The sequence below is a fragment of the Leptosomus discolor genome, chromosome 1 (genome assembly GCF_034619465.1).
Source record: "Leptosomus discolor isolate bLepDis1 chromosome 1, bLepDis1.hap2, whole genome shotgun sequence".
NCBI classification, from domain to species: domain Eukaryota; kingdom Metazoa; phylum Chordata; class Aves; order Leptosomiformes; family Leptosomidae; genus Leptosomus; species Leptosomus discolor.
The window spans coordinates 100,688,359-100,810,254 of NC_141391.1; the positions used below are offsets into that span (position 1 = coordinate 100,688,359).

General features: G+C 41.2%; 1 protein-coding gene across 1 annotated transcript; it reads left to right on the forward strand.

Annotated features, from left to right (window-relative positions):
• Positions 1-57,519: 57,519 nt before the first annotated feature.
• On the forward strand, positions 57,520-107,656 carry KCNJ6 (potassium inwardly rectifying channel subfamily J member 6). The gene is made up of 3 exons (XM_009956261.1): positions 57,520-57,535; positions 67,087-68,007; positions 107,331-107,656. The coding sequence occupies exons 2-3, from the start codon at positions 67,110-67,112 to the stop codon at positions 107,654-107,656; spliced, it is 1,224 nt and encodes a 407-aa protein (XP_009954563.1). The 5' UTR covers positions 57,520-57,535; positions 67,087-67,109.
• The last annotated feature ends 14,240 nt before the right edge of the window (positions 107,657-121,896 follow it).

Here is a 121,896-nt window from a genome sequence, read left to right on the forward strand (position 1 = left end):
AGTCATATTGCAGTAACATCTGAAGATCAGCAGTAGGGCAAAATCGTGAATCCGTATGAGAATTGGTATGAGATACATTCAGGTATAAGACAGTCCTTAGAGGGGAAATACATGCCCAGTGTTTCTAAGCATGACCAGAATTAGTTTAAGCATGTGCAGAAATTTAAAGTAGAAGTCACTTCAAATTTTAAGTACCAGGTTTTGAGGACTTCAGTATGGGACTGAGTTGCCAAAAATGTCAGGTGGCTAGAGCCTTTTTGAGACAACATTTTCTCATCATACGCTGAATAATATGGGTATGTTCACAACTGGGCCAGCTGGCATTGCACCCTTAACTGTCTATTTCCAGCTGTTCGGGGCTTGGCTTCACAATTTTAATTGGCTTCTAATGCAGAGCTTTTTCTATATTTATTTAGCATGCACTTAAATCTTCCCAAGGTGCTAGCCCACAATGGACTTCGGTTGGAGAAGTGAGCAGTGTGCAGTGCTGAAAGAAAAGCCCACACTGTATACGTAAAGAGCAGGAAATTGATATTCATCGAGAATAAAGAAGTCATTAAAAATGTGTAATCAATTGTCTTCACATAGAGCAGATGAGTTGAATTAAATGGTGAAAGACAGGATCAATGTTTCTGAAAGCTGTAGAAAACTGTCTGACCTGGATCAGGCTTATTGAGCTATCAAGCAGATAAGAGACCATAATGGATTTTAGTTCTAGGAAACAAGCATAACATGATGAATAGCAAAGAATGCTGGTCAGCAGTTAAGGGAAAAATAACCCAGAATAAAAGGTATCGGAAGTGTACAAGAACAGCTGTTAAACAGGTAGTACCATAAATGTATTGAATTTTGAAACCCTTAGACTTTGAAAATTATTTGCAAAGGCATCCAGAAATCAATGAATGGAAAATATCATAGAACATGGTAGGATAAACTATGTGATGTGAAAGAGAAATACCCCACTTCATTGGAAAAAGGGCCCAGTTGCATTATTCAATATAAACAATGAGAAAGGTCTTATCATGGTATTTTTGACAGATGTCTTTTAAAAGCCCTATAATCAGGTATTAAATTAATCCCTAAAGCTAGACTACATCCTCCCTATATTTTTCACCTGCCTCCATTGCTCTTTGGATGTTGACAGGGGATAGCAGGGACCATATTAACCATATTACAGGCGAAATAATGCCTACAAGTCAAACTCTCTCTTGTGCACAGAACACATTAATTCAAAGTGTACTATTTCTGAGCCATTGCCTGCCCTCATAGCTCAGGCCCTTCTAACTTTGTTTACCACTATTCCTTTTACCATAAAATATCTTGAACTGCACAAACTCCAGTGAGAGTCATTGCCAACAGCAAGAGAGCTGAAAGCCAACAAGAAGGAAGAGACCTGTAAGATCTGTCCTTCTTTGAGTCAGTGCAGCACTGTTTGCAGACACAGAGATAGTAGTGACTGTGCAATGGGGCTATTCTGCAGCCCAGCATTGGTCTGTCCCAGGCTTCAGTGTTGCTCCCTTTGCTGTCAACACAGGCATATTGCACAGGCATATCTCTCTGCCGGAAAGGGAGGACACAGTCATGTGCACCTGCTGATCCTCACTCTTAGCACTGTGCACTGCATGAAATTCTGCCATGTAACAAGAAATTGCTCCTTCTTGCTATTATCACCCGTCCTGTAAGTAATTCCTCTATCTCCCCTCTTCACATATTTGCCAGCCTGCAGAACCCTTCTCTAGTCACCTTATAATTAAACTGCAGAGTTAGATTTTGTAGTCCGCTTCAGCATTCAGGGCCTCCAGTCCTGGTTGTTCTTTGCTGCATTCCCTCCACTTTGTCACCATCATACTTCATAAGCACATTTCTTAATCCACGTACCATAAGCAAAATAAAACAGAAAGGCTTGCACAAAAGAAAAAGAATACTGGTAGCAACAAAAACAGGCATGCAGCTCTTACTCACCTAATTGGCAATTAAAAAGGAATGCTTAAGAAATGTGGTGTTTCGTTGACTCTCAACACAGAAGTAGCAATGGCAAAGTTACTTTGAGAAGCCTAGCTCTTGCATTGACATATGCCCTTTCATCTGGAAGTCTTTCACTGGATATTGGAGTTGGACCCCAAATTTGACTTTCAGTTCTTAGTTTGGCTTAATGGCTTATGTCTTCACACACACAAAAAAGAAAGTGAGCTACTATAGCTGACCATTGGTGAGCTAATGGAAAACATCAAAATCAATATTAATCCAAAATAAAATCCCGTGTTTCCTCCGGACAGACACTGGTAATTTCAGCCCAACTGATGGAGCAGTACCTGAGATAGATGGATTTCTCTTTACCCTTCCTGATAGCACCAACTCATGGAGAAGGGAGATGGCAGAAGACAGATATCAGAAAATCTTAGTGTCATCACATCTGAGGAAATACTTTTCATAGAGCATGCAGCCTATGAAACATTTTGCCACAAAGTACTATAGAGTAGATAAAGAGTTTAAAAGAATCCTGGCAGAGATGGGCTGCTGGGCTTCAAATATGCAGTTTAGTAACTCAGACATTAAAATACAAGGAGTTAGAAGGAGATAATCCACTAGGAGGAAGGCTAGAAGGAAGTGATCCACTAACCAGTAAAGACCAGGCAAAATGTTCTTCTGTGAAAGGTTTCACAGAAGAACTTCACATCAGTCTGCATGAGGGATTGGTTTCTATCTCCCTCATCATCACCTGTGAATATTACCTATTACCATCACCACCACCAGCCCTACTTTAGAAATATCACTCAGCAATTATAAAATAACTTTCCCTGTCTTTCTATAGTTTTAAGGCCAGGGACCCTTTTAATCCATTGTCGGCATGTGCCACTTGTGTCCACCTGAGCACTAGTAAGAGCTCTAAGCATGGCTACAAAACTATTCCAGTTTGGTCTCAAGAGCTTAGAGATCCTATCAAATTCCCAAGGGCAAGGTAGCAGCTTACAAAGAGACAGAAAACCCATGGCACTTCTAAAGCTGAGAAGAATCACTGTTACAAGGGCTTTCACTGAGCCCTATCCTTCTCCAGCTGGGTTCTTCCTCACACAGCTAGTATGGGGACTGAGAGCGGTGTGGCCAGAGACTGGAGACAAAATCCACTACACTTTTGACTTGTATAAACACATATTTTCTGCCTCATCTCCATCCAGTCAGTCAAGTTCCAGTGATATGTAAGTGATTTGGCTCAGTCCTTGTGTGAAGTTTAATCGGTCATTTTATCCAGGAAGTCAGATTTGATGCACCTGTCTGACTCCAAAACTATATCCATATTCTTCACACAGCTCACATGTTCTGCATGGAACAATATCAGGCTCTGTTCTGCTACAACTGATTGTGAATGACTGATACGGTGATGATTATGCTTCCAAATCATGACACTTTAAATTACCATTTTCGTTCATTCACAAGAACTAAATTCACAGAATGATTGTCATCATCTGACATATTTATCTTTGTCAATCGGAGCCTGCTACCTCTACATCACAGGTTTCCTCTGTTGCTCCCAGGAACTTGCACAATGGAGTCACGTAATGTGTCATGAAGCGTTTGCTAACCTAGCTGCAAATCAAAAGGACAACAAATAGCATGATTACTTGTTCTTAAAAGTGGCACATTTTTGTTGACTTTAGAAAACCTATACTTTCACTTGACAGCTTTGGGAGGCAGTTTAAATATCTTGTTCTGCTCTGTTTTCTAGTATTGTTTCAATAGTTATTTTAATGATAGGCAAAGAACAATTTCCTCTGAAACCTACTGAAACACAGGATGGTGTATTGTAGCACATTTTCTTCTTTTTTTTTTTTTTTTTTAAATAAGGCAGAAAAGAACTATCTACAGACCTCCTGATAACTAAGTTAGTTTGTTTCCTATGGCGGCGGAGTGTCTTTTTGGTTATAACATTATTTAGGGGAGTATTACTATTTAAGGTGCAAGTAACTCATGCTGTTGTACTAATTTGTGGGTGAATGCTGCATATTTTTAGCATCCATTCAATCATGTGTGCTGGGCTGTAATGTTTAAAAATGAATTCATGAAAAGCATGACACAAAACCCATTAAAGCCAACAGAAAAATTCCTACTGTTTTTCTGCCTCCCTAATTTTATAAGGTGCCCATGATGTTAACATGAAAAGGAAAGAGAGACTCATGAACTCATTTAAATTTTTTATGTCAGTAACTTTGAATGGGTAGACACCTACATTAAGGTATGACCTCACTGACTGCTAGTCAGGCAGAACAGTCCACTCAATGGAAAGGCTACCAGTGTAAAGGTCTTAAATATCATTGTGCTGACATATCTTGAGAATGCAACAGGTTTTTAAAAGCCAATGTTGTCTCAGTTCATTCTGTGTGCCTACTGCAAAAGATTCTGCTATGGGTTTCGCCATGCTGTTGACTGACGTTTACAGAACTCCCAAAGGCTGCTGCTTTGCAGGTGTATTTAAAATGACCACATTTCGAAGCATCTTGAAATGGTCTAGTTTTAAAGCACATTTCTTCAAATCAGTACAGTTTACCCTTCCTTCACTTTTGGAGTAGAACTGAAACAACCACACAGAAACCTGTCGGCAAATAGGTGAACCGGTAGCAAAGCTTAAGTCAGGCTGTTGGCACAACTCTGTTGTTCACTGTTCAGAAACATCTGCAGAACTTTCTGCAAATGCCCATGAAGAGCAGTCAGGGGTCCATAACTAAGAGTCCCTCCCTCTGAGATGCAGAGCCGCAAGGAAAAGGAGGCAGTGGTCTCTGCGGACGCTTTCACAGCTTGAATGGATAAGTCTAAATGGTAAATGCCCTGGCCATGAGGAGCCTGACTTGAAGCCCTGGAGAAACATTGTTGGTGGGACTGATTAAGAGTGGGATTTAGGTTTCATTCTGTGGAAATGATTTAGTAAGAGTTGGTGTGTCAAACCATTCACTTGTGAGCCAGTAGGCGTCAGTTCCTTCCCCAGATACCCCACACTTTAGCATGCAGCCCGTTGACCCCCTCTGCCTCACTAGCAAAGTCCAGCTCTCCGTTAAACATTTCACTCCTGCATGCTCCTATTTTGGACTAGCCAGCTGTAAGCAAACCCTTCTCTTCTCCCTCCATTCCACCTCCACTTCCAAAGTCTCGACAAAAGTTCTTGCAGATCTACATCTTCCCACTCAACAGCAGAAGGCCTGGGAATGCTTCTTAAATGCTGTTGAAATTGGTCAGTGGATTAAATTTTATTTAAATCGTCACTTTGAATGAGTGATAAACAGACTCCATAACAGCACATGTCTGAGCAAAGTAGGGTAAAAATCCAAGGCCTATTGTTAAAATGGGTAAAGGCCTTTCCATTAACCCTCGTGAGTGTTGTTGGTTTAAATGCAGTTGTCGTTTTTCCATGGCATTAAACAAACAGTCATAGCAAAATAATTGAATAAATTAAGAATAAGAGGAGGCCAAAAAGCAACAAAATTATACACAATCTATAATGTACAAGGAAAATGAGTGTTGAGAATGTGTATTTTTAACTTCAGCAGTGCTGTTAAATGATGGGTTTTAATTTTAAGAAACTCTTTTCAAACTTCCTTTGGAACAGAAGAGACGTATACCACTGTGGCAAAACCATTTTTTCTTTTTTTTTAAAAAAAAGAAAATACACTTGGAAGGGGGCTGGGGAAATCTCATCTTTATCAGGAGATTATAATTTCAAATTCAGTCTGCATTGTGTGTTACTATAGAAACTCCCATTTTGTGGCATGTTTGTGGGGAAAAAGTCAAAAGTTGCATTTTAATGAAGGCAGATCACACATTAGCTTTCTCAGTAGAGCAAAATAAAATAGAAGTTTCTATCAGAAATTGGATAATTACTGAAAATAAGGTGAGCTAATTAAGGTCATGGGGAAGGGATATTAAATCCTGAAGTGACAATATGTCATGTTCATTTTTCAACACTAGTCTCCGCCTTACAGATTATGTATTAGATACTGCAGGAGTCTGATAGATTGAGAGGCTTGTTGCTATGGCAATATTTGCTGCTTTGCTGGTATTCCCTACAGAAAGTAAAGGATTTTTTTTTTCTACTCAGTTAGACAAATTGGCTATATATAGCAAGAGATGTTGGAGAACTGAAACAGCAGAATCTGGTGGGGGGAGGCTTGGAGGAAGGACTGACATTTATAAGTCTTAAGGAATCACAATAGACCTCATATCGGTGAGGAGTCAGGGGGGCTGCTGAAAGAGGGAAAGAGAGAAAGGGAGAGGGTGAGGAGAGAAAAAGAAGGAGGGAGGGAGGAAGGAAGGCAAGAGAAAGGAAGAAAGAAAGGAGGAAGCGAAAGAAGGAGGGAAGGGAAGGGAAGGGAAGGGAAGGGAAGGGAAGGGAAGGGAAGGGAAGGGAAGGGAAGGGAAGGGAAGGGAAGGGAAGGGAAGGGAAGGGAAGGGAAGGGAAGGGAAGGGAAGGGAAGGGAAGGGAAGGGAAGGGAAGGGAAGGGAAGGGAAGGGAAGGGAAGGGAAGGGAAGGGAAGGGAAGGGAAGGGAAGGGAAGGGAAGGGAAGGGAAGGGAAGGGAAGGGAAGGGAAGGGAAGGGAAGGGAAGGGAAGGGAAGGGAAGGGAAGGGAAGGGAAGGGAAGGGAAGGGAAGGGAAGGGAAGGGAAGGGAAGGGAAGGGAAGGGAAGGGAAGGGAAGGGAAGGGAAGGGAAGGGAAGGGAAGGGAAGGGAAGGGAAGGGAAGGGAAGGGAAGGGAAGGGAAGGGAAGGGAAGGGAAGGGAAGGGAAGGGAAGGGAAGGGAAGGGAAGGGAAGGGAAGGGAAGGGAAGGGAAGGGAAGGGAAGGGAAGGGAAGGGAAGGGAAGGGAAGGGAAGGGAAGGGAAGGGAAGGGAAGGGAAGGGAAGGGAAGGGAAGGGAAGGGAAGGGAAGGGAAGGGAAGGGAAGGGAAGGGAAGGGAAGGGAAGGGAAGGGAAGGGAAGGGAAGGGAAGGGAAGGGAAGGGAAGGGAAGGGAAGGGAGGAAGGAGGGAAGGCGGGAAGGCAGGAAAGCAGGAAGGCAGGAAGGCAGGAAAGCAGGAAGGAAGGAAGGAAGGAAGGAAAGAAGGAAGGAAGGAAGGAAGGAAGGCAGGCAAGAGGGAAGGAAGGAAGGCAGGAAGGAGGGAAAGGTGATTATATCATACATTCGTTATATATCTTGTTTTTAAGGGCAGGGAAACCAGCAAAGGAGAACAGGTAGAGTTGCCTAAGAGAAAGTTACAGCTGCTGGTGGTGTACTATGCTTGAGGTGGTTTATAGCTTCAGGGGGACCTAACAGGCTAAAACCTCTAAAACGGAAAAGGAAAAAAAAACAAAAGAAAGCAAATAAAACAAAAATGAAAAAACAATGGAATTGCTTACCACTGCAATTGTCAGGGTAAATCACAATTTGAGCTCCAAATATAAGCAGCCCTCTTCTGTTTTGTTTTTTTTTTAAAAAAAAAATCTGTGCTCACAGCATTTTAAAAGCAAGGTGTTGATACCATTTCCATCCTTCTCTTGGCACCGTGAAAGCAAATGTGCTTCAGTCAGATGTTAGGGAGTACTGTCTCTTATGTATAGTTCAGTCTGTTGCTCGGAGGTGTGGGAAGAGTGTGACAATGTGCTTTCTTCTTAATATTAGCCCATCTCAGCCAAGCATCCATGGATTACTGCAGAGGGAAAAAAAGAGACTGTTTTGTTTCTTCCTCTTTTCCACTCCTATCCCTTTCATACACAGAAATGTGCCAAACAATATACAGTATTTGCCCTGAGGCTTAGAAAGACACTATTCCAAGAAGAGTGACCAAGCAGCAATAACTGTCCTTGGTGCTAATTCACTTGCCATCATCCTATCCACACTTTCTTCCTCCTTTTCATGCCAGTCATCCATAACAGCTTTTATTTTTTAGAGTATCAGACACATACTCTGACCTGCACAAAAGTCAATCTGTGGCAAATCATTAATGCAGCTCTTGCACCGGAGAGTTCACACTTATGAGAAGAAAGACCTCAGTGAGGAATACATACTTCAGTGGCCACAACTGACTGGCAATGTCATGACTATGGGACATCCTGAGGAAACACACTTTGAAAGGGTGAATAGACAGAGGAAACAAGAGCAGGTCTGTAATCAGGATCTGATTTCTTGTGCTTTCTGAAAAGCAGAAGAAGCTTCAAATTAATAATAGAAAGAAACAGTGCTAGTGAAGAGACAGAAAAAAATGGGAACACAATTGCGACAGTGAACAGTGGAGGGGGATGTGAGAATGTATGTGTGCAGAGGGAAGCAAGGGGAAATCTTAGCAGCAGCTTTACAGGCTGTGTTTCAATCTACGTATATCACACAGAGTGTGTATTACAGCAGTTTTGGTGATGTGACTTGATAGAAGAGACATACAAGACCATTATAAAAACACTTAACCAAGTAGTGAAGAAATGAGGGAAACTCAGGGGAATTAAAGATGATACTGAAATGATGAAATGCTATGGGGGCAGAAATAACAGAGGCCTCTCTTCACACCAATAACTAGAACTAGGAATGAAGACAAGAGAGATTTTTTGGAAGGGAGGAGAAGAGTAAGAAATCCTTCCTTAGACTTATTAACATTCGACTGTCAGATAGACCTTAAAAGTATTAAACTAGAAAGCAGAGAATTAATTACAGTTCAATAGAAAGAGAAAAGTTGGGAGGGTGGAAGAGAAATATGAAAATCTTAATAACCTCTTTTCACTCATAAAATCCACACTTCTTTGAAACTACAGGTACTACAAGACAAGTCCTCACATAACTCACAGTTCAAAACTACCATGTAGAGGGGTGGGCGACAACAAACAGGGATCAGAAGTAGGGACAGAGGGATCAGGCTAATGAGAGAGGGGCTAAGTGAGCAATGGTGGCAGGGACAGAGCTAAGCTTTCACTCCGATCACCAGCAGATGTACATAAACCATGGTTGTTGAATCAGAGATTGCTGGGGAAGGAGGAGTTGCTTTCGGGTTTTTTGGTTGGTTTTGGTTTGTTTGGGGTGTCTCGTCTTGTTTTGTTGTTTGTTTTGGTTTGGTTTGGTTTGGTTTTTTTTTGAGGGGAAGTCTGTTACTTTACCAATAACTCACACAAAATAGATGAAAAAAATGCAGCGCGTCATGGAATAAGGCATAAGAGAATTATCAGGAATGAATGACAGTTTGTAAAAAAAGGAAGAAAATTAAAGGAGCTCAAAAATGGCTGAGATGCAAGGAGAAAGTGAAAGAGACCTTAAAGTCAGAAAGAGAAGAGTACAAAAATTCATTACAGAAGTACAAATGCATAGAAGGGATTGATGAACTCTTCTATTAGAATAAACGAATGAAAGAGGCTATTAGCAAACTAAGCAGGAGCTCTTTCAGAGGAGTAGCCCAAGTGAATGCTTTATAGGTGTGACAGAGAAGACAGAGATTTAGGGTTGTCTGAGGTGGACTGTGTCCCTTTGGAAATCCTTAGCCACAGTGTGCCTCTCCATGATCAACACTTAGTATTTCAGAAGTATTAACTACCTAATAATCATTACGTTGCTGAGACTTACCACTGGGGACAAAACCATGTGTCCCACAGAACTCATTCTTGACATCTGGTTATGAAGCCAATGGGACTTTGTGCTTAAACAAATGCCAGCTGTACACCTGTATATACAAGAAGTTTGATTTTCTTAGGCATAAACAGTGAGGATCTTAAGTTTCCACAGAGGGCTATAGTTTACCCTGCCAAGATTTTCAATAGAAAATGTAAAAAAAAATTGACCAGAACAAAGATGTGAATGGGATACATAGCATCAGGCATTCCCAAGGTGGCAACAGAACAACAGATGTGGTGTTTCAGCTTTTGTCTTCCACCAGCAGTGGGGAAGCTATTAAAGAAGCGTCTGTTATTGATTCATGCTGCTTAGAATCCATTTATACTGGCTGGTTTGGGAGCCATTATAATTTACAGTCTGTCATGTAAATTATTCTTGGTCTGTGAAATATTGATCTATTAGATAGACATGCCATGCATGCACACTGAACACATGGGCTCAAAATCCTTGGGGATTTTGCTTTTTAAACAACAGATTATTGCCCACGTTCACTAACTACTTCTACAAACAGCTCAGTAATTTCAGGCTTTAATATCCTCCTCAACTCTCTTCCCACATAACTAGAGGTAATATCTGATGTACTAGAGATTAAAGACTTGACTTCTTTTTCATTTAAAATAAAGTGATTTTCATGTGCACAAAGTAATCCTTAAATATCTTAAATGGATATATACACACACATATATACACAGTTTTGTGTGTATATAAATGTATCTGTATCTTACACAACCTTTGATTAGATTGGAGGAGGTGATGATGGACTGACTTCTTGGGTGAGAATTTGTTTTGGCTTTAAACCTTACACTGCCAGTAACATAAAAGAGAAACTATGTACAGCTGATCTCTAAATGACAGTGACGTATGAGAGTAGCAGGAAAAAAGTGATTGTGTCTATACATATTCTGTGCCCATCAGTCTGCAGTGAAAGGTTTGAAGCAGCTGTGGTTCCAGGGCACCCTCAAGCTTGGAAATGCCAGTAGTAACATGCCCAGGTCACACCACTTGCTCACGTATTTCCTCCTGGGTTGTCCCACAGGTCTTTCAACACAGTGTCCACACTTTGCAGACTATAAAAGAAGTTATTTATATCTCCACCTGCCACACAGAAACTGAGATGGAAGCTCGGACTTACCTGCCAAAGGCTACTAGAGAAACCAGAGGTGAGGGCTACAACTGACAATGTCCTGAGCCCCAGTCCATTTGCACCCCAGTTTGCCTTCTGCCAAAGGTGCTAATCCTCAACGATGTCAGGTGCAAAGGCTTGGTAACCAAGATTAAAACCAGCATCTCCAAGCCTCGGCTGAGCACCCAGGAGATGAAGAGTATGTGGTTCTAATGACAGCCAACCACAACCTTAATTATGTGTTTCTGTAAGCTTCCAAAAAGGACAACTAAACGAGAGTTAGAGATAAAGAACTAAATGGTCATCTAATTACAAGGTCATTATTTATACACCTGTGAACTTAATGAGTTAAAGAGAAATTAGTCGTACAACCAGTCACCTTTTTCACTGCATATCCCTGTTTCACACACTAAACATCACTCCTTCTGCAGATGGAGATTTCCTAAACAAAAAGCAAAACACTATTAAAGACCATATCATAAGTACTCACGTGCTAATTTTGCTTACATTATGGCTTTAAAAGGATCTTTTAATACCGTTATTTTTTACATACCATCTCTTCTTTTTAAAAGGAAGAGGAAGCTACCTGTCATCATACAATGATGGAGTACAGATGGAATACATGTGTATGTTCCATCAGCAGCAGATTAAAATACAGATCCCACACTAATGCAGCAGACTCCCTCCCCCATCCCGTGGCACAGAAATAACTGCTTAAGTGGCAGAAGGCGGCTCTCATCCTGCTTGAACCAAGGACTAGAGAACTGAAGTACACTGAAATAGCAGTAGGTGTGTTGTTACCCGTGCATCAGTAGTTGTGCTGCGCAATCAGGATACTCAAGAGGCACAGTTTGCTCTGAAATGCAGTGCTAGTGGGTTTGATGGGCAGAGTTGTTGCTGAACCTGTGATCAGATTCTGCTGCCAGCTCTGCTGCACCCCATGAAAGACAAGGCCTAGCTTTCATTAAGGAAGAGCCCTTGGTGGTAAACAACTTCTAATTACAGACCCCTGAAGAATGCGTTTTCTTTTTGGCCCAATGGTTTCTGGCAGAAGAAAGCACGGTAGTCATGACCAGACATCCCCACTGTATCTATTTCTTATCAGACTGTTCAGCCTCTGTTTTAAAAGAAGTGAGGCGCTGGAGCAATGTACTCAGTGCTATAAACCACTGACAGTCTTGGAGGAATACTGCCTTTTTATGTGGCCTAAACCATAGGCAGAAAGTGGCAACCAGAAGTCATTTATTGAGTCAATGCTTGGGAAATTAACATCAGGCCAGAGCAAGGCACTCCTAGCCTCCAGTCAAACATAAATGTCTTTGCAAAAAAATTGCAGGTAGTATAGCTTTTCAAAGAAACAGTCCCACTCAAAAAAAAGAAAAAAAAAAAGGAAGCAGTAGAGAGTGATAAGCTACTTCAGCATGACAGATACCTGCACATGTTGTAGGGGTGGAAAAGGCTGTTGGAGCCCTCTGCACCTTCTATAGTGGCAGATTTTCGCTACACTACAATTGTATTCAGAGAAAATCAAGGTTCTCCTCTTTAATTTTTGGTAAAATTTCTGGGTTGCTTCCACTCACTAGCCCTATAAGAAAAAAGAAACTAGTCTTCATAAACTGAAAGAAATCTACGTGGCAAGTAGTTGTTATTAAAATACCTATTGGAGATTTAATATCAAAGAAAGGTGAGCTGGCAATGTGTTTGCACATCATACAAAAAGCCATCTGAGAGAATCATGGGGAATATTTTCTCACAGATACAGTGGAGAAGCACTTTACTTTTTCATCTCTCACTGCCTACAAGACAGATAATACATCGCTCAGTCCTCACAACAAGGGGAGCAACACCAGTTACAACCATGTATGACAAGAAGCACTAACATAACACCTGAGTTAATCACATATAGAAGAGTGATGCAATTTATCAAGCATTTCATACTCACTTCAAAAAAAACTCAAGAGCAGTAAACCAGTTTAATATTTCATTGAGAGAAACAGACACAAATTTCCCCAAGTCAGCTAAATTAGTTTCAAGAAGACCTGAACTTCTGCCTTCTACATAGGCCTTCTCTCTCCCAAGGGTGGTGCAGCAGAAAGCCCCTGCCTTTAGAATGACAAGGTCTCAGTGCTGCTAATTCCCACAGTGTTCACGGTATAATCCAGCAACTCTTCAAAGATTATGACCTCGTACTGTGTTTCCATCTAAAAATCCTGTATATGTTTTTATCTTGGACTTGAATTAATGGAACAGACTTCCCTATATACTATGAAGAGAGCAGTAAGAATTTCATCTTAAAATGGTCTTGAAATATGGTCACATGATGGACTAATAAAGCTATCTGTTTGGAAGCTGGATTTCCATGTAAACAAAGTCTATTTAACAAAGCAAATAGATCTGGAATCATTCCAAGCACACATACATATACAGGTTTTAAAATAAAAAAGGAATCAATTAGTTCTTCCATAGTATCAATTCATACAAAGCAAAACCTTTATTTTTCATAGTTTCCCCCCCCCCCAAAATTGGAAGTATTAAAATGGATTACAGTCCTTTAGCACCATCTTGAGAATAAAGTGACAAAGTTAACATAGTATTATTTTACTGCAGCAGTCCTTTTTTCTACAGTAGTGGAGAAGACTGATGGGGTAACTCCTCGTTCTTTCTTCCTGTAATCACTGCTTCACATTATTTCATATTCACCTCACTAAATGCATCCCAAGAGCAGAAACGTATGTCACCAAAGATTATCATTTGCTACTAGCTTTATTATATAAGCAATATAGTTCAGAAACTGACAGAAAGCTCTGCAGCTACATTGGCAACACCCTAATGAATTGTCATTTTAAGATATAGTCTAACCAGTTTTGATGGAAGGCAGTACCAGAAAGCTATCACTCAATTTTTTTAAAGTGATAAATATTATGAAGACTGTAAAAATATGACAAGCAGGAATTTTTACTCTGCATAGTGTGCAATTATTTCTTCCAGCTTTTTCATATAAATAAAATGTTCCATGAAAAGTTGCTCTTAACTATTGTTTTAAAACCTTTTCCTATAAATAGCTAGTGAAAGCATTTATTTCCATTCCCTTAATGCGTTAGGAACAAAAGGTCACCAAACAGGAACTAAATGGTTAAAAGGAAAAATTGATACAAATCTTTTTATCTCCAATGTGCATCAAGACTGAATCTTAACAGTGCTTATGAAAACCTAGAGTCACATTTGTGTGACACACACATAGGAGTATACACAGGCAGGTACATATACACACACATAAGACAAATTTTCTAAATATTCATGTTCATTACTCCATATATCTGAGGTTGCTGGAGACATGGCATTACCAAAATTAATAATGTATTAGCTGAAATTCATTTCATGCATATTTCAGCAAAGTTGTATAGACAGTACTTCAAATCACTGCTGTCTGGGAGGTTTTAAACTTCTGTTCTGATTTAGTGCTTATGCAAATGCAAATGCAATGGATAAAGCCAGGAGCAGTTGAGAAAAATGCCTTGTGAGCTTTGCCTGACAAGTTTGCCAGTACACCTCATCCTCATGCTCCCATATCCCTCCTAGTTCTGCAGGTCCTGCTTTTCTCAAACACACAGTAAAGAGCAGTTGATTATTCCAGCTTCGCATCTATGCAGGTCCACTTGCAAGCTACCCTGCAAGATTCACTTCAGCATTTAGGGGCTGTCATTATTTCCCAGTAGTGCAACCAAGCAGAACATAAGCAGCGTGGCAGAAGACATAGTTTGTGGTTCTCAGAGCCAACAGCTGTAAATGTGAGAATTACCAAGGAGCTTCATCTTGTCTCAGTGTGTGTTCATAGGAAGTTATGTGCACATATTCTTTGCTCAGCCTAAAAACGCCTTATCACAATACCCATCACGATACTTTATGGAGACAAACAAGGTGAACAAGTGTCTTCCTTCCCATCATGCCTCCCTGCCTTGTTCCGCTCCCAGGGTAGCATTACTCATATCACAGGGTAGCTGGGAAGTACGGCACCAATGCTCTAACAACTGAGATTCCTAAGGAAAAACAAGCCCTCTCTGATAGCTTTCCATCTGTCTGCTTTCCCTCACCAGCTTCTGTACCAAGGAAGCCCACAGAGTTGTATTACATGCCCACACTATTTTCTAAGGACCAGTGCAGAAATTACAGTTGGCTTATGATGTATTGTGCCCCCAGCTGGGAACATACAAACTGAATCATCACCCTTTTCCTCTTTCAGTGCTTTCCACGCAGGAGGTGGTCGCATTTCCCACCACAACTCAGAACTTTGCACGAATGTCTCAGACTCTGCAGAGACACTGCTTTCCTGTGTCTTGTCTATGGTTCACTTGCTAAGAGCTCCCTGCCATAACATAGACAAGATTGGAGGTGAAAGTGTCAGGAGACTACTCTATTCCTCCATCACAAGGATATCAGCTTTTCCAAAGAAAACTGATTTTGGTGACAGCACTGTTGACATCAGTAGTAAGCAAAACCTAGAGTTCTTCCAAAGAAACCTGCCAGAAAATACACCCCAGACAAAACTGAAAAATAATCATTCACTTCATCTAAAGTTACATAGCAGATAAAAGGTGTTTCTTAAATCAAATGTTCTTCAGTAGCTGTTGCAAGGTCTATAAATAAAGTGCTACAGGTCTATCAAAAGCCTCTTTGGCTCTTATGAAGCTTGGTTTCAAAACTCACAGCAATGAAGGCCGTGTTTCTGGTGCCAGCAGTGGCAGTCACTGACATTGAAGTCGGTGCAACACGTCAAAATCTGGGATACTTTATATTCCAAGGTCAGAGCTATAACCTATGAATGAATTAACAGACAGAAAATACAATTATGTATAAATTCAAAAAAAAAAATCCTCAGAGCACATTCTCATCTGAACGGTTCCCCTGGATCCAGTACCCCTCAGTAGAGCTACATGTCATATGCCTAGGTCTAGAAGGCCAAAATTTCCCATGCAAGGCAGAAATACTGTGCCTCCAACACTGTGCCATGTACAATACTGACAAGTATTTGGAGCAGTGATGCTTGCTGGGTGCAACAGAGGTTGATGCACATGGGCATCTTTGCCTATTGACCCTGTCCAGAGACCACTTCAAATCAGCTTATAAACCAAGTAAGTTCAAGGCAAGTCTTATGGTTGAACAGTATTTGCACATACTACACACAGTAGGAAGCACCAGGAGAAGAAAAAATGGAATGTTTCTAGTAATCCATTACATTAACAAGAATAAAGTAAATGGAAATGCATAACAATGTTTGTGCTAACAAACAACATGCCTGAACTGAGTAACATAACATTTCGCATTACAGTTGTAATGGCTCTGAGTAGCCTGATGTTATGCTTTGAAAATGCATTTGTATTTTTCCCTAAGCTAAAATAGCCAACAGCAGGCTGGATTTTGGTATTCTAGCTTTAATGTCTAAACTCTAATAAACCCTCAGGAAAAGACCATAGCATAAATTCACCTGTTTATGAGATGCTTAGTGATATTTCATCAGTCATAATTTTGTTGTTGCTTTAAATTTTATCAGTAGTTACCTAGTTCAAACTAATTGCTACATTCCTAATAAAACAGTCTAATACAGAGGTTTAGAACTAGTAGCCCTCCTAGCCAAACTAACAAATGTCATGTTCCTGCTGCAACAGACTCTTGAGGGTTGAAAACAGAAGCAGAATTGAAAACCTCAACATCATTTTGACACAAGAAATAAGTTTTTTACAGTAAAAAGAATCATTCACTGGAGCTACCTCCCCAGGGACATGGTAAAGTCCCCATCACTGGAAATTTTTAAGATGTGATTGGACAGGGTGCTAAACAATCTTCTCAGGCTCCCTTCCCCCAAAAAGATTGGACCAGATGATCTTTTGTGGTCCCTTACAACCTGGGCTGTCCTGTGATTCTATGAATAATATTTGAAACCTGACTCTGCCCTTAGAAATAAAATGAATCATCAGTTGTTGCAGCTGATGGAGGGAAGTGAGACAGATGTTGCCCATGTGAAGGAACATACCATCTTATTAAGGCTATCTTTTTACCCTTGCCCATTTTTACCAGTACCCTTCTTTATCCTTTCTCTATCTATGATTGTTCATATAATTACATTACTTTCATCTGAAAAGTAGTCCTCCTGGATAGAAGACCCTCCTTGCTGGAGAAGTGAAGGTCATGTAAGATCACTGGACCGTTTATAAAAAATTGGCCAAGAAAGCATGATTTTTATCTAATTATCCATTATAGGCATTTACTGTTTCCAGTATTCCAGGACAGGCTCTAAGGTCCTAATCATGCAACAAGCTTAAATGGTGTGGTTGGACCATTGCACTTTGTTGCTGAATTGGAGCCTCAGGATATATCTGCAGTGCAGTCCCTGCTGTGGCCATAACTTGTGCAAGCATTCCCCGCTAGTTTTAAACCAGCTGGTTTAGACCTGGCCGGCAGTAAAAAAGCAACAGCCTGGAAGTTCGCACCAGGCACAAAATCTGTCTGATAAAGTGACAGATCTTACAGAGGGTCGTAAAGGCTCATCTTGGGAAAACTAAGGATGCTCCGAGACGTTGCTATGGAGGTCAACCTCAGGGGCTTTGCCCAGAGCTCTGAGCTGCCCAGTAGGCTGCTCTCCAATCACTGCAGTTCACAGCATGGTGTTTTAAGGCAGTCTCCATGATGTTTCAGGATCAGTTGTACCCTGTCATCAATTAAGAAACTGAATAATTACTCAAGTGGTTAGTCTGGGCTAAGCAGCATCAGCTCCTTTCCCTTTCAGTGTCAGTTTAGGCAGCTCAGCCTGAAGGGTTTTGTGGATCCTCCTGTGAAGGTGCATTGCTCTCTTCACTGACACACTGGGGCCCTGAGCATTCAGGTCCTTTTCCTGAGACCATCTACCTGACTTAATGCTGTACCAGACCAGGGTTAGAGATACCCTCACAGTTGCAGCCGAAGTCTTAGGAAAGACATCTCGAATGTGGCTCAAGGAGCTAACATACATTTTAAAGTGCAGTGTCTTAAGTAAACTCACCATTCTGAGAAGTTCACACTCTCATAGCTTTGACAGAATCACAAGCAGCAATATAACTTGTTTGTAAAGCTGTCTGACAAGAAGCATGATGTTCTGTATACTCTACAGAAATTGAAAATACAGTCCCTACCCTGGGGCACAGGATCAGAGAAACTAAAACCACTTATGCAACTCAGAGCAAGAGATAATTTTCCAGTGAAGTATTGGAGCTTTATTTATTATACTATTTATTGATTATTAATTCACTTCTTGCAGACATTCCAGATTTTATGCATATTTTACACTGAAGTTGTAGATCCAGGGAAATTATTTCATTCCTATTGACTGAAAAATCATAAGCAGGCAGTAAGAACACAGTCAGCTAACCTGCTTCAAGAATGAGTCAAAGGCATCTAACCTACTTGTTCCATTAACGGATCCTTCGGCTGATCACAAGCCAGTTTCACCAATTAGTAGCATAAAATGAAAGGATGGGCAATATGACTATGGATAGCAGCAACTGTCTAAAGCTTTCCCATCTATTGACCGGCAGTAGCAACATTTTGTATACCAGCTGCTATCCAGCTTTGCAGAAGTCAATTAATTATGCACTGCGGCAGTCCCAGGGCATACGTATTATTTTCATCTGTGTTATCAATGATGAAAAAACCCACAAGATCTCACAGGGAATCTGAACTTGATATCTGTTTTGTTCTGTCTTTTCAGTAATCTCATTGCCAGTGTCTTCCAGTCTCTCCCAATGACTCAATTTCCACAGGTATAAGGAGGGGTAAACACTAATTTGTCTTTAAAGAACTGAACTATACACATGATATGTTATATATACATTTTCAAGAATATTTACAAATATTTAAAGAGGAGTTCGGTGATCAAATGCCTTCCACGTATCTGAAAGTCAATCCAACTCTATGTGAATGTATTGTGTGCATAGTTTCTAAGCGTTGCTACATGAGAAATTTCCCCAAGCCAAGGAATTTAGTGATTAAATCCAAAAAAAGACATAAATACAGAAACAAAAGACTAGAGTGCCTGCAGTTTGAAGCTTCTGGTAACACCTCAAGTGTGCAAGAGTAAAAGAATCAGTTTGCATATTCCATAAGCAACCTGAACTTGCATTTCCATTTATCATTTATACAGCAAGGAAATGTCTTGCAATAATCAGGTAATAACAATAATAAAATCTGTAAGTGCTCTTTTAAAAGCCAACTAGGAGTGCAATGAGAAGCGCAATGCACGTTGCAGTGAAAATGTACCCTGGCCAGTTTGTTCTGCTATCCAAAGAGGATGTAAGCAGTCTATTAGACTTCTGGCACGACAACCGATGTTACCACAGGGCACTACAGAGTGGATTAAGGACAAAATTATTTCCAGCTTTAACTCTGAGTCTGAGTCAAGCTCTTCATATTACTTAGCATTTGTATTTGCTTTGGTTTAATAATGCTTCTTTAGCTGTTTGAGGGCAAAAAGAAAACAGTCGACTTACTAAAAATGTTTGGCAATGAGAACTCTTTTTTTTTTTTTTTTTTTTTTTGTTATTTAAAGGTGCTGCCATATTATTTGAGCTTCTCAGAAACGTTAGTTTTACCTTTCCATAGGAGTGCAGGTTGAAGCAGTATTGCTCCCTGACGTGCAAACATAGACTTTTATTTTCAAAACATCTGAGCTGAGCTGTGGTGCACTGCAGCAGAAATGTGTGTGTTTGAACAGGGCAACAAAATCCAAAGTCCCCAGTTTCAATGGACATGTGCCAGGAAAAAATATCTGCTGATAAGACCTGCTGGAGATCCCAAAGGATGTTCATGGAAATGTGGGGAACAGATTTCCTGGGTTCTGTGCCTTGGGCACAAGTACAGTCTTCTTCTGGGACACATCATGATATAAATGTAACTAAGGTTGTTAACAGAAATGCCTCAGGCCACCTCAAATGCTCACTGCTAGCTCCCTAAGTAGTATAAATATGCCAGTTAGCCCGAGAGGAAATTTAGTCTCATATCACACTCTGCACAGAGAGCCAATACAGTATTAATCACTTGAGTCTAATCCTGTTGTTCAGCTCACAAGTAAGGAATGCGCTGCTATGTTTTACCTTCACTAGTGGCTAGGTTCCATCTCATTTGGAAAGATGGAGTAGGAATAGGGAGCTGGTACAATTGAATGATGCCTACAAAAATGGTACCTTCTCCACACATATTATCCAGTGGCAAATACATTTTTTCAGGTTGACAAGAAAAACTGCTTTTCTTTCACAAGCTCTGGTTCACCAGGTGCTATAGTTCACATGCCTTTTGGAGTTTGGGTGTGATCTCCTCTCCATTGAATCGTAAGCAGCCTGGTGTCCATTTGACCTCTAAGCTGGAAATGAAAAACACCAGTAACACACAGTTCAGAAGCTTAATTTTACTTTTCATGATTAGTGCATGAACACCAACTGTTCCCTTGTTTGCATGCATGCTCAGTTCAAACAAATACTCCAAATGGGTAGGTTTCTATGCATGTTTGCAACAGAGGCAGATCTCAAGCAGAAGGGTAAAGGCAAAGAGGAATTACAGTTCCCCAGTATGAAATACATTAACTGGCTTCCTGACACGGAGAAAGAGTCCAAGGCACCTTAGAGGCCTGGCAGATCCCCTCAGGCCAGAGATGCAGAATTTTGTGTTTGTGCTAGAAAAGGCCCTCAGGGATGTGCCAAACTGCCATTAACTAATCAGTGAGCAGCAAATACAGAGTAGCTGCTCTTACTGCCTTCAGTCGGAAATGCCCTGGAGTTCTACTTTCATTGAATTCCCAAAGACTGCTTAGGTACAGGGAGGGTTTTTTAGTGTGCTGGGAATTCCTTTGCAGAGAGTAACGATTTTGAAGGCAACTCAGAAATAGGCTAAGTCTCAGGGTGCAGACAATACAGTTCCATGTCAGCTGGAAGTCACTCTGACAAGTAGATGATATGTCACGAAGATCCAGAATTTCTCTCTTTCTCTCTCAGGCATGTGCATAGAGAAAGCCTAACCACCCTTACTCTACAGTGTTAGAAGAGCAACACAGTATTTTAAGAGCCCACGATTGTCTGTTACTGCCAGCTCATAGCAAGAAATATTTCTGAAGGAAAGCAGAGGTTTTTTTCTTCTAGATGCAACTGTGTGTTTGGTAGCTGAGTGAAATGTGTCGCTCATACAAGCAGAGATATCAGTCTCTTGAAGTACCACACCAGCACTAAGGCATAGACAAGAAGAGATCCAAATCAAACTTTGCCCTGAAGCATCTTATGATGTTTGGCAGAGCAGCTCCAGCAGTGGGATTGATGACCGCGAAATGCAAATAAAACTGAACTCTAAACAGTACCAAATATACCAAAGAATCTACTGATTCCAATAAGGTGGACATAAAGTGCAGCATATACTCTTTCTTATCATTAGTAATATGTATATGTATCAGTAGTATAATTCATGCCGGTTTATTTTATTTCAGTATTGAAAACTGTTGAATTAACAGCATCTTGTTTTTACTAGGAAAAAGTAATACATATATGCATATGAACAACTAGATACAAGTATAGATATGCATAGACAGATATGCATGAAGTCTCCCCAGCTGGTTAGCACAGACCCAAATGCCTGAAACTCACTCCCTCCAAAACAATAGCCAGAAAGAGGACTGAAGTCCCTGGGAGTCTTATCTGATGGTTATTACTGAAGGACTAAGAATGATTCAGCTGCTCAGAAAAAGTCCTTAAAAACAAAATGTAACCATCACGTTTCATGAGGGGTTTCTTTGTGTGTCATTTTTGTGACACTTTTCAGCTCTTTGTCTGCTGCTTAAAAAATTATCTTCATCTATTTTTGTGGCATATGATACTCATATGTAGATCAGTAATTTGCAGGGGGTTTTGATGTCTTGTTTTCATAACTATCACTGAAATCCTTTCCAAGCCTGCCACATCAAAATACACCATCTTTCATTAAATGTCATTTGGATTGTGTCATCAAGAAGGCACTTCTTTTAATTTGCATTTTAAAGCTAAAGCATGCTTGTGCATATATTCTTTCTTCATTCTACTTATAGTCCTTATGATCTTGTAGACTATACCTTGATCTGAAAGCTTCTCATACTGTCTTACCAACTACTGCCGTGGGAATAGTGGAGCTCAAACTGGAGAACAGTCACCAGGGGTTGCTTCATGAAATGAGCTAAGTCTTACCCAACATGATACAGGAGCCAGTAAATGAGAATTGAATCTGTAGTCTTTTAGGTCCATCATTCCTTTACAAGCATTGATTCTTCCCATTTTTCTGCCTCCATAAAATACAGACAAACAGGAAATTTTACTGAGGCAACATCAAACACTGACTGGTTGGAAAACCCACCTATTTTTCTTACTAACCAATATAATTTTATCTGTTTCTTGAAGTCTCCAAGCTGTTTCCCTTTACCTGACACTGTCCAGGGGGCATTTAAAGAAACATCAAAATAATCAGTGACACCAGCTAACTTTCGAGTGCTGTGTCAGAAAGCTTCTCTTCCAAGGCTTCTGCATAGTGCCCATTTTAGATACTCTGAATCAGGGAGCTCCGGAGAAGACCGTCTACCTCCACTGCCTACAGAAAGAATCTGGGGAGATCAGCATCCAAGGTGATAGAGCCTAGGGCTACATGTATTCATTTCAACTGTAAGTTTCCATATTCACATTACAAACCCAAGCCAATAACCTTCACCTCAGCATACATAATTCTTACAAATGAACATGTTTCATGTGACTATTTGTGAAGGGAAACATGGATTTACTAAAATAGAGCGGTTGATTCTTTCCTGTAACGTCTGACAGAAGTTCCCCCTTCTTGAAAACCTGTAGTAAATGTGCAAGAGGCAGCAATGTTTCAGACAATGTCCCAAGCAGGTCATCCACTCAAGTCAGCCAGAGTTAAGGGAGTATGCTTCTGTCCTCATACACTGTAGGGGTTAGGTATAGGTTTGCTTTTGCCTCTGTCATCCTTACAAGTAAAAATAAAAGCTTTTAAAAATCATCTTAGCCTTCCAGATCAAAACCAGCAAGTTTTGAAAACTGTGGACAAACAAAAAAAAAAAGCCTATAGTTTACACTTTCCTAGGTAGGACATTCAGAGACATGTCTGCATGCTGTAATTGTCTAGTCACTCATTTAACGGAACAGAAAAAGAAGCTGCATGTGGGAAGAGAGTAAAAGAGAGAAATCAAGTAATTGCATCTAATATATTGTTGAGGGCAACTAAGTTCCTTTACCAAATTACCTCCAAAAAATTTAAATATAAGGTTTGCTTCTAAGGGCCTTAGTAAGTACTCAGAAGAGTTTCTTTTGGTGGAATAATAGCAACTATGTGTTCTACCAAACGACTCTCATGTGCTTACCCTCTTGGCTTAGAAACCCACCATCTAGGTGTTTAGTTCTTGGTGAGTGCGTTTAGATCTTTCTGTTGGTCTTCCTCCAGGTTTTATTGCTGCATACAACATCATAAGGTATGGGATATTTCTTTAGTCAGCTGGGGTCAACTACTCTGGCTGTGTCCCTTCCCAACTTCTCATGCACCCCCAGCCTACTCACTGTTAGGGCCATTTGAGAAACAGAAAAGGCCTTGAGGCTGTGCAAGCACTGCTCAGCAATAGCTGAAACATCCCTGTGTTATCAACTCTATTTTGCTCATAAATCCAAACCACTGCACCATACGAGCTGCTATGAAGAAAATTAACTCGATCTCAACCAAAACTAGTACATAGAGCCATTGGCCTCTACCGTCGATGTGGTTGGCTGTAGACCAGTCAGAGGAGTGAAAGGGAAGCCTGTGAGGGAAATCCTCACTCTTGTAGGAAACTTGCAGGAGAAAGAAATATAGTAATGGAACGAAGAGAGCCTGTTGAGTTTAGTGCACTCAGCTCACAGGATCTTCACAATGTGTCATCTTCTAGTGGCACTGAATATAGAACATAACGGGAGAACAGTCTTTAAAACATCTGAAAAATACTTCTCTTAGAAGCTTTTGGTTCCTTATAATGTTTCACAAATGCAACATGCCACATACTATATGCTGGGGTTTTGTATCATAGTGAGATAAGAAGTGTTTCTCATTCAAATAATGTACAACATCCTCCTCTACATAAAGGAAGAGACTCATGAGGAAAGATTTGTGGTAAGAGCTTAGTTAAACACTATGGAGGGAAATATACCAATTGCTAAGACTCCAACACCATGAGCCAAGGAAGACCCATGCGTGTCGTTTTCTTGGTAGTCTTTTTCTAAAAAGCCCTTTAAAAAATCTTTTAAGAGTTTTGCAGCCTGCTAGCTGAATCCTTCATCAGTCATTAGGACTGGCTTCTTTCATGTGAAAATACATCAGAACTTCTTTATAGCTCTAACTATTACAGAGAGGACAATGCAATGTGACATTCTTCGGGTGACATACATTGAATCAGGACATAGCTGTCTTGACTCATGTAGCTAAGGATTCAATTTTATTAATACAGGTTGCATCACAGCTTGATGCAGAGTTCTCAGGGTAAAGGGAGAAGACACAGAACTGAGGGGCAACATTCTTTCCCTAAATTATCTTCCCCTTTTGACACACAAGATAAGTGTATTTGCAGCTATCATCATGTATCTGTCACACTGTGATTTCGAACAGAGTCCCCTCCTCCACATTCGTCACGCAGCCACTTTATGCTAAAGATGTTGCTTCCATGCAAGAGGCATATTTAATGAATGAAAGGTTAAATGTCTGATTTCTGTGCACACGAGCTTAGCCCAAAGTCCATGTGATAGCTGGGTAAGTAGGCAGAACATTAGTTGCAGCAAAGTACTTCCTTTAGTGTCCAAGCCTTAAGGAAGGTTTGTTCAATGAGGCAAAACAAAGGGCTGGGCAAAAGAAAAAGGTGATGATTTCTGAGCTAGTCAGCTGTTTAGGAGCTGATGTTCTTGTTCAGGGAAAGTTAAACCTCTCCATTAAGAAATGCCATGGCCCTGGTCCTGTGCCATCAGCCATGCTCTCAGGCTGGGGCTACCTTGAGTCTAAAAGGCCTCCTCCTCCCTTCACTGGTGACCAATAAAAGATGAAAGTTCAGACCATCCTCTACATCCTCACAACATATATTATCAGAAGAGAAGCACCCTTTTCTGTATTTTCCAAGTTTAAGAGCATCTAGAAAAGGATACATAAACATGGAGAAGATGGCTGGCCCATTCTTTGCACTAGTCATATCAGTGCCATGGCTCAGAGTCTTGCAAGTCCTTCAGGGAGCTAAAGCCAGGAGGAAATTGTTTTGCAAGCCAACTGAAAAAGTAAACATGATTGTCCACTGAGTCACACTAGACAAATTTGTTTGGCTTACTAGCACAGTCAAAGAATCTCCTGGCCATTCGTGTTATTTCTCTGCTGTCCAAGGGGAGCTGTGGGAACAAGGACATATGCAATCTCTGGAAGCAACCAGCTGTTGGACTACCTTGAAGCAGTTCTTTTGGATAGATTCTTCCCCATTTTGAATTACATATTACAGCCTGGGAGAGGTACTGAGGGAAGAAGATTGACATCTGTTCCCAAGATTGTTTTTTTTCCTTTTACCTTCACTTAGAAACATGTATACACTCACACACATCATATAATTTCTATGTTCCAAATAACGGGACCACTGAAGAGCAGAAAGGAATAGTACCAACCAGGAGTTAAACCCCAGGGTCTGAACCCCGGGGAAGGAACAGAAGATTTCTCAAGGTATTTTTCCCTCTTTTGCCATCCCTAGTCCCACTACTGGAGAGGAAGTAAATTCTGACCAAAGGCTGTGAGTGTGGACACAAAATCAGTCCAAAGTGGTATGTACTCTGTCACCATTTAGGCACAGCTCTCTTATGCAGATTCTGGCTTCTTCTGGAAAGAAACCTTTCTTTTCCCCCAGGGGTCCTGAGTCTAAAATGTTTAGTGCAATGAAAGTGCTTCCATTTCTTTGTTTCAGGATTACTAGTGGATTGAGGCTGTAAATGATTTAAAAGCATAATCTACAGAAGATGTTTAACACTGAGAGTGCTAAGTGCTGACCTGGGAGAAAAATCAGTCATTCTGCTTTTGCATGTCATTGTCTTGTTTGTTCCAAGCTCTGCTCTACAAATAGGAAACTTAGTTCAGTTGCCTTTGAAATTAAACAGCTATATCAGACTTAGCAGTTTGGAACAACAGGAAGGCATCAGTCAAATGGCTTTAATTATTCACATTCTCTCCTTGCTCCCTCCTTTATCCCTGCTCATTTTCCTCTAAGTGATCAAAAGCTAAGCTATTGTTTGTGTCATGGAATATCAAGCAAATTTTCTTATGTTATGCAGATATCAGTCATGATCTCGTACATCTGACCAGCATGAAGATGACTGCAGCAATGTGATCTAAGCTGCTCCAGAGACTTGACTGATTGATAAATAGACTACATGGGTGCATTGGGCGCAACAGTGCTCTGTGACAGCTGTGAAAGCCTTCATAAGAGCAGAGTTGACTTTTTCCCAATGTGGAGCTAAAATCCCCTAGGTCTCACAGATTTCTCCCTTCCACACCATCTCTCGTGACCACCTGGTAAATGCATCCACTAAATCCATCCAGCATCCAGAGCAGGCCAAGCTACCTGCACAGCACATCTTCAGCTCCTTTCACTTGACTACCAAAGTAAGTCAAATGTGTCCTAGGTACGCATGTAAATAATGAACAACTTCACAGGAAAGCATGGTACACCAGAGCCTGTTGCTTATTAAAGAAATAGGTGCCATCATTGGCAACTGCTTATTGGTGGTAAAATCATCAAGTGAGCAGAGCAACATTTCTTCCAGGCATGATATAGCAGAAGAGGGATCAGGAAGCTTTCTAAGGAAATCAGATCACACTTGACATACAGCAAGTGTGAAATCCACAGCAATGCTTCCTCTCTTCCCCAGCACAGTCTTGCTGAGCATATTACTTTCCATGCAGCTGGGTCCCTATAAAGCCCTGTAAGGACAATTCAGCAAGAACCTTTAAAATACTCCTGAAAGTATGCAGGATTCATTTTCTTGCTTGGAATGGTGCTTATATCCTGTGCTAACATGTAAGGGCAAGGTGTCTTCTACTACAACCATGAATGTACTTCAAAAATAGAAAATTCAGATTCAGATAGGATGCCTGACCAGGAACGTTCACACATCTATAAAACTTGCAAATACTGTTTTATCAAAAGTGGAGTGTATCAAAACCCTTTTTTCCTTAACAGCAGGGCATTTTTCAAACCAAATCTTCTGCCCACCAGTTTCTTCCCAAGGGCTTCCAGTGTTTCTTCCTTCATCCTTCCCAAATCTTTGGACAGTCTTCCACCCAGGTGCTAGAAAGACCTGCAGGCAAGCAAATTGGTGCTCAAGTCAGCTTCATTTCCTCTTGCATTACCACAGATTTTTGTCAACATGCTACTGCTAAACAGGGGGAAAAAGGTCTTGTTTTGCCCCTTCTCATACTTTCCCGCAGGGTAGCTTGAGAAGGAAAGGGTCCCTGCAGGACACTGTGTGATATTCTTCACTCTGTGCACGTTGACTGATACTTGTGCTATAGTCCGTTTAATTAGGGTGAATTTAAAAGGGAGAGTAAGAACTAAAGCTCCCTCCATATTTGGTAAGAACTAACTGGACAAAAACAACCTGGTAGCATAAAGTCACATGATGCTCGGAGTTGTAACTTCCTCAAAAAAAAGAGGATGCAGCTCCCTTTCTCCATTTTTTCTTTATTGAATAGAGAAGAGCTATTTTTTTTAAGAAAAGCAAATTGCTCCACATCTCAGTGGTTTTAAATTAGCACACATTCATTTTCATTTTCTGCCACATATATTTCACTTGGCCTGTTGGCAACCCGAAAAGCGAAAACAAGGACAATGCAAAGGTTTCACCAGCATGCAGTTATGAGACCATGCTCCCTGGCTGACAGCATTGTGGGAAGCCAGGAAGCACAGGAGCGGCCTAGGTCTCCTGCACATTTGAAGACACGATACAATTGGAGCTGCTTCATTATAAAAGGGTAACAATTGGGAGAGCCAAGAGACACTAATGAAGCCTTGGGCATTATCACACATTGATTAAATTTTGTTTAATGTCTCAAAATGACTGGCAAAAAAGGAACTCAGGGAAGCCCAAAGGAGCAAAGGAAGTCAGAAAGGCAAATAAATCTGCGATGATTCTTTCATACTAAACTGAGTTATTTTGATAGGAAAATGACAAGGAGCACTATGCAGCACCATTAGGAATTTTCTAGCATCTGCCAATTCATTCTAATTAAAAATATTAAATGCATTCAGCACGTGTAACAATAGCTTTATTATCTTCACCTCCCATTCCTGCAGAAGAAAAGCAAGCTCACGTTTTATGGCAACTTGTATTCTAACTAAATTTCCCATCATATGAAGTACTTCACTTCATCCTTCTTGCTGTTTCCTACATATTAGCTGTATTTACATCTCAATCACACCTTGCACATCAAAAAAATCATTTTCTTCCTTCAAAATAGTTCATTTCAGACAAAAACAATTTATATACAAGTAAATAGCAAAGCTAACAGCAAACTTACCTATTAATCTGCTAGGTTTGGTTTTGGTAGGCATCTTGAGGATAAATGCAGTGTGATTTCTCATTCAAATACTCTTTGTGGGTTATATCTTTGAAGATTTGAATTCTGGCTTTTGCACACTGTCTATATTGAAATCATTATTGTTTAGAACAACAGTTTTTAGAACGTTAGTCCTGCTCTGAATAAACTGAATAATAAAACACCCCCGCAAGCGTTGTTAAGAAAGTCATCTGTACCGACAGTGCCTTTCTTTACTGAAGGAGAGCTCATCACATTTCCAGAAGTCCTGGTTATAAGAATCAACTCTCAGCTACTCCCTGTCAAAGGCAGCTCCAAGGATCATGAAAGAAAGTTTGAGATCAGTTAATCTCAGAGCACAGGATAGACATGGTACTTGATTTTTCCACTCTAACCTGGTGATTTGTTCATACTTTGAAATAGTTGAGTTTTAAAATCTATAAAGATACTAGAAGGGATGCTCGTTATTAGCATTTGGGCTTTAATTAGTGCTAGAGTATAAATCAGGTGGAATTCCAGTCGAGCAGAAGAACTGAGCCCAAACTGTATCACCTCTCTGAACAGCATGTACTTCAGGATTCTTCACTTTCAGTCACCAGCATTTCCTCTGTTAATCTGCAGTAGTCTCGTTTGCTGTTTTCTTTCTGCTCAGAGGCTACTACAGGCCAGCAGGTTGACCGGCAGCTCAGGGTGCTGTGACAGCCAAAATTTTCACACTGGCATTTCCTAACTTATAGCTCACAGATAACATATTGGCCAAAAGATTCAGCAATTTTGTTTACAGCCTGGTATTTTGCCCTCTGTTATCATGCATTTCTTCAGACTAACAGAGGGAGAAAATGTGACATTGCTGCTTGTCAGAGGCAAGCAAATATTGGGGCTCCCTATCCTAAGCCCTAATATAGCATCCAGGCAAACACAGGGGGTTATGGACAGCTATTCAGCTTCACGGTGGATTTAAATGTGGCCAAATTATCCTAATTGAAGTTTCCTGCTGCATGAACTATTGTTAAAGCTGCCTTATAATTCCCATTACAGTAAAATTTCCAGCTTGTTTTAACTTCCATCAGAATAATTGCTTGGGCTGAAATTTTTCGTGCTGAGGGTCAAACTCATTCAAAGCATTTTACTGGATGTGGCAGGGAGAAAAGAAGAGAAATTAAGAAATGTGCTTAGTCAGAAGGTCCAGCAAAACTTCACATTCCCACCTGCTTGAGCACATACATTATGGAAGAGCATTTAATTACACACCACCACCGTCTCTTGTTTTCATGGGTCCTGTCTCATTCAGTGCACAAATATGCATAGTGCTCACTTGCCTGGAAGATATTCAGTATTTTGTTTTATTTTTGTTATTCAATGTGGCTTTACACTCTCTTTCTTGCAGACCATTTATCCACAGCTCAGCAGAGAGAATTACAGACTTCCTCATGGGCTTTGCTGCAGAGCCACAGTAAGACAAAAGAAAACTGACAGAAATTTGCAGTGTTGCAGAGGCTGACCTTAGTAATAGACTATGTGGAATAATAGATAATTGAGCTAGGCTTGAAAGCATGGCAACAAAAAGAGTAATGGCAGTAGATAATTACTTTATATTACCAGAGAATATCCCTCTCTCAGTTAGCAACCATGTCCAATTAATGGTTCAATTATATTTTAAAATAAATGGTTACATTGCACTAAACCCATGTATTTTTTGTATCCTCTCACCTCCTCCCTCTTAATATCTTCTTCTTCACTATATGAAGAATAATTTGGGTGGTGACCCTGCAACTCATTCTGTTCATGTTGGCCTCTATGTCCATGTCAACCATTGCTGAATTCAACAAGGTAAGATAGAGTGGAAGGAAGGGAGATCACTCAGCTTGCGCAGTATAGATTTAAAATCAGAGCTCTTGGACCTGTTTTCATCATACATAGCTTCAGGCATGCGTTAGATGAAGCACAGCCATCTTTTCATAGACAAAGGAGAGGAGACAGCACATTGAATGATTATCCAAACATACGGGCCAAATCATCCGCAGATGGTGATGAACTCTCTCCTTTGACCATACAAACAACCTGTCGACACTGAGCTCTAACCATAGAATCATAGAATTCTAACAGAATTCTAATCATAGAATCATTTAGGCTGGAAAAGACCCTTAAGATCATTGAGTCCAACTGTAAACCTAACACTACTAAATCCACTACTAAACCATGTCACTAAGCACCAGTTCTACACATCTTTTAAATACCTCCAGGGATGGTGACTCAACCACTTCCCTAGGCACCCTGTTCCAACGCCTGACAAGCCTTTCAGTGAAGAAATTCTTCCTAATGTCCAACCTGAACTTCCCTTGATGCAACTTGAGGCCATTTCCTCTCATCCTACCACTTGTTACCTAGGAAAAGAGACTGACGCCTACCTCACTACAGCCTCCTTTCAGGTAGTTGTAGAGAGCGATGAGGTCTCCCCTCAGCCTCCTCTTCTCCAGGCTGAACAACCCCAGTTCTCTCAGCCACTCCTCATAAGACCTGCTCTCCAGGCCCTTCACCAGCTTTGTTGCCCTTCTCTGGACATGCTCCAGCACCTCAGGGTCTTTCCTGTAGTGAGGGGGCCAAAACTGAACTTGGTATGCGAGGTGTGGCCTCACCAGTGCCAAGTACAGGGTGCATTTGGCCATGACTCTGCTCTGCACATCATGATCCTTCAGCCAGCGTGCATTGTCTTCATATCAAGTATGTCACATGAAGCATTAGGAGGTTGCCATGTGTCATCAGATGGCCAGCAATTCACACGAGAAAAATCACAGGGTAAAACTGCACCACAGTGTAGACATGTCCTCCTTGATCAAGCATATGGTGAAGGAATAAGCGTAAACTAAGGCTTGAACAACTGTAGCTCTTCTGCTGAAAGCAAGAGGCTGCAGAAGTCAGCTGCCTACAGAAAGACAATTTTCACAAATTGGTTTCTTGTATCTTATAGACCCATGCAGGGCCTTACTTGCACTATAGCACTTTGAGCAGGCAACGGGACTGGTAAAAGGGACAGCAAAGAAAAGAACAGAGTTAGAAAGCTTCATGTGACTTATACCACATAAGGAAAATAAAACAATTTCAGAGACACCCACCGCCTTCCATTAAAGGAAACTCCCTAACAATCCTGTAAAAGCAAAACAAACAAAAACTGTATGCAGAAAAGGGAGATAATTGTGTAATTTTACAGATCTGCATCATTCAGGCACTGGTAGAGGCTGGGGGCAGCCCCAGTAGGGTCAAGGGAAAGAGAGGGGGATCTTGTGCAACAAGAGCAGCTTGAAACCACATGTGCTGAGCTACAGCTCTTTTGTGCTTACCCTTCTCTATGAATCCATACCTTCACATCAGCAAGGAATACATTCTTCTGTGCTGGAAGGTGGATTTTTCCCTACTTTCTCTACTGCTTTTAAGGCCAGAAGAGATCAAAAGTTCTATAAAACACTTGCAAGGATATTTCATCCAGTTACTCCTGTAGAGGGGTTATTACTTTGTTAATGCATTCCTCCTACACTCCATTTCCAAACTAAAAAAGAAGCCTCCTGCCTAAAAGCATGTTTGTTTGTTTTTGACCCCTGTTATATGACTTGATTTATTAGAAGATATAATTACCTTCCACAGCAATGTGGAGTCATTTTACTTCCCATGTGAGAGTAACTTCAAGAACAATTTCCCACCCTGTTAAAAATAAGTCACTCCTTTCTTGCTTAGGTTTCTTTTATGGCTCCCAGCCTTGCCAGTCTCATAATTTCTTCCTGTTTCTGATTTCTGTGCAAGCCCAGAAGAAAGTTGCCAGTATTATGAACAAAGAAGAAATACATCTGAGTACTATCTTAGAATGAAGGAGACACAAAAATGCAACAAAAGCCCAGAATAGAAAGCCAGCTCTTTTGCTGAACTGTTTCTTTTTGTACCCACGTGTACCATAGCTCCTAAATTGCCCATGCATCTCATCCTTCCTTGCACCTGTCTCAGCTTTCAAACCCAGCACTTCATGCAAAAGATATGCCTAACAGCATATTTGTAAGTGCTGGGAGATAAGGGGAAAAGCTGCCTCTGATGTCAGACTTGGAGGCAGGGTGTCTGCAGACTACTTTTTCCCCTATAGGAACCATCCACTGCCTGGCATGCACCGCAGGCTTTGTCATCTTTACCACATGCTCCCTAGAACTGTCCTTGTAAAGCAGTTCAGACAGAGGGCAATGAGCCATTTCCAGGGGGGAGGGAGGGGGATCGTGTACAATATCTGGCTAAGGAAACAAATGGACAGGATGTGGAATAGATCCCAAGAGAATCCTAATCAAGTCAGTATCATACAAACCCTCCATGTGCTGAAGGAATGCAACACTAAACTCCTTTTGAAGTTAGAAGTAGTACAGTCCTTTTCTATTAATGCACAAGTAATAAGGCTACATCTTAGTGTGGGTTCTATTGGTTTTTGGTTTTTCCCCCACGCTGCTCACAATATTTGAAGTACTTCTTAAAAAATAACAAAAGTGGGGAAATTACATTCATGAGTTTTGTGTTTCAAATATTTATATGTTTTTACAAAGTGGGGGGAGGAGTGCTGGGATGTATATGTATATGCAAATAAACATCTGGGAACTGATCAAATCATTGAATGCAGGAAAGTTTTGGCAATCAAAGAGTATGCATGCAGAACTGGGCACAAAAGAAGAGAAGAATATGTCTTTCATAGGAAAAGATGTGGGGGAAGGCAAGCAGGCAGCCAGCAAGCAAAGGATGGAGTTCTGTTATTCGACAAGCAGTTCTCCACGTCAAAGGGAAGCCTGCTTGTCAGGTCAGACAGTTGGCACAAGGAGAAAAACACAGGCAAGGTATTCAGGCACTGGCATATGGAGGAGGATTTCATTCCTCACCCTCACACTGTGCAGTACAGTGTGCCAGCCCCAATAATGCAACCCTGCTGGGGCAGAGAAACTTTCCCTCTCTCACCCACCAAGTGGTGCCCTGGCTCTGCAGGATACAGAACCCAAATCTTTTTTGTAAGAGCCCACAGCCCTCTCTCCACTTGTGTAAAGCAGCTAAAAGCCATGAGGGGTGTATCTGCACTATTGAGCCACTGTCTTAGTTTGCAGCTGCTGACATGGCTACATGGCTGGAAAGCATTTTGCTTGTAGGGGTCTGCTACCTGCAGGTTTGTGCAGCTGGAGGAGGAGGCAAACAGTGGCAAACAAGCTAAGTGTAGCCATCTTATATCAAACGTGTGTACAAATACCTGTAGTCTGTGACGGGTGACTTCCATTGTGGAAACTGTGCAGTGCAGCCCAGGCCCAAGGCAAAGAGAGGGATCAGAGGCACGTTGCAGAAATCAGGATATCAGGAAGCAACAAGAGGCTGAGTCAGCACCTGAGCAACAAAGACTCAGAACAGCTGATGAAAGAGAGTCACTTTTTATCACAATTCAAAACTCACCTGATATCACCAAGCAAGCAATATTCAGACCACACCAAAAAGACCCAAAAAGAGGTACCTAGCAACGGCTGAATTTACCTCTGGAGACATGCTCTTTGTACCAATCCTTGCTGAAATTAAAGAAAGTGCATTCAAGATACTTTTGGTCTGTTATAGAATCATAGAATAATTAGGTTGGAAAAGACCTCTAAGATCATCAAGTCCAAGCGTCAAACCAACGCCACCATGCCCACTAAACCATGTCTACAAGTGCAACATCAATAAGATTTTTGAATACCTCCAGGGATGGTGACTCCACCACTTCCTTGGCCAGCCTGTTCCAATGTTTGACCACTCTTTTGGTACAGAAATTTTTCCTAATGTCCGATCTAAACCTCCCCTGGCATAACTTGAGGCCATTTCTTCCTGTCCTATCACTAGTTACTTGGGAGAAGAGACCAAAACCCATGTCACAGCAGCCTCCTTTCAGGCACTTGTAGACAGCAATAAGGTCTCGCCTCAGCCTCCTCTTCTCCAGGCTGAACAACCCCAGTTCCCTAGCCGCTCCTCACAAGACCTGTTCTCCAGACCCTGCATCAGCTTCGTTGCCCTTCTCTGGACGTGCTCCAGCACCTCAAGGTCTTTCTTGTAGTCGAGGGCCCAAAGCTGAACTCGGTATGCAAGTTTCAGCTTCACCAGTGCTGAGCACAAGGGCATAATCACCTCCCTACTCCTGCTGGCCACACTGTTTCTGATACAGGCCAGGATGCTGTCGGCCTTCTTGGCCACCTGGGCACACTGCCGGCTCATGTTCAGCCAGCTGTCAACCAGCACCCCCAGGTCCTTTTCTGCCAGGCAACTTTCCGGCCGCTCATCTCCAAGCCTGTAGCGCTGCGTGGGGTTGTTGTGACCCAAGTGCAGCACCCGAAACTTGGCCTTGTTGAACCTCATACAATTGCCTTGGCCCATTGATCCAGCCTGTCCAGGTCCCTCTGCAGAGGCTTCCTAACCTCAAGCAGATCAACACTCCCCCCCAGTTTAGTGTCATCTGCAAACTTACTGAGGCGGCACTCAATCCCCTCATCCAGATCATTGATAAAGACATTAAACAAGATTGGCCCCAATACTGAGCCCTGGGGGACACTGCTTGTGACCGGCTGCCAGCTGGATTTAACTCCATTCACCACCACTCTCTGTGCTCGGCTGTCCAGCCAGTTTTTTGCCCAGCTTAGTGTACACCTGTCTAGGCCATGAGCCGCCAGCTTTCCTAGGAGAATGCTGTGGGAGATGGTGTCAAAGGCTTTAGTGAAGTCCAGGTAGATGACATCCACAGACTTTCCCTCATTGACTAGGCAGATCACCTGGTCCTAGAAGGAGATCAGGTTGGTTAAACAGGACCTGCCTTTCATGAGCCCATGCTGGCTGGGCCTGAGTCCCTGGTTGTTCTGCACCTGCCATGAGTGCCCTCAAGACGACCCACTCCATAATCTTCCCAGTACCGAGATCAAGCTGACAGGCCTGTAGTTCCCCAGATCCTCATTCTGGCCCTTCTTGTAGATGGGCATCATAATGGCAAGCCTCCAGCTGTCTGAGATACTCTACTGTTGACCAGGACTTCTGATAAATGATAGATAGTGGTTTGGCCAGCTCCTCCACCAGCTCCCTCGGTACTCTCGGGTGGATCCCATCTGATCCATAGACTTGTGAATATCCAGGTGGCAAAGGGGGCCATTAAGTGCTTCCTTCTGGATTACTGTTTCCTTCTGGATTATGGGGGGTTTATTCTGCTCTCCATACCTGTCTTGCAGCTCAGGGGGCTCATTACCTTGAGGATAGCTTGTCTGACTATTAAAGACTGATGCAAAGAAGGCATTAAGTACCTCAGCTTTTTCCTCATCCTTGGTAGCAATGATCCCCTCTGCATCCAATAAAGGGTGAAGATTCTCCTTGGCTCTCTTTTTGTTGTTAATGTATTTGTAAAAACATTTTCTGTTGTCTCTCATGACAGTGGCCAGGTTGAGTTCTAGTTGGGCTTTTGCCTCTCTAATTTTCCCTCTGAATGACTTAACAAGATCCCTGTACTCTTCTTGAGTTGCCTGCCCCTTCTTCCAGAAATGGTAAACTCTCTTTTTTTCCCTGAGTTCTAGCAATACCTCCCTGTTCAGGCAGGCCTGTCATCTTCCCTGCAGGTTTGTCTTACAGCACACGGAGACAGCCTTCTCCTGCGCCTTTAAGACTTCCTTCTTGAAGAATGTCCAGACTTCCTGGACCCCTTTGCCCTTCAGGACTGTCTCCCAAGGGACTCAACCAGTGTCCTGAACAGGCCAAAGTCATGCTCATGAGCATGTTGCACTCATGAGTATCATAACGGCAGTGGCTAATATCTGAAGGCTGTCATCATGGAAGATGTGAATTTTACTTTAATTTTCTTTTCAGTCTTAGCATCACCAAGAGGAAAAAAATCTGAGCAATCTGTGACAAGATTTCAAGAGAGTTTCAAGAGAGTTTCTTCTGGCATACAGATGTACCTGTTGCTGAGGTGAGGTACAGAAGAATCTGGTCATTTGTGATAAAAACCAGGTTCTTCTTGCCCATTTCCAAAACACAGACCAGCTTCCAACAAAATCAAGCTACTTCTTCAAACAATGCAACATCCTTTCTCAATTAAACAAAGTGCATATTTCGTGATAGCATCTGACAGGTGCAGAATTACAAATGACTACCACATTTGTTTTTGCTAGGAACATTGTACATGCTTGAAGTTTTGTCAGCTTATTTGAAGACAAGGTGATTTCCTTATCATGTTGCCCTTAGGACACTCAAAATACTACTTTTGCAGGGAAATCTTGTTTTATCCTTCTTTATCAAGCAGAAAAAAAAGGAGATAGATAGATAGATAGATAGATTTGTTCTAATTCAGGCAATATTTAAAGCTGGTGCTGATAGATTTGGAAAGGCAAACAAAGGTGCATGCCAGATAGATAATACTTAAAAGGAGCAAATTTTCTCATTGGGTGTCTATTTTTTAAATTGTGGTAAAAAGGCACTTTCAGCTCAGCAACCTACTGCATAACAAAGGCAGCAAATCTGACAGTGCAGGAACTTGCATGCACTTTAGTGGGAAAGAGTGGAGCACTTCAGCATGTTTCTGGTCCCAATGTGAATTGATATTCAATGGAAATAACTTCTGATTATCTGGCCTTAACGTTTCTGTTATCATTTTGTTCTCTGACTTTCTATTATGACCATAGACTTTTTTCCCCAGCTTTATTTGAGGCTATTATGCTGGTGGGCCACAAGGAATTTTGATCTAGCCAACTTTAAGAATCAGAAAAAAATAGGAATAGTAAAAGTATATGTACCTGATTATTTAAATTAAAAGCATGGAGCTCTCTCTTCACTTGAAATCTGTTTCTCTTCTTCCCACAGTACTCTTAGCAACACACCTTGCATGAGATCTCTAAGTAATATAAGTCAACAGGGCTGTAGCGAAGTATCTACCAGCCAGAGATCCATCCATTACGCTATTTCATTTTCACAACCCTTTTAAGAATGACAGATTTTGATGCATGCTTACCTCACCTTAACACACACTTTCTCACCAAGAGGGAGTTGCTTCCATCTTACTCTATCATTAACTTAGGCCAAATAGTTAAAATGTTGGTGTGTAATAACACACTTTCACGATGACATGGGGGTTTGTGTCCATTGCACCATGCTCTAAGCATGGTGAAGAGGAGGCCTTTAATGCAGCGCATACAACAGGTTTGCGTAAGGGGAACCCACACTTAGCAGCTGATACAGGTGGTACTCCCCAGGCTACAGAGCACTTGATCAGAAGTGCAGTCTTGTTTAGGAGTTTTATTTGCCATCCAGGGGGACCTGGACAAGCTCAAGCAGTGGGCCCATGTGAATGTCGTGAGGTTCAACAAGGCCAAGTGCAATGTTCTGCACCTGGGTCAGGGCAGCCCTGGTATGAATACAGGCTTGTGGGTGAAGGGACAGAGAGCAGTCCAGCCAAGAAGGACTTGGGAGTACTGGTGGATGAAAAGCCAGACATGAGCAGGCAATGTGCGCTTGCAGCCCAGAAAGCCAATCGCATCCTGGGCTGTATCAAGAGGAGCGTGGCCAGCAGGTCGAGGGAGGTGATTCTCCCTCAATGTAGCTAAAGATGTCCCTATTCACTGCAGGGGGGATTAGACTAGATAACCTTTAAAGGTGCCTTCCAACCCAAACTGTTCTATGATTCTATGATTTACACGTGCAGTATGAGACTGGAAGTCAAGGGTCAGGACTATACTGGTTATGTGGTTACTGCTGTCCTGGTTAATATGTCTTTTCAATTCCTTCCATGAATTACAGAATACAATCCTGACTGCCTTGGACACTAGCAGCACATGAATTGCATATACAAATGTGGCAGTGAACTGAAATAACCTTTAAGTCAATCTTTCATGTGGATCTGTGAAGGATCTTTATTTAGTTTTGCAAACACACTGTGTTAACCATGGATGGCTGATGCAGTTTGGCTAAGTAACATGTTGCCAAGCAGCATCCAAAGGAAAGGAAAAGAAATTATAGAATAGTTTGAGTTTGAAGGGACCTTCAAAGATCATCTAGTTCCAACGCCCTTGCCATGGACAGGGACACCTTCCACTAAATCAGGTTGCTCAAAGTCACCCTAACCTTGAATACTTCCAAAGATGAGGCATCCACAACTTCTCTGGGCAACCTGTTCTGGTGTCTCACCACTCCCATCATAAAAAACTTCTTCTTTATGTCCAATCCAGATCTACCAGAGCTGGTATTTAACACGAAAGTTAGAAACAGGAGCTCTGGTCTTTTTTTAGTTGCTCTTCTCCAAGTAGGAAATGTCTGCTTAAGGAGCTGGTGGAGGGGAGAGTTTAACACGTTCTCCAAGAGCCCTGTGGAGTGCAGACAGAATCACAGTCATATCACCATATGTTAATGCTTTTACTGAGTACTGTTTTTTAATAATTTTCCATTGCAGCAAGTGAAAATCTCATTTGGCTGTGATTTGCATTGTGCCAGCATTAGATATTAGTCTGTGTTAGATCAAAATCAATGCTGTCACTGAAGTATCCATTCCTTTCATTACTCTAAATAGCGTTTTGTCCTAATACATTGAGTCATTGCAGTTCAAGCAATAAAAATCAGTAAATACTTCTGGTTTATTTCAGGGTATAAACAACCCTTAATTCATCCCCTCTTCACAGAAGGGTAGGACCAAACAGAACAAATTTGGATAGGCTTTATTTAGCACGACTGCTATATTTTCCCTAGGAGCAAACAAAAGGGGCTATTTTGGGGAGAGGAAAGGTGAACAGGACTAGGAGAGCTGAAGGTGGCAGCACAGCAGGATCATGTCCATTTGGATATCTGCCAAGAGAGAACAGGTCAACCCATCTGAATGTTGTCAGGGATCAGGTGCCAGGTGCCAGCGGGTCTTGGACTGAATAGATTGAAAGAGCGGGTTCAACAAAGGCAGGGTGGTAGTGTCCCAGCTGGAACAGAAAAGAGACCAATCAGTACTTCGCATGTCATCCAACAGCATAAATTTTCTGCTTTAGATCATACCTAATGTGCTGCACACACCATAGTTGTCTGAGTAGCCTTGAGAGCAAATTAGATTGATAAACGCATCTGTTGTCAATAAACTTCCGGGATTTTACGAAGTACCCAGTCTTTACGAAGGCAACTATTTTGTGTCCACTTAACAGATTGCAACCAGTTATGGACCCGCAGGGAAAGCAGATCATCAGACCAGTGTCTGCCCTGTGGATCAAAGACCTGCAGATATGCCTTCATTGGGCCAAGAATACTGAATGACTGCTCACAGATCAAAGGCTGCTCAGTGCTTAATAGTGACATTAGTGTCTTCTCATGTCAGAGGTAACCCAGAAAACTTCAACTCTCTGACTGATTAGCCTGCTCGTCCTAGAAAAGTTCTTCCTTCAGTACCTTGCTTCCTAGTGGTTGGTTTAGTCTTGATGTAAGGCACAACAGCTGGCAGTTCCTGGATGGAAGACAATGTTCCAAGTACTGCTCTGTCTCATATAGACCTTGGCTATTTCTCAAAACTATGGTACAATATGCTGCTTCTCACGTGAAAAGACAAAACAGCTTGATGTTAGTAACAGCTTGATTAAATATGAGATAGTAAAGGCATAGAAACAGTAAAGCTGTGGAAACATTTTGCATTTCTCTTGATCAAGTCTTGCTCCCCCTCACTCTCCAGATTTCTCCTTAGGCTCCCAGAGTCCAGGCTAGCTCATCAGAGGTGGGTGAAACTTCAGTGCTTTCTACATAGTTTGCACAAAATCTTTATCCCACCCTATATTTCCTATGGTGGTTTGATGCTCCAAGTAAATGGGCCTGAGGAGAGTCAGAGGGAAGTCCTACAGCCCATCAGCTGTCTACATCTTATGCTGTTTCCACACACAGCTTGATAGGGGAGCAGGGGCCAGACGCCCCAGGAAGTTGAAACTGTTGGAATGGTTTTGACAATAAATTTTCCTGAAAAATGTTTTTCTTTGAAAGCCAAAATACTTACCAAAGTGGGTTCCAGTTTCAGGGAAACCAGCACTGGGAAGGTGTTTCTAAGGCTTTGAACTGGACTATCAGGTCAGGGCAACTGCAGAAGGAAAGCCAGGTTGAAAAATCTGATCCTGCCAAGACAAAAAGGGATGCTTTCAACAGATCCATTTCATAAAGAGCATTCTTAAGGATTTGTTTTTCCTTCAGTGTGGAAGAAAAACTTCACAACCTCAGAAGCTGTCACAAAAACTGCAAAAGCTGTCATGAAACACAAATTGTTCCCTGACCAGCTTTACCTGCAAGTCTTTAAACAGCCATGGGTTGAAGTTTAGCTTTGCAAAGGTTCACAAAGTCAGCAAGAGTCTTGCACGCTGAGATTTCATATGATACGTCTAATACATCTAGATCTAGAGTATTTCTCTTGGGAAACCTGAAATCAAAGCACTTTCTGGGAAAGCCAGGTGGTTTTTGGAGTCTTTCTGACCCACCATGGAAGACTGCTTAACCCATAACAAATTAGAGCAAGGCATGTAACTCCCACTGCAACCGTAGTAAATTCCATGTGCAGTGCTAGATTGCAGGACTGTGGCCTTGCAATCAGGAAAAGCAACACATTTAGTGATTCCTGTGTTGGCAAGTAGCAACAATCCCTACTAATATTATAGTCATGATCAGGAAATCCTTTCCATGTTGGAAGGACAGACACAGAACTGAAACAAGATCTTCAACCATTTTCAGTGTTAATTTTTTTTAATATATATTTAAACTCTCACACTCTTGGAGGTTGTTTGGGGTGTTTTGCTTTGTTTCTTAAACCTTGTCAATTGTACCTAATGTACAGGCTTCCAAAGACAGCAGGTATAACCTCAGTTGCTCAGGCAGTTACTTGCAAGAGGCAATCAAAATGAAGAAATGTGCATTTGACTTTACATCTCTGTTGACTCAGGCACTTCTGGTTTCCATGGAATCTGTGGCTTCTAGCTTTGTTAAGACTGTTAATTTATGGCTTTGAAAGCAACCAGCTTATTTTAAACTTGTATATTGATATCAGTCCTAAGTGAATTACACCTTCCTGCCAAGTTCCAGTGCACGATAAAACATACTACAAAGAAAGTTTCCTGGATTTTGTAGGCAGCTGCATAGCAAAACCAAAGTTGTGGTTAAAAGCCTTTAATGTCACTTTTGTAGATTAGCAATTTCAAAGAAGTCCTGTTACAATGTTTTTATAATCAGCTTACACTAAAATTTAAGGATGCATTTTGGTGGTGGCTTTGTACCTACTAAGCACTTCTTATTTCAGATGCAAGTCAACCATGCTTAGAAACAAAGCTTTATGAAGCGTGTCTACTAATTTTTGCCATCACCCAGCTAATGCATATTAAAGAATGAATGCAAATTAAAGTCGAGATGGGGACATCAGGTAGGGATACATTCAAGTTTCTATGACTCAACCCAGACAGGGAGCCTGAGCAGGCAGTGAAAGCAGACGAAATACTCCTGAAAAGTTGTTTTCACTGTACTTCCTGCAGGTCTTTGAACACTATGGGTGTTTTTAACCTTCTGGAATCATGCATTATGTGAGAACCTCAATATGAAAGGGGATTTTCTTCTCTGTCATGACTGCAGAGGCAACCTAAAGGTTCAAAAACCGAAATGCAAAGAGGAGAAATAACCAAATATAATGGCTTAATTCTTTTAAACATAATTAAAGTGGAAAATGATGTTGATGTTTGTCCAGTATTCAGAACAGGCTCAACTTCCATATCTGCTAAATCATTAACAGAAAAAAAAAAATTTAAAAACTTTTTAGAACTCTGTAGTAACAGAGCAAATCAACTTAATTTCTTTTGTCTTTCTAATTTGTGTACCTCTAAGTTTTCAGATTTTTATATGCTAGGAAAAAATCCATTGTTAAGATGTTTCAATAAAGTTCTGCAACCAAAGGGTAATATTGTTTGAATTAAGCTTTGAATTCTCTTGCTAGGTTTCACCTGCAATATTCAGCCCATAGTTTGGGGAGGTAGACGACATGATCCTCAAGCAGTGCAGAGGTGAATGCAGGTCTACCGAACATAGTCAGATGCTATTATTCATAAAGATAATGCACAGCATCCTTCATTTGCAAGGTCCCGTAGAAGTTGTGACAGCTAGACAAAAATCTTTGATGTAATTTATTTAACACATTATAACTTTCCAAGATTAGGAAGCACAGAAATGCAGCAAAGTATAACTAAACACTGAATAATCCACTTGAAAGTGAGTTGTGCAAGCTTTGCTTAATCACTAGTTGCCACTAGTTAACGACTGGTTTGTTGTTCCTTTTAATAGCCTGTAAGAATTAATCTGGTATCATTTTAGTAAGTTTGGTTTTTTCCTAAACAGCATCCTGAGGCTAAAATATGCTAAGAGCAAATGAAATAATTCTTTAAATAAAAAGATTAAGCAGACACTTGTCAGAAAGGGCTTCTCTAAGTGTCAAGTGACTTGAATATCCCTATAAGGAAAGCTGTATTGGGTGAGCCATATTGGCTCACCACAGCTGTGAGAGAGTATTCTCAAAATCCTTCCTAGAGGATGAGACCTCATCCGTCATAACAAAATGGCTAACACAACAAGAGTAAGGCTAACCCTGCGGTAGCATAAGCATCTTGCAATAACCTGGTCTCTCTCAGAACAATGCCAATTCTCAGAGACAAAGATTTTTAACAAAAAATCCCTCTTTGCCTTTCCCCTTCTGACTGTGCTATTTCTCATAGGCATATCCATGCCAGCAGACTACCTTTCAGGCAGCCCCAAGGCCAGAGCCCGATTAGCCCTGTTGGAGAGCCGTGCTTTCATGCACCCTCGGGGGATGCCCAGGCACAGAGCCTTGTGCAGCTGGAGAGGCACGAGTGTAAGGCAAGATTGCCATAAGCAGGAGGTGGCCTCCCTAGGTTAGGAGTTCAGGCACAGCACTGCACTAGTATGCCAACAGTTCGCTGAGGAGCCGGGCTGGTGTCTCTGTGCAGCAGGGCACTACCGCTACACTGCATGAATGCAGGAGCTCAGGGCTGTCAGCCACACAGACGGCCCCAGGGACAAATTCAGAGGTTCCACATGTTCTCCAACTCATCCAACCAGGGAACGGCAACAAAGTCATGGGATTTATGTGACAAATCCCAGCTAGAGAACCGAGCCCAGATTTCAGATGCAACTTAATGAATATTGCAGCAAACTCTCTAGAACCAGTTCATCATGGGAAAGTAGAAAAGGAAGAAAGTCCCAGAAATATTTATCAAACGCTTTCCAGCATGAGTGCCAAGAAATCGTGAGAGGTTTGTGAGTAGAAAATGAAGGAAAAATTACCAAATTCTGCTCCAGAAATTATCTTTTTCTCTCTTCCTGACATGTTTTTTGAAGAATTCTAGCTCCTTGCTGAATAAAAAGCACCTCATATGACGTATCAATGCTTGCTCAGCTGCATAGTCATTTTCTGCTTGGGGCTTTCCTTACCAGCTGTAAGAAGTTCCACAAATGGGCAAAGAGCCCAAGAAAAGCTCCGATATAAGAAGTTTACTCCAAAAACTAGAAAAGAAGCATTGAAAATGTGGATCACAGATAGGGCTGGTTTTTTTTTTTTTTTTCCAGTGTCCAGCCACTAGAGGGGACAGGAGACACTCAGCCAGAGCAGTACATGAACAAATGAGCAGAAGGCACTACGCCGTGTATATAATCCATTCTAATGAAACTGTTTATATGAGAGCTCTTGGAAGGGCAGAATGGAAAACACAGAGACCATACAGAAATGCTCTACCTGAAAAGTAAGACTGTCTCAGTGATGCAGTTTTAACTTTCAAATGTGCAGACCAGGGAAGCATAAAAACTCTCAGTTTAAAAAAAAAAAAAAAGCAAAAAAAAAAAAAAAAAAAAAGCTTTCTGTTCTGCAGAAAGAATGCTCCTGGGAGCAGAGTGTGATAATTAAATTCACACTAAAGCTCAATTTTCTAGGTAGAGAAAGCTCTGCATTTTCCTCAGACAAGAGAAACCATAATTGGGCTGCCTCCTTCTCCCAAGTATTTCCCTCCAATTCAAGCAATAAAGAAATGAATACAAAGTGATAGGAGGATGTTTTGGTTTAACAACAAAAAAATACATTTATTCTCAAGAATAATCTTACCTTTGTCATGAAAATTGCAGTTCACATTCTGGTTTCTGTGGTGAATGTGTTTACAGACTCACAACCAACTAGGTCTGGTAGTGCTGGAAGTTTTAACAGAAGAAGAATGCTTGAAAGACAAAACTTTAAGGAAAATTCTGGGAAAAGTAGTAATATGAAATTGAAAAACAAATAGTCACAGTTAATACAACTGTAGCAACGTGGAAACATTTAACTCCTTAGTTTCACAACAGGAAAGTTTTAATTTCTTTAGGATCACCTGAGACAAAGCTCAAAAAATGTAAAATGCTATCTAAGGAGGAAACATCAGAGATATAAAGGAAAAATATGTAACTCTTGAGTGAACTTTCCATTTTGGGTGAAAATGTTCAGATCACAAAACTTCCTCCCTTGCCTCCAAAAATGCTGCTCTTGATAAATGCCACTCTTGCCAGACAATGTCCCAATAGCAGCTACATGGCCAAGTGCAATTTTGAATATGCCCTCTGTCCACAGATGAAGCAGCTGAATTCTTACCCACTGCATGGTTTCCCACATGTTTCTCCATGTGTTTCCATTCTTAGCAGCTTCTTTGAAGACAGTTATTTGAGCTTACCTAAATCCTCTCTTTCTGTACAGTAGGCTTCACAACTGCAAAATATATCACAAGTTCTCCATTGGATTGAACTGTTTACTACAGAATGCAATCTCAACAGAAACAAAAAGCCTGAGTGTTTCAGCTTTCCATTTCTTCAGTGAGATTTTCAGGTTTTGGTTCCTGACAGTTTTGCATTCAGACCTCTTCTTCTCCCCGGGTACCAATCTCAGTCTGAAATGGACCATTGAACATCCATTTGAGTACAATGTCCTGTTCAACTTCAGTTGAAAGGGCATCATTACTATTGGAGCTTTTGAGAGGAGGGGTCAGTCTAATAAATATTATTTAGTGTGAAAAAAAGAAGATAGAGCTTGTATGAAGAAAAGGATAATTTTTTTTTTACTAAAAAAGAATGACTTAGAAGAGTACGACTGGTAGGAGGTGACTAGATTTATAGCATGTAGGCACACTAGGCTAGTGCTCAACATAAAGCTGCCAACTGCCTCATCTGAAATGCTATAACAGGCTGACAGATTCCACAATAGAAAGTAGAGGTAATATTGATAGTCTTAACAACTACCTTGGCATGAATAATTACTTTAATGCTAGCTATTGAATGCTGAAAGACATTGTTTAAACAAAGCCTGGGTAGTAAACCATTTTTGAAAAGGCAGACCAACATCTCCACTGTGGCTTCCCTGATTTCTCATTGGCTGTTAATCCTCCATGATTAACACTCTCTACAACCTAGCGGTTTAAAATTCTTTCAAACCTCTGCTTTTCTACTCACCATTGTGAAGATCAATAGCTGCTGGACTATTTAGTGGTTTTGGTGACGGAAGTTTAACATCTGATAACTTGAAGTGTTCAGGGGGCTTGTACTGATATATTACATTAGCCAGACTAGCACCTTGACAACTCCTTTGAAAACATGTGAGAATAGTGCACAATTCAAAAAAGACCATGAGAACACAAGATATTAAGATGGTATTGATTTCCACCATTTTTGTAACCAAAACCTGTGCTACAAAGCTCTAAAAATCAGAAGAAGCCATAAAAATGCAAAGAAAAATGACAAGTGAAAAAGAAAACAGAACATCCAAATTGGCTTTTACATTCAGAGACATCCCAATGCAACTTGGAAATCAATTGTATACATCTTTTGTTTAAGACAGAAAAGTTATTGAGGATGAAAAGCCTAGTGAAAAGAAATAAGAAACAAATCCCAACACACAACCTAGGTCTTCTTTGCTGCTTTATTCCATTGCAACTAACATATTGTTATCTTCCACATCTATTAAACTCTACTTATGGTTTTCCCCACTTTGAATCCCTTCATTCATAACAACAGATTCTCTTCATTTTCAGAGCATCTCTCTTTTCCATTCCAAAGAGTCACCATACATCCACCACTTCATACAGAGCACAAACTATGAAGTGTAAGCAAATGCTAATAATAGCCCTTGTCAATAGAGTGATCATGATGCTTCTTTCATACTGATGTTTGCAAGGGTCAGGAGAAAAATGAAATGCTTTCAGTGCTTCTAATATTCCTTTCCACAAAGAAGTCTCTTTAGAATTTGCAACTAGCAGGAAGTGTGATTATTCTCATCAAAGTGGATATATTAAAGCTAAGTATCAGCATGTCTTAGTAGATTACTTTTATACAATTTTTAAAAATTGTTCAGGATTCTGCAAATCCCAAGCTGGAAGATGTGCTCCAACAGTCCAGTTCTGCAAAACCTTTCACATGGGAGCAAACACTACTCAAATCAGTTCCTGCTGGAGCACTGCTGCAATAGGAAATTGAGACCCTGGACAATCAGGACAGAGTGGTAGTCTTAGGGGAGTCAGTAACAGGATCTTTTTACTTGCCTCCACAGTACGGATAGGATGTTGTAAATTTTTATTCTCCTTAGAATATTTAAATATTTACGTCAATAGAAGTTTATTCTCCCTCAATTGCATTTCCCTTTGGTTTTGCACCATGAAACTAGTTGGAAGTTTCTTCACAGTCTTTGAAGACAGACAATGAGCAGAAAATAAAGACATGGATGCTTCTGAGTCTGTATAACGTCAGCTTTATGGGGGTCACATGCTACAAATATCTGAGAGTACAGCCTTTCATATCCAGGCTTGGGACCGTTTGCAGCCAAGCCCCAGCCCAGTGCAGGAGCTTCTTACTTGACACCCAGCTTCTTATTAAGCTAATGCTACCAAAGACAAGGAAGGCTAAACCCACCACTGAACTCCCATCAGACCCAACCTTCCAAGCCCACCAACTCCAGGAGGGCTGAAGTACATCAGGCTGTCAGGAATTAGCAAGCCCTTCACAATGCCACCAAGTAGATTTGCCAGTAATCCCACGAAGTATATCAGCAAGTGTAAATCTAAAGCGGGCACCCATATTATCTTCTCATATTAAAGGCAAGGGGCAGAGCAGTTTCAGGTACTGACTGTCTTAGAGGACCCCACAAAACATGTCCCAGGTCCCTTTCCTTCTCTATTGCCCTCGTTTGTAAGCAAACTAACCGGTTACAGGAAAGTTTCTCTCACTATTTAACAATATATTTCCATACAATTTCCTTCTTTTGTTTTCTTTATCCAATGTGAGTGGGGTTTGGAGCTATAAAACACCTCTAGGCTGAAATGCAAAAATTAAGACTCACCACCCTGTAAGATGGCGGGGCTGCACCGCCCATGGGAAGAGCTGTGTGAGCTGCCTCTCCCCTGTCCTCCCATCTGTGCATATGACTCTGAACAGACTCATAGGGAGAACGAGATAAACCCAAGACCCCTTCACCAAGACGGTTATTTTTTCCTACTTACCATTCCCCCCCTTGTGTGTAATGGGCAGATCTTCCTTTTCAGCATCCAGGTACTAATGGAAAACTGTCTCACCCTGAGTCCCCTCACTAGGCAAACTCCCTGTGTGCATTACTCCTGTGGGCAAGCAGCTGGCGAAGCGGCTTCCCATACATCCTCCCTGGCAATCCTCTCTGCCCTGCACATTCACTGTTTGAAGCTAGCAGGCACAGTGAGCCCAGGAGTCCTCAGCAGCACCCAGATACCCTCACAGCAAGGAGTTTGGCAGAGCCTTGGTTGTAGGAAATAATCTGTCCCAGAGTTTACCGCATTACAGAGACAGCTTTTACATCCTTTCTCCTCTGCGGTTGCATCTTGTAAAAGGGAAGGAAAAAAAGCAGTCTCCCAAACCAGCATTGTTACAGTTCAGAGCTGGCTGCCTCTTACTGACAATTGCTAGCTCACTGTTGTCAGTGCCAAACGCCACTGCGTTACAGCAGTGTATCTTCTCTGTAGCCCCCTGTGAAAGCATCAGGCCCACTTCAGCAACAGCTGCTTGGATAAAAGCATGTAGGTGCCAGGAGTACAAAGTGTCTGGGGCAGGTTCATCCTGTGCTTTTGAAAAAAAATCAGGATTTGACACCAATACTGGGTCCAGTCTTAAGTGCCTTGCCAGGTCAGAGATCCTATGCTGCATAACTGCCAGTCCCTTACTTTATCCACTGGTCTGGGCTTTATGTAGGAAAACAGAGTGTAGGTGTTCCCTCCTATGGTTACGGGCCTGTTCTCTAGCTCAAAGTCACTTGACCAGAGGCCAACAGTTTCATTTTATTTTAAGTAGGAAGAGAACAGAACAGAAGGACTGAAAACAGTGACAGCTTTATGAGGAGGTGGAGGAGAACAAATGCTGTGAGTCTTTTTAATCAAAAGGTCAAAAAAGTCCTTAAAGTCACTAAATCTGATGCACAGCATAGTACGGCCCCTGATATTTCGCCCTGCAATTCATGACTAAGCTATGACATCTCTTAGAGGAGATTCCAGGCCACCCTTATTTGCATTAATGTTCCTAGGATAACACCACAGCAGATTAAATGTGTTCAGCCTGCCAAAGAAAGGGAGCGTTTCGTGAAGAGCACTGAGCACTGCTTTTTCCCTACCAATGTGGAGATAATATAATACATTGCTGCCTGCTACAAACATACTTACCAGTGAACCCAGCTGCATTTTTTAGCTGCTGTTATTAATTTTGTCTGAACTCAAAACATCAGCACACTTAAACAGTGCTGAGAGGATGAGCAGGGTGAGTGAGGAAGCATTGCTCCTTATTGATTTGACAGGGAGGCTTTACTGGAGACAAGGAATACTAGTGCTAAATATAAAAACAAATGATCAAGGTAATTGCAAGAGAGGGAAGGTGAAAGTAAGCAAGCCAGGCAATTTGTTAAAACTGATCACAGATGAAAAGCAAGAGGTTGCATCCCTGCAACAGGAACTTGAACTTCATTTACTTGTGAATAGTATTACAGCCTGACTGCCTATGCTCAGGTCAGCCACTAAATGCTGAAATCAGTTGTAACTAATAGACATTTATCAGAGTCAGCTGTTATTAATGGCTTGCCAGCTGTTGCTATCAGAGCTTGCTCTGTATAAGAAGACAGTAATAATAAACAGAGCAAAGGTGTAGTGCCTGTCATGTCACGCACTGGAGGCAGGCCGATGGCAGTTCAGGGCATCGGCTTCTTGTACAGAGCAGAGCTCAAACTGGAGATTTTGTTAGAAATGGCGTTGCAGCAGCTTTGGTACCTGCACAAGTAACACCCAGTGTGGGTCATTATACATCACCTTGCTCTTTCTGAAGGTCCATAAGGGATATACTCTCTCTTTCAGAGGTGATGTCTGAGCCCCTGGAAGGCTTAGATGACCCTGCAGCAGCAAGTCTCTTTGTTCCCAATCCTCTGTTTACCAAACCTCAAACAAGATTGTCTGGGACCCTCAGATAAAGCTTTCTTCAGGGTCCCTATACATACACAAAAATGAGAAATGTAAGGAGACTGATATCTCCTATTAACAGTCCACAGAAAGTATTTGTGCCATTACATTTGTCATTCCAACATTAGCAGAGGTGTCAAGAGAGTGAATGTCTCGTTGCATTACAATGTCACCCTCATCCAGGCCACCTTTCCAGTGTGGTGTATGTGAGCAGGTAAATCTTACTTGCTACATCTGACACCCTTTAATGAGAGAGAGGCAGTCTGTGACTAGAGAAGGCAGTGCTTTTTCCACTTCACTTTAGGGCTACTGATCATTTCAAGTTCCTCTGAGAATTCTGATTTACAAACTCACTGCTTTCTTGGGCTTCAGAGGAAAACAGTAAGTCCAGGGCTATCTCCAGCAGCCAAACACCTCAGGCAGAAGGAAATGCTTGCTGTGCTACTGCTCCCTGTTGCCTTCTTGAGGAAGAGTCAGCTAAAAATGTCTCTGATGCAGCTTCATATACTGGCCTTACAGAACGAAATACCAGTTGCACAAGCTGGAGGAGAAGTACCAGCCCCAAAATAAAGGTTTTAGTCACTATTTCAGAGCTCGGCATCCAATGGAAAAAAAATGTGTTTGTAAACAGATAAGAGGTTCCTGTGCATCTCCCCCACTCTTCCTGAACGCATATTTGTTGTTTTGTATTCCACGTATATCGGTCCTCATTATTAGTTTCACACATGACTCCCACATATCCTGTGTAGATGGAAATAAATATGCATTTGTTAATGCATAAGGTCTGTATTGGGGTATATGGGAGGTGTGAGAGTCAGAGACAAGCACAAAATCCTAGTCCAGTCCTTATAAAAATTATAATAATAATGATAAAACTTCCCAAAGTGACAAGGCCAGAGTAAACTGGCAGACTTCCCGCTTTGGTAACTCTCAGCTACATTGACCCTTCCATGATTGATATTACAAAAGGACTTCCCTTCTAAAGTTTTGCTTTTAGCATCATCTTGGATGTACCTGGAAGTCACACTGAGACATAGACTAGGAGGCATTTTAATGGTCAATAGCTTATTTACGGAACAAATAATGCTTTAAATATCCTAGCTTAAAATCTGTACATTTGGTTCAAACTAGGTAAATATTTTAACTAAATATCTTTTCAATTTTTGCTAAGGAGGAGACTATAGCTATTATACACAGAAATAGTGTTATATTTGTGGGTTAGATTAATAAAGAAATGCAGGTGGCATTCCCAAGTAAGTCAGTAAGAGTTAAGACCCTTCTTACCCGTTTTTCACCCTTCCTCACTCCTAATGCCCATGGTAAGCATCAGGCATAAAGGACAGCCCAAGTTCAAATCCTGTCTTTGCCTTGCTCAAAGGCAAATCCAAGACTCCTCACCCCATGTAATGTCCAAGTCTGTGTAGCATTAAAAGAGGAACTTGTTTTATGAATGGCACCAGCCTTTTCTCCTCTCTGCATTACAACTCTATCATTTGTTTAAACATTGAGTTATAAATCCAAACTGTTATTATTTATAGGCAGGCAGAATAATTTGTGGGATCCTTTTTTTAATTGTCAGGTATTCTGAAAAAAATCCCATCCAAATCAGTCTGAGGACATTTTTCATTTTTCAGTTCAACCACCAATCTGAAAGCCAGTTGTTTACAAAACCATACTGTGAAGGCAAATGAGGATGCCTGTCCAAAGTCTGAGAAGAACTGATCACATTGCTTCTGCATACTAGCCGTTAAAAGAAAGAACTGCTTTGAAATTCTGATTTTTGCCAAGTTCTTCATGTCCATCTTGCTCATTACTGTCTAATTACCACCTTTGCAGACAATCTACATGGTTAGATCTCCTTGGAAACCAGCAAGGTTAGAAAAAATAGATCTAAGACTCTATATTTTGATTCAGAAATCATTTTACAGCAGTGAAGTAAGGCCAAATGACCTCTGATGTCAACAGATCACAGTATTTACATGAACAACAAAGATATCCTATCAGAGTATCTGTCCACTTCTTATGAACCCCGCCATTGACCTCAGAGGGTGTGTCAATGACTTCAAAAAGAGAAATAGGTATATTATACAGCTGGGAGAATGTAAGAAGAAAAGTGCTCTACCATGCCATGATAGAGGGAGCACATAAGCCTGGCAGTCCATTTCCCACCTACTCCCCTGCAACCCTACCTCCTGCGTTAGCCCTCTTGGAGGGAGCATCCCTGCCCCATTCTTTCACTGACTATTCAAAGACCTCTTGTCTATGGGCTTGCCAAACTTTTGAATTTCCTGATGTTGTCCAACTCCACAGCCTCCCATGGGCAGCAAGCTTCTGAAGCCACTACCTGTTGTTACAGGAATACTTTCTTGTAACTCTTTTAAAACCAATCTCCTATGAGTTCTGCAAGATCCACAGTAACTATGGGATTCTCCATTCTCCATGACATCCCTTTCAGCCTTCACGCTCTTTAGACTGAAGAGTCCAGGCCTTTCTTACCACCTCTTTGAGTGGCAGGTGTTGGAACTCTTCCACCCCTTTGGCTGCTCATCTCCGTTACCTTCTCCAGTTCTTCCATGGCCTCCTGAGGTCCAGGGACCATGCATGCACACAGTACAATATGATGTTACCTGGTTTTAGAAGGTAGCTCCTGGCCCTGAGAACAAATGGAGCTGTGACTAACACCTTCTTTTTCCTTTTTGGAAGCCAAGCAGCCCTTGGCCCTCAGGTCTCAGATGGGAAATAAGGAATATTAAGATTCATCTTGCCATCCACGGGATGCCAGGGGAGCTGTGCAGGTACTCTGTCCTCACAGCTGGTACATCCAAGTCCTGAGGCACCCAGCAAGAGCTGAGACCCACAGATGAGAGTCAAGGAGTTGAGTAAGGCTTCAGGCAAGTCACTAAAAGGACTGTTTTTCCTTGTCCCATCATCATTAATCCCATCACCATTTTCCTGGACAAAGAGAAGGAAGCTACAGCTCAAGCATAAGGAGTGTGTTTTGCCACCAGGAAAAGGAGTGAAAGACAAAGGTACTCTCTGTAAAACCACAAATTAATCTTATCCTATGCACAAACCCAGACAAGTCTGAATACCGTAAAATCTTTCCTGTCACCCTTCTAAATACAAATCTAGTCCCTCATCTGTTACTGCAGTGCCTCCTTCCTCCTTTCTCACTAGCTCCCTGCCTGTATTTTCTGTTCCTGCCTGTTTAAACATACCCATGCAGTGCCCAGAAATTTCGCTCTGCCTGCCCAGCATACCCTAACATCTCTGACATCCCAGGATCCTAATTTCTTTCCCACACACCCATGTCCTCTGATGCTCCCATCTTGACACACACACCAGGATAACAGAATCAGACCTCTAGGGAAAACCCTTTAAAGCTTCTGTCATTTCATTAAAAATGAATCCATGTGTATTTCTGCCACTTCACATGCTCTGATCTGGAAGCCCTCTTTTGCACTGCTGTTCCTATTGAGAAAGGCTGGGCATCTACAAAGCCACTAGTCACATCCTTTGGACCAGTCTGGTGGGCTCCTATGGTGCCTGAGCTGCTGGGGAACTCAGTCACCAGGTTGGGCAGCTGAAATTCCACATTATTCCTGGCAAAGCATTACCCTTCTGCCAGTGGCCTCAGCCTCGCAAATGGGCTTTGAGTCAGTTTTAAACAGAAGAAAAACAGAAACCTACCCAATACACAGGCTAATTTGTTTGCAAATGTTCCACTCATTTCATGCACGGAAAGCCGCTCTGAAGCAGCCAAGCTCTATTTTTACCACCTCAGTTTTCCATTTAGTTTTGCTTTTGGGTGCACAAGTAGTGTGTTCTTGTTACCAGTCTATTCATTTATCAAAAGCTCTTCTTTGTGGGCTCAATACTTTTGTTTAGTGTACAGGAGCTGTTTTCTCTTTAAAAGGTCGGCTGCTTTATCAACTATTTCTTTAAGTGAGTCTGACTACATATACCTGACTAAAAATGACATAGAATTCACATATTATTCCAGCATATTTATTATTTCATGTAGTAGCTCTAACAAGAGCAATCAGTATTTCTGATGTCCATGAGCAAATCCCTGAAAGATAGCTCATACATTTCAGAGGTACTTCTTCTCCCTATATAAATCAGGGGATATGTGAAAAGCAGAACTACTCTTTCCCCTCAAGACATCTAAAGGCTATGAAAGCTTTGAATTATTTGTGCTTATGCTGAGCTTTGCTAGTTCTAATAAAGATAGATGGGCTTTGCTAGCTGAAGGCTAATGTACCATCTAGAACGTCAATTTTTTAAAAAACATAATACCAGTTCAGCCTTTTCTGGTACAATGCATACATACTGTAGAAAGAAAATTTAAATCCACACTAGTATTTTATTTTTGTATTAAACTCTACATTCAGCCACCCGGAATCAAATTCCATCAAGACGACTTAACAGATTGCAGAAACTGGATGTTGCAATCTAGCTAGCTGGGATAACGTGAGAGCCCAGCAACATCAACCCTTTCTACTCTTTCAGAAAGCTTCCAATTACCCCTCAGAGTACCTTATTTTCAGAGAGGAAACTGGTGATCTAGTGACTTGTGCATGGGACAATCCTGGTGAATGATGAATTATTTCAGTCTGACTAGAAAAAAATATAGGAAAAATTAAGAACAAATAAAAAACTTTTACATTCTTTTTAACAAGGTAAGAAAAACAGAGAAAACTCCTACCTCACCCAAAATAGGCATTATGAAGTCTTTCATATAATCCCTCCATTTTGAGGTTATTTAATAATTTTGAACAATTTTGTTTCCTAAAGCTAGATAAAATTTTACTGAGGAAAAGGAGTGAAAATTTGAGTCTTGAAACAGTTGCTAAAAGCTCCTAGATTTCAGTATTTCACAGACAAAATACCACATTTTTGAAAGACTGAAATTAAATGTCTTTTCTTCATAAAATATTTTGGAGAATCCTGTTGGTCAAATTGAACCCAATTTACAAAATGTTTCAGTGCTTACAATTCTTTTTTGCTACCTATTTTCCTATAGAAAAGGACAACAGCAACTATAACAATTATAGCAATTTCACAGCCACTCCTTTGATTCTTTTTTTCAAACAAGGTTATAGGCCTATTTACTCTATTATACAGCTTAAGTGAAATAACGTAGTAAATAGTAGTTTAAACACCATTGAATTGTTTATTTCAAGACAAAAAGTCACTGTTTGTTGACATGGAAACATTTTTTTGTGGTTTTGACTTGTATTTGCAGTCATGTCGGGTCTGACATTGTACTTGCTTGAATATATCTTGCAATAAATTCATATGTAGACGGGTATAAAATCCTATATAGCTGATGATAACTCTAGAAAGGGTATATGGTTTTTCATTCAAATTGGACAAAGGTAAGAAAAAAATCTGGGTTGAAACCAAACATATGTTCATTCAATCTTTTGTTCTGATTCAGCTAAACAATTTTTTTGAAAGAAAAGCATGAATTTAGTCAGTTTTATTTTCTTGCACTCAATTTGCTTTGTAGACAAAGCCACAAATTCTGACTTAAACAAACCTGCTGTTGAACGTGGAAGTCCTTCTATCGAATATGAGCAGATCCAGCCTGTGGCTGCACTCTTACTGCCTGAAAATAAAAGCACACAACAGTTCAGGCTCCACACAAAGCAAGAGGAATTTTTTTGAAGATACTTACAGGGACATTGAGTGGAATAGCTGTTTGAAAAAAATATTTGACTGTAGCTTTGGGAGCAGCAGTGCTCATGAAAAAGAAACATTTCTTGTAGCTCCCTCTTATACAATTTCCTTGGCATCTGATAATGTGGTTAACTCAGTCTGTTTTCATGACACTGGTAGGAATTTAGTATTTCTGAGACCTCCACACGCTGTCAAATGCTGCTATGCCTACCTTTCAGAATCTAACTGAAGATCTGAAAGAAATCTAGAAGCCTAAATACCAGCCAAAGTTTCAAAAGTGATTGGTGGGAGGCCAGACAGTGATGGATAAGGCTCATTTCCTCAGGAAACACGGCTAAAGTACTGTTGTGCACTTACCATTTCCAGGTTATCAAAATACCACAACCTGAAACAAAACATTGACCCAGCTGAAAATATGGAGCTTTTTAAAGCTCTCTACTTCTACATGTCTTTTAAAATGTCACTTCCAGCCTTATTTCTCAGTTATTTTTTCTCTGCAGTCTATAAACTGAACAAAGTAGAAATGGGAAGTCAGTAGCAAGAAACTAGGTCTTTGTATTTCACTGTGACTTCTTTTGGCAGGGAAAGAGGATGAAGCTAGTGATGGCCTAATTATTTAGCTTAAAGAAAGCAGCCAGAATCACAGTATCAGTTACAGTAAGAAGCGGAAGAGGAGGGGGATGAAAAGAACATGGCAGCTGTTCAGATAAACTAAGTAATTGTAAGAGGGTTGACAGCCTGGTCTCTGAGACAATGTTATTTGTGAGGCAATGTTTGGATGCAAGAGTTTGATTTTGTATATTAGGCCAAATGAACAATGTCACTCACCTCAACCCTCAGAAAACTGCATACATCCACTACTACCACAAGAGACAACAGCAATGACAGAAATGTTGTTTCCCCAGCATCTATGAGAAAAAAAAAAATCAGTTATTTTTCTTCTCAAGTGTGCAAAAAGGTTAAATTAAAATCCTGCCTGGTTTTTGTAAGGGAGGAGCACCTTGCTCTTCTGAAATATGTTGCCTAGAAGCAAAAGCCACTGAAAGCCTCCTTTGATGGCAAAGAAGTTACCAAGAAAGAAATCCCCGCTACCAGTTTTAAAAAAAAAAAAAAAAAAAAAAAAGTTCTTGGCTGTTTCAATTTTCCCCTTCTTTCCACTTTCCAGCCCCTTCTGTAACTTCATGCAACAGTAAGAGCAGAAGGAATACCAATATGCTTAGGCAATGTCTGTGACCTGGGGGCAGCCTGTCTGGGGTGCAAGTGGATGTAAACTGAGGGGGGAAAAAAGTATAATTTAAAGAAGGGAGTTTGTGACATTTTTTCATTCTTTTGAGAATTGGGAGGTAGGAGGAATCAGGTATCTGTACTTCAAAGTCATTCTGTTCTCTGTAGTCCATATTTCTTGAAAAAGCAGATACAGTAAGTGACAGTTCTTTCTAGCTCAAACATTTTATCTTTACCAATGGCATTCAAATTTCTCTCCCAAAGCCTTGCTTCACTAGGAAGCTGCTGGTGGGCAAAATCAGCTTCAAAGTAGTAGTTGGTAGTGTGTGTCTGTGTGCTACTTTGCATCACAGCGCACACAGACACACACTACACAGAGCGCCAATGCCAGGTGGTTTCCCTGGTGAACAACGATCTTGACCTAGGGAAAGTTTACTCAGCGTAGGTGATGTTTCGCAGAGAAAAAGTAAACACTCTCAATCTCAGATCCCCTAACCCCAAGCTGATAGGGTCCAAGATTTGTATCACTATATAGCGTCTTCTGCCCATTTCTGTAGGAAAGTACTAGAAGTTCCCGTGTTTGGTCTGCAGGCTCACTCCATTGCCTAAGTTATTGGATTCAGTTGACCGGTACAACATATCGGTTGAATTAAGTCCTTTCTTTCTAACAAAAATATTCTTCTCCATTCTTCCTATGCCTTATATTTATGATAGTTCATTGATCAAAGCAAAGCAAGCTGTCAGAGTATGTCTGTGCAGCAGTCAAGATGGTTCCAACACCTGCCCGAGGAACTCAATGAATATTCAGGCATAAAGCTGTCTCAAGGTTGTTCAGCAATGCAAGCAAAAATTGTATTTGGCTATCCCAAGGATGAAGATTCAACTGAAGCCATTCTTACTTCAGGAAGGGAGGCAAAAAAGGACAGAAATGGAGCTGGAATAGAAAACAGCAAGAAGAGAGAAGGGCTGGCTTCTCCTGACAACATAAAATTGGGAAAACTGGTGGTATCAGTTCCTTCTGTGAGGGTGTATTTCTCTCCTCTCTAGTGACCTAATTAGACAGATAGACTTTGACAAAGGCAACAGCTGCCTGCCTTGATTTCTAAACTTTTTTCATACTGGAATATGCACCAGACCCATCACCAATCTGACTACATCCACCAGGCCAGGAATTGCTCAGCAACCTCAAGAGCAAGTGGTACAGGATGCCCATGCCATGCTGCAAAGCACATGGCCCTGAGTCTTGTATGGACTTTATTTCTCTTGGTTTTAAGGCATAATTAGTATATTGACAGTGATTTTTTTTCCATTTCAAATTATCTGAAATAACATGAGGTTTGTGTTGCACACCAAGGTTATATGTTGCTTGACACAGAGGTGGTCTGAAGGCCTGTGAAGATGTCTGAGGGAGCAAAGCCTGCTGGGACAGTGTTGGCAGATGAGAGTCAAAGAAGCCAAACCTGATGTAATGTCATCCACACTGTCTAATGGGAGAAGTCCCTGGCACATACTATCTCCCAAAACATTCCCACATAATTGTGTCTCAGAGCACTGGTTGGCACGGGCCAAAGTCAAGACGGGTAGCTTGCTAACATTTAGCAGTACAGATAATCAGCATTGGACAGGCCAGCCAAGCTCCTATTTACACTTCAGCTTCCAGAAACAACCAGGTGCACTCCCCAGATATCAGTGACATTATGGGCGCAGAATTAAATGAGTCAGAATTATCTATATAAAATGTTCGGCTGATTAGCTAATTTTTGTTTCTAGAGTTTTCAGTTGGGAAAATTTTAAGGGGAAAAAATCATGATAAAAAGGAACTGATTCTCCCCATCTCTTCTCACTGAACTTGAAAATACACTTTTTCCATGTAATCAATAAGGAAAATATATGGAGAAACCAGGATTTAACCAGCCCTCACACAACTTCCAGGGAAGGCTGAGCTGTAAATCAACAGCTCAGATGCAAGAGAGAAGCAGCAGAGAAGACGAAGTCACACTCTTCTCAGAGGTGCACAGGGAAAAACAAGGAGAAATGTGCACAAGTTGCAATGAGGGGAATTCCAATAGGATATAAACAAAACAAAAAAAAAAGTCCCTAATGCGAGAGGTGCAGTACTGGGACAGGGCCCAGAGAGGCTGTGGAAACTCCAGTCCTTGGCCCTAAGCAGCGTAATCTAACTGTGAAGTTGGTCCTGTGTTGAGCAGAGGGTTGGTCAACAGACCTTTAGAGGTCTTTTCTGATCCAAAATATCCTATGATTTTAAGCAGGTTTAAAATTTATTTATTTATTATTTCTAGCAGCTAAAGCATGTAAACACAAGCAGTTTAAAACTGGTAGCTCTCAGGTCAGTATACTTCCTTCATGCTTTCTCTTTTTCCTGGTACACCCCACAGAGATGAAAAGTTGAGTTCTTAGTAAATCTCTGAAGAAATAGTGCAACTGACAAGTAAAAATTTTAGCATTAGTATAGGTGATAGTAACTGGCAGATATAGCTGGAGATGAGTAACTGCAAAAAGAAATCTCTCAGGGGGCATGTCAGACAATGACATGTTATAGCAACTCAGTAAGACATACATCTGACACAGAGGCATCAGAAAGAAAGCATGTGGCCTGTATTTGTGGCTATTAAGGCCTGTCAGCACTGTGGATCATTAATGATCCCTATTATCCCTACTCCAGCAGTTGTCAGTGGTTTTTCCATATGGAAATACTAGACATGAGCCCAGGTCTGACGTTGCCAGGTGGTGTGACTCAGGGTGGGACACCTGGGCTGTATCTATCACTGGCCTTGCTCCACTGCTGCAGCAGCAGTGACACTAGCATGCTTTTTCCAAGTGCAAAAAAATGCATCCTTTCTATCTTTCTCACCTTCTCAGAAGAAACACTGCTTCTGAGGAGGCTGGTTTCTGCCTTGGTTTTGGATAGGACAGAAACAATATAGCAAAGAAGACTGAGTTCCGATTTTTTCAAAAGAGATAGACTTCTGATAGACTTCTTTCTCTCTGACTTCTTTGTACATTGCTATGATCAGTGGCATGCAAAAGTCTGTGATTTTAATGCCAACCTTACGCACTTATTGTGGCCAGGAATCCTCATTCTGACTTTCTGGTAGGTCTCCATTGTCTAGTTTTCCATTGGTAGGCCATGATTTTCAGAGTAACCACTGCTCCCTCCATCATGATGAGCTTGGTCTCCATTGTTCAACATTCCTTGAAATTGCATGGGACATCTTTTTGTTTCCCTTTTATATCTCTACAGATTTTTCACTCTCAGACTTTCCTATTTATTTCCTGCTTAAGATGAAAACATCTTTGCTTTTGCCTTTCTGATGAGAGCAAGAGAACAAAAGTGGGGAGGCTGAGCGTGAAGAGGTAGTGAGCACTATACAAGGGTGATAGACCATCTGCCATAAAGGATAAGAAGGAGTTGTTAATTTAACTAATAACTTGTGACAGAGATTACTTGTACCATCCAGGGGAATATGATGAATAAGAACATGGCACAAGCCAGAGCGCATGTGCAATTTCAGCAATAGCCCATACATATGCTGAGTCTGCTCAAAAGAATAGAATATGGACTGCACTGAACTGGGCCCCCAAAAAACACTGTGGACATTGGTCCCAGTTACCACATACATAAGGGAGTGATTGGCCAGCATGTATGCTGACATCAAAAACAATATGTTAATTTGTGTAGATTCATAGGCTTTCAGGAGAACCCTTACCTGCTCTGAATGCCTAGCTCAAGCTTTTCTGGAAGCCAAAAGTCTAGTAAAAATCATGTATAACTACAGGAGCAGAGACACGCAACAGCAAACTCTCCTTGTTCCAGAAATCTATTTGCAATGCCAGGCGTTTGCACTAGAGATGGCTTTGAATTCACACTGACTCCAAGCACTCAGACTTCAGGTAGTAAACAAGTTTCATAATCCGATTTGGGATCCCCAGCCTATTGAAAGGCAGAAGACATTGATAATCAACTGTCTCCACACATCTTTGCAGGTTCAGAACGTGTAGCCTTCTTACACTTCCCCATATATGTAACAAAGCCAAGGCTGTTTCACTTCCCCGTGTTTCAAATGAAGCTACATTTAGCAAAGCAGATGTAAAAACAGCATTCTGGAGCCTTTAGTGGTAAATTCTGTAATGAAATTGGTTAGAATCCAAAACAAAAACTACAAGGTCAAATGACTACCCAAAATGGAGGTGTGTTTTTTTAAATTCACCTATCAGCTTCATTTTCCATCCTCCATAGTAAAAGCGCCAAGAATCAGAAATTAATGGAGAAGTTTGTACTGCATAGTGGCAAAGCATTACTCAGGCTGATTTTTGCAGCTTTAAAAAAGGCTTTAAAAAAATGAAAACAGTAGAACATTATTTTTATCAAGTTGGATTAGAAGGCAATGATGAAACAGGTAGTATGAAAAACAAGGTATCATCCTTACAGCCTCTTTTCTAACCTTAAATACACTTCACTTCGCATTTCTTCTAGTGAAAAGTGCTGCTGAAATAAATTTAAATCACACACAAGCTCTCTCCAAAATTATATTTATGATTCTATGGGTGCAAATAAGTAAATTGGTTCTTGAAGAAATTTGCCAAGTCAGTGTTTGTTGAACATATCAACATTTCAAAATGAGGACTAGACAAAGTTCCCAGACGAGTGGATAGACAATCTTGCATTGATTTCAACAGCACTTCTGTTTTGGAAGAAAATCTGCATTTTGTGAAAATGCCTGCTTACAATTGTTAGCCGATGATAAAAGGCTCCATTTTTTTCTGTAAACAAGACTCTTTCTCCTCATATCTAGTGGTAATACACAGTGTCTCACAGTACGGATTACCTGGTCTCACTGAGAGTGATACAGGCTGAATTCATTAAACAGGCAAAACTCCCTCTACCTTGAGAATATCTGTGCCTGTGTCCTCAAAGCTCATCAGACACAAGATTTTACAAAGCTCTGAAATGATGACTAAAACCAGCCAGAGATTGGACAAAGCATTTCAAAAGCTCCCTGTCTGCATCCTCTCACTGACTTCTCCTTGCATCACAAGCAAGAGAAGAAACTGAAAGACCCAGACTTAGAGCAGAGTATTCAACATTGCAGAAAATGTCTTGTGCTGTGCAGTGCTACGCCTTCTTCTCCTGATGTCAAAGCCTAACAACCTCACAGAGGCAGCAGGGAACAGAAATAGCCACCTGGTACTGCCAAATATTCCACAGATGAGTTCAGTGTCAGGAAGGCTTGTGATCACAGCAAATGAGAGGTGAATACTGAAGACTGTTCACAAAAGGCAAGCTTGGACCTTAGAAATGCAAACACCTGTGTAACTTAAAAGTTGCCCACATCCTATCAGGAAAGTGGGGAATGACCTGCATGCAGACAGAAATCACAGTCAAAACAATGTCTGCTTGACATTTGCATATGTGCAACAAAGCCCACAAGAACAATTCGTAGATTATAAATTATTTTTAAATTAGTGAATTTTCAACGATTTTGCATACAAACTGTTCACAACTATGTTTCAAGAGATAAAATTAGCTTACTAAATTACAGTGAAACATTCACTGAATTCTCTATATCAGCTTCCATTGCAAAAAGGTCAGTTATGATTTGCAATATTCTCTGTTGAAACTTCCAATTATTTTGCAGATCATCCTACAACTCTAGTACAGTATACAATCAAAATAGGCTAAGAGTATTTGAATTAGGCAAGTATGCCCTTTACATGCCTCCTTTTGCTTTGTATTTGTTCAGTACCATGACAAGATCCCTGAAATGTAGCAAAGTACAAAAAAGTCACATTGCTAATGATAAAATGACTGCTTAGGGATTATAGTAATATGTTACATTCACAGCCGTGAAGGCCGTGAGAGCATCTCCTGTAACGCTCATAGTTTGTTGTTGACACTAGATTCACGCTATTCTACAGACTCTAAATAAAAATACAGGCTTGGAAACACTGGATTGTGCCTTTCCAGTGTTATTCTGGAGTAGACAAGACCAGGGCAACCACACTGGTTGCATCTTTACTAGAAAATAAAATGTTACCGAGCACTGGCACCTAACTCCTTTTATGGTAAAATTCCTAGAAAAGCCCCTGGCATGGTTTTGACCAGTGCAGAACTGAGTACACACAATTCCTGGCCACATTTCAGGTGTTAGTATGGGACACAGACTATTCCTAATAAGCAAATTGTGTGTGACTACCCTGCTTTGAAAACAACAGGAGTTCAATAATACCAATGTAGGCTGTACCACTCCATTTAGCCTCCATGCTAAAGAACAGGCCTGGACACATTTAATTTGCTACTATAGCCATAGCTGGTACATACTGCTTGATGAAACACAAGTGAACTATTCAGGGATTCATTTAGGAAAGAACTCCTTGTCATTGCTGGAAAATTAAACAAGTCACTGAAATCTCATATGTCTTGTATGCATTTGCCTAAGAGTCTCACTGCAACAAATACTTTGAACAGAATACTCTAAATTGTCCTAAACTGGCGTGGTACTGCTACCTAGCTGTTGTGTTCAAAGAAATATAAGATTTACCAGGAGATGGGGGGAGTGTTCAGAAGTACTTTTTTTTTTTTTTTGCAGTGCAGATTAATATGTGTATATTTTTGTCATGAAGAAAAGCGGAGAGAGTAAAAATAGCTCTCAAGTGATATAGCTGCTATTCACTCCCCTGTTCCTGGAACCATGACAGCCATTATATAACCAAAAGGAAAATTAAATGAAATAAACAGCATAAGCTAATTGGGTTGATATCACGTAAAAATATAATTAGTCCAAGTGTTTTGTGGCAAAGGCGCTGACAATATGTGGCTGTTCCTCAGCCTTAGCAGTGAACAGGGATCCTGCCATAGGTTTAAAACTTACTCGTCAAGCATTTCCATGGAAACACACAGATGCACAATCCTTGGATCACTTGTTTCAGGAATTGCTGCTCCCAAGGTTCACTCTGGAGTGAGAACTCAGACCAGAAGAGGGTGACGGGCTGTGATTCTGATCTAGAATCCTCCCCATAGAGGTTCACAGTAGGAGAATTTGGGTGAGGGAAAAAGTAAAACGGCATCTTGCATAAAGAGAAAAAGACTAAAAACTTGACCTTAATTTTTCTTCTCAGAAACTGCCTGAGAGTTGAGAAATGACAGCACTGGAAAGAGCCTGAGGAGTTTACAAAATGGCCAGATGCCCTCAGGGAGATTAAAATGTCCGCAAGAGTGTTAGCAAGATGCTATACTGAGAGAGACTTAGGTTAAACTCAGTCACTGGGTTTGGTTGTCCAAAGCTGCCCTCTTACGTATCCAGATGGGAGTCAGCTCTCGTGCGATCTCTCAAGGTTAAGAAAAATCCTTAAGTGGCAGGTCTCTGAAGCCCACTCACAGTGATAGTAACAGCCCACTACCATGTACTGGCGAGCACAGCAGCTCCTTGCTCCCACTGCAAAATGTATGGCTGCTGGAGAAAATGTGGCCCTTATACCTCTTTGTGGGTCAGCTCACATACTGTGAAAGATGGGAAAGGCAGGTTATGGTGCACAAGGGCTTTGAAAGCATCAGTAAAATTTGGTGTATGAATAAAAGCTGCTTCATTGCTAGCAAGTAATTCTATAGGAAATAAATGCTGTATGCAAAGCAGGATAGATGAGTGCAGCATATGACTGGCAGGCATCCCTGGATGAGGGTGTCCCTTCAGATATCTCCTGATGTCAGTAATAAAATCAGCACCTGTGTCCCTTCCCAGCCCTGCTACGGTCTTTAGTACACATTGCTGTTCCTGGTAAGAGATGCTCAGGCAGGGAGGTCTAGGACATGGTTACCTTTAATAGCAAGGTCAAAGTAAGGTATATTCTCAAAAGCAACAGTGGACACCTGCACCCTGTCTGTGTTCACACCAGGATCTAACCGGGGGAAAGCAAAATATTCATAATGTCTTAAAGATAATGAACCACATTAACCCAGCATTAATAGCCTAACATACAGTCCATTAAAGCCTCAAAAGCCAGAGCCTTCATAGGCTGTTCATAAGTATTTGAGGGGTCTGTTACTGCAGTGATGTGATAGCTCCTGTGGACTGAAATTTCCTTAGGCACAAAAGAGAGTTAAGCACAAAGTGTGAAGCCTTAACTTCAAATTTTCTGGCTTTGGCTTAAGCCTGCCTCACAAGGTTCCTGCAATGCCTTTTTATTGTATTTATTTCATCATACATTACATAGCATTAGTGATAATGCAAGTAGGCACACTGTCACCAACTGGGGTAAGTTCATTCAGAACTGACTGCCTTGTGACACGACTTTCAGTGCTGCCGCTACCATCAACCTGAATAATGCTCTTTTTAGACACAGCAGCAAACTGAAAAGGTGACACAGGATGGAGTGCACAGTCTTAAAACACAGATTTGCTCTCAGGTTTCCATGCTACTTTCTTTTAACACAGAAAAGTCTATGGGGCTGAACAGAGGCTTGGCTAGCACTGGAGCAGACCAGAAGGAGATACAACTGGTCTACAGCCCTTTTTTTTTTTTTTCCCTGGGTATTTCAGTCACCTCTAAAACTTCACAAGGGTCTGTGATCTTCCTCCACAGTGAAAAGTCTGCACATCTTGAAGAAGCTACAGGTGCTATAGGATGTCACAGATGATCTGCTCTGCAGTGCATTTCTAAGATTAAAATGCTCTGTAAGCCATACTGTCCCACCAAGTGCAGCCCCTTGTGCAACCCTCCCTCTGGACAAGAGCCCGGGCTTCCCCAGCTCCTCCACGTGAAAGGGTTTGGGTCTACTGGCCAGGGCAGTGCCAGGCAGAGACACCCAAGCCCATGGGGTGCCAGAGACAGGACTGCTGTGTCAAGCAGGAGCTTTGATGGGTTTATGCCCGCATTTTCCATCCAGGCAAGAGATACTCAGGGGCAACCAGAGCTCAGGGCAATGAAGTGCTTCCCAAACCAAGCTGCTTACTCCCAGCTCTCTGCTTGAAGGTCACCACCCACAGTAGGACTGGGCAGCCCACACGTGGGCCTGCACAGCAGTTACCACAGCATGGTAGTGTAACCTGTGGCCATTGCAGGGCACACCAATGACATGCAGGTCAACACCCTGAATGTTCAGGAAGACCATCTCCATATGCATCACATCAGGAAGAGCATCACATCAGTGCTACTATATTCAGAGCCATGTGTCTAGGCAGAATCATCAGAAGACTTTTACCTTCACAGCCTGGCAGCAGAATGATAGCAGGTAGCCAGAAGGGAGAAAATCTGGAGTTCAAGAGCTGAGATTCCTGCAGACACAAGCCTCAGAGTGCAGAAGGGTTTCCAGTAAAAGACAGCAGTTTCCCCAGACCTCACTGTGTCCTCAGCTTCATACAAAACACTCTCCTCTTCAGTATACTCTTGCACATAAACATAATGAAGCTATTTATCTCAAAAGGCTGGGAAACGAAAAAAACAAAACAAAAAAAAAAAACAAAAAAAAACCAAAAAAAAAGGCAGTTACTGTCGTTTCTGGGTTTTAAACTCTTGTAAGACACAGAGGAATGCTGTTTAGGCCCATACCATTAGAGTGAAAGGTACACTTGAATTAAAGGCCACAGGCATCCTGAATTAAAATGAAATTATGTTCTGAAGTACTGTATGTTTTACATTACGGGGAGAAGGACACGCAGTTCCCTGTCTCAGTATCAGCATGACATTGATTTCCTATGGGTATGTGCTTGAATTGCTCTTGGAATATATAACACTGTAGCTTGCCTTTCTTTCAACAAGAGTTGGATTGGTTCTTTCTAAAAACTGTTGTGTTTTTTTTTTAAAACTCCTTATACTTACTTAATACTTTCCCCATAGCAATGCAATTGATAGAAAAACTAGCTCAACAATTGCTCATTTTCTCTGCTCATCTTGTTGACTGAAACCCCCAAGCTAATCCATTTCCTCATTTATATCTGCTATCTTCCAGAAGATCTTTCTTGGTGCATAAGAAATCTCATTTATTAAACTGTAAAGGGGGGCAGGGGGAAGAAAGATCTGCTTAAACACATCTTGCAGAATTTAAATATGGGTGTAGATAGGATGACCTGATAGGAAACGAGAGTTTTCCTTCAAAGTATTTCTATTTAGCAATAAATTGAGGATGCTTTGACTTTTGTGTTGTGCATCTAATAGGTAAACAAAGAACAAGGATGATAATTTTATTAATAGCAATTTCATGCCAGTGATACAGGAAGAAGTTGTGTGTTGACTTAGAGAAATAATAAGAAAAATAATGCCTGCCTTTTTCTTGTTTGTTTTTTGTGGCAGCTAACGTACTGGAAGAAGACTCAATGGAGCAGGACATAGAAAGCCCTGTCACAATTCATCAGCCAAAGTTGCCCAAACAAGCTAGAGAGGATCTGCCAAAAAATATAAACAAAGAATGTGCCAAGAGAAAAATCCAGAGGTATGTTAGGAAAGATGGGAAATGCAACGTCCACCATGGGAATGTCAGAGAGACTTACCGTTACTTGACTGACATCTTCACTACCTTAGTGGATCTCAAGTGGAGGTTCAACCTGTTGATTTTTGTCATGGTTTACACTGTGACCTGGCTCTTCTTTGGAATGATATGGTGGCTAATTGCCTACATGCGAGGAGATATGGATCATATAGGGGACAGCACGTGGACCCCATGCGTCAGCAACCTCAATGGGTTTGTCTCAGCCTTTTTATTCTCAATCGAGACAGAAACCACCATTGGGTATGGTTACCGGGTCATCACGGACAAGTGTCCCGAGGGAATTATTCTGCTTTTAGTGCAGTCTGTTTTAGGTTCTATCGTCAACGCTTTCATGGTTGGCTGCATGTTTGTGAAAATATCCCAACCCAAGAAGAGGGCAGAAACGTTGGTTTTTTCTACAAATGCAGTTATTTCCATGCGGGATGGAAAGCTGTGTCTGATGTTCCGAGTAGGAGACCTTAGGAATTCACACATTGTAGAGGCATCAATACGAGCCAAGTTGATCAAATCCAAACAGACAAAGGAGGGGGAATTTATACCACTCAACCAGACAGATATCAACGTAGGTTATTACACAGGGGATGATCGTCTCTTTTTGGTTTCACCACTGATCATCAGCCATGAAATTAACCAGCAGAGTCCTTTCTGGGAGATTTCCAAAGCCCAGTTGCCCAAAGAGGAGCTAGAAATTGTTGTAATCCTAGAAGGAATGGTGGAGGCAACAGGTAACATTTCTTATACTTTGTATAAGGTAAATGCTTTAATTTAGAAAGGAAAATCAGTGGGTTTGCTTCACTTTAAAGGAATCACTTCAACAGTCATTACATTTGAAAAAGGCCTCAGTTATTGGGTTAGCTTCAAAATTAAAAGCATACCCAGTTTAATTGTCTGTTCCATCTTGCCTAATGGAATTAGTGTTGTTTCTGCTCTGTTTGGAAAATGGGATAGCATTTCTCATTTTCTAAATTTTTCACAGCATGTCACCCAGTTATTTGTCATTCTATTGCAGGAGCAACTCAACAACTAGGACCTTGTGGGATAAAACAATTTAGAAAAAAAATTCAATACAAAACTCCATTTATCATTAACATGGAAGCACCATAGTCCCTGCTGCTTCCAATCACCCATGGGTAACTGCAGAATAACTGCCTGCCACATGAAATTCCTAGCCTGTTTGGATCAAGTAGGAAGTGATAATGTGTTCAGTTTTCTCTTTTTGCCTGCTTGTTTGCTTGATTTTGTTTTAACTTGTAACATGGGGCTTGTTCCACTTTAGTTCACAAAAGATCAGTCTGGTTTTGTATTTTGCTGAGGCCCCCTACACACTGCAGAATTGTACAGAACACTTAAAACTGGTATATATAAATAAGGCATGTTACATCACCAGAGTCTGGTTGAGAGGCTATTTGATCATTACCTACCATTACACAGCAGAACATCAGGTATCACTTGATGCGGAGAAAATAGTGCTTGAAATTCACAGCAAATGGACTAGTAATGTTTATTCTTTGTATTAAAGCCAGAATAGTAGGAGGATACTTTCTCTAAAACTGCTGTAGTTCCTGCAGTCAGAGTGCTGGTATTATTTGTTTTAGGAGCTAGAAGTATTTTCTTCCTGTAAATGACAGCACCAACCTCTGAAGTGAGTAAATATAATCAATATAAGGGAACGGTGATTGGAAAATGAAAAAAAGATGTGCTTGGGGAGGAGGAAACACTGAGCAGAGAAATAGAAGAACCAGATTTGCCATTTTTCCCTGCTACTGTAGCAAATGCTAGGAAAGTTTGAGGATGCAGATTACACATCTCTGACAGAGGTAAAACCTTTCTAACCCTGACTCATGTTTTGCAACTGGAGCCAGGAAATAAAGAGCAGTCTCTTACTAGAACATGTGTGTGTGTTTCACACATCTATTATGTGGTGTCAGAAGAAAACTGCATTTGTCACCATATAATAAACGTGTGAGACAAAAATGGAGAAAAAAAAATTGAAAGGAACTTGGCAGAGAATTTGAAGTGGTAAATGCAAGGCTTCCAGATTTTCCAGGAAGTAGGTGGTACTGAAGAGAAATCAAGATGAAATGTTTAGCGTTTCTGATACATGCAGTACGCACATAGGTTTCAAACATCTGCATCACCTTTGGGTGAGATAATGAGGAAATTGCTGTTTATTAGCTGAAACCTTCTTGCAATTTCTGAATTGCAACTAAATGAACTCGACATCCCAAAGAGCGGTGGATATTTTCAGGTTTACTGAACACCATGTTTTCCAGGAAAATGATTGGCAAGTAGCAGAAGTGCAAAAAAATGTCTCACCAAAAATACCTTTGAGATCAAAAGGCAGTATACTTCTGCAGTGCAGCAAATGTAGCTTTGTTTTCTTAAGCCTCATCACTTTTCATTGTTTAATCCTCCCTCCCTTACCTCATCTTCACCCCTGCACACTCACATAGCTCTCTGGGCTCTTTTGCTGCTCTGATACTGACCACATCTTCCACTCAACCATTATCAGTCTTCGTCAGAGGTGACTACCTCTCAGACTGCTCACACTGGCAAAGTTTAAAATAAAATGCTGGAAGAGTCCATATTAACAACAAAACTGGATGCAGTGATTTGAAAACTCACCAAAGCCATCCAGGATTAAGGTGTTACCCTGGCACTGGATAAGTAGATACACTTACCATTTGAATCTGCTCCGTTTTTTCTGTTTGGGTCAGCTCCCTGGCTGCATGAGATAGGAGGAGAGGGCATCAAATAATGCTGCTTAACTATAACATCAGAAAGATTAATGTCATAATTACCAGCACAATTTCTAAAACATGTTTATGCAGAAGTAGCCATTTGTTCTGTGCTTTACCCACATGCATTGGATTATTTTTGTTGATGGTGCAATCAGGCCAACTTTTTACCAAAACTAGACATTTTCCCTCTTTTTACTTGCAAATATTTTCAGTTACATCCTGGCAAACACTGAAAGCAAATTTAAGCCTTCATATATTCACATTTCCTTCTTACACCCAATGTAGAGTGAGAGCAGCAAAAGAAGCTGCTTATAGCCGCAGTCTCCAACCCTGGAGAGCAAGCAATACACTACCCATCATACCTGCCAACATCAGTCAAAGTCATGGGACACAAAAACATTAAAGCCGAAGCTAAGGAACTGTGACCTCAGCTATAGTAATGTCATCATTCCGTATTGCTACTTATGGGTCAAAACCAGACTGAGATCACTAATTTATGTTATTCATCAGAAAACCACTCCCAAGTTTGACCAGCGGAAACAATCCTCTCTCTATTTTCAGAGCTTCCCCACTCTGACAACCTTTATACGTTTAATGAGAAGTAATGCAGTGGAAAATGCTAAGTATAAACAGTTGCTATTATTTTTATTAATTATTGATAGTGTTCTGTTTAAAGTTTTACTGAGCAGTTGATATAATTTTATACATATGTAATACTTCCCCCTTTAAGGGCTCCAAAAGCACGTCTATCTGTAGTATGAAACACAACTCTTTATGTAGTGTCATATGAACCCTGCATTGCATGTTACGACAGGAAATGAAGAATAATGCATTTTATTAAATGAAATTTAAATAATTAACCAAAGTAAAATTCAGCAGAAAGATCAAACTGAAGACCCCCTAATTCCCCTTGGAACCTCACCATATCTTTCTGAGATGCAAAAAAAAGTTGGTATGTCTTTACCAAGGCAGATACCAAAATGTTAGCCTAGGAAGTATCACTACACCTTGACTATTCACATTCATTCTACCATGAAGATTACTTTGAGGGTGGAATCTTCCACAAGGCACCTTCAACAAGATGTGAAGTCAATCTGACCGCTTCATACAGCATCAGCAAAAACTCAAAATAAGACTGTTTTGTAAAATGTTTGTTATGGATCCTTCCAATATGCTATTCTCTTTATTTATTTACAACAACATTCAAAGGATAACACTCTTGCAAAGATTTACTCCTGTGGTTTTCCTTATATTTATGCATATCTCTCAAGTGTCCAAAAAACCCCATCATCGTGTGAAGTACATTAGGCTGCCACGAAGCAACCAGTGAGTCTTCAGGAACAGGGGCCAAAAGTCCAACCAAGCTTCACCATATCTGAAGGACACATCTGTTATTTCCACATTTTGCAGCCCCTGTTCCATTTCCCACCATGCTAACAGCAGGTAGGAGTGCCAGTGCAATGCAAGGATTGATACCAACTCTGCAAAAAATAAAGTGGCATCCACCTTTAATAGGGAAACCACTTCTGAGGCACTTACGCTTCTTTTAGTGTCAGACTAAAGCTGTGGCATTGACAGAATAGCCCCATACCAGCAAAGGCTCTGGTCCCACACTTACGCAGCGCTAAAAAAGCAGGATTCTGGCATCCTCTGCTCCTTATGGGAGAGATGTAACACTAAGTGCAAACAAACTAACTGGAAAGAACATGACTAACACACTGATCTCAGTTAAGCAGTATTTGATATTTGCTGTTCAAAATAACTGGTTTACATTGAAGTGCCACCACTGCTTTCATATTCTTTTCTGGAGACCATTTAAGGGATTTGTTAGAGACCAATTAAGAAATTTGTTGGAGTATGCACATTTATAGTAACAGAATTTGAAAAAATTATTTTTTTCCTTGGACCAACAAAAAAACTTAGGCACAAAGGTCCTGAACCCTGTCTCCCCTAAACAGCAGGCAAAAACCTTGGATTTGAAGAACTGATTTCTTTGGTTTAAATCTTTTTTTTAAAAATCTGTGATTAAGAATTCTCTTTGATAATTTAATAGCCTCTTCCTAACAATAGGCTTGACATATTTAAGCCTTTTTCACCTAGTGAAATCTATTTTTAATGGAAGTCTTATCATCACAAGCAAACTGGTCATTTTAAAATTAAACAAGACTTCCAAATATACAATTCTGATATAGGGAATAAGCCGAGACCAAGAAAAGGCAAGTCCTTTAACTTTGGGCAGGTCATGTGGGAAAGTGAGGTATGTCACAATATCTAGAGAAACTGAGAGAGAGAGAAATAAACAGAGAAACTCAGAGGGATTCACAAAAACAGGAGAGAAAAAGAGGAGTATCCTGAACAGCCCATAGTCTTGTTGGTAATGCAATTCCTGAATCATAAGCAGCCTGGTTCAAATCCCTCCTCTAAACCTGCATTAATTTACAGAAAACAGTGTTTTCTGACACAGGAAAGGAGTATGAAGTATTTCAACCTACCTAAGCAAGTGAGATCCTCAAACTTTTTAAGTTGTATCTGGCCAGTAGGGTGCACTAGATGACACTCTGGCAATTCTCTCTGCCTGAAAATAAAAACATGACAATTGAAAATGTACCAAGGAAAGAAAATTATCTACACATTTATAACTGTCAAAAAATAAGCAACAAAGCTAGACAGATAACTTTAGGTTCATATGCGTAATTTTGCAAATAAACTTGTAACAATGTACATTTATAATTCTGACACACGGGCAGCTTGAGAGCAGTATTTGCAGAATGGTTCATAGATACATAAACAAACACGCTTGCCAGCTGTGGAAAATGTGTGCGGAAAGCAATAAAATGTTCACATAGTTCGTTATTTATATAGTAAATGATGCTATCGACTAGACAAACAGCGTACAAAGCTGTTCCCACTCTTCACTACAGCTCCTTTGACTGACTGATTTATTGTCTTTTTTTATTTCTCCTGGATGAATTGCCATATTTACCCCTTATCCTTTCCCAGTCCTGGCAAATATGTCCCTTTGATATGTATGTTAGCAGTTCCAACCTTTCAAAACATCTCAGCAGACTTTGCTCTTTCTCCAAAAAAGCATTGCTCAGGTTACAGTTTTTCACTAGAATTTTTTACTACTCTTCAAAGAAATAGCTTCATAAAGGGGTGTAGATGAAAGGAAGAAAAGGACCAGGATCTCTCACACCCAAGCATTTCTTCAAGGCAATTGGTGAAAGTAGATTTGATTGTTGTGCTCCAGGATGTGACCAACATACATTCACTGAAATGCAATTTAAACAGGGTTGAGAATAAATGGCTTTTGCTCTAAGCTGGATAATCATCATTTCAGCAATGGTCAGAATACAATGTCTCTCCAGCCTTCAGTATTTCTTTCTTTCTGTTTTAAGAGTTTTAAAATCTCTTGATGCTAGGTACTAGTCTCAGACAACTAGGTTCACATTGTTATATATCCCCATTTCCCTAGTACTTGCTAGCAATCCCTTTCACTTACATTCCTTGTTCACACTTCCATTTTGTTAATTCTAACAAAACATTTTATTTTCATTAATCCTAACACAGAAAATTAGGGATGTTAGCATGAGTGATTGCAGTCTGAGCTGGAGTTCTGAATGCCGACGAAGAAAGGCACTCCAATTTCATTGTGATGTTTCTTTCAGGAAGCTTTCTTCACAGGTGGAAAAGATTAGTCTATTTGGTGAAGGAGACTATAAGGCTTAAATGAGGCAATTACAATTTCACAATAGTCAAACCAATATGCAAAATGACAAGAAGTCAGGGAGCAAAGTTGATGAGAAAAGAGATAATGCTGATTATGAGTATTTCAACGAAAATTTTGGTGAAAGCATCTACATCGCTTCCAGTGAAGGCAGTGAAAACGGATTACACGCTTTGTTTAACAGTTTGATTCTCTGAATAGTGCTGTACTATACAAACATGTTACCGAGTGTTTGTTAATAGCCTATTGTCCATCTTTTATACCTTTCTCACCAATTAGTGGCTCAGCCCTTCACAACTACAGCTGCTCCCTCACTCCTAAACATTCAGATATAACACTCAGCCTTAAACGGTAACTCATATGTTAAAAGGTAAGAATCCTAAAAATCAGATTTGAGACCCCTCTGTATTAAAACATACTTTCGTATAGCTAATTAGATATTATTAAATAATTCTGTTCTGAACACAAATCAAATATGCAGAAGAGCTTCATTTTGCACATCATGTCCTTGCAAACCATACTAGGTCTCTCTGGGCTCAGAGAAAGGACAGTTTCCAGCTCTTTGCACACTCCTGCAGACCTCCGCTGTCAGCATTGCTCCTTTCCTAGCACAGTGGCAAGAAAAGAGAGATGCCCAAAACTTCTCTTTGCTCACCACTCCTACTCGCTTGCAAGACTACACACATTACCCCTTGCAGGGCTCATTATCTCCACAGCCAGAGGAATGACAGGATCACAAAGCTGCGTGTGCTTTAACACTGGCCCTGCTGCACTTTCCCTAACAGAAGGGCACGGAGAGAAGCTGTGCTGGCACCCTCCTCCTTGACCAGCCCAGACCTCACCAGCCACCACTGGCAGACTGCCTCTAAAACCCTGCAGTGCCAGACATTTAACCAACACCACTGCCTCCAGCATAGCCTCAAGCAACTGTGTTTTACAGCAGTTTTAGCACCAAAGCAAGTCATCTGCAAAGGTGATACTGTGGAGCCCTTGGGTCTTCAGACCCAGCTCAGACACTGAGGAATGACTGTGTATTACTGGAGGGACCAAGAAAGTAGAGGCTGAGCTGCAGTGAGCAGTGCTTGTGTCCCCTGTGCCCACACAGTCTCCATCACAAAGATCTCCACTTCGCAAAACCAAAGGGATGATTGTCTGCAAAGGGCACAGCAGCGTTATCCAGGTCAAAGGATTCTCCAGGCAGAATTAGCTCACTGAACATTTTCACCTGCTTACAAAGTGGAGACACGATTTCTGAGCCCTCCTGAGAAGTGCTTCAGGACAACAAAGCGCCTTTTACATTTCTGAGCACTTTTCAAGACAACAGCTATTTGTCCACTTGCTCTTGGAATGGTATAAATGAAGGGTCAGCACTGAACTGGATAACTTGGAAAAGGAAAACTATAGCTCTCATTTCTAATTTTAGACTTTCGCTTGTTGTCATCCGAGGCTGTTACCAATCTGTAGACAAAGGCTGCTGAGCACCTGCGGTGAAATCCCAGGCACACACTGATTTGAGTCAGGGCAGTGTCTACCCCAGGAACTTTTGCCGAAATGAACTGATTCTTTCACGTTGATTACCTTGTTCACTCGTGTTTGATCTCCAGATATGAAGCATACTTAACTAGCCTACAGTTCAAAACCATGGAAAATATTTTTGGCAAACTCTGTTCTCTCTCATATTTCTAAAAGATCTTTTCACTTCTCCCCTTGGTGCTTATTTACTTCCAGCTGTATAATATTGTTTCCTCCTGTTCTGTCTCACTGAATTGTAATGAAGGATAAACACATTACATTACACTCCTTGATAACAGTAAGGCCTCTCTAAAGATACAAATATTTACATTGATGTCTGATAAATGTAAGCAGATAAGTTATTCATCTTCAACGGGAAGTTTTCACAACATTTAATAGAACAGTAACTGTAAAGTCAAAACTGACCTAAAAGATCAAAGAATGAGCAGGCAAAGTTGTTAAGTAAACCAGAAATTCAAAATCAACTTTCGATAAATTAAAAAGAACAAGGCTATGGGCTGCAGCTAACCCCACTGGCTGAATAAACTACACGAAAAAAATCAGAAGGCTTACGAGTATATGCTTTCTATCCCAGAAAGCTGCTACCAGCACTATCCCATTATGCCATAGCTTCTGGATTCCCCAAGGCCACTACAGAAAAGTCCTCAAGGGATTCCAGAAAACACAAATCACAAAGAATTGCAAAGGTCTCAGTGGTCTCAATCACGGCATTTCAAGGAAAATCAAACAGATGTTCAGACTCACTGACATGCTCTGCCGGTTTTTCACCACCCTGACACTACAAAGCAGCTGAGCTCTAGTTTATCCATGTAGCCAAAGGGGGTTCAGAGAGCTGCTTGCTTGTGTCACTGAAGAGCAGCAAACTAACACGACGCTGGTGAGTCTGAGCCCAAGTCAGCGCAAGCACCAATTACAACATATGCATTTGTACTGCTTATACTGAGCAGCCACACATTTCTCAGCACTCCTACCTGCAACTCGTAGCAGCATTAATCTGTGCTGCACACCCAGAGGGAGGTTGAACTGCTTTTTCCACTAAGCGAGGAGGACAGTCCAGAGCTTGAACCCAAGAATACACTGCCAAATAGCCATATTCCAATGCTGTGTGCTCTCAGCTAACAGTAGTCAGATTAATTTAACAAGTAATTTAATGTTATGTGCTAATGTCCCAGTAAGTAATGCTGAACATCTATGGTTTATTATTACGAAGTTGATTTTGATTTACAAAACATTTCCTCACAACCTGTACAAGCAACCCACATCTCATTTTTCTGGTTGTACTTCACTCCTCACTTCTCCAAACCTGCTGTATTGGCAGAAGAGATGGAAAGAGAGAGCATCTTCCAGGAGTGATAAGGCAGCCGCTGTGACAACAAATGTGAAAGGCACAAAGAGCTCATGTGATCAGCCTTGTGCTCTTGCTCCCTCACTCTCTCTCCTTCATTCCTACCATTCCCAAGAGAGTTAGAGAAAAAATTAGTCACAACGCTTTCTAAGATTTCTGTTCTTCCTGGATTTGACAATTTTAATTTCTTGGGATTTCTGTGGACTGGAAAAAAAAAATTTGTTTAAAAAATAGGATTTTAATAAATATAGGATTGTTGAATTTGAGATATTCCATTCTTACAATTTAGCTCATCAAGAAACTTGATTTAAAGAAACATTTGAAACATGACAACAAAACAACAATGAAAGAGACCACCAAAACCAACTGTTCAGTGGTTATGAGAAACACATTTGAGATTTCTGAGGAATGACAACATTTTATTTAGGTAACAAATTCAGAGGGAATATTTGGACCAGCTCCACTAACTTCACAGAAACAAATAGTGGGAAGGATAACGCATACTCTAGGGTATTTTCTGCCCTGAGAAGGATGCCAGGTTGTAGGTTCCCAGGCTTCTCCCAGCAACTTAATTTTACAAAGCCATGAACTGTACAAATATCTTCCTCAGCCAGATCTGATCAGGACTTGATCCCACACCATGAGCATTAGAGGGCAATGGCATATAGTTAGGTCAATGTGAATGCAGGCCACTATCATAGCAAGGGAAGGGGATAGGGCAGCTGAGACATCTGCTTCAGGACAGTTCATGGCACTGGCCAAGGCTAATAGGGGAGCCAAAGCCCCAAGGATTTGTCATTGAATTCATAGCTGTTACTAAATGGAGTTGGAAGAGGCCAGCATGTCCCTGACGTCACCAAAGTGACAGTGAGAATGGAAGAGGGGAAAGACAAGATGCAGAAGGAAGCTGGCAAGCACCACTGCCTACCTCTGCCCTTATGTACAGTCTTCCCCAGAAGATGAATGGGCTCAGGTTCACACATATGATGAACATTGCTGCCCAGACTAGATTCATTGGAGTAAAATGAGTAAAGGTCTCTACAAATACAGTTCTAAGCAATTCATTGAACTACAGCTCTTAGCACTAGCTATTCAGCAAATGCATGATACACACCAAAATAAGTCATTTGGGTGAATAAGGTTAACTGCGTGCTGGACTGCGTCGGTAGAAGTATACCATCAGCTTGAGGAAAGTGACTGTTCCTCTCTATTTACCACTTGTGAGTCCACCTCCTGTGTGCTGTGTCCAGTTCAAAGCTCTCCAGTACAAGAGCAAGTCCAGCAAGGCCACCAAGATGGTCAGGGGCTGGAGCACAGGACACACAAAGAGAGGCTGAGGGAGCTGGGACAGTTCAGCCTGGAGAAGAGATAGTGCAGGGGGGTGTTATCACTGCCTGAACCTACCAATGGGAGATTACAGAGAAGATGGAGGCAGGCACACCTCAGAGGGCCAGGGTAACAGGACAAGAGGCAACACGTACAAGTTGCAATACAGGTAATTGTGATTAGACTCTATGAAAAACTTTTCATTTTTTACCATAAAGCCTGTAAGACCCTGAAACAGGGGCTCAAGGGGATAGGGGAGTAACCACCATCCCTAGAGACATCCATAACTTGACTGCATAAGCCCTGAGCAACTCAAACTATTTGGCTGTGCTTTGTGCAGTGGGTAGGGCCAGAGGACTCAATAGATCCCTTTCAGCCCAAATTAGTCTGTGATTATAACGCTCAAAGCCAGCTCCTCCTGGTGTTTTATAGCTGTGAAGAATTGAATGGCTTTGAAAAATGAATAGTCCAGCTAACAGCTTTCGTTGTTTTCCCTTGTCACCATTTAAGGAATTGTGCTTTGTATACTTGAAAGCTGTTCTGTGGCCACCATTGAACCACTGGAGTCAGTAGTGCCTCAGAAATGGGAGGCAGAATTGGATAAGGAGTGTGAGTTCATTACCGTGGGCAGGCAGGCAGCCTGTGCAGCCAAGCTTTGTCCAGGAGGTCTGAGGGAAAAGGAAGTCTTAAACTTGTAGGGCTGTGCTTCGTCAGACCACTAGTCTTTGAAGAGTGATCGAAAGATTGCACTAACTCAACAGCCTTCCCTACTTGTCCTGGATTTTGTCCCACTCCCCTGGCCACAGATATCCTCTTTTGCATCTTTCTGGCCCTCTAGACAGTGAGGGAGGTTGAGAGGGGCATTGAATGTTGCTGTGATTGCCTGCTTCTCACTCCATTGGACAGGCTTTGCGTGATTCAAGCTGCCAACACAAAATTCAACTACAAGCAATTGCCCAATTATCATTATTTTTATCATCACCATCATCACCATCACCATCACCATCACCACAACTGGTAGCCTTATATCTAGCAACAGAACCAACACATTTAAGATTTGTCTTTTGGGTGAGCCCTAAGGCACATCAGGGTTGACAACTTCTATTCCACATTTCTGACTGATGCAGACTAATGTGAACTGAAGAGACAGGGGCTTACCACTAAGGAGGAAAAATCAATCTGACTATGGCAGAGCTGCTAGGCACTACCATAACAAAAAAAAATAAAGTATGACTCAGCCTGTCCTCCAATTAAATTGTGCTGGCACTTTTTTTAACCAGCCATTAGGTTCAATTTTTTTTCACCCTTACATAAGAAGTATTAATTTATTACACTTAGATCTCCAGGACTGGAAAATCCCCCTTCCCTTTTCATAATTTTCAGATTCTTTTTCCATTACTCTCTTTTTACAGTGAGAAGACAACAAATTAGCTACTTTTTCAGATAAGTGCAGCAATGAGTCTCTAACTGCCAACAGGGCCATCACAGGTGCCGTGAAAAAGTGTAGAAGAGTCCAAAGCCAAAGGTTTTGAGTCAGTCAAGGTTTCTTGTCTGGCCAAAAATCTGCTTCAAAGGCAGTAGCCACATCTACACAGCTGTGAAGTGGAGGAGGTTTAGCATTGCAATCTGAGGAAAATACCCTTCTCCTAGCACAAGTCAAGGGCAGGCTCTCTTGGGAAGAGAAAGGCCAGCAGCTGCCTTCACAATACAGCTGCCCCACAGTTTGCCAGCACCTGACTAATCAAGTTTGGTGATTTACAAGTGATAGATTTGGCCTCGTGTGCCCTTATTAAGGCAACTCTAGCCTTTCCAGAGCATTTTTGCAGAGTATTCATTTTAGAAATACAGGCTGTTAGTACCATTACGGTTGTGAGTCCAGATCACAGCAAAACAGTCACTCTTAGCAATTCCATCACAATCTGCAGTGTGGGACAGGGCAGGAAGGGGAATTGACACCAAGAGAGAGGGATTGACATCAGCTCAGGGGAGGCATCACAGCAGCTAGTGCAGAATGAGCACAAGACCACCCTTTGCAACTGGCCTCCTCCAACTATTCACCTGAAGAACAACTGCTCTGTTCCCCCTTCTGATTTTACAATTAAATTGCTTTTTTTTTTTCTTTCTGTAGGAAAGAATAATCAGGAAAAGATCTAAGTCCTTTCAAAACACAATTCTTTCAAAATAGATCAAGTACTCATTTTTCAACTTACAGATGAACTAGAAACAGCTGAATGAAAGTTACCTCTCTCTGCTCCAGAACAGGTTGTTCTATAACTGTGCTCAAACTCCTCTTTAAGACTCTCACCTCAGGGCTTGAACACAACTACAACAGGGTTTTAAAACCCTGTTAAATTAGTAAAGATCCAGGGTTTAAGACACAAAACATGAATCTTAACCTTGCTACATCTGCCTTTCTTTACCCTCTAAAGGGATATAAAATACTCTTCAAGTACACAAAAGCCGTCAGTGATAGAAATCCAGTCCAGAAACATCCCCTACCAATGTGTATCAAATGTTTAATACACGACTTTAAGCCTGACTCAAAGCTCTCCCAAACCTGTGAAGTACGCCTCAGTCTCTGGTGGCCTTTGAATTAGGACCCTAAAGGAATAAACTGGGCTGTGCAGTGCCTGTCAGCTCCCTAATGGCCTCAGAGAAGAAGCAATTAAGACTCTAATTAAAAGGCAAATGGAAGATTAGAAGCAGATAAATGTTTATAATCTAGATAAAGTACCCATACTGGAAGTTTTGTCTATTAAAAGAGGACTTCACAACATTTAAGGAGACTTCATACCTATGGGAGGAACGGTGGTATCAGGCAAGATATCTTTCCCTCGGGCACGCCGTATTGCAGCAGTCCTGCAGTCGTTCTGTTCTCCACAGCCATTGTTCCTTCTGCATACAGATGGAACAAGCCATTCCACAAAGACAGCCCCAACAAATCTTGAATATTTTATCATACAAACATGACAAATACAAAGACTGTTGTGTACGAAAATTCTCAGTCCATGAAAATACACCTTACTCTATCTCCCTTTCTTATGTACTCAATTCACTGCCTTCTACCACACTTCCTGTCTGTCATATGTGGTTTAGTGCATAATCTGTTACAAAGAAAGGAACCAAGAGCCAAAATTTCACCAGGTATAGCAGGTCCATTACAAATATGTGCTAATGATTTAATTTAAAAGATGACACAGCTAGAGCAGAGAGCTAGAGACTCTTGTAAACACACACAGATCTTGAGGCTGACCCACTTTATGGCAGCCAAGACAGAAGTCAGATCTCTCTCAAAACTCTTTTCATTACACAATGTAAATATCACATTAAGCAGACCAGAAGAACACTGACGGCAAAAAATTAAAATATCTCCAGGATTTCCCCTGGAATTTTTTTCCAGATTAAGCCCTTCTCCCTTCAGAAGCAAGGAGGTTTCTTGAGCATGCAAGTTTATAACATGAGGCCGGGACATCACTGTTCTAGCATTGCCATGCTCACTGCCTCCTCATTTTTTTTATATTCTCAGTTCTTTTTAGGAGGACCCAGTAGGCAGACAATCTTAATATTTCAAAGCAGTCTTGCGAAGAGCCCAACAGCCCAACCTGTGATGCTGAAAAGACAGCAGCCAAGTTCTACTGATGTCTACAAAGCAACCAAAATACAATGCACAGAAAGCAGTAAATAATCATAGTAATTTCTATCCAGCAGCTCATACAGCATCTTCCACCTGAGGACTGCAGAACAGCCAGGGCATGACTGGTTACTGCTGTGAGTCTCCCATTCCCATGTTCTTCAACTAGTTTTAATTTCCAGCTTTACACAATGCTCCACTGTGACATAGAAACCCATGTGGAGGGAACACAAAATAACCACATTCATCTTTTGGGGGCCAAAACAGTAATGTAATTCTCCAGTGATCCAGTATCCACAGTGAAGCTAGAGGTGAAAAATTATAGGCTGATTTGCACCAAGCTGAAAATGGATTTGTGTGACTGAGGAAGGCTGATATGAGGAACTGCAACAAAGTGAGGGATAGCTCATGGCAGTTAAGAGGCATGTGGGCATGGGTTAGGAGTGATGTCTTTAACTTACTATGGCAAGAACATATCTTATACATTAGTATGTGTAAAGTGTATATGTGCGTATGTGTGCGTGTATAAAACAGCCAGATGAAAATATGAACAAAATATCTGAGTTAAGTTACGGTGTCTGTCCCTGAGGATGAGAGAGCTGCTCAGCTAAACTGAGTGAGCTTCTGGTATGAGTTGTTTCTTCTGCCATCTCAGAAACTACTTATGCCAAGACTACCTCAGAGCCCTCAAACTTTGGAAAAATGAAACCAGAGCAAAAAGTAACATCTAAAAATCAAATGTATAAATATCCTGTGCTCTTTGTGCTGAATATGAACCACTGCTTTAAGTGTGTGATGGAAATGTGAGAGAGATTGTTCAGCTCATTGGTGCCAAAACATCCAGCTCACGGGACGGCTGCACTGTGGTCACACAAAGGCTGATGGCTTGGGACCTGAGGGGCGGGAGCCTGGGGAGCTGAGCAAGGCAGAATGCAGGAGCCCCAATGGGAGAACAGAGGCTCAAATTGTTATCCTCTCCAAGGTAAGCTTCTAGGTCTGGTTTGCCTCTCAGCAGTCTATTCAACAGATGCTGAGAGTGGTGCTACTCAGTTTTTTATGGATACCTTCTATGTCAGGCAGCCAGGCACTTCTCTTCCTCCTCACAGCCCAGCCCCTCAGCAGTGCACTGTGTTTCCCCCCAGGCATCTTGAGGGATGTGAGGACATCAAAAAATGTGCACTGTCCTGCAGGGATGCAGGAGGTATTACACCTGTGGAACTCCATGGAGGTCCAGGCAGTCCTGAAGTAGCTGGAGTCTGCCCTTGAGTAGCACCCTTCAGCCTCATTTCCCAAAAAAAGCCAGCACAGGACTATCATTTGCCACTGAGAGAGCAGTACACTTTAGCCAGATACCTTACAGGTAAAAACAGCACAACAGTATAGAATGCCTTATCTCCACTGTTCCAGGTATGCAGGACTTGAGAAGATAAGGAAAAATCTATTTTAAAGCAATTTAATATTTAATTGCAGGATGGACATAACTTACTTAATTGGACAAAATACATAACAGCTGTAGGTTGTTTAAACAAAAGGAGAAGAAAATAGCACTGAGCAGGAACAGGTATACTAGCAGAAGATTAGCACTCAGGGTACGACTGGTGCTGTGAAAGCAAAAAAAATGCAGGTTGTCTCATAAATCCATGCGGACATTTATGATATGTGTAATAATGTCTTTGTCATGAGACTCTGTAGCATCACACTACAACTGAATGATGAAGTCATGCTCATACAAAGAGGATACTCCAAGCAGGCCGTGACAATATACAGCAACAGTATTTTCCGTGTACCTTGTGTAATTACAGTAGGATCAGTCTAGACAATCTTATAAAAGTAATATTCATACTGGGGTGGTATATTTCTATTCTCCAGACTGTAAAATCTTGAGCTTTCATTATCGTGAGTCTGAAGGCCTGGTACTAAAGGGACCTTGAAAACCATTGTTATCTACCAAGGAAGAAACATAATTTCTCAATGGATTTCTAACCACAGGTTGTTAAAAAACACTGAGTTTATAAGATTGCGATAAATACCACGGAAAGTGTTTGGACAGAGTCCACTTGAATATACATGGCCACTCAAATCCCAGGCAAAGTAACAAGTGAGTCATCGGGTCCTCTAACTCATTTTGTGGATATGGTGTTTACATATGTGGGAAGAAAGGCTAGAGAAAGGTAGAGGAATTGATACAGATCAAATGCTAATGCAGAACACCTTGCAGGCTTAGAAGCTGAGTTAGTTGTCATTCCGGTGATATTTCAGGGTCAGTTAGCTCCTCCACTGCAAACTCAGAGACCAGTAATTGTGCTAAGAAAGAAAGTAGCTGCTTTCTACAATCTGGTATAAAGTATTTAGAGCACAGATTATGGTTTATCTTATTTTTCCACCAGTTCAAAAGCTGTACAAGTTTGTCAAGGAGGAGCAAAGGAAATTTGCTTGTGGAAAAGTTTTGTTTACAGTACAAAAGAATTTTGATAGTAAAACACAGCATTTTGAAAGGTATTGCTATGGGCTGCTACCCAGAGGGCACTTGTTTATGTTAAACTGCTGAGATTCTAAGATGAAGCAGTTGCCAGTGTGTGTGACAATACCTTGAGTTCACTGAAATCAACAGACAGACTCTTGTCTCTTCAAGTTAAGTCTACGCATCGTTACCAGGGCTTACTAAATTTGCATAATCACCACACTGAGATTTTATTGCATCCAGACCATAAGATATTACACTAAATCTGCCTCAGATGCTGTATTTATTAGGTTTTTCAGCACAGGTTTTCCACTTCCTCCCCTGTTTCTCATGTTAGAGTAATTGAATGCAAGACCATTTGATAAGGAAAATAAAAGGTACCATGTGAGCAATACTTCAAGCCTAAATATGACTACCTCGAGCTTAAATCTGAACTCTCCAAATGTGCACAATGCTTTTTGCTTCCACATTGAAATAAGATGTGGAGGAAAAAATGTTCAGGTCCAAGTCCTTCGGCCTCATTTGGCTTTAGGTTCGTCCCACAGAAAGAAACCAGGAACAGGCCCAGTGAAGACAGCATGCTCCAAAAGCAAGATGTCTTCAGTGGGCAGCGTAGAGAGGAGCAGAGGACCTGAAGCTTCAGAGATTAATCCTGCCTCAGAACAAGAACAGACCATTCAGCACTAGCCAGTGCCCAGCTGCTGCAGCTCACATGCAGCACCACGCTCACCCAGCAATGCTGCCTCCACCCTCCAGCTGCTCTCACTGCACTCGGCTGCCTGCAGTGCTGCCAGCTTTGGGCACGTGCTGAACACGTGCCTTAAGACAAGGCATAAATTAAGGGGCTGTTTGCACACCCCAGCACAACAGCATCTCTAAGGCTGCTGGGTTGCAGCCTCAGAGGCCAGTTTGAGACCCTCGCTTGACTCAAAGCCCGAGAGCCCTGGAAGGGGCAAGCTATCCATGCTGGAGCAGCACTGTTGCACCCCACCCACCCCTGAAAAAAGGGAACAGCATCATGCAGCCTTGAGCTAGGACTTAGGGCCAATAAGAATGAAGCAGATCTTATGACCACTTCAGAAATCAGATCCCTGGGCTTCTGCATTACAGACAGACAGGCAGACACTGGCATGATCCAGATGAGAGAGTAATTCCCTCTCACCTCACTCTCTGCTTCTTTGTTTCTACTTCTGAAAAAGTGAGCACACAATTCCTATAGACTTCAGCTGTACCACTCAGTAACAACTTAGACTCGTTTTGTAGGCAATTTGCATAGATGTGAACAATTACACAGAAGGCACATCAACAGAGAATCAAGCCCTGCATCTAATGTTGATAATGCACTTAATAATAACAACCCCACTTTCCTGAAAGAGAACATTAAACCTGTTCAAAATACAGTATTTTTTTCCAAATGATAGTATTTCTTCCCTCCTACAACACATCTACCTTAATCATCTGACTCCCACATAACTGGCTCGACTTCAATGACAGTCTCCTCTACTTGTTTAAAAGTCGTGTTATTTCCACCGCCATCAAAAAGGCATGATTTTCAAGTGAAGTTATTAAGTTTCCAATACAAGGAACAGCGCGTGGGTGCTGCTGAAGTAGACTCTTTCATTTCAGGAATGAAAAAAAGATCCCTCCTTTCTACCAGAGGATTGGGTCTTCCTTCTCTCTGGGGGCCAGGAGACACTTTTATTTCCATCGGTATTTTGGCTGTCTCCAAAGAAATGAAGCCCATGTCCCAGAGTGAGCCCGGTGATCTAACCCCAGCTCCATGAGAAAGGAAGTGAAGACCTTTGCTCTTGTGTCCTTCATGGTGCTGGATGAACAGAAAAATGCTCGGTTATTTTAACTAACTTGCTTATCTCCAAAGTCTTCTAGCCAAAACACTAAAGACAATGGTCAATGTATGGACCCAGCTTTCCCCTGGAGGCTCCATAAGGCCATCCCGTCTACCTGTCTGCAAAACAGAGTCCAAGTGAACCTGATCTGTTAGAGCTAAGAGCAATTAGGTCTGACCCATATGCCTGATTCTCGCCTAACTGTTAAGCCCATCATACGGGACAGAGAAGAAAAAATTTGTAATACATTCTGAGGAAGCACAAGTGAAAAATATCTCCTCAGTTCTGACCTACAGCTTTTCACCTCAAGATTTGTATCTGTGCTGACAGCATCGTGGACTTCAATTAGCTTTACTGAGTTTCAACTAGTTTTATACCAGCCCCTATGTGTAAGTATGGACTTTGCCAAATGACAGTGGTTTATTAATTTTGTGACATTGAACTGTGAACTGAGAAATTAATCTCAAACCAATTCTGTGTTATGTGGGAGTTTCAGCTTCTTTTCCACACAGATCTCTCAGCAGTTGTCAAATCACTGCAGGTCTTCATTTGCTGAATCCAAACTCCCTGAAGTTTCACTTCATTAGCTGCCCTTTCACAAGATCTCTCCGCTCTGTTCAGTCCCTCTGAATTCAGCAGGATGAATAGATGGGGGGATGTTCCAGCTGCTAGAGAAGGAAAGGTTTATGAAAGCTGTATTATGGAGTACCGAGACTATTAATGAACTAAATTCTCCAGGTTCATTCCTAAAACACTGTCATTATTTCATAACCTGTCAGAGCCTCTTAATCAAATTACAGCCTTCATTCAGCTCAAGATTATACCTGATGGTGTGTTAGACGTACAGGCATCTGTCTTTCTCTGACAAGGAAAGAAAGAGAAAAGAATAGACAAAAAGAAAAATTAAATAAAGTTTTCTTATCTTCCCCACCGTCCTCTCTTAAGACAGATCTGCCACACAGAGGCCAGATTTACATTCAACTCAGATTTACCTGAGTTGATCATATCGAAATGCTGAATTGTACAACCGGTGGCAGGAGCGTTAGCAGGACCAGAATGGCTCAGGACACAGAAAAGGCATCCGCATCCTTCTTGAACATGTGAAACTTGTTCTGCTCTTGTAGCTCACGTTGATGTGCACAGTTCAAAACTTCTCCAGCTATTGTTATTCGCATTCTAGGCTGTGTTCTGGAGCTGACAACCTACAGGTACAACCTGAGAGGCATAACATCTCCATGTTGCCATAAAACACTGAAATTTAGGACTAACATTTTCTGGAATTGAAACGTCTTTCTCAAGTTCTACATGACACATTGCGAAGCTGTGCTAGGCAGAAGGGGGCATGTCTGCTGCTATGCCAGCCACTTCTCTACAGTTTCAGTGTTCCATCACACAGTGTTTTTGCTCAGCCTGGATGCTATCTGTGCTGCTCCTGCACAGCAGTCCTTCAGGAAATTGCAGCATGGGAGTGGGTTAGCAGCAGTCTTTGGGTTAGCCTAGAGATTCTGTCCCCTCTAGAGTATCAAAGCCTAATGCAAAACAAAGAATCAGCCCTCAACCCCACCTGCTTAGATGGTCCTGACCCCTGAGGGCTTGTCCCACTGAGCCATCCACCCTGCTCATGGATGGCCGAGCTGATTGACCCTCTGCTTCCTCACACTTGGCACAATAGGAACAGAAAAGGAAAATTCAGACCTGCCCTTTCGTCTTGCCCCCAGCAGCTCATGTACCCTAGAGAAAAAGAAAAGATGATCTTGACCACTCAAGTCACTATTCTGTCCTTCAGATTTCTCAGTGATATATCCTTTTCCCCCAGCCCTTCCTGACTGCCCCAAGAAAGAAGACTCCTTTTGTTAAGTGATGCTTTTCCCAGCAAGAAGTGTTCCCTGTTGGTCTCATTATTGTCTACCCAGGAAGCTCCTTTTTGCCCCATTCTCAGACAGATCCCTGCTGCTGCAGTGTCTAAAGTCTTTATGCAGCACAACTGAAATGTATCAGAAGTGGTCCACAGCCTCCCTGCATCAGGAGAAGTGTGCGTCAGATGTGGTGGTTGGTTCTTCTTTATCTTTGATCCACTCTATTGTGTTTTCTTTGAAAACACAAGGTCAAAAATGCCTGTCTGTCACTTCATACGAAAACTACCGAGTTTTAATTGTCATTGGAGTTTATTCCTCAGTCTTTTGCCTCTGTAAAAACAGAAGAGGTCCATTTTGACTGTCCTTGCCCAAGAGGGAAACAGTCCACAGTTACTCTGTTCTCAGGTAATGAGTACCTTGAATATAAACATAGGTTTTTATTCTTGCTGTAGAGATTAAATGACAGGTAAGATGTGTCTCTGAAATGACAGGTAACATGTCTCCGGCATTCAGTACGAATTGGACTTGTGGTTTTATGCCCTGCTGTTTTATGCCCTGCTAAATTGCGTTGCATTACCCAGGTAGGAGATGAAGAAGGACTATCTAGGCCCAAAGTCAGTCCATTTGCCTGAACTAGAGGAGAATCATCAGCTGTGCTTAAGACCTGTCCACATCTTTAGTTTTGGACTAATACCAATGGAATCGTTCCTTCAACTGAAAAACTGAAACAATAGCCTTAAGCTCTCGTGTGGAAAACATCCAGTCTAAATCAGAAGAGCAGGGAGCCTGTCTAGACTCTTGAATGATGACAGAATTAAGCTGCAGGAAGTTTAAACTATTGCTATATGATGGCACCAAGTTGCAACAGTGACCAGTCTGATTGCCTATTCACTGCTGTTTCCTTTTTTAGATGCCCTGTTCACGTTGGTTTGCCGTGGGCTTGCATTTTCATCAGAAGGGTGAGGCAAACAGAGAGATGGGCCTGGGGCTCTTCCATCCAGTCAATCCTTTCAGCATCTCTCCCTGGCTTGGAGTCAGACTGACTTAAAACAGTAGATTAAAACTGGTCAGCTAAAGTTGTTACGGCTCCCTGCCAGCCTCCTCTTCTTTCTAACAAACATTGTCACAGTTGGTGCTGTTTTAATGGGCACCATTGCTGCTGCACCCTGTACAGGGTATCTACAAAAACCTTCCAAAATCCCTGGTTGACATCATGTAAGCATGGAGTTAACAAGCAGGTGCATTGCAGGATTCGGGTAGGTGGCGCAACACACAGTACTAGCCTTTGGTTTAGACTCCCCTTTGACTGTGGAGTGGATGTGTCCATGCCCCACTGGGTCAGCATCGCCCTCAGATCCCAGAGCAGGTGGTGCCTAACTCAGCGCAGTGTGCACCAACAGGCACGTGCCAGTAGGCGTAATTCACACCAAAAAAAAGGGAATTGGCTGTTTAATCAGCACAGTGAGGAAATGAGTTGCAAGGAATCATTTATCCCTCATGGGTTTTCATGCCTTCTTCCAAGTATGCAGTCAAAAGTAGCAGGGATCCACATCTCCAGACTGAGTGGAGGAGCAGTAGCAATGCAAAACACCACTTGGGGTCTTTCAATGCTCTTCCAGTCTTGGGAATATTTGCTCTATCAGTAGCTTGTAAAATTATTTTTGCTGTCAGCCTACAGCCCTAAAGCAGTAGTCACTCAGAATCAGGGTGTATGGTTACACCTCTCATTCCCCTCCTTCCCCAGAAGTCTTTGCTCCGAACATATCAGGGTTCAGGGAAGATCCCTTCTGGCTCACCCGTATTGCCCAGCAGTTCCCTAGGACAGGGGAAAATCTCCAGCGACAGAAGGAGACTGCTTTAGTGCTTTTTCACACCACTGAAGCAGCACAAAGCAGCATTAACACATCGAAGGATCTAGTCCATTAACTTTTAAAATTAGCTTATCAAGGGAGATGGCAGTGCTTGTGGGAAAACAAGACATTCAAAGCTTCTTGCAAATCCAAACTGTCCTCCTCTAAAGCATCATACTTCATCGGTTATACTTGTAGATTTCTCTCTTAAATATGACAGTGTAAAAAGGCTGCAAAGCGAATTTTCTTCTGTAGCTGCCGTCTTAATCTCCGTCTTTCTCCTGTTAACAACAGAGCCGCAAGCTACAGCATTATTCAGGAGCTTTGCAGTGTCAGGGCTCTGATTGTGCTCCTTCTTCTGAGATATTTGTTCACAGCAACTTAGTCCAAGGTAGAACATTAACCCAAACAGCAGCAGGCCAGCCTGATCCAGCTTGAATGTGGCACTGTACGTAGTGGAAAGCTGTTGTGGTGGTGGTGTTAGGTATTGCAGAGTTCATGAAGCTGAATTATACCTTTTAGGAATGAATAATCCAAGTCATGTCATCTTCATTACCTTGGGCTGATTTACTTTGAACGAGTTCTTTTGTTGTCACTCCATATGCATTACCACACTTGGATTCAGGAACATTCATGTGATTCAGCAATCACACAAAAAACTGGAGAAATTCCCCAAAGGCAAGGGATCTTGAAGAGCAACCCCATTCCTATAGAGACTTTTTAACCCATTCTCCTCATCCAGACTTAAACCACTCCCTTCCAAAAGCCCAGAAATGCAGCAAGAAAATACTTTTGCGAAGCTTGGATTGGCCCTTCCAATGGGCCCATTAGTTTTGGACCCATCAGCTGTCTAGTTGAAAACCTTGTAGATATAGGATCATTGGTTAGCCCAAAAGGCACACATCACAGCTAGAGCAGTCAGTTCACGAGAGTACCATATCATATTTCTCTTTCATATTATCGGTCAGGAAAGGGAACAAAATATTAATCAGCTGCTTCACTCGTGGACACACACACACATCAACACATAAACAACCTGGCCAAGTTCACAAAGGGATTTATTAAATCAAAGCCTTCATACTTGACCAAACTTTGAGGAACGCTCCCTGAAATACCAGGCTTGAAGCCTGTATTCAATCATGGGAGCAGTATGATTAGCTGTGCTTTTATCCCTGGGCTGGCATCTAAGAGGATCATATGGGGTTTTTTACATTAGTATGCCTGGTGTAATCAGAGCAAACCCTTTGCTCTGTGATTAATAATGTGTTAAGCTACAGTTCCAAATTATTTCAACTTTTCAATGGTTATGGGAACATTTACAAGACTGATGGCTAGTCCGTATACTGCCAACAGGCTGAAAGAGCTATCATTCATACAGTGCTTTCTTGAAGCAAAAATGTGTAATACTACCCGGGTAAACTGTACAGAGAAAGAATTATGAATTTTGGTACAGCATTTTCCCAAATTAGAAATCAAGTCAAGCTTTCTGCACTACAAGTGTTTTTGTGTGTGGTGAGAGGGAGGAAATGCCATTAAACTTTCCCAAAAATGTAAAACACAAACATTTCTGTGCTGTAATGGTGCAACAGAGCTTTACTTTTTGTGTTGGCTGATTTAATCCCGTCATACCACAGCATTTTCTAGTGATTTGTTGTTCAGTTTCACCATATGCTTATAATAGCCTGATCTATCCATCATTTCCCGGTTATTTTCTTGTAATAACTTCTTAACTGTCTCAGTGCCTCTCTGAAGTCTGTTAATTGTCTTCTCACTGCTGCCAGTTAAATTCTCTTCTCCTCCCCTCATATAACAGAAGTAATTTTCATTTGATGATAATCAACCTATCTCATTAAGCATTTGAAGGGACTGAGGATTTCCAAAGCTGACACATCAAGGATTTGCTATTTTGGGTACAGGAGAACTGCAAAATCACTGACCTCAGTATCTCTGTACATCTCTCTATATCTGTATGTGTGTGCATGCGCACAGCCTCATACCATCACAGCACCCACAGGCAAAATCTCCATTATTCGATAGCAGAAATTTTTCAATCATGATTAAAAGAAGGGGAGAGCTCCACTCCACAGAAAATAGGAAAAGGCTGACAAAGCACAATTGCGACTCCAGGAAAACACCTTCACATTCCATGACACGATTCATCTCATCCACCTTCTCTTCCCGAAACAAGGTCTCTAGTTTTGTCATCCAAACCCTACTCTGCTTAAGGCAAAGGAGAGTAGATGGTCTTAGGAAAAAATTTGAGCTCTGCTGAGACCCTGGTAATGAGCAGAAGCTTGCCTTGTGTTGAAATAACAGGATTTGAAAAAAATCCTCTTCCAAAACCTTAGCTTTCCATGAAAACCGAATCAAGTACTTTAGGCCAAAAAATCCTCCCGGCTTACATCAAAGGACAGAAGATAGCCAGCATGCCCCCAAGTGTTTGTCCAAATGTATGTATCCTCACCACAGTAGCCTCTCTTTGCTACACACCTTCTATGAGGCCTTAGGACAAGTCACTGTTTTCTGCCTCAATTTCCCCATTGGTGAAACAAAAATAATACTATTTCCCTTACTTTCAGACTTTCAGATAAAAGGTCACAGAAAATAAGAGCCAAACATTACTAGCACTATCCTGTCTAAGCCTCAGTAATTCGTTCCCCACTGGGCTCCTGAATTCTGATGCAAACTTATCAGCATAATAAATTCTGCGCTTGTATTGTTGTATTTGCATTGACCTCCGTTTCCAGCAAAATCAGAATAAAATGTAATTTAAAAATTGATAGGAAACACAAGAAGCAAATAATCTGGGTTGTACCAAATGAGTAGTGACTAATGCTCTATGCACATAGGACCCAGCATGTGCCAGCTCTGTAGCTGCTTTTTAAAGCAATGTGTAATGTCAGGGTTCGGGCTTTTTGGGGTGCAGCTACATGTTTCAATTCATTTCCAGCACTCACATCCATGCTGGGAAGAGGCCATTTGCAGGTTTTTTCTCCCTTTTCTCTTTAGAAACACGTGATTAAAAAAGAAGTCTTCATTCTTCAAGACAGATCTGCCTGCTCTGATCTGAGCCCTAGGGGGGCAGGGAGGTGATGAACACTCACATCAGGACCCAGATGCTCAGCTGTACTTTGAGGAGAAGCAAGGGGAAGAAGCCAAGGTGGCCCTATCAATGTCACCTGTCCCAGGAGCACCTCCCAGTTTTGGTTAGATAATAAAGGCCTCGTGCAGAGTTTTTGCTTCTTTTACCCCTCTGGTTAAAAAATAGCTCTGCCTGGAGTAAGTACAAAGTGAAGGCTGTGGCAGTGTATTTCATTTAGCAGTCAGGGAAAACTTTTATCGTGGTGGGAGGAGAGAGATGTGCTCACCGCATGGCACAGAGCTGGTTGGATACAGCTTTCTTCCAATGCCTTCTTGAACTCCTCTCAAACTCACATGCCCTTCATCAGCCTGCCTTGCCTCCAACTCTTCCATTATTCCTTCCAGGTGTGGTGATTTACACTGTTTGAAGCAAACACAACTAGCTTTAAAGCCATCCCTGAGCTCCCCTACTATCCAAGCCTGGTTCACCGCAAGCATGAAGGGGAGAAGGGGTCAGCAAGCTTTCAAAGAAAGCATACCAAGTTTTATTTCTCTTTCCCACCCTGGAGGTTAACATGCCTTAGGAACACAGCAGGAGCCAGAGGATGCTGCCTCACAAGCAGACATCTGTTAGATCGCTTGGGACTTAGCAAGGAACCCATGGAGGTGTAAAACTGTGGAGATCTGAGTCAGGTCCACAGTCTGGAATAGCTATATCCTGATGGAAGATGCTGCTGGCTTGAACTGCTGCTGACTGAGACTAGAATCTGGTTCTGTGCTTTCCATTTGCTATGGCATACATTTTTTTAAAAACCTGATGTTAAACACTCCTATGCAATGCTAGAGACAGATCTCTCTAGCCAGAAATGCCTGTGTGGTTTTTTTTCCCCCTGTTTACCTCTGAAACTGGGAGCCTAGACTAGTTCATTTTTTGAGAGGCAGGATAGCATGAGAGTGAAGGATGTCCAGTTTTAGCCAAGTGCTCATTGTACAAAGCATGTATCAATGAAGAGCCACGAATTATCAGTGGTCTGGCAGCAGTAATAAAAGCTGCAAGAAAGACACTATGTAATTGTGCTTGTCATGAAGAAGAATATAGTCTGCAGCTGGTGTACAGAAATGCCTCAATCTGTATGGGAGTCAGAAGAAAATCAAGTGAGCTACTAACCTCTCGCTCAAAAGAGAGTTCAGAAAGGTATCTCCTTCAAATATTACATTCCTGCCACAAATACACAGCATCCTGGTGGTATGTCATCTGCCTGCCCAGACGTTTTGAAAGTAATCTTGGCAATAAGCTCTCAACAATGTTTTCCAGGCATTGCTTATTTTTTCTTAGTTTAGGTATATACATACTTCAAAATCTTTGTAAACGATCTCTTCTGGTAGAAGAGTGCCACCTCTTGACTGATATAATGAAACAACCCACAGCGATAGAGCTGAAAGCACTGAAGTGCTCCCGGCCAGGGAGGACAGGAGCAGCTCATGCCCTGGATTCCCAACCAGCTTTCATCCAGTACCGCAACACCCCGAGACAAACACTCCTTTGCCAAACAAGTGCTTCGTATTCCAGGAGAAAAAGCTTAGCATCTTTGCTGAGCCCCAAGCCCAGCCTCTGTTGAACAGAAATTAGTTACTCAGGAGAAACAGACATTTTTCAGGCTTCTATACAAGGTGCTTCTTTTTCCAAAAGTCCAGTCATTTTGTTTCAGACTCCTCTGCACTATCTTAGGTACCTCTTTTCTGGGAACGGTGCAATTTTCAGCATGAGCACTCTATTCTCCTTGCTTCCTCAGATAGCTTTCCCCATACACAGCCACCTCTTCTCAAGTTCATTACTTTTTCCTTACTAAAATAATTTTTTCTCAACAGCTGAGATAAATATTGTTAAACTAAGGAGAATTTTGGGGTGCTAAAAAATCCTAAAGACTCTTTGTTGCTTCCAGAAATGAGATGCACGTGTCAAAGAAACGCAGAATTTCTCTGCTCCATGACCAGTTGAAAATGTTCATGGAGAAATCAGACACATATTCTCATGGAATGATTTGTCTATGCTTCTCCCAGAAAGTAGTTTAAATATTTACAACACATGAACAAGGAACAGAGCAAAACAACTTTTTGCTGTTGTTTTTTTTTTTTCCTTTTAAATGAATTCAGGCATTGAGGAAAGTACTAGATTGAAAAGGCTGGAACTTGAAGTGTGTTGTTCCTATTTTTTCCCAGAATAGAAATATCAGGAGAGTAGCACTGATGTTTTCCTAAAATTCCAACTCTACTGGTGCTATTCTCCTTTATTGGACTCATTGCTGAATGCTAGGCAGTAATTAAAGACAAGAATCAGCTTCTTCCATACCGCCTCAAATAAAACCAAAGTCAATTAAAACCAAGTGAAGTATTAATTTTTCTAAAATGGTCATTGACCTACTAGCAGGTATATTAATAGCACCTGTTATCAGACAGGATGCCAAGCAGCTAAAATATAGATACAAATTTTGACATAACTTGAATATTAAAGAGTGTTTCAGAAGTGAAAGATTTTGCATCTCATTCCCTGAGGCAGCCAGTTTTTGCTCAATCCTGCATTTCAAAAATATGCTGCTAAAGTTGACAGAGAGCCAATATTATTAACCTGAAAGCATCAACTTAATAAGTCTCATCCTATGAACTGAAAAAAAAAGAAAAAAAGTCAAAACCCACTTGCTATTCAGTGGGAGGATTTTAACAGCGCAGATGATTTTCTTTGCATAACTGCTAGAAGGCCTGCAAAAGTTCATCAAAAATCAGAGCTGCATGAAGTCTGGGATTGGATGATTCTTTTGTTATGATAAAGATAACAATAGCTGAATCAATAAACCTAATTTAAATTTCAGGTAACAATTATTGTTATGACATATGAATTTTTAAGCTTAGTGTGTTTAACAGTTTCCCTTAAAACGATTTTTAGAAAGGAATTGACCAATCACACTAAATAATAGCACGAACAAATGTCTGGTTGCTTAAACTCTCTCCCATTAAGAAAATGAAAGGATATAAGTTCTACTATCCAAACCCATCATTTGAAATATTAATGAAACTAGCCCAGATATTCTTCCTCCTCCTCCCAGAGCAGGTAAGTTAGCTTTGGGCCATGTAGAGTGTGGAGGTCCTCCAGACAGGCCCGCATCACTGAGCCCCTTCATCTCTTGCACTGAAGACCTGTAAAACCAGGGGCATGCTTCAAAGTATCTGAGCAAAATATCTCCACCTGCCAAGGGCTGTGCTGACAAGAAGTCATAGGAGCAGGAACGGGGCTAGAGGCAGGTCCGTGTCTAAGCCACTAGAGAGAAGAGAGGAGGAGATGACAGCTGAATTAAACACAGGTCCAACCACCGTCACCAAAGGGCAACACCTTCGAGGACCTGAGCTTCATCCAAAATGCCCAAAGGGCCAGTTGCTTGTTTGCTTGGTTAAAGAACCAGAGAGCAGCTGTGCTGTTCTTAGCCAGTGCTACAGAGCTGGATAGATCCAGCTCTCATGCATCGCCATGCCCAGCTGCTTTTTGTAGGCTGATGTGTGATAACAGCTGGCCTTCTCAAATGGTAGCTATAGCAGTTTGAGCAATGCTGTCAGGGTTTAGAGCTTTCTTCTGAAAACCACAGAGAACCTTTACACCAGTCCTCTTGGTACTCTTTCGGGTGAAATATAAATCAAAAGTATAATCTCTGAAACGAAGATATCTTTAGAAAAACTGATTTCTTCAAGTTGTCTCTTCTAAAAGCAAGTACCACCTACCCACGTTTAGCTTGTTTCCCAGCCCACCTAAAAGGATGCACTGTTATGAAACTGCCCAGGCAACCCCACTGAAATGTTTCGTTGCTTACCAAATATCCAAGTGATTTGAGATAGAACATAATTTCTCTTTCTTTGTACTGCATTTCCAAACATCACTTCTCACCAGCATCTGCCTGGCAGAAAGAAGTGCTTTATCCTGAACTGTCTTTCATCTCCTCCTCTGATTTCACAACAGCTAACTAGGCTTCAGCCATGCCATTAGCCACAAACCTAGAAACAACCACCAGAATACTTTGTGGGTGATTCACAGATGTTGTTGTCAAAAAGCTAGTGATCTTCCTTATTTTCTGAATTTTACTGCATGCCAAGCTGTGTGTTCACACTGTTTGGTCTTTAATCCTGGGTTCACAAACATTTCCACAATAAAATGTGACATTTTTATAAAAAGCTCTAAGTCAGTAAAGTTCAGGATAGAGCAAACCTTGGATGTTCTATTCTCTTTGTAAGTAGCATTTTAAGAAGAGAAACAAAAGCCATCCAGACATGCAGACTCAAATTACATGTTTAAGAAGTCTGCACAGCAAGAGGTGAAATAGATCACACATCTATTTTAATTAAACATTTATCTCACAGTCACGACAGCACAAGTGTACAGCAGGTACGAGCTGTTACATAAAATTCTTCTTTCACAGCAAGCATCACTCCAACTAAAGGGGTTTTTCTCCCAGCTATCCCTTGGCATTAATGCTAATGTGGAATTTCAGCAATGCCCAAACATGCTTTATTCTAGTCTCAGTCCCAGTTACCACTAAATGTATGTTCATACATGCTAAATGTGTGTTCCTCAAGAAGATTGTATATGCTATACATTATGTAGCATAGACCCAAGACAGCAGTCAGCTGTATTATTCCACAAAAGATTAGGCGCTCTGTGTATTTGTCTTAAAGGATGCCATCTTGGAAGAGCTCTCACTTAAACAGCGCTTCTACCGTTTCCAAGGCCAAACGGATTTAGGATCTATGTCCTCAGCAGTTGAGTAGGCAACCTGCAGAGCATCCGGCTCTGCTAGAGCCATCCACGGGCACCACTCTGGGAAGCTTGCTGGAGGTGCGTCTGAGCAATTGTATCTTGCAATGTTAGCCTGAACATTTTGAAGAAGAGGCAGTTCCCATTCAAACTGCACATCAAAGCTGGAGTTTTCAAAAAGACATAGGGTTGTATAAAACTGTGAAGCTCAGAAATGTGAGAGGATGCATTTTCTTTTCTTTGTTTCCTCCCTGCAATTTATATCTGTCCCACGTCCATCTTCTGCCTCCCCAGCAAGAAGCAGAGAGAGAGGAACCTGCTTCTGAGGTGCCGATCTCATTTAGCCTATAGCTTTATGCAGAACAGAGAAGAACAGGAGCTGTTCTACTGCTTGCTTCCCCAAGACGAGTTATGCTGCAGCTCAGGCATCTCCTCCTTCACCTTTCTTTTATCCAAAACTAGATTTTCCTGTGGCCTTCCACTCCTTCATAAAAGGTGAGGGAAAGGGCAGGGGACTCAGAGCCCCTGGAGGAAAAGGGAGTTCTTTTACCTTCTCTCAGCCTGAGATCAGGCTGCAGGAAGCCAGCTGTGGCACAGCATCACTGCACACCAGTGTGCAGCTGGATGTCCCAGATCTTCTTCTCTCCTGGTGCTTTTATGAGATGTTTTTCCCCAGCAGCAGTGAATCTACTGACTGGAAAGAGACCATAAAACAGACTGAGCCCAATGTGCTTTCAAATGCCAAGGTAACCAAACCGGAATATTTGTGCTAACTACGTATTTCCTGAGGTTCTCTGGAATAAGAATTAAACATGTTGCTTATGACTGGAAAAGAAATAGGAAGCCAACAGGAACTCATGCAAAGGCGGTGATTCTTGCTGACTGGTCATCCTCTCTATTACAGAAGCAACCTAGCAAGGCAGCTGGACAGGTCCGAAACCATAAACAGGACTATTAGCTTTAACATACTGCCAGGGGTCTTCTCCGCACCCCCTGCCACCTAGGATCCTCTCTGCTCCACACCGTACCTCCGCTCTGATGGGTCAGGCTGTGCTGCTTAGCAAAAAATCCTGCCAAGACCCTTCTCCGGCGAGGCGGCAGCAGGCAGCTCAGCTGGAGCCCGGTGCCTTTGCTGCCAGCTCCCGGCTGTTTGTCAGGGAATTGCAGAGCAAGCTGCCTGCACACCGCACCGGAGGAGAGCATCCCATCTGCAGGCCAGAATTCAGGAGGAAGCCTGGGGATTAATAACAATGCATTTTTAAAAGGTCAGGACAGGTCTTCTGTTTACTCAGCACTTCGCGTTTTGAAGTTACCGAAATACAACCGTGCACCACAGCTCCTTTTAAACAAAATTCCCCTATATCCTCCTGTGCGGGTATCTGCTAGGAGAAATAAAGCACTTGCGTGGTGCTGACTCGATGTCTGAGAAACCACTGAATCTATAAATGTAACCCAACAGTCAAACACAGAGTAGGGTACAAAATCCTCGTACTTCATGTTCCAGCTCCACCGAACTGAGCCTCCCGTTTCCAAGGACTCTGAATGCCAATTCTGGAATAAGCTTCTCTCTCTGGTCAGGCACTGCATCATTTGGTATATTAAATTTCCGCAGATTTAGTCAACAGAAAAATGTAATCATCATCCATTTGAAAAAGCAAAGCTGAAAAAATTATTAAAACTCATACATATCAGGCAGCTTGATTTGCTGGGCATGGCCTGAAATAAGGCTAAATGGAGGTTAATATTGGCTGAATAGTAATTGTACCATCTCTTTGAGAAGATGTTTATTGAGAATGTATATGGTACTGTTAGCTAAAAGTGGCAGCACGTTTGATACTGAATCAGACAAGCTTTTCTGCCTTATGTATGTACCATTTCTCAGACTAAGCTACATGCACTTAGAAAGCAAGAAATTAGACCCAAGATACTCAATGAAGTATATTTAATTCCTGATAGGAGAAATACTAACCAAGTAAATCAAACATTCCTAACTCTGCATTTTTCCATTTGAAAATACCATTTCACTGGCATCTCCTACTGGGGGAAAAATATGTACATTTATTTTAATAGCTTGAAAAAGCCTGAAACGTGGTCATCTCTCTCTAATTTAGATGCTGCATTATACAATATACCACATTTGAAGATGTCAGAATAAAAGCAGAATATTTTGACTAATCCAAGTTGGACTTTGTTTAGAATTTAACTTATTATCAATTCCACTTTTTTATACTTGTTATTGGTTTTCAACTTGTTTAGAAAGAAATAGATCTTGGAGTGTCAGAAAGACCCACTGACTTGAAATTGTGGCTTTGCACCAGCTCAGTTTCCTATGCATATTCACCTCTTGTGCAAACGTGACCTAATAATTTATGCCTTCTCCCACAGGGGATGTGATTTTATTACCACTGGTGGTGGTCAGGCCAGCTGCTCCAGTCCACTCCATGGCAACTTGCATTTTCTGATGTGGAGCTTGTCCCCAGTCCTGTCATCAGCTGTGAGACGAAGACAGCAGCTACCGCAAAGACCTCTGATCAGAATTCACAGATGGCATTAAATCAAAGCCATGAATTTTCAAATACAGTGATCAGCTTCTTGGTCTCATTAAGTAACACGTATGAAAATAGAAAAACCAAATTACTGGAATCATTTACACTAAAAAAAAAAAAAAAAGCACCAGTTTTTACACTAAAAAGGGAAACAGAAAACAAACAAAAAAAAAAGCCAATGAAAGTTAATTCCTTATATTCTTATAGGAAAAAAACATACGTCCCTCGCTCCCATCCTCTCACACACACTCCTCTCTCCAGTCGCTGCACCAGAGCCACGCTGTGATGTAGCTGGGACATGGAGAAGACACACACACACACTGTTCATAGCCCACAACATGAGGATGTCGTGCACAGATTCCCAGGCATGCTGAAACACAGATGCATTGAAATGCTCACCAGCACCTTTCCAGTTTTCACTCTTTTCAGGAGCTTTAGACATTGCTCAGGATGAGATAAGCATCCAATTTCCAGGTGTGTTCTGAATCAGGTTATCAGAACCCCTGGGATTTTCCCATTGCTAGCTCTGAATGAAAGGTTATATATATATATATATATATATTTAACTCAAAACTGAAAAAACCACTGATTTCTTGTCAGATGTACACACACACAAAAAGGAGAGGGGAAATAATGTCTTATCACAGCATGGTATTTGCAACATTTTCCAGCAGTGACAACTGATGCTTTGGGCTTTACAAAAAGAGGTAAATTCAGGGTACAACACAACTTATTTCTTTTTTTTTTTTTTTTAGCTTGATTAAAAAGAACAAATTAACCAATATGCAATGTTTCTGACAATAACTTTGTGGCACCATGGAAATTTTATTCTAAATCTCTGTTCTTTTTTGAGGCAATCATTTTCACACCAAGGAGAATTGTTTAGTACAACTTTGACAGTGAAAGCCTAGATGAGGAAGAGAATATACTGCAAGCACATCTACTGCCTTTAAATCTCAGCATGTCCCTTGTGGCACACAAATAAAACAGACCCAACAAAGCTAGGTAATTTGCCAAAGCCCACACAATATCTGCAGGAGAACCAAGGTATCAATCAGGAGTTCTTGACTCCTAGCCTTTTACTTGTTTTTAACGGCACACATTGCTTTCTCATTCTCCTTAACATCTAAAAATAGCAGACTGACAAATCTTGCACCAAATATATTTGAGCCCAAAAGGTCATCCGGGAAGAGACCATGTCTCTGCCTTGTAGCATGCTGCTTGGTGATACTTAATGAATACAGGAGCAACGCTTGGATACAAACCTGGAAAGTCACTGTAGCTTTTTTGAGCACCATGCTGGTGTGTCAGACAGTAGGTGCACATTCATCTGATTACCTCAATATTAGTGCCACTATCACAGTTTTTAAGTAAAACTCCCCCATCTTCTCACCCTTGCCCCAGACAAGGTGCAAAAGTCAGCTCTGACACTATGGGTCAGCACCTCCCCCTTGTTCATAATTCCTACGGTAAAATAGTTTCATCGTGAGCACGGACACAGAGGTTGTAGGAATTGATCTCAAGGGACAGAGAATTTCCTACATGTTTGGGTTTGGTTTTAGCAGGTTCATATGATACAAACAAACCTTTTGATGAAGTAGATCAAAACCTCTATAGTGATACCTCAGCAAAGGATGTTATGAATAGAGACAGGGTGAAAGCAATGTAATAGGAGCATCACATATGCACAGGGAAGTCTCAGCTCCCAGCTGGAGACCTCAGACCAAATTCTGTACTCCTGTACATGAGTGAAACTCCATTCAGCCCAGAAATGGGGACACCACTGTTTTCTCTGCACACTTTAGTCCTCTGCTGCTGAGGTCTTACTCCAGGCTGAACTGTGAGGTAAACTTCCCACGCAATGATTGAAAATGGGTCGTTCTTTTGGGATACCCCATTCAATTTTGTGCAGCAGAAAGTCTGCCTTGTTCTGCTAAGTGCCAGCAGGAAATCGCTGAACCTCGAAATTGGCTTGACATTGTGGCTGTCAGCCAAAAAGATGCAGTCAGTAATGGACAGTAATTCTTGCCCCTTTCATTTCATTTAGAGTCCCTTTTTCATCACAGGATTGGAGTTTGAAAATAAAAAGTTTTGTCGTAATAAAGACTGCCACAAGTAAAACAAAAGCTGAATGAGGCTGTCACTATGTGTAATCCGCAGTAGGCTGACCTAGAGCCAAAAATCACTGTATTTCGGCCCAAACACATACTTGATTCCGTGATTCTGAAGTACCCTTTTTCCCCTGACTTTTTTATAGCATTTTATTTTTGATGGTTCCCGTCACAAAGTGAAATAATATATGGCAAGAGTGCATGACACAACATATTATTGTGTAAGCTACCATGAAATCTTAATTTAAGTGCACTGAGAGGAAATGCATCAAGTCACTCTGGGTCACCACACGAAACCCTTGTAGCACTGTAAGACAGTGCAAAGCATAAGGCTAAATAGCAGTAGACAGCATTAACAAACTGTAACCTCAAAATAAGTGCGCAGGGCGACTTCTCAAGAGTAATGAATCTGGAGGTGGCATCAACTTTGTTATTAATTCTAATCAGTCAAAGGTGGGGTTGTAACCTTACCCACATATCAGCAACAGCTTAGGGGAATTATTCTGTCATTTTCTTAGCCTGCATGGTGCAAACATTAAGCTTGATAAAACCTTTCATTCTAGCTGCAAGGAAAATTGCTGATGGGGTACACTGAAATAGTGTCCATGCTCCCGGTCAGGCAGAGGGAGCCACTGCAGCTTGTGCTCTGGAGAGGAACAGCCCACATGTTATCAGGAACCAGAGCATGGTCCCATCTTCTTGTTGAAGCAAACAGGCCATAATGTCATGGATGTGACCAAGCCCTCTACAGCATCCCTACTCCAGCACAGGTACCTTGCTGCAGGAGCCCATCTGTCTGTCACATTCAGTGCAGAGAGTGGTTTAACATGCTGGCTCCTGCTTACAAGCCACTCTTCAGCATTGCTCACATCTCTGTGCAGTTTGGCTCCTCACCTGTTGAACCTGGGAATAATAAGCATTTAGAGGATAAGATAATTACACTGGTATGGTAATGACACTACTCAAAGAAGTAACTAATTGCTGATCTCAGATACATGGAGTTAATGCCAGCACTATCAGCAGGACCTTTTTTGTTCCCATTTGTAAACAAAACAATAAAAATGTTGCCGTGTTAACTTGGCTGCCTCAGAAATAAAAAAAAATGTCTCCTTCACCCAATCCCCGTAATTTAGTTTGCCTCCCCTGATATACCAAGGACCAAAATTCAGCTTGCAACTCACATTTCAAAGCTCTGAGCCAGGAACAGGGAGAGGGGATTAATAGGAATAGTATCCGCCACAGTGTGTGTCTTTCACAAAGAAGTGGCAACACTTATGATGATAGTTACAGCCCACAAAGCTCTAACTGAACATTAAATGTAATAAAAAAAACCCACAATGAAGTAAGAAGGCAATTAATTTTACTACTTAGGTAACTTGCCCAGCAATCAAGTATTTGCACAACACTCGGTCGTGATTCCCTAGCCTGTGAGAACATAAAACAAACAGACCGAAACGCTGTCATTAAGACCTAACAGAAAGCTGCAACATATACAATGGCTCATTACCGCTCATTAAAAATGCCTCGGGTTTAAAGGAGTGAGACGGCAGCTAAGGACAACCATCAGAGGTCTCATCAGCTCACGGCGTATTTAAAATACAGTACGCAGCGAGGTGAACAGGTGCAAGCGCAAGCCCGCAGCACTGCAACCCAATCCTGCCGCTGTCCCCCCATGCCAGGCAGCAGGGACAGATGGTGCGGGAGCTGTGAAGACACCACCACGCCGGGACGGGCAGGGGCAAGCGGCTGCCCAGCTCAGCGGGAATGCTCCTCCATCACCACCCGCTGCTCCGGCTTCTCTCCGTGCCCATCACAGCAGGGCCTGAGAGTCTGGCCTCGAGGTTTTCACCGGGCTCCAACTCTCCTTCTCAAATAGACCGTTCCTTCCAGTTATAGTTTTAATTAATTTAGAATGAATTATTTAGGTCTCTTAATTTCATGGCTTATTTTGAAGAAGTCAAATTAATGCAGAGCTAAGGAGCTCCAAAGGCTCCCCAGCTCTCATCTACCCTGGAGGGATCCAATTAAAACGAGAGACACTAGTCAAAATGTCAAACCATGATCATTTTTAAAGCCATTGTGCAACAGATCTATGGCTACATATAAACCACACAATTACTGAATAAATCACGCAATACTTGGAAACCTATAAGCCCAAAATGCCCTCACTCAAGATGCAGCCTTCCCTGTCAACCAAGAGCATGTTCAGAACTTATAATAAATAATAAAATTCCCATTTCCTTTTACAGGACAATTAAAACCATGGAGTATAAAGAAACATGTAAATTGGACCATAATATATGATAAGGGCTTAAATGCAGAAAAGACAGACCAGAAGGTCTGCTGACTGTGGAGTTGAAGAACCTCTGAGCCAGCACAGGCAGAACTGCAGAAATCTCTCTGTTCTGCTTCCAAAGCCACACAGGCACACTGATGATCGCTTCAAGGGTCTCCACAACTGTAGCACATTTTATTCTGGAATCCTTGTGATTCACTTACAATCTTTTTGTGTATTAGCTTTCTCAAACCTTTAGAGAGCATAATAAGGCCTCTTTCATCCACAACGTCCCTTACTAAATACAGTCTTTTTCTTGATTTCAACTTGCTTGAAAAATCCTAACTCTTTCATTCTAGCTCTGAAAGTATTTTGTTTAGCTGTGGAAAAGATGCAGGTATTAAATCATTGCTGAATGGAAGACTAAATGAAAAACTGAGACAGGTCAAAATTTCAGATAAGAGTTTGCTTTTGATGAGCTGTAACTCTAATGTAATTCAATTAATCTTCTTGGCTTCTGCAGAAATTTGACCCCCTTCTTTTCCACCAGTCAAACAAATTTTTCCTAACCAAAGCAGCAGGATCGCTGAGTACTTGGTCTGAGCACAGGAACGTAATATTGTTTCAATGGGACTCTTTATTTAATCTCATTGCCCTTCTAACGAAAACTCTCAAAGTCCCACTTACTTCAAAGTTAAATTTCAGCAGCAGAGAAAAGGATTAGAAACCCATTAGTCTTAGGAACAGCGCACTTCTTTGGCAAAACTCATCCAGGACCCACTGGACTCAGCACACCTCCAAGGAGGAGCAAAGGAGCTGGTAGGAGACCAGCCCAAGGGGTGCCTGAGACAGCAGGGGACACACAGCAACCAGCACAGGTTGCTGCTGGCCCTCTCTGCCCCCAGCTTGCCGACACCTCCCTCCTGGGGCAGGGAGATCCTGTCAAATACTGCATCCACGCTTCTGGGTCTGCCCAGAAGAGCGCTGCAAAAAAAATAAATGACTCTTTGCAGAAGCTGCTGCACAACTAGTGTGTTTCTCATATGTATAGTGCTCTGTGAGCTGCCAAGTTCTTCTCCTTCTGTCATGTTGTGGGAAAGAAGATCTCTAAATCGCCCAGGAAATGTCATGAGATTATTTTGTTGTATGGTTTTGAGTCTTTCTGCCCTTCCCATCTGTGAAATGAAGAGACCAATGGTAAGATCTTGATATTTTCATTTGTGCTTTATTTGAGAACTGAAATGCAAACATGTCTTGTCCTGCAAAACCGAGAAAAATGAAGGCTTGAGTATTTCTGTCAGGCATAAGGAAAGAGAAATTAAGATCAGTATGCACAGCGGAAGTATGGTCCTGTGTCTGCCTGGCTGTAGCAAGTAGCTACAGTGCAGTGGTTTTCACAATAAAGCTTTCCCTGACAGTCACCCCTCTGCAGGGTTGCTACAGTAAGTGGAAGGAGATGCTGGAGAAGGGCTGAAGTACCACAGCATGCTAACAGCTGGTAAATGTCTTTCTAAATATAATGTTATAAGTGAAAAAGACAGAGTACCAAGAAAGAGCAGTTTTAACCCATCAGAAGCAAGCTATCGGAGCTTCGGTAGGAGGCTTGAGAGAATGAAGGCAGAATTACCTGGAGCAGTTTGCACAGCCCTGAAAAAGATCAAAGACATTAAACTACCACTGCTTGCTCTTCCCAAGACTCTCCATTTAACTTCATATGATGTCAGCAGTGCAGAGAAACAATATGCATTTCTACAGACCACCATTTGTGCCCCCAAAATTAAACATTTTTTTTTAATTGCTTATGATTACCTTCTAAATAACTGATGCGTGGCAGGCTTGTCCAGGGGTTGTGTAATTTTATTTACTAAGTATTTGACATACACTGTTCAGCTGAAGTTTGCTTAGTAATACACGGCTAATAATGTGGAAATAATTAAAGGAAAACCAACACATTCTCTCCATGTACTCCCATGTTTTTGACATCATGGTTTTGACTCTTAAATTCACTTCTCCTGATCTTTTTCCTGGTCATCTGCATTTCAGCTTCCACTCCTGGCCATTAATGTTTTATTGTAGTGCTTCCATGAGTCATCTGTCTGAGATGGGGGTGAGTTCTCCAAGTCACAAGTTCCTGCCATGGTCAGGTGTTTCTTCACCCAAAGGACACTCTGGACTACACCTTGAGCTTGGAACAGTCCCCTCTCTCCATGTCTCTTAACAAAGTATAGTATCTTACAGATCTTTTTTTTGCTCTACAGCAGCTCCCAGAGTGAGGTTCAGCAGAGCTGTGAAGGGAAGCTAACAAAGAAATTATTCCTGGTTGTCTGAACTCAGCACCACACACCAGCACAATGTCCTTCAGGAGTTTTGCTGATGTTTGTGCATTGGCCACCAACCCAAACCTCAAAGCAGCATCACTAAAAGGCAGCTCCAACATTTAGGGGAGCCAAGTCAACACATGGATCACAGGCTCAGGGGCTGGCTTCAGCAGAGCAAACTTTTTGCATGAGTTCCTCAGTTAGCCTAGGTAACTGCTAGACGCGGCAGCACCAGTCCAATACACACCAGGGAACCAAAGCATGGCACAATGCAAGTCACATACGCTCTCGTTAAGCCATCTAAGACTCATCAGTGGGTGAGTTACTCATTGACAAAATGCAGAAAGAAGTGTATTTTATAAAGAAATGTTAATCTTTGTTCAGACTCACCACTTGTTACTATATACATGCACAGAAGGAAAGGGCATCAAGTAGGTTACACATTGTAAAATTGCTTTGCCCGCTCAACCTCATATGGTGTCAAACCTATTTATTTTCTGGCATGTGTCTTTTTACAAATGCTTTTCTGCCTCTATGAATAAATAATTAAGGATTTGGGAAAGCAGTGCATCTTTATTACAGCACTTCTTCCTTCTCTGTTGCAGGAATGACCTGCCAAGCTCGAAGTTCATACATTACAAGTGAGATCCTGTGGGGTTACCGTTTCACCCCTGTCCTCACTCTGGAGGACGGATTTTATGAAGTTGACTACAACAGTTTTCATGAAACCTATGAGACCAACACACCGGTTTACAGTGCCAAAGAGCTGGCAGAGATGGCCAGCCGAGCAGAACTGCCCCTGACGTGGTCTGTTTCCAGCAAGCTGGACCAGCATGCTGAGCTGGAAACTGAAGAGGAAGAAAAGAATCAAGAAGACCAAAATGAAAGAAACGGTGATGTGGCCAACTTGGAGAATGAGTCCAAAGTGTAGAACCACCAGAGGTGTAAGGGCCACACCACCTCCTTTATCTTCTCCCTCTTTGCTCTCCTTTTCTTTCTCCAATGCACCTTTTTTTTTTTTCTTCCTTTTATTCTCAGTTCCAGGAAAATAAATACTTCAGATGCGAAATATCTACCTGTCCAATTTAAACTCAAGAGATTCACAGACTAAGCAAAGGCGTGGGTTAAAGCTGCAATACCCATTATCGATAGTGGAACCTCAATCCCCACCCTGGTAACCATTGCTGGCTTCCTCAGCACCTGAGTTCAGACCTCCAGGTTTATTCACATCAACAACTAAAAAACCCAAAAGCAATGGGAATATATACAAGGGATTTAAAAGGAAGGACTGATTAATGGTCATCAGAGTAATAGGCCTTGGCTCCAGCTTTTACGTATTTCAGAACAGTTTCCCATACTAACTGTCAAGCCTCTATGAAATGGGCCTTGCAGCTTTAAGATGGAGGTGAGAAGAAGGATCCGCAGTCCAACACGATACTGTACATATGCCTTATGTAATTACTTACTCTTTACATTTAGTAATAAACACCGCATGTACAAAAGTACTGTAGTAAAGAACTTCTAAATAATGTACATAGATGTGTAATTAATGTAGGTTTAGAAACAGAGTTCTAGAAATATTGGGATGCAAAAACTAACTACCCATTGAGTAGGCATTTCTCTTCTAATATTTGGATTGTAATACTGATTTTTTTCCCCTATAACTATGGTTCTTCTAGTGCATGACATTTTCTTCAGTGTACCAGACTGGCAGCTATTTAGAGTACCTCACTGTTTGCCAAACAGATCATTTTACTGACTCTAAAAAGCCATAAGTCTGGGAGAGGGCAGGGTAGAGAAATTGTAACTTCATTACTGATATACTGTGAAAATGTTTACAAACAAGGCAAACCGTTCCTGGTTATTTTTTGGCAGTTCAACCTAAAATTTAGGCTGTGGCAAACTCATGGCAAACCAGAATTTCCTGCATACTCTTAATATAGCGAGCATGTTTCATGTGGAAGTATTATCCTTTATGTGCAATATCTAGGGAAACTTCTCCCTTCTCCCCACTTGAACCATAGGATTTCAGCGGACTAGTTTGCTACACAAACAGCACAAGCCATTGAAAACTGAACGTTGCACCTTAGCGAGTAGATTTTAGTTACTCAGCTGGGAAAGAAACAGCTGAATTTCATCTGAAGCCATAATCAATGAAATTCATTTGTTGACGGTGCCGGTGCTTGGCTGGTCCGACAGTCACAGATTGTGTGACATCCCTGGGTATATGCTTCAACAGGGTTTCTCAGCTAAACACACGGTTCTTGCCACCCGTGCTCAGGAGAGTGGCTCCCTAACAACTTTCGTCACCTTAGGTTAGCTCCTTGGCTGTTGTAAATCAGTGTAAATCCTGTACATTCCAACTTGGCAACTGTAATATTAACGGGACAGTGATAATTTGCATAGCTTACACAGCAACACTCCATGCGAGTAGGGGAGCTGATGTGTACAGTCACAGTTTCACAGACATGCTCCATACAGGGCTGCTCACATGGTGCAGCATTGCCTAGTGCTAAGGACCGCCCAGCCAGGCCCAGCGTGCATAAAATACTACCTGTTGAAAAAAAAGAATTGTTTTCGGTGGGCTTTCGATGAGGCCCATCAAGAACAGCATTTCTGTTAGCGAAGAAGAAGCTGCAGCCTTAATTTTGCTTTTTTTTTTATACCTGCCTACTCCAGAAAGAAAGAATACACTGAAGAGAATCTGAAGCATTTTTGTACAGAAACATTTACGTTAAAACAGAAGAGAAAAAAAAATAACCTCAGGAGAAACTTAGTGGGCAGGTGGAAATTTTGCACTGTGATATAGCTTTCACATTAAATTCACACCTATTTTCCATTTGTTTTACTGAAACAACAGTCCCTGGCTAAATTTCACAGTGTGTGGCTAATCAGTGGGGGTTTCTGCAGGTCCTCTAGCTGTGCACCATGCTGAGGTGGGCAGAGTAGGGTATGGGGAAGGGGCTGCACACTGGCAGATCCTGGCTGGATGGAAAAAGTTTTTTGTTTCAGCTCTAAACATTTTCCCTAAAAGGCTTTCACAAAGCAGCATGATGCAAAGAATGGTGCAGAATATGGATTTTTCTTCCCTCCACCCAGGATGGCTGATTCTGCCAACTCAGTAAAGGTTACTTACACTTAATTTTTGTGAAATAACACTCATTTTGCTACAGCCCTTTCGAAGCTCATTCCTCTGCCCAGGCATCAGCAGCTGCCAAGTGCTCCAGCTCATCCATCACAACCCACCTGTAAGGCTACCCAGGAGGGGTACTGAGCGTTTCTAAGGAAGGGTGGCTCCCACAGCTCCCAGGGAAGACAGAAGCCTTATAGCAGAGGAGTCATGGCATCGGTAGTGGCGAGCCACCCACGCGTGTCAGTCCTAGCAAAAGGTGCATGAGCTGAAAGCAAAGCATTCCTCTGAGGATAAACCTGCTTTTCGCTCTTGTAATTTACTGGGCCACTTTATAATTCATTGCTGCAGTTTAACAAAAGTTTGCATTAATCAGAACAGCAGCTCAGGGCCCTAATTAAACCTTTTTTGTGTCATTTAGCAAAAAAAAAAAAAGGACTTTCCACCACTGGGGCATGCGCATGTGTAAGCTATATTTTTGTGAATAGGGCACTTAAAGCTAAAGGTGTGTTTGTTCGTCTCTTTCTCTCTCTCCCCCTGTATTTTATTGTCTTTGGTATTAATGTAGTATGGACTGTAAAGTTTATGAAATCTCATTTTTGTAACATAAGCTTAAAAAAAAATAGAAGCCTCCAAAGCTTTCAACAGGGAAGCTTCACGTAAACTTTGTACTAGAATGTCCCTATCAAACACCTCTATTTTTCTACAATGATTGATTAAGCAGTTTAACAATGTATTTTGTGTCAATTATTTCAACTGAACTGGTAAAAAGACAATTAAGAACTGAATGCTGTTAATTAACAATGGATTTTCAAGCCGTATATACTGAGTGGTGTTTTCATTAACAGTAAATAACTTAACCTGGGAACTTCATCTCCTGATCCTAAACAATTCCTATGGGAATGAATGCAACATTTTAATATAATTGACTACATAATTAATCAAGACCCGTTACATCTCTATATACTTCACTAATACAACTTGATGTGTTTTTCTCAGAGTATCTTGTGATTTCCAGAAGCAAAAGAATTTATAGAGATAAATGTGAGCTCTCAGTAATCTACGCAGAGGTGCTTTGTGCAGACCTCAGGCACAGTGTTGCACAGTTCTCTCTGGCTCCTTCTCACTTTTTTTTTTTTTTTTGGATCACACACTAGTTTTTTCTCCCCCTGCCCAAGTTTCCAAACCAGATATTTCAGACGTTGATAATAGACACAGACATACTGCTTTTAATGGAGCAACACAGATTTATACTGAGCGAGAATCTGACCTTCAAAAAATGCTTGAAGCTCTGGCTTATTATTCAGCAATAAAATAAATTTCAGAAATTATTTCAAAATAGACATCAAAAAAAGCAAACATTCTCTTAGCAGTATATAGCTGTTACACTCTAGATCTTTGCCCAAAAAACTGTCATCATTGGCATTGATGTGAGCCATCCCAGCAAATTTAACTTCTGTGACCAAAGTTAAATGTCTCTTTCCACGAAAGGCTTTGCTGCAAGCGTGCGGGTAGAGAGGATTGCACAGCCCTGAGTCAGAGCTCTGCGCACCCCTTGAAAGGCAGAGGAAGGAGGTGTCGTGCTACAGAAAGGTGCCCAGCAGACACCTGCCGAATCTTGGCAAATGCAAGAGGAAGATGCTTGATGGATGGTTTGAATTCAAGACAGGTTCTGGATTTAGCCCTGGTGCATGGAGGTGCCTAGATCTGGGGTTGTCCATGTTCATCTGCTGGAGCTAAAGCAGAAATTCAAGTCTTTCAAAACCAGGGAAGAAATCCCTCTTCTCTTTTCAGCGGCAGGGCAGAAGTTCCCGTTACACTCAGCTGCATGGTATTGGGCTACCCAGGAGAGTGAAGACGTGGATTCAGCGCTTTCTTCAGCCTGGGAGGTTCAAAGCTACATCCCACTTTCTCCCAAGAAACTAACCCTGCCATAACAGCAATGGCAGGGCCCCAGCCCCTATGCCAAGGGCTGACTGACTCTCGAATTCTCCCACTAGCCCAAAGAAACTTTAAATCCTTGTGTTTTTAATGGAAGAACGGAAAATTCCTCATTCCCCAGGACCATGACAGCCTCCATCCTATTGATCAGGGTACTCCTTGGCTAACTGGCAGACCTCAGGCCGAGGAAGGCACAGTGCTCAGGTTTCTCACCTCATGAGCCAGCACAGCCAGCAGTCAGCTGCTACCTGCAGAGTGCAACACCACAACCTTTGCCTACATTTCTGAATGCAACCAGCTACCACATCTCTTAGGAGGGCATAACCCTGAAAGGCCTGATGTGCTCTGAACACCACCCACCAGGCCACCTTGCCAGGAGGTGGAAGGAAGCCAGGTCATTTTACCTCACTCCAGCTTTGCTGTCAGACGGGTGCAGCAGCACGCAGCCCTGAGAGGATGCATGGTGTTATGCCCAGAAACAACAGCCAGCAGGAGGTAGGGGTGAATTTGTACCACTTCTTTTACAGATTTGAATTTAAGCAAGGGGTGTATTTGTACCACTTCCTCCAGTTATTTAATGTGGACGTAAATTAGAGGCTCCACACTGAAAATGTAATTTATGTATATAGCAATGGTAGGGTCCAGTACCTCAGGTAGGACATTTCTTAACAACTATCACCAGAGCTTCTGGCTGTGAAACATAGATTTTTTTAGTACTGTGGTACTCTCTATCCATCAAAATAACTTTCTTCTCAGAATATCAGTCTCCTTAACAGCCACGTTACCTCACTCAGACTCTGTTTAGACTATAAATCAGACCTAAAAAACAAGAACAAAAGTTGGCTTCTCTTCCACTCTTGTTCCTTCAGCTCATAAACATGCTGTTTGGAAACACACGCTGGGAAAGCAGGCATAAATTTGGGCTTTGTGTTATAAATAATTCTTAAAGACAAGACCTGAAAGCTGTTATTTATTATTCTTATTAAATTATGCTCTTTTATGCTTCCTGAGTGAATTTTAAACTCTAGGATTTGGCTTTTTTGGAGGGGAGGGGTGGTGTTAGACATTCCAGGGCACAACTCATTTTGTGCATTTAGTTCAAGCTTACTACTATAGATTTCCATTTTTTCAGATCCTCTGGAGTTCCAGAGATTATAATTTAGTGACAAATTCAGTGTAATGGTGTACTTATTTTACCACTTGCCATCCTCACATTTATTGTCTGTATACAGACGCTTTAATACAGTTTCACACAGATAGCACACAGACACTATATCCAAAGATAACGTTCTAAAGAGACTCAAACATCTTGCTATTTCATCACAGCTGTGAAATCTGTTTTCTATTCTAAGTAAATTCACAAGCATAAACCACAGTTCTTCCCTCATCCTCCCTAACTTGTGTGTCATCTACACAGAATAAAAATTTAAGAGTTTCAAATAATATTGGCTGCTTTGAGGTTTTTTTCACAGAGAGCAGGACTGGGGAGAGCTCTCTCCACTTTTTTTTTTTTTTTTTTTTAAATCAAAGGTAGCAGCTCCAAACATACAGCTGCAGCTCATGGGCAGTCCTCTGGAAGCTACAGGCACCATCCTGCTACCAGCGTGCTTTGAAGTCTGTATTGACCATTCTTCTGAGCCATAGAGCTGTTTTCCCTCAAATGATTATAGGCAGTCACTTGCACTAACTTTTCTGGAAGGTTTGAACTGGAAGAACTGGTGGAGAACTGTTACCCCACCACGCTTTTCTCCACATGCTTTTCACAGCCTGTTGGACTGGAGTCTTCTGGACTTCTTCTAGCTCAGGAAAGGGGGTGCCTGGCACACTAGCATGAATCCTCACAGCAGCCCTCCCTGGCTGCTTACCCATCATCATGACCAGGAGGACCCAAATTCCTCACTGAAATAGCCATACGAAAGGATGCGTGATGTGGTGCTTGAGACGGCACCATTCTAGTTCAGAAAGGACGGCAATGCGGTGTACAGCGTTCGATGCACTTCACGTGTGCAGCACATCGTATGCAGCCTTCTGCCGAGCTGACAAAACAGAGCTGGAGCATTGTACTGCTAGCAGAGCTCTTTAAATGCCTAAGAAATCTTCCCAAAAATGTAACTCTAACCAAGTCAACCTCAAAATAAAAAGGACCTTCTCTAAAAAAGACTGTGATATCTTAATAAGAAATCTCTAATCTGAAATTATCAGGAAGGTTGAGGGTGGGGAACGCAAACTGTTACATTTTGAAGCCATTTTAATGAATCTTGTTCAGATGGTGATAAAAGTTATTTCCTTTTCAGGGCAACACTTTTTGTTTAGATGGATGGGATGCTACAGCCAATCTCTTAAAACTCTGCTTGTGGTTTTCAAAAATGCTGAACATTTACCAGCTCTTACCAAGATCAGCAGGCATTAGGAGGCATTTCTGTGAAGAGAGACCATCTGCTCAGATGACTATGTAAGATCTTTGTGCTGCCTTTTGCTCCCAGGCTCCCTGGGAGATGATGGAGTCAGGAGAGGTCTCCACCTCACTGAAATGCCACCCACATCAAATACATGCCAAAGTCCTAAAGAACCCGCACATGTTGCAGTAGGTTTTAGGCACACATTTTTAGGCACCCTAGGGATCACTAAAGACACTGCCAAATGTGTTAAAGATGCTACCAAACAAGATTGAAGAATGGCTTGACTCTCTTAAAGGCATTTTATTGAAACTGGGTTAAGATATAGCAGTGGGGCAAAAGGAGGAGGCTGCACAGCTTGCACTTGTGCTGTAGCTTCTGAAGGAAAAAATTAAAGCCATCACTTCTGAGAGAAAACAGCAATCCTCATTTCTAATGAGTTCAATACTTAAAACATGGGAAAACAGGAGAACTTTCTAATCAAAATGTAAAATAGCAAATACATAAGATCCCTGGAAAGGGAAAGGAAGGAATACAAAGTCTACAGATGAAACCCAAGAAAAGTCTTGGCCAAAGGGCAGGGCCACTGGAAGCAAGAGTTCAAAGCTAAGCCATGCTACTGTCCATTTCTTACTTTTACACACAAGTATCATTTCTCTGACAAGCACAAAATTACTATTAACAAATATAGTAAAACATGAACAAAACTGTTGTTTAAAAAAGATGGCTAGCCAAATCATCAAAATGAAACCTGTATAATGAGAAGGGTCAAGGGAGAGAATTCACCACTTAAACTCCATTCAGCACTCTATTCCTCTTTTGAAATGCATTAAAGTAATACCAACAAGAGACAAGATTTTTTTTAAAATTTACTGAATACAAAAGAAAGGGGAAAATGCTCAATGCATAAAAAACTTTGTGCCTCTTCAAGACCCTGTCTTCGGGGTCTTTTGCCACCACTTACATGACAAGGAAGGATTTATCTCTATAGTTAGTATATATAGTATAGTTAGTACCTACAGTACTGATTATAGAAAAGATTTTAGCCCTTGAGAGGCACAAATTCAAAATGAACTTGATGAAAAACCACAGCAAGATCACCTAATATGATACCTGCAAAAGGAGTTATGCTTCTGTTTAGCCTCATTTCCCAGAGAAGAAACAGAAGAACAGAAACAGAAAAAGACAACTACACAGGTATTTTCCCGAAAAAATGGCAGAGAAAAATGTGGCTTGCTTTCATAAATTTAAATAATAACAATTTCCTTTCTCTTTTTTAATGATAGTGTGTTCTTTCTTTGTGTCAACACTCTGATTGACTTGCTAAAAACGTGCATGTTCATAAAAATGTCAACTTTCTAAAGTAATTCTTGTTTTGTAAAGAAATAATTCATCTGAGGTCTTTAATTATTAACTATTGGGTGATAAGAGGATTAGTACTGATAATTAGAACAATATCAACATAGTGAACTGCTTCAGAGAAAAAATTCACAAAAATTGAAATACATCACTCTACAAACCAGACGGGGAAAATTCCATTCACAGTTTTTCCCCCTCACATTTCCAAAATAAAGTAATGAAGTATTTTGATATTAGAACAAAATGTCTTGTTCAGCTGGAGACTTTCTCGAACTAGGTTGAAAAATCCATTTTTGCTTGTCTTTGCAGATAATGAACAAATTCACACCATCAAATGAATGTCAGTTTACCTACTGTAAAAATGAATAGGTATTAATTTTTTTTTAAATAAAATACACTGCTGCAGATATCTAGCAGCGAAGAAATCTTCCACCAAGCTCACCCTTATAACATGAGTCAGTCATTACCATGGCTCTGATTACAGCTAAAATTAAACTAGTCCCTATATGACATTCTGTACATTTTCACAAAAATGCACTTGTGAAGGGTTTGGATCAAAATGTCAAGGGCCAACCTGGGATTTGGGAAATGTAGGCTCAACTTCCTGCTGTAACTGACTCAGGCAGAAATTTTTCATCTTCGATCACCTTAAATACGGACTTGCAGAAGCCAGATCTCCATCCTCCCCTGGCGGTTTCTACCCATCACATTACAAATTATCAGTCAATTTGTTGCAATTTCTGAAGATCTATCCAGAAAAAAAAAAAAAAGAAAAGAAAAGAAAAAGAAAAGGGGCTAAGTTGAAGAATTCTGAGCAGATCTACCATCAAATTCAGAGTGAGATACAAAGACTTTATCTAGTCACTGGCTGAAACTGAAGCTGTGCCTCTAAAGGCTGAAAGACAACAGTCTATATTGGTCTACCTGGATCAAGTGGACAGCCATCTAAGAAATGAATGATTAAAAAGTGATCATAGCTGACAGCCTGTGAGCAGCAGGACAAAGGGGAAGGGTTACATGAGCACAGGGATGGAAATACCAATGTGTTCCAGCAATGGCCCCTCCAAATTGAATCCAAAACACCCAAGAAGCACTGATTGCTTTTTTTTCTGCATTGTGGCTGTCCTAAAATGGAAAAATTCTATTGTGGGACAAAAAAAAAAGTTAAAAAAAAAAAAAAAAAAAAGGGAGAAAAAGGAAGGGTGGGGAGAAAAAGAAGAAAAGGGAAAAAAGGAAAAGTGAAAAAGGGGGAAAGGAAAAAAGGAAAAAAGAAAAAAAAAAGAGAGAAAAAGGACTTGCTCCCACTTCTCCAAATGATGCTCTGAATACCTCACTAACTTTAATACTTTGGGGTTTGTTGGGGTTTTTTTCTTTGTTTGGGTTTTTTTTTTTACCACCTCAGCCTGATAATTGTGTTCTTGATGTTGTTCTTGATAAATGCTGTGAGAAGAGAAGCTTGCTTTTCCTAAGGAACAAGCACCTGCCTAATGGTGAACGCTGTGACCTTAGAGTACCTTCAGCAACAACAAATGAAAACTTGTTATCAATGCTGCTTCTTGACAATTCAAGTAAGTAGTAGCAAATAACCGACACTTTTCTTGGAAGGCCTGGGTAGAGCCCTCAAAGGAGGAAATATTTTTGTCTCAGCTTGCTGGCCCTGCAGTAATCTGTGTGGCAGGCAGCCTGATGAGCCCCTGATCTTGCCTTCCTCCCAACATTTTCCATGTGCCACAGAATGAACCTTACATGGGTATAGTAAGGACAAACCTCTTCAAAATTACGAGCTCAAAAATCTTCATGGTATGGAACAACAGTGTCCATTTGTCACAAAAGAACACCTAAAATCACTTTTCTGTCTTTTCTGTTGTTTAGTACAGTCATTTTGAATATCAAAGTGATAAGTAAAGTCACTGCTAAATGAACGACCAAATGAGAGCATTTTAAAGGTCTGTGTCAGTATTTTAAAGTTTCCTGTCAGTAACACCACATTTCAATGTCACTAGCGGTTAGATTCAGATCCTGAGAGGCAATTGCTGCCATCTTTTCCTCCATTTAATCCAGAAAATGGACAAACAGAAATTAAAGCAACTACTTTAGATAAACACGAATGAAGATTTTGACTTTAGTTTAGAAACTACTTTTTATCAGTAGTTACAAATCCCAAATTTTTCAAAGCCTGAAGTCTGCTATATCATTCCCAGTAGAGTAAGAAATAATAATGTAATTAGATATAAAGTACATTTTGTCTGCATTTCTACATAAATCTCAGAAGCTGAACGTTAACACGACTAGGTTAACAAATTAGGAAATTGTATCTACTCTAAAATACTTATATAGAAATTTATGAATAAATTAGTAAAACTGCACATGCACGTGCACAAATCATCTTAGTCAGTAAATAAGCAGGACTCAGGAAAAAAAAGCTTCCGTGGAAGGTGCAGTTATCTACTTGCTGTCATAGCAGTGACTATACCATTATTCTGTCAGATAAGATATGAGGTAGGTACGCAAAAGCAATCTTTTTGCTACTGATCTACCTTTGCATGCTTTTGACTTTCCCTCGAAAGAAAATTTCAATACACCTGTGAATGGGTAATGATGAAAGCATATTTATTAAGAAAGCACAATAAATTCATGTATTTAGACAACTAATTAGATTATTAAATAAAATATATGTGAAAATGCTGTTCTAGGATAATTGTTCACCCACATTAGAAAAAAAGGCATATTAATAAAAAAAAAATATCTTTCCTCTGGAACAATAAACAGTTTTGGACACTGTCTTGATTTAATTTTCTTGTGTTTAATCCACCGAAATACCGTCTACTATTAACAGAAGGGACAGCTATAAGCAAGAGCTGAGAAGGAAGATCTGCTTTCCTTAGTTCATAGCCTAGAGCTCAGGCTCCCTTTTTTGCATCTTTGGTTTTCCAGAGTATTTCTTACACAATTCCAGGACCAAGGGGAAAAACTCACACATGTATTTTGAATACAATTTTTTTCACTGGACTTTGATTCATTGCAGTATTAATTAAACTTGGTGTGAGTACAACTGGAGCTGGGTTTTCTTCCCATATCACAGACCAACCAGTGACTTTGCGAGCCTGTGTTCACCTGGAGGTGGTGTACCTACAAGGCTCTGCATTTTGAGAAATGAAGGGTGTCACAGCAGGTGTGGGTGAACAAGGACCTCGTTGCAGCTTCAGGTCTGGAAGCGGGCCACACCTTTCATTGACTCACCTTCTACCCACCTCAGCCAAAGACAAGCTACATTCCTTGTCAGTACATCGCATTTCACTCTTGGTTGACTTGGCAATTGTTTTATTGGAAAACTAGCAAAATGCTATCTGAGTTAACACGTCCAGTTTGCCTGCAAACTCACTTTCACCTGTCTCACAAATGCTAGCAGCACACACGGCTTAAACACGAGCTGCACAGCTCCAGAGGTCTCAGAGGGTCTGTTCCTGTGGGTACCTTGCTGGGACTTGAACAAGCCAGTTCAAAGATGGTGCGACACACATAGGCTTACATCAGTCGCTGCTTTTATGCCACTACAGGAATATGCACCAACATTAGCCTGGAAACAGAGGATACTAGGTCACAGAAACTATCTGTCAGGAATCTAACATGTGGTCAAAACTGATGGGGTTTGTGTGTTGCAGTACCAGGTCAGATTCCTTCTATAAACATAGCTCTTCATCGTTAGCCATTGAAGGGGTTTTACCATTTCACATAAACACTGACAATTTGCTGAAAGAAAAGACATAAGGGAGACTGAAACGGAGAAAAAAAAAAGTGTCACTCTCCCTCTAACACTTAAACAACCTTCTAGTAGATAAAATACAACCTCTTTTGGTTGGCGCTTTTTCAATTATCCAACATCATAATCTCCAGTGTTTAAAAAGGGTAAAAGTTACAAAATTATTTTAACAAGCATAATATTTAAAATGGTAAGATACTTTTCAATAGGTCTTGTGCTCTTAAATTAGTAAGAGGGCTATGAAGTTCAGCCTCCAAGCACTGTCCCAGTAAAAGCTTCATTACTGTTACTAGGATACTTGAACTTGAATAACGTGTCATTAGGTTATAGGACAATAGGATGAAGATATCTTCTACAGCCCATAGGTCTGTGGAGTGCTTTGATTTCTGTATGAAAAACAGCTAATAAACTGTAAATCCAAAATTTTAAATAATGAGGTTTGGTGGGTAATGATCTCGGTCTCTAAGACGTTTTCAAACTGGTTTTCAACAGTTTCAGGTAGCACTTTCTCACATTATATCAAAGTATATTTTCCTTTACATTTTCTCTAAATGTTACAAACTAGATTATCACATACATACTATAATCAGATTTCAAATGAACAGATATTTCTTTAAATGTGCTTTATACTTAAGCAAATTTTAACTTACCAGAACTCAGTTTTCTCAGTGAGAACTCAGCTTTCTATTCTGTACCCTGTCCCTTGCCTCATCAGTCATTTTTCTATACCAAATCCTGGCCACCCATTGTGCCACATCCCAAGGCAAATCTCTGCTTCTCATTGCTCAAGCTCTTCAGAATTCGCTTCTTCTGAAAAGCCCATAAGAATTATCTCTAACTCTTTGTTTGATCATTATTTGGAGAGTGGAATAAACTGAATCAAACTAAAGCCATTTAAATTCTGAATAAGTGTCATAAACTTATTCTGTGCAATCAAAGTAATCCACTTGAAATTATACCATTAGCTAATTTAGATTCACTTCCTAAGTAGACAATTCTCAGCTATAGAGCTAGAGACAACAGATAAATATGAAGAGAAAAGGAAGCGATGCAACATTATTGTTAAGTTGGGTAAGGCTTCAATATCAGAGAACACGTGGACTAACCAGTATCCAGGTTTTTGTGACTGTCACAAAAAAAATAGAAACCAGAAAGAGGAAAATTACACATAAAACTATTGTGTTACTATCTGTGGAGAGTTATTCTTAAATGCAAAAGAGAAACACAAGGAAGAGGAGAAGACTTAATAATTTACACTTCAATTTATAATACAGAAAATTGTATTTAAATATAAATTTTATTTAACTTTTTGGGCTATAAATCTGAGTTTTAGTGAAGTTGAACATAGGGACAGACAAGGCAGGCCTGGAACAGAGAGGTAGATAGATTACAGAGTTTTCCACGTAGATGGCTGCCGATTTTTTGTGAAAGGACAGGAAGGGACAGAAATGGGGACAGACAGGGAGAAAAGAAGGGGTTCAAGAGACCTGATAAACTCCCACACTAAGTTCTGGAGGGATTGAGGTATACATTTGCAGAAATGCTGAAGAAGCAACTCTAGTGACCTGATCTCTAGGAGACCCCACAGAAGAAAGCCAGCGGGGGGGAGAACTCCAGGCGACAGCAGTTTGCTATTTCAAAGGTCATGACGTGCCTCCAACGCAAAGGCTGGAGGCAGATGGAGCACCCTTTCGAGATCTGCTTGCAGAGCAACCTCCTCACATCCCCACAATGCTGCTTCTGCCAGAGGGAGAGGGTGGGATGAGGAACAGCACAGAAAGAGAAAGACAAAAGTGACTACAAACAGCACACTCAGCGAGTCAAGAGATGAACAGGAGGAGGGAAAGGGGCAAGAGTGCTTGTGCTGCAGTAAACTGTAAAAAAAAAAAAAAAAAAAAACAAAAAAACCCAAACAAAAAAACCCCAAAAAACGCAGTTAGGAAGAAAAAGATGAAGATAGAATTAAAATGTGCCTGCGAGATCAGAGATAGAAGCCCTTTTGTGTGCAAGGGAAGGAAAAGAACAAAAGCAAATGTTCTTTTACCTTTCCATAAGTTGTTTCTTCTGTTCCCCAACAGCTGGGTTTCACCTTTTTGCAAACATTTGATTTGTGTTTGCTTTTCCTATGAAAGGGGAGTGGACTTCAAGCTACTTGATAGCAACATATCCTCCTAAACTGAATATTTAGATTGAATAATTGGATTAAAACTATTTTTTATAAAAATCATGAAAAGTAAGTAAGACTTTAGGCATACTTAATGTACAAAAATGAATGGAGAAACAAACAAAAAAACAATCCTGGGAACATAAAGCCTTAAAATATACACCAACTTCCACACCTGACTTCTAATACAAATTTTTTATTAAGTTCATAAATAACTGAAAATCAGTTTCTATGATTTTATTTTGTTATGGAAACAAAGAAGAGGAAAAATCGTATTATCCATGATTCTGTCCCCTGCTGGTTTTAAAGAACTGACTATACTCAGATCTGGGTTTATGTGATGTCAATAGATTATTCCTCCCTTCATGCCAAATTTTACATCACATAGAAGGACCTGGACAGGAAAAAAATTAGATAACTC

Coding starts and splice junctions, on each gene's coding strand:
- KCNJ6 (XM_009956261.1), top strand. CDS start 67,110: ATGGAGCAGGACATAGAAAGCCCTGTCACAATTCATCAGCCAAAGTTG. Junction 68,008..107,330: donor AGGAATGGTGGAGGCAACAG/GTAACATTTCTT, acceptor TCTCTGTTGCAG/GAATGACCTGCCAAGCTCGA.